Source organism: Trichoplax adhaerens, genomic scaffold (genome assembly GCF_000150275.1).
Source record: "Trichoplax adhaerens TRIADscaffold_5 genomic scaffold, whole genome shotgun sequence".
NCBI classification, from domain to species: domain Eukaryota; kingdom Metazoa; phylum Placozoa; class Uniplacotomia; order Trichoplacea; family Trichoplacidae; genus Trichoplax; species Trichoplax adhaerens.
Genome location: NW_002060947.1, coordinates 2,563,179 through 2,679,807, shown reverse-complemented (window position 1 = coordinate 2,679,807; position 116,629 = coordinate 2,563,179). Strand labels below are relative to the sequence as shown.

The window sequence follows — 116,629 nt, the reverse complement described above, 5'->3', positions numbered from 1 at the left end:
AATGAACTATTTTAACAAATATTAAGTTACGGGTAGTACAGTACTAGGTTTCGTTTAATAATGTTTAGAAATTTTTCTTAGCCGGTTTCTTATATATCGTCCATAGAATGCTGGCACAATTAGGTGAAGGAGCGATTAAAATAAAGTATTTGTTAAAATACTAGCAGAGTGAAACATCTCTTAGTATAACATTAAATAGGGCGACGAGCGAATTGTCTCCTTTACTGTTAAAACCCTAACAAATAGTAACAATACTATACATTTCTATGAAATATATACCTAGTCATACTAGCTTTAACCATCAAAATGCAGGACAAATATTTAACATTAATTTTCTCCTTACCAGATTTATGGATTTAGACAGTAAATTAAGCATGACGAAACCTTTAACAGTAAATAGTCACAAATAAATTTCGCACTGGTTGAGATTTAATATTGAATTCGGTATGGTACAGGCATAACAGTCTTTAGTGAATGTAAAGATCGACTGGTTATAATTACAAAATTGTTTTATTGTTGTTCGTCATTCCCTTCCTCTTCTTCTTCTGGTCTTGGAGATGCTTCCGGATCATCATCTTCATTGATAACATCGGCTCTAATGTCATCAGTTTCTTCATTTTCTTCATTTATTCTTTCATTAGTGCCATCTTCTTCAATGGTTGGCTGATCTGTTGTTACTTCAAGTTGTACAGTAGGCAAATCTGTTTGTGTTTGTGATGAGGCTGCCATAGCAGCTGCGACTGCTGCTGCTACAGCCTCTTCTTCTTCAGTTTTCTTAAATTGTTCAGCCCTTTTTGTTGTCACATCACGTATCAAAGCTAGTTTTTATGGAAATATGATTATATTATTAGTAATATAACTTCGTCTCGCTGTATCCAATAGAAACTAAAGCTTTACCATTAAGGATTCGTCTTGCAATGACTGCTTGGGACAGATTATTATCAACGCAACTCATAAGATGAGGGATAAATGATGATTCAACCGCTGCAGTGTAACAGACATAAATAAGTTAATTAAAACATTTTGCATTACACTCTATTTTACGAAAAATCGATTTTATATTAAGACTAACATCTTTCAATGAGATCAAAGAAGTAACCGTTATCCCGAAGAGTCCCAAAAACTGATGGTGCCAAATCGGCAATATAGCTCTAGATAATAAATCGTGAATACTTTCAATTTACTAAAGTCTGTAACATCTTTCTTTATACATGTAGTATAAAAAGTGAAAGTACTACCTGTGCAAATGCTCTGGCAGCAAGTTTTTCTGAAGTTTCTTGCTCTTTTTCCAGGACGTCTCTTTGTTGCTTAATTCGCCTCTGTTTTTCCTCTCTATGGCGCCGCTCTTGCTCTTCCAGTCTTTGAGTTTCAACCAATTCAGCATTACGAAGTTCTTCAAACTTACGCTATAATAATAAGAAATGTGAACTATAGCGTAAACTTTAATCTCATGAAAAATAGCAAAAGACCATTCTGTAGCAACCTGCTGTGTACGTAAATTTGCCAATTCTTCCTCCTCCATCACTTCCAGTAGTGCCTGTTCGACAGTTTTGCCAACCAAAACTTCTAGTATTGGTTTAACTTCTATATCGAAATCGAACAACTAACACAAATTTTAAATTACTCAACATTTGAAGCCCGTAACATAGCATCTAATAATCGTAGTTTGACAATAGAGTATACCATTTAGAAGAGAGACATTAAAATTAATGACTTACATCCCCTTCTAGTATTTGAGTAGCTACATCAGTTCCAGATTTAGCGGGTATAAATAAAGGAGACGGTGGACGATCGAGAAAAGCATCAGTTTGCACTTCGATATCGGCTTCTTCTACCCGATCTGATAGTTCCTCTAAATATAATTCAGTTTGAATTTCGATATGTTGACGTCCTTCAACAGGTTCTGGAGTTTTAGGTTTCATTTGTTCTTTGGCTCTCTTCTTAGCAATTGCTCGTCGTCTAGACTCTTCTTTCTTCTGAATTTCTATTGGATTCGGCTGTGCATCCTTTGAACATGCGAATAAGAAGATCAACAACAGAGTATAAGTTCTGCTCAGCCTCTATTACGACTATATTTGATCATAATATGAAATATTTTAAAATATCTTGATAAAATTGATTACAGACCATTGCAACAGAATGAAATTATCTTAAGCTCAAAAACTAGAAGTCAAATTTATGGTGCACCTGATAAGTCGTTACATTTATCTCATGCTAAATACATATGCTAGTTAAGATGCTCAGATTGCTGTTTTAAATAATTTGGAGCAATCTTTGTCGTACGTATTACGGATTGATTTGTATAAGTGCTGAACTAATTAATACTTCTTTGATATATTACACATACAGTTAACTCTAACTTATGTATGATATGTATGCTATGTTATCTACAGATAGGTTATAAGTACATTTTAAGCAGTTTCGTACACTTATTTATAACACTGTAACATCTCGTGTTCCATTAGTATGATATATCAACACTGTATTATTTTACAGTCTTAGTACAATCTATTTCTTACAACTTCACATCGTGAACATTAAGTATAACATGCAATTGTGGTCGTTTTGTATTGAATCTTGTTAAAATAAAATTTACCGCAGGTAAATTTCTCAAGGCGTATGTATTTCCTCTTACGACACGCCGATCATGCATTAAATTTCCAAATTTCGCTGCTTCGACGTCCCTACAATGATATTAGTAAATAAAGTTAATGATTAAATTCAGAATATGATTTATTCGTAGCGTAGCTGCCACTAAAACTTCTTTACTCTGAGATCGTGCAGTATTTTAAATATCCAGGCTCAATAATGCGATTCCTTTTTACAATTTATTAATACAGCAACATCAGTTTACATAAAATACTTAGTTGCTTACTGTTGGGGATAAGGATTTCTATACTTCTGCCGCTGCCGTACTGCTTGAGGCTTAGAAGCGAATGTATATGTCCCACCATCGGTTGGATTATGAGAAATCATGGTTGTCATCTTTTGGGAGTGATAGTAACTTTTTAACAGTATCTCTACGATGAAAAATTAGACGAGGGTTCGAGTAATTTTGGTATGACTAGCGGTACAAAGTTAGTGTATTAATATAATGGAAGGAAAATATGTGTATGCTCCTCAGTCGGGCCAATAGGCTAGTATTACAGTATACTGTACACGACGTTGAATGGTCAAGACTTTAAGAGTAGGAAAACATCAATAAATGATCTGGTAACCATAGCGACAGATTACCGTAAAATGCTATTCAAAGAACAGTGTTCTGTTATCTGTACTGTACTGTACTGTAGTGCTGCGCATACTTTACAGTACTGTAAGTGTTTGAAACATTTTTTGACGATGACTCAATCCTTACAGTACCTTTATTACTTTCCTTCATCCCAGTATCACCTACAGTACTGTACAGTATGATGAAGATAACCGTCGTTGGTATCCTTCATTATTGTCCCTCAACACTCATATTACACCTTGAGAGAAGATTCCTATTAAAAATTAGTCAGTAATCCGTAGCATGCGTCAAGAAGTGAGAGGGACGGTCATTTAACTCATTTTTCTGCCATTTTATTGTACTATCCTGAGTCACGGACTTTTTGATAAAAATGATTCTGATACATTTTTATCAATAAGTCCCTGACTGTTGGAATACTAATTACACTAATGTATTTCAAATAAACTCCCTAATGAAATAAGAGGCTACAGGCTGGTCGCCATTGTAAAAACGGCTATCGCCGTACCTTAACTTTTATTCCATACTGCGATTCTGTACGTTTAATACCAGCATGCATCAAAGTTTTACTACACTATACTTTGGGAATTTCACAACTGCTGACGCACTAAAGTCTTCAAATAAATATGTTTAACATAGTCTAATTAAATTTTCCAATTATGAGAAAGATTAACGATATGCCATTATCAATTATTAGTAACTTGAAATACGTTTCATAGAGACTAAATTAGTATTACTGTACTAATTCAAAATTTTTAGAAATACTGCGTGAGTAATTAAAAATAATAATATAAAGTCAGTAAACTTAGTAGGATAATGATTACTGTAGCAGTTACTACTAAAGTAAAAAAGGTCACCCTTTTTCCACAGGGCCAGGACTGCCAACGCTTCTACAGTACTGTACAGCATAAACAATGATGATCATAGAGATCCTTATTTTTAGAGTCTCTACTGTACAGAGGAGTTGTGAAGAGGTGAGACGGTCGAGGTGAGACTGCTTCCTATCTTAGCGCATGTAGTACTGTACCAGTATTGATCTTTATTCGAAATACTGTAAGAGTTATACTGTACAGTACAGTACGTACTGTACAGTGTACAGTACACATGCAGTACTGTACTGTACTGTACTTTTCAGTACTTTTATACCAATGTACTGTACTGTACAAAAAGGGCCCCGCCCTACCGGTCACTCCTATCCATCGCCATCTGTTATCAATCGTATCTCGCTGATCTGATCTGCAAAAATAGCATAAAACAGTTCGATACCGCAATAGCTTTTACCATTGGTTATAGCCAAACCGAAACGTATCATATTGCCTGGACAGAAATCAGGTGTGTAAATTATTATAAAATATTATTTCTTATCTTCGAACTTTACTGTTACTGTTTATACTGTATATATATATATATATATATATATTCTAATAACTGTGGTATACCGACGTAGACATCACAATAGTTGCGTGTCAATCGTACGAAGCTAACAACATTCGCGTAGACTTGTATTAAAGTTTTAATGAAAGTGTTCGTTAAAATTCCAGTACGCTTCTGTTCAGTGTTCACTCGCATAATAAAAACTTTGCGTTCATGAAATACGTATTCGCGCATTTTATTTTATGAGATTGAAGATCTTCACGTTTATAGCGGTAAATCAATAAGATGCAATCTTTTAACTATTCAACTTATGGTGAACTTCGTTTATTTTATTTTTTACTTTCTATAATTTCGTATTAAACAGTTAGAGCCTTAGAGGCTACAGTGCGTATTTTAGTACAGTACTGTACAAAGTTTACTCTGGTACAGTACTGTATAGTGCTGGATTCGGATTGCAACTCTAGCTACAGACTACCGTACAGTAGTGAAGAAAAGGATACTTCCTGCCAGACCTTTGCAAAGTACGTATATTTTGGTTCCTATCCGATGCGCCGTAATTGCATTAGGATCTATGTAGATTCTTGTATTGTACCTTAGCACTAAAGTAACGGAGGATTACTGACAGTAAATGAATACTGTATTTCCCTTTTAAGACTTTTATTAGTCATCTCACTCAGAAGCTGTAGTCTGTAGACTCTGGTTCATAGCAAGCAGATCTATGAAAAGAGATTCTAACTTCTAACCAACTTATACAGTAAAGTGAATAATAACTCCGCATCACAACAATCCTTACTACTGAAGATGCAGATTGAAATCATTTTCAGACATTTAAAGTTTGAATAATTACAGTTCCGTGAAATATTCAGGGCACTCCCTTCCAACGGGTTTGATAGCGAAATCTATGTACGATTTGCGTTCAAGTTAATTAACTGCTCGATTAACACTACTGTACACTGTACAGTATTATCAATACATCTCAATTATTCAAAATAAATTAAAAGACTCAATTAATATTCCAGTATCCCTAACTACTAAAAAGTTTGACTATAATACGATCGAGTTTCTGATTAATTCTTATTATTATTTATGATTTCTTGCTGGAAATCGATGAACTATACAGTATATTGCGCATAGATCATGTTTCTAGGTTAATGTAATGTACAGTACAGTATGAAGCCGGAAAACGACCGACATCTTCGATATCATTTTTACGTTCTTGATTGCTACTGTAGCATCGTACTGTACTGTACTGTATACCACTCTACGACGCCACGGTGACATGGGCTAATTAAACACTGCTTGCGGTACAGTATAGTATAAGACAACACATGGTTTCAATTACCTAATTAAGTAGTATAATACAGTATACGGTACATGTACAGATATGTACCAAATTCCTTTTGTCGGGCACCCGAGTTTTTGAAATTGTCCGCTACCTTGGGTGACGGTGATCAAAAAATACCAAATTACTGTCTGTATTTTTTGTAGTAAAGAGAAAAATCTGTACCAAGATGGCACTTCAGTACTGTACTAAGCAATGGACTGCACGGAAATGTAATGATTAGTTAGTTTAATTAATAAATAATATTAATGTTAATGTTAATCAGTGCACGCCCATGGGTGCGAATGGCAACAGGAATCTCATTTAGCACTATATGACCACTGTGACTGGTTAATTAAAATGATGGTTAATGTATTCGTGCACAGCGCTGTGTGTGCCAAGGTCCTTATTCAATCGGTTTTGATATCGCCTTTAACGACCATTTAAAACAATTTTATTCACTACATACAGCAGTTCAACCAGCAATTTGGTTTTACTGTTTCTATGGCAGTTAAGCCCTTTGCGCTCTTTCGCCTACCAATTGTTCTAAATCTCTGTATCTGGAATTGATCTTAGTCTCCAGTCATACTAGTAAGCGTAAAATAATTATCTTCTCTGATATTAACCTACCATGATAGTAAATTGTACAGTATAACAAAGTAGATTTATGTGAAATATAACGTAACTGTAACTATACTTTACGTACGTGTACGTGATGCATGCATATTACAGGACTGTTTCGCGAGTACAGTCTCTGGCTGATTCTCAGCCGTAACCTCACAATGCATCTAGTGGCGAGTGCAGTATTAATTTAAATCTTTTCAGACACCCGCTTTCTGGCTTTTTAGACGCCCAAGACGTTCGATGGTTGATATGTACCATTATAGAAACTGTACTGCATTATTGTTCGGTGTCTCAGCATTTTGTGACATTATCGAAGATTATGCACACACAATTTAACGGTGGTAACAAATTATCTGATTTACACTAAACGTGTTGAAATCTTAACTACGGTATAAACGACACCATATTCGGCGATGCTAACTTGTAAATGGCACATGCCCACAATTGGTTGTTAGGAGATTCGTTTATTGTATATTGTGTTTTGAGTACTGCAGTAATCGCGGAGATGCTACATACCGTACGTGTATATTGCGTACGCGTTATGAGCCGTACTGTACTTGAACATGAAGTTATTGCAGAGTACTGTAAATATGAACTACAGTACACTCCACAAAGTGACATACATACAAAGTGTCTTATAAGTCCTTCTGTACAGTACTATTATCTGTAGTAAAGTTCGATTCCTATTAGAAACATCATCTGGAGGAAAGAAAAGTTCTTGATGTGAGTGTCTATTCGTTCATTATGCAAACATTAGTTATATACTTCTAAAACTAACAAACTTAAAAAGATCTCTTTCGAGTACGACAGTCAACCTAATGAAAAATAAATTGAGTAAAGCTGTCAACGTTGCCGAGACTTTAAACGACATCAAAGTGATACACTCCTGCAGTAATAAATTTCGAGGAAATTTCACCTATGGTTTTGATTAAAATCTTTAAAATATTTCTTTCCTTAAAAAAATAACGCGTGCTTACTTTGTAGGATCCGTAAACAAAATAGTAAGCGGAGTTTTCAGTCTTCTCCATAGCATCACTTGTACTGTAGATTAAATCTCATTTCAAGGGGTTCTTTAAGACTGATAACCTCACCACAAGGTAAATACATTTTTAAGAGTACAGTAGTTTATCGAAGCTCCACGATTAGTCACTAAATACTAGTTTTGGTTAGTCCTAAGATAATAACTATCTTTACTTGTCTCACTAAGAAGGCTATCAGCAAGAATTAACTACAAATTAAAATTTATATCAAAGCCATTTCTTGAAATACCGTTGTCTACATCAATACAGTACAGTACAAGAAGTAAAAGCATGCGGTCGGTTGATGTTCCAATATAAAGTCAAGACTATTCCTAAATTTGTAAGTTATTGCACCAATGCTATGACGGCAACTTCGAAATTTTGATTCGTTCCTGACAATATTCCTTTGTTTTCACGGTATACAGTATGTCAAACTAAGTGACTTTATAAGTAAAAACTAACTACAGCATATGGGATACTGTATAATCGTAAATTGAATCATTTAAATCACTAGCTGTAAGTTGATGCTAATTCAATGATGTCATGGAACTAATGGACTTTCTATAAAGTATGGCGAGAATGCAAGATGGGAATGTAATTTTCTTCGTAATGATGATACTGCATGACCTGTGGACAACACTATAAATTGTCGCAAATGCATAGCTATAAACGTCATGCTCTTAACCCCGAGACGACTTAATCTTTACTAGTTTGAACTAAAATAGCAAAATAAATAAATTTTTCATTGTTATTTTTCTTAGTTAATACTGTAAGTTGAACAATCTTTACTCATTGCTACGAAGAAAATGTACTAGAGCGCGAAAATTTATGCATTATGCATTTACTTATAATTCTGCTTGCTTTATTTCTTTTACAAGATCTTTACAGTTTACTCCTTTTGATAGCATTCATTTTTTCACTGACAGGGATTTCAAGAATTTCAATAAGTTGTCTTCAGTTTAACATGATTCAAGATGCCTAAAGCGGTAAGTAATCTATCAATTCAGTAGATACGAATTTACGAATGCATTATACTACACAATCTGCCCCAAGAATGCTATTTAAGAACTTGATTTTAAGCCTAATAAAATTTTCGAGCTTCATTTAAATAGATTCTAAACCATATCAACATATAGTGAAGCTAAATTGTGTTTTTAATTGTAGGTGAATGTTCGTGTTACTTCGTTAGACTCAGAATTGGAGTTTGCAATTCAGCCCAATACATCAGGCAAGCAGCTATTTGATCAGGTTAGGAAATAGAGTAGATAAAATTTGGATTTGACCTGGTATCTGCGCTAAAAGTTGAAACATTGGTATTGCGACTTTACTCGTAGCGTAAATTACTTAGTGAATAGAAACATATTATCAATATACGCATAAAAAGCATTAGAATTGATTTTATGAAGTAGAACAGCTATCTAATAGCAGTTTAATCAGCAATATGTACCCTCTACAATTTCTCTTAAATTCTGATAGATCTAGTATGTAATTTTTTCAATAGCTTCTTGAATTATATTATTTCTCTTTAATCGTAAATCTAAACAATCCCCAATCCTTATCAGGTTTGCAAAACGCTTGGTATCAGAGAGGTTTGGTATTTCGGATTGAGATTTTTAGACTCAAAGGGTCAACTTTCTTGGCTAAGATTAGAAAAAAAGGTAAATATCTACACTAAATAAGAATTAAAAGAAAGGGGGTCAATATCAATATGCAACTTATTTATATTACATGTATAAAATACGAATCTACAGCAATGTACAATACAGTAGATTCGTATTTTTATACATTTAAGTTAGAAGACTCGTATGTTGATGTTAATCCTAGAAAGGTACAACGTAATTTCGAGGTACTTTATTAAGCTAGTGTCGCATTCTTATTTATTTATTTTTATTATCAAAAATTTAACTACTTACCAGTTTATGCTTACAATAACTAATAAAAATCACAGTAGGTATTTTGACTATTCTATCATTCCTGGGTTTGTCCTTCGTACGTCATCCCTTTGTACATAAGCAAGTGACGCTTATTTACATTATAATGCTTATATAAAGTATATAGTACTGTACTTTAATCAATACTTGCTGACCTTAAATAATACATATTAAGAAAGAAATAACTCTGATAGTGCTTTCACATTCTCCTAAGTGTATAGTTACATATGAAGGAATCAACTTGTTACTATCCTCTCACCTTTGATAATATATGTAACTGCCTATAATAAATAATGAACGTAATTTGCGGGGGGGGGGGGTGTTTAGTCAATTCAAAACTTATCACTTATATGTTTCATTGAATATGTATGATTTAGATTTTCTGATTGTTGCTTTATAAGGTATCGGCACAAGACATCAAAAAAGAAGTTCCACTTCAGTTTAAATTCAGAGTAGAATTTTTTCCTGAAGACGTATCAGAGGAATTAATTGAAGATGTAACACAGGTTAGTCATAATAAATTATATGATATTAGTGGCAATCGTTCGGAGCCAAAATATTTAAAACTCTGTACTGAAACAATGTTCGTTATACTTACTTTTTCGAATTGTCACTCTCAATGACGGCGGCTAGAAACTATTCTTCTTGCAAGTTAAGGAAGGGATTATAAATGACGACGTATATTGCCCCCCAGAAACTGCTGTTCTTCTAGCTTCTTACGCTGTAGGCCAACTAGTGTAGATTTAAAATGTCAACACTCGTGGTTGAAGATTAATCTTCAGCTGCAAATGATTTTATTTTTGTTACTTGAACTACAACACTAACATAAGAATACAGTTACTGGAGATTCTTACGAATAATACAGCACATTAACTTGAATATTTAGCCTACTTTTTTAATCAAGGTGACGTAAATATAAATTAACTTCTGTTAATCTCTAACACTTGTAGGTTCAGGCAAAATTTGGCGATTACGATAAGGATACTCACAAAGATGGTTATCTTAGCAACGAAAAGCTCCTACCTAAAAGGTAAAATTCCAATCTACAAGACGATAAAGTGAAATTTATTTCATTACACATGGTTTTATAGCGAATTTTATATATTACTACGATAGAGTACTAGATCAGCACAAATTGGATAGTAGGCAATGGGAAGAAAGAATTTCCAATTGGCATTCGGAACACAAGAATATGCTTAAGTTAGTAAAATTAGTGTATAAAGTGCAAAGCTGTAATTTTGTGATGAAACGTTTCCACACGTGAACGCTATTAGAATTTTCTTATGTCCGTGACCATTTGATCCGTAAACTTGATTCAAACATTGAGGTTTTCTACTTTACATAAATTTCTTTACTTTTAAATTTTATAATTAACAGAGAAGAAGCAATGATGGAATATTTAAAAATCGCTCAAGACCTGGAAATGTACGGCGTTAATTACTATGATATTAAAAATAAAAAGGGCAGTGACTTATGGCTAGGTGTTGATGCCCTTGGCATTAATGTATATGAACACGAAGATAGGTATTACCATCAATAAGTACCATTATACTTCATAGGTACTATTCTTTCTTAGTTTTAAATATCAATTAATATTTAATTTTGCATAGGTTAACCCCTAAGATCGGATTTCCGTGGAGTGAAATTAGAAATATATCGTTTAGTGAGAAAAAGTTTGTCATTAAGCCAATCGATAGAAAATCTCCAGTAAGACATTGATATATCTGCTCGGTTAAATTACTTTTCTATTTAAACATGAAGAGTTAAAACTGCATTTCGCCTGTTTATTTGCAATTTAGGACTTTAACTTCTACGTTCCGCGCGTAAAATTGAACAAACATATCTTGGCTTTGTGCATGGGGAACCATGAATTGTTTATCAGACGTAGAAAACCTGATACTGTGGAAATTCAACAGATGAAAACTACTGCTAAGGATCTTAGAAATGCGAAAAGATCGGAAAAGTAATATTTCGCACAAAAGTGATTTCAGTTAATAACTACAGATATCAGCATTCATATTCTTCATTCATTCGTGCAATGTTTAGAGCACAGTTTCTGCGAGAACAACAGGCACGTTTAGATGCGGAAAAGCAGCGCCTTGAGCTTGAAGAGAAAATGAAAAAATTTGAAGAGGATCAAAAGATCGTTCAAAATAGTGTGTTTCACTTCAAAGATAGATAGTGATTCTTTATTTTTAAACAATTATGTAAATCGAAATTATTGCTACAATTGTTATCATAAGGTTTAAAGAAAACTGAAGAAGGTTCTAAGGAATTGGCTGAAAAAGCCCGTAAGGCTGAAGAGGAAACAAGGAGATTGGAAGAAATTAAGAAACAGATTGAAGAAGAGAAGAAAAAATTAGAAAAAATAGCTGCGGAAGACAGAGAACGCTTGGTAAAATTTAATTATGTAATGGTCGATTATCATTTACAAAATTTCGCAAGAATTAAATATTTTCTTTCGTAGGCATACGAAAAATCTGTAGCCAATCAAAGAGCTGAAGCAATGGCAGCAGAATCAGCAAGGAAAGCCAAAGAAGCACAAGAACTTGCTCAGCAGGTTTGGAATTAAATTTAAATGCTATATTTGTATATTTTACCACATAGTTGTGAATTATTTAAATACACGTAAACTTGATGTTAAGTAACTGATAAACTGTACTCCTTCAACTCAATGTAAATGCTTCAGTTGGAAGACGCCCGCATAAAGGAGTTAGAAAAAAATGAAGAAATTAAGCGTCTGTCAGAAGCTGCTGCACGTGCAGAAGAAGCCGTAGCAATGGCTGAAGAAGCGGCTGCAAAAGCTGCCGAAGAAGCACGCGCACGTGCTGCCGAAGAAGCGTATCAAAATAATAACTTAGCTGAGCCGCAGTATGAAGAAGGAACTGATGCAGGCTCATCGCAATTAATAGATGATGAGACTGACGAAGTACCCATGACACAAGAAATCGATCGCGTTGCTTTAGCTGAAAGGAATAAAAGATTGATGGAGCAGTTGAAGGTACAGTTATAAAAGTTCCATGTCTATAAGTAAACTCTTTTCTTTAGGATTACATACCTACGTGATGGCTTATTTCTGATTTATTTTAACAGCTCCTCGGTAACGAGCTCATCGGTATCCGGGATAATTCCAAAGATACCACAATGGATCACCTACATGCTGAAAATGTCAAGCAGGGCCGCGATAAATACAAGACTCTAAAACAAATAAGACAAGGAAACACTAAAAAAAGAGTCAACGATTTTGAACAGTTATAGATTCAGTTCTAAATCAATTTGCGTATGTTGGTTTTGTTAATTATAATTATTAGTGAATTTTTCGAAGTACGTATTTTTTCTGATAAAATTTATCTAAATAGTATGTACCGTTAATTTTACGATCCTATCTAGAATATCGTAGGGTTAAATATGTTAAATCATTTACCACAATCACATTACCTTGGCTAATACCTATATCAAATAAAAGATTTGGATTTTCGTGGGTGCAGTTGTAGCAATCTTAGCTAATTTACACTAATTAAATTACTTAGGATTTCGTAAAACTTTTTTCATTTGATAAGATTGACATAGTTTTATGTCATCCTTTGCTATTAAATTTATTTCGGAGGTACAGTTAAAAATTATATTGACGTTATCATAGATACTGATATTGCAGTTTGAGGCATAATTTCGGTACGAAACTACCGTTAATGCTCAATATGTATGCGTGCCTAGTTGGAAATAAAGTTACAATTTCTCGCTTTCATGTAAAGTACATCTTGATATTGTTATGAGCTAGTTAAAATTTAAATTTATTATTTATATGCTCATTAATCTTGCGCCAATATAAGTTTGAATTTAAGCTCATACAGTATGACTAATACTGTAGATACTCGAGTAACTAACGATGTGTGACTAAAGGCCAGGTAACTAATTTGTTTCCTATCGTAAGATCATCAAGCACTGCATACATGCAAAAAGCGAGAATACTATCAAAGCTATGAATACATGCATACTAAACAATATTATACATTTCAATTTCAATCGCATTATAGTCTATTTAGTTTATAAAGCATCGAGATTAACTGAATGTATGTAAATTTTAGGTTATGCATTACCACAACATATTACAATGCCATTTCGTGGCGACTATTTGTAAAATCAATGGCCTAGTCTTAAATACTTAGGGAACTAAAATAGGTTATAAATTACATCCTTTAATTGTATTGATGTCCGCAATACAGATATGTTAATATATTATAGGTGCTAGTTATCAAGTACACAAAAACTGAAATAAATTTTGGAAACTGAGGAAACGATAAGACCAGCTATGATATCCAAAATGTAGAATGTAGCCTGTCTCCAACCCTTGTTAAAATCTCCACCGTAGGGGTATTCTAATAGATTATATTTGCTATAGCAATTTATAAATATAATATATTTATTCTCGGTAGATATAGACCGTATACATGATTACTCGAGTCATATAATTTGCAATCTCGGGTCAATTGAAGCGTAAGTCTGCGAGAGGCTTTTACCAAATAAAAGCTATTATTTCAATACATATATAGCACTTTTGAAGAGTTTGGCAAGATCAAAATGTACGATATATACGATCAATTTACTTGTTATCAAAAACAATTCACTGCCTAAACCCAAACATACTCGTAATGTTGCTAGTAAATCTATAATTACTGGTAAATACTGATGCAACTAAAATTGGGTTATTAGCTTTGAATTGGTTGATCATGTATGAACTTTTCCAAATATGACGATATCACATAACTATCCGAGGCAAATTAAAAATCATAATTGGTTATGAATGCTTTGCGTACGATTTCCAGAGAATCTATTATCGTCGTAACATTTACTTTATGAGAGGCACCAATAAAACTATGGATTCATTTCATAGTGGCATATCGAAAGCTCTGTAGGGAATTGTCACGGTACGAACTACCGTGAAGAAATGGCTATCTAAATTTGGTTAATATAACATAGTGATATTATATTACAACTAGTTACTTACAATAGGAATTACTCTAATTATAAATGTGTTACAGTAAATTTAATGCTGTGCTGTAATGTGCACTGAAATGATTCTGTGAATGGCCATATTGTAGTCCGACTGTGAAAAATTAGTTAGCAGATGTTCTCACCTAAGTATTTTTATAAGATAACTCGTGAATGTTAGCTGCTGTAGAAGGGTATATAAGCCCGTCAAATAGTTGAATGAAGCAGTTCTCAATTGTCTAGTTGAGTTTAACGTAGAAAAAAAGGCGCCTAAATTCTTGTGAGGTAGTTAAGGGATACTGAATCCCGGAGACTATAGTAATTTAGAGATTTGTTTTACGTTATCCTTGTCACGAAGCTGGTTTGTGACAGGAATATGCAAGTAATATCATCTCAAATTTAAGTGCTCCTGTTAATAAGCTTAACACATAATTATGCTAATATACGAGCCATTATATACATGTGATTGATGCATCGTTATCCATGAAACAAAATTATCAATGCCGAATGCAAAGTGCAGCAAAATTTCATATTCTTTATGCATTGACAGTAGCTTCTTCTTTCTCTAAAGGCGATGGTAGATCTAAAGGTATATTATTGCAGATTCTACAGTGGTCGTGTTAAATAAAGTTTGGCATCCGATATTGTGTGTATATTGAGCGCTAGGTATAGTATGATTTAATTTGTTGTATGTAATACAATAGGAAAACTTAAGTTTCTGGTTGAGTATCATGTCGTGTCATGAGGTCGAAATTTATTTACCGAATCGTTATTTGGCCTTAATTTGAAAAATTGACTTACAGTTTCTTATAACGTAAAATGATTGTAACCTATGAAGCTGTAGTAATCCGATAAAATTGAAATCCATAGATTTTCGTGACAAAAGAATTGTACATTATAAATACCTTTCTATGAATAGTAATCATAAATCCGAATAGAAGCTATATTCCATTACGGCACTATCGACGTAGCAAAGTGAGATACGTGAGGCTGTTCATAAAAGAGTATTTTATCTCGATATCGTTACAATTCAGAATTATGTTTTTAATGTAATATGTGTATCGGAACGATTAGAGCTTAACACAAATATTGTATCTCCAAACAAAATTTAAAATCATGAACTCATACAGGTATGGGCCATTTTGAAAACATTTTATTTGTATCGCTATGAACTCGTAGAACATTAAATATTCTGGTAGTCCCTGGCACTTAAAGCAATCTTTTTTGTAACCCAATCGAAGAGATAGAAAAGTCCTAAATTTCTTAACAAGCAAAAAATATTAACTTAGTGTTTATTAATTAATTGATTATTTGCAATTTAAAATATTTGCAGGCGAATCCTTATAAGGATATACCAAAGGTCAAGCGATTCTAACTTCTGTATTAGATTATTACGAAAAAATTAGCTAATGGGCATACGTAGAATCAGAAATACTGTTAGAAACTATTAATTCGAATAGATTATAGGAAATATAAGTGCTACTGTAAGATTTACAAATCGTGTAAAACTTAGGATCTGTAAGAGCGAAAACATATCTGTGACCTATATAATGATGATACTTAGGCGACATTTACAAATTTAAAAGCACAAAGTAATCAAAAACTTTCTTTCATTAAACTATAATTCAAAAGTATATTACTTCTGCCACTGATGATAGTTTTCTCCTGCAAAGGATACAGAGACTTTGCCATTTGAAAGAAAGGAAACAACCACATAAACAATAGAGTAAATTTACAGGTACAACAGCAAAATCAAAGGTGCTAAAGCGCTATTTAATTAACCTGACATTGACAAAATAAATAAATTGCTCAAGAGTTAGGAAACGCTTTTAGTCCGATATGATCGATGATTTTTTTATATCTACTGTATAATAAAGTTTATATTTGAAGACTTATACTAGATTTTATATTTCGTAGCAGAATTTGGGCATTACTTATTGTTTAGAAACAGGATCAGCCTGTGGTGTCTGTCACGAAGTGACTTTCACTAACTATTACTTTATCTTATTTTCGTTAGATACCATACTTTAGCATTTGTTGAAAATATCGTTATCATGATGTTACACATTCTTTTATAGATAAATACACAGTTTTATAGTATTATCTAAGTCCTAATAATTAATGTTTACGTTAATTGACTATAAATTGACTGATTTTCTAATAAGGTTTGGATTTAGTTTTGTCTAAGAGAGATTAGTAGTGTTACTGTTCCTCCTGACAATAGGGGATTGTTAGTATTTGGAGATGTACTGTACTGTAGGTAGATGTCCGGAGGACAAGATTGACAGTACGCTCGTAGATGTAGTTTTCTGTAATAATTGAGTTTTCTCACGCTACAAATTTAGATTTGTAACAGTGTCATACTGGATAGCAGTAGTTAAGAATTCTGAAGATAATGTAATAATGGTATAAGATCAAACGACAATTTCGGTAGCATAGTAGAAGATGAAGCATACTAAATAAACAAAACCTAAATAAGATAAGGATTAACTGACGTTACAGAATTTTGTTCTGAATTATCGTTCCTGTATTTCCATATAGTGGATTGTTAGATATCTAGTGTTACGGCATTAATTATTCTCTAAATATTATTGTTATATATAGCTACAGAGAACTCTAATACAGATGTAACACCATAGTCATAGACTTAATATTCTCCTACGTATACATTCACTAAGTATACGCCTTGATATTTAGTGTTTATGATAATAATTAAGCTAATAATATTCGAACGTTCAAAAATTCTCATGAATAAAGTAATCATTTTATACGTCAAATCTCCGAATAATGTATATTCATAAAGAATCTAAGTTATAGATAAATTTGTAGTAATTTATTTATATTTTTTAGTTGCTACATCATAGTAATTTCGTTTGTCCGTTTTATCTACATTGCAAAGCGATCATGCCCTCGTATGCTAGGGAATCTAGCTATCTCTGTAAGGTGGATGAAGTTCTAAAGTCGCTTTAATTTAAAGTTCCCGTAAAATATAAGACACTATGCTGTATATTAGGCGACGGAAAGTTAGTCGAAAAATTAATCAAAATATAGTTAATTATTAGTACAAAGTGACCAATGAATGTGGTAGAAGTTATCTCCCTGTCTGACATAGAATGAAGCATTATCCATAAGAGTTATAGATTTCATCTCTGAAAGATATATGTTTTGCAATCTTGCATGTTGCTAATATGGCTCTTTGCTATAATAGTGATAAGATTTTGTAAAATACAATTTTGTACTGTAAATGCCTTAATTTTAATAATAGTGTCAAAGAGTATCGAGGGTATAATTTTAAAAGTTTTATTATCTGTAAAACCTATCAGTTTTTAGGCTACAGTACAGCGAAGGTATTTGACTGAGATTATTCATGCTAACTATTACAGTACTATTAGAAGTAATATTTAACAAAAGAAAAGGTTACTTGTTCTCAGGAATTACGAGTGTAATCTTATTTATTTACAAAGGATTTAAAATTCATTACACTGACGCGTATAATACAGATCATATAAAATAAGAACTAATTTGCAAAGATTATAAAATACCAGCGGTATAGTTGCAATACTGCATTAACTTTACAATGCTGAAGAAATATGACAGTCAAGCATGAAACATAGAGGTTAGAATATTACTGGTAACTTTACACCGAGATATACTCGTATATATGAATTTATATACACTGGTATATTTAAAATTACCGCTCAAATTTAGTCCATAATACAAAGGCATAGTTAGATGTGGATAATTCAAGTTCGACAGTAGCAGATAGACAGTAGCTACCAGGTTTTATTACGATAAAATCGCCACGCTGCGTAAATGTATTAAAGGATAGTGCCCTAACTTAAAAGCCGTAACAGATTCTATTGACATTGCGTTTCCATTATCTAGTAAATTTTATATTACATGGATGACTTTATGTAAATCAAGTCAACAATCAAGTATGAAACTTTGGTATTTTTTATTTCGGTATCTTACGACTAAGTATTTCAGCAATTTTTTTTATCACAGTACAATAAAAGTAAGACTGATCGAAATGAGTTTCTTTATCTTTTGTAATAAACAGCACTTTGTTGATACAATAATTAAAAATGTTTGTTAGGCTTGTATTATCTTTGATGTGCAATACAAGTAGACGTGATCTAAGATTCTTCGGAGGTCATTAACAAGGGAGCTCGGATATCGGTATTTGATGTTGAATATGACATATAATAGGAATCATTATGCCTACAACGTAACAAATTAATATATACCTTAATCATACATGAAGTAACATTTCGTAATTTTTTTTATAATGGATAATGTAATATATTATATGTAGGATATTTACGAAAATTTGTAATTTGTAATAATCTGTATAAAATTTAATTTATGGAAATTATATTATCTACGAGTGTGTACCCATTCCAATTTAGGACGAATGCCGAAACGTATTACTTCCGTGTATTAGAAAGAGTGAGAAATGCTACTATTGCTAGTGCATCCATATATTAATAATTAATTATCTCTATATAGTTTACAGTTACTCACGCAAAGATATCATCAGTATATTTCCTTGCAGGAGTTGATGCTTTCTTCTTACAGAAATTCTGAAAATATACCATTACTACTAGACTTAACGTGATGAAGACGATTATGCCAACAATGGTACCTCCAATGGGATTCTTCGTTGTTTCAATATCTGCAATTTCAGTATTTATACTTTTAGTTAGAAATACAATAGGTATACGATAGGATAATAATGAATATTTAATAGTAATACGGAAAAATTTGCTATCGTTAAGAATATGTCGCTGTATTCGGTACGATTGGTGATGCAAACTACATTAGTGTACAATACGTTAATCTATAATACAGTAGATTAACGATCAATTCCTGATCTTGTGTAATAATACTCGAATATTATACTGTATGCAAAATTATCCTAAGTTCCAGACATCTTGCTACTCGGTATGCAAGTAATGCAGCTCCATGAAAATGGTAGCCACGATTATAACTTGGCAAGTCACTAATCCTAAATACTATACGTCATAAAGATAATTTTTTTGAGGTTTTCTTACCTTTATGACTGTACGTATAACGAAAAGTACACTGTAGTAGAAGAGAAGAGAGACTGGCACTTTACAGTACTCACGATAACAGCTTGTCTACAGACATTGAATATGACACAGTATTAAATTACAATATTAAAAAAATTAATCTATACTATATTACGTAAAAATTTTAGCTTGAAATTTCTCGGGATTGGGATCCATAAAAGTACAAATGAAGATCCTTGATCTACTGTACAGTAGAAAAAACACCAAACACTACTGCTGATATTGGCGCAGCTCTAGTTAAACATTGCAAATACGCACTCTGACTAATCGCATTAGCAGCACTAAAAGCTCCTAACAGCGTGATACACGTAAAATCGCATTATTACATATGATATATAATGATAATGATTATGTAAATGTACACCAAAGGTCTGCGAGATCTCATTCCAGACATTGCACTATACAGAAATCGTTAATTCGATAAATATGGTCGAGCTACGTAGTAGTCTGATTTAAGTTTTACTGCAGGTTTGGTATGTGGATGTATGTACTAAAAATACCGGTGTTTTAGTAGTCTATGATGGATAGAACAGTGTAAACATGGACTTCTAGATACCTCTGGATTTCTTGGAGGTATCTAGAAGTCTATGGCACAGTATACTGTACACTGTACAGTAACACTGTACTTATACTACATTCACTATACTGTACAGTGTGCAGTACGTTATACGTACTACGATACAGTTAGTGTACTGTACTGTACTGTACAGTACTGTAGTTTTAATTTTAATCTTTTGTATCATCTGTATTGTACTGTACACTGTACAGTATACAGTATACGTACGTACAGTACTGTACATACCGCTCAAGCGTTAGTAAACGTGTCGGCATTTATAAATGAATATATTGTATATTATTATGCATCACTAAAATGTATGTGTTATATTACATGCACTGTACACTGTACAGTGTACAGTCCCTAGCAAGGACTACCAATCCTCGAAAATCTTGCTAGCATCTTTACGTTAACACGAATAATTGCGCTACTGTAGGTAGAACGTATTAATCAAATATTCTTTACCAGAATTTTTTAAAGAACTTCATTCAGTTTGTAAAGTTGTTATCTATTGATTATAACTTCAGATTATATGAAAATATCGCTTGCAGCAATCCTAACAGAAAACGAATATAGTAAACCGTCGTGATTCGTTGGCAACAAACTCTACAATTCAGTACTGCGAATGGAGAATGATGCAACTCAAACTAGTCCTTCAACGGAGCACATTTAAACAGCATTACTACAACATTGCTACAGTGTACCCTACATACAGAAGTCAGTAGTCAGCGTTAATAGTACAAGCCGAAATCGTTATTAAGGCGTAAATACGGATAAAGCATCTCACCTAAATGATCATCACTAGTCAAATTTATAGTCGATGTACCTTTGAACGTCGTTGTTTTGGTGTTCTCATTTGGATGTATTGTTAGTTTATTTTTGGAGATTTCACTATTCGAAGTAGCAATGGAAGTTCTATGAGTATTTGGCGTTGGGCCTTGATTTATTAATAATGATGAAGTAGGTATTTCGCCTTGGCTTGTAGGAGTACTTCGTAAAATTTTACGTGATTGAGCGCCATCAGCTTCAAGCAAAATTATTACATACCATACAAACATCAACGTCGAAATGCTTTTTGATATCATTACGCTGTCAACAATCAAAAATAAATAAAGTAATAAACTGATCGTTAAGGACGAAATTTTGCCTCTTTTATGTATACTGGACAGGTAGTGTGTACAGTACTGTACTAATGTAATCATATTGTACACTGTACTGTACTGTACTGTACTGTACAGTACAGTACAATAACAATAAACTGTACAGTACTGTACTGTACAGTGTAGTACAGTAGACACTGTACCTAATACTGTAGTGTACTGTACTGTACAGTGTACGGTGTACAGTACTGTACTGTACTGTAGGAGCAACACGGTACACTACAGTACAGTACAGTACTGTATGTACAGTAGTACTGTATCTTACAGTATAATATACTGTACTGTACTGTAGGCTGTGACAGGCGTCAGGTCTAGTGACAGCACAGTGTACTGTACTGTACAGTAAAGTACAGTACAGTACACTGTATAAATTACAATACAGTACAGATTCTCGGGCGTGGCGAGTTAGGCGAATTAGTGTTTGGATGCTATGGTATAAATTGTACTGTACAGTATAATGTTTATATTTTGTTTTATTTAATTTAAAATTAAATTTACTACAGTTTAACTTCAATTTTATTTTTACTAGTAGACTCCTCGTTTGTTATACTTCATAATTCGTATACTATACTGCACATGACGTCACATGTACAATTTTCCTGACTGAGCATATTACTGCACAGTATATGCAGTATTGATAGTTAACACAAAAGTGATCGAGCTAGAAAAATTGTGAACCACAAATATTGGAAGCATTTACAACGGCTAGGAAACGATCTTTCCACATTATAGTTCACACCTAACAATTTGAGCGGCCTGCTCGAAGTCCTTTATATGAAAGTATCTTTAGCTTCTAAAAGAACTTTGAGAAAGCATTGGTTATGGTATTAGACGTATGGTACAGACTAGAAACTGTTATGTATGGATAAGCGAATAATTAAAGTACGCTGTAACGACGGAACCACTACAACATTAGAAGCAGATGGTAGTTGGACGGTCTTGCGCTTGAAGCATGCTCTAAGTCAAAAACTGTCAGATATTGACCTACAAATAGACTCGCAGAGAATTGGGGTTATCTTTGCCGGTCAAGCTTTGAATAACAACCAAAGTATCAGGGTACTACAAGTAGCAATGCAATACGCTAATACCTAGTAGATTCACGCGTATACAGTACTACATATTCTAGTGCTACATTTACCGTTTCTACAGTACTCGTATTAACGTACTGTATAGATGTACTGTACAGTACTGTATTTCGGTCGCTAGTTTCGCGTTGAAAGCCCTAAGTACAGTACTAATTTCTGAGAATATGCTGTACTTACGGATTACGAGTTACAATAATGATACTGCAGTATTAGAGCAAGTCAGTAACAGCTGTAATCAGGAATATTATGCTGATATTTGGAGTGCTTTAGTATCTGAAAATTATTGTCTTGTTAAGTTAAAAAGGTTTACGGTAATTACGAGGTTGTATTATTAGTTAAATGAGTATAGAATCTTGATTATGACTCTGGTACGCTTTCTGTCGTAAATTTTGTCTATAAGTTTATCAATAATTAAGGTTTCTTTTTGAGCTAAAGAATAGAATGAATTGCATAGTGTAAAAATTTGAATCAGATCTGATCCAAGAATTTCTATAGTAATACATAACTGAACAAAATTTGTATAGTAGAGGCTAATTGAGAGTTTTATTTCTGTAGTGGACATCTCAGTATACGTGCACCCCGTTACCTAATTGATACATTATAGTTCTTCTGGTGTTCATTGTAAAACAAGTATGGAAGTAACCACTTGAAAATTCGATTATAATTATTGACTGTACATACTGTACATGGATATGGGATTTTTGTAGTATTCTGTACAAATTCTTATAGTCAATTATAAAGTCATGTAGATCCATATTTCCCTTTTTCTTGTAACTTGTATATTAATTAAAGTATACATATTGATGGCATAATTAAATGTCATTTCTATAGGAGTGCCAAATTTCTACTTTCAGCGTTGTTCACGCTATTTTAAGATCGCAAGATGATGAAAATGAAGGAGTGAGGGTTGATAAAAACTGCAATCTAAATAATTACTACCCGGCCACAGGATTACCTATTGAAGAAGCTATGATCATGAAAGCGATTGATAAGAATTCAGATCCTAGTACGTAAATTAAACAAATTTCTGTCACTTATTGTTAATAGACTGACGGACTTCGGCCTAAATAGCGATATTATCAAGAATTACTAATTTCTTGACTGTACACTAAGATTAGGTTTTGTACTGTAGTGTACTGAGTACATTTTTTCGAAACATATAATACTGTCTGGAACTTCTAAGTGAAATTCTCTTAGAAGTCCATGATATAGTACTATACGTATACTTGTCAGTCTGCATATTGGCTAATGGACTGAAATATCGCATGATTCATTTATGATAATGACCAGTCCCAATGTCCCATAACATATGTTAAATGTTAATGTAAATTTCTGACTGTGAGTACAAAATATAATTAAGCGAAATGAGATCCAACAGTTATGATACTCTGGCTTAGTGCAGTAATATAAATCAGTGAAATATTTCATTAACTGTAAATCTAAAGTCACACTCGTATAAATATAATCAAAATCTCATTTGCACGGCGTGCATAAGCTAGTACTATATTATAATTATATATAATTAAAGTTAAGAGTCTAATTAAGAACTCTCTACTACAATCAATGATGTAAATTTTACATTTATCCTAGTAGTATTTTTCATTTTCTGGTTTTCTTTATACGGTGCCACTATATATTAACATATAACGTAATTGTTTCTGCTTTGTTTATTAGGCCATAACATATCTTCTCGTTTTTATGTGTATTGTAAACGTTGCGGTACCGTTACACCTGGTAAATTACGTGCAAGATGTAGCAAATGTAAAGAGAGTTCTGTTACACTCGTCCGGGTGAGTACTTAGATACTTTTCGTGATTTTGCGCTGCTATCGTACGAGTGCGCGCATTTGTGCACATGACTGATGATATCCAGACGTTTAGATGCTTTAAACTAATTTCTAATTTTGATTTATGTTGTTAGTCACATTAATACGATTGCTAAGTCTATAGTCTGCAGCATTATTAGGCTTTTAAATATGAAAGTTATCATTTTGAATATCAGATAAATATCATTTTACTGCTAAAGAGCTATGCTAGCATGAGGCACAAAATTCATAGAATTTAGACGGTTTTGCCAATGTGCACTATAAAGTTTATATTGATATTTTGTTATTAGGGGCCTGAATCATGGGATGATATTTTAATTTATGGCAGAATCAAAGGAACTTGTCAATTTGAGTGTTCAAATACTATTGTTGTAAGCTTTATTTTTCGTTATTATTGTTGAAATAATACTTATGATCGAATGTTGTAATAGTTATAAAAATATGCAAGATCCTTTTTATAAGATTAAGATTTTTTAGGAATTTTATTTCAAGTGTGGATCTCATTTAGCCGATGAAAATGAGTTCTCGGCACCGTTGTATCAAATTCGTACTAATACTAGAGCAGTTCCATGTTTAATTTGTTACGAACAGAGGTCAGAAAGTGAAGCAAAATTCGTGCTTTCTATTTGTTGATCACTGTGTTGTATAGTATTGACGTTATTTTTCACCTCTAAAGCAAAAAAATTGCAAATTATTCTTTCAGAGACGTAGTGTTGGTATTTAGCTGTGAAAGTGGACATACGCTATGCTTAAATTGCTTTCGCGAGCTCTGCCTTACTAAAATGAATGATCGGCAATTTGATTTCGTAGAAGGCATAGGCTATACGATTCCTTGCCCAGGTAAATATAAATGTTATTATGGGTTAGGATGCTGCCTTATAAGGAACCATTTAATCTTGTAAAGTTACAGCAGAAGTAATAATGATAAATTCTCATTGATTTTCATTGATTTTAAGTTGGTTGCGAAGGTTCTCATATTAAAGACTGTCATCATTTTCGAATTCTTGGAAAGAAAAACGTGAGGATAAATAGTTTACTGCTAAATTTCGGCATTGTTATAACAATGTGCTGTGCATTTAATTTATCGTTTCTGTAAATCTCTTCAAGTATGAACGCTACCATAAATTTGGAGCCGAAGAACTAACTTTAAGTTTAGGAGGCGTTCTTTGCCCCGGGCCCAATTGTGGGCAAGGCATACTCTATGATGGCGATGATAACTGTATAGAATGCCCTGATAAAATTGGCTGCGGAGTATGTACAGTAGTACGTTACTTAATCAGGATAGATATTTCCCATCCCAATTCAGGAATAAAATTATTTACTCCAATAGTTAATTTTTTGTCGTCGATGCCTGAAAGTCTGGCATGAAGGATCGTGCGAAACATATGAAATATCTGATAACTGCCATAATTATACACAGGTTTGTTTAATCAGAATTATAACATAATTACAAGAAATAACTTCTATCGTGTTATTGTAATACTTCTTACTATTTTATTTCACAGCCATATCGTATCAATGCAGCAGATGCTGATAAGGCTAGGTGGGAGCGTAAAACTAAAGAAACTATTAAGAAGATTTCTAAACCCTGCCCAAAATGCAATACACCTATTCAAAAAAGTGGTTTGTGAGCAGATATCTACAGCTTAAATTTATTCTATGAATATACCATATGATAAGCAAATGTTGTGCTCGCATCAGTGATATTATATCAAAGTATAACTGTTAAAGACTATTTAGTAACTTTACTGTGCCATAGCTCCGCATTGTGTTAAGAACTAGATCGCATTTTCTCTAAGATTTTTTTTCTGGGTTGTGATATCACCTTTTATTTCCATAAAATTAATTATAGGTGGTTGCATGCACATGTCGTGTCCCATTCCAAGATGTAGATTTCAATGGTGTTGGATATGTTGCAAGGAATGGAATAGCAATTGCCGTGATGATCATTGGTTTGGTTTATAAGCATTTCTATAATCAAAAACTAACTTTAGATGTTATTATGCCGATTAACGTTAGATTCGAATAACCGGAAGAAAATCAGATTATGTCTATACTCGATTGTGTCTTAAAATGCTATTAATACTGAAACTTTATAAATTTACTTCGAGATCTAACCCATATTGTCTGTATTATATACATACATACATATATATATATGTATACGATGTGTATATATACCTATAATCAATTATTAGAGATGGCATTGTGTATTTAGGCTATAAATAATATGGCTTTAATAACGGCTATAGATATTGTTGAGATCTGTTTTGCTTTGCTTTTAAAAAATCTTTATAATTTGTTGCTACGATTGTTGATGTTGAAGCGTATGATGATAGTACATGATATTAGATACTTACTTCATTGCGACAACTAATTTCATACTTATAGCCACATTTATGTGAGATTGAAGGTGCACAAAGTTTTTAGCGTCAGGTATACATTAATAAGAAAGCCATTATAACGTAACGTAACATTATTCTTGTATTCGGTTATTAAACGTTTCATTTAATTTAGCTGCTGTAATACTGTATAATAAGTCGTAGGTTATAATTTTGAAAGATTGCGTATTGCCTTTGCTAGATTTTTGGCTATCTGATAGCCTTAATAATACTAATAACAATATACACTCTTTTGGAGTGAATTGTCCATCGTGTCATTGCTTATAGTAACTGATAACTCCTCTTTTTATTACCTATTAGCAATTTGCCTTTGATCTCTGATTAATTATTTATATCATACTCGCTAAATTATTATAAGTGCCAGACAATATGAAACAGTGCCATTTCGAAAAACACTAAAAATAAAATTGCTCCAGCACCTCAGCATGTATCATATAATTTTATTATTTACAATTTAATCTGATCATCGTATCCTGTATGTTCAATGAATATCAGTATCTAAATAGATTCAAATTATACACTATACAAAGTTCAAATAGCGTAATCCTTAAATGTGGTACATTCACAACCATGATGCAAAATCTATGCTTTAACTTCATTATAACGTTCGGGCACAGTGGAGACCCAATTATACCGATATATATATATATATATATTCATATGTGAGTTTAGAAAAGCGTAGATAATAATTATCATTTTATTGAAACAATTTCGATTGTTATTACTCGTGATTTATGCCTACGTGTAACGTACTGTACATAAATTTTGAAATTTATATATTCATAGAGTTTAAATAATTTTTAACTAGGCCACGACTCTCAAAGCAATGTTAACAACTATCTCGAAATTATTATTTTTGTGTATGCTCAAAACATTGGGATCCAATGTAAATATTCATGAACTCAATACGAACACGTAACGAGGAATCACGTAATTATTATTCATAGCTAGACCTGAGAAAGGTTCGGAACAACAAACTTTTTTCCTCCTAAATTATAATCTAATTCTTCTGAATCGCGTACTGTAACACACTATATAGTGAAGGAATACTGTACAGCACTAGATAACTCATAAAGATTATAAAGGATGACCAAGATCTTCTGATTGCGAAGTAGTGAGCTGACGACGTGAGTATAATATAAAACTGTTAAATTGACAAGCTCCTTCAGGAGTTGTTTCCGTAGTGTAGTGGTTATCACGTGCGCCTAACACGCGCAAGGTCCCCGGTTCGATCCCGGGCGGAAACATCTAATAAGTTTTTTGTTTTTATCTTATTTTACAATTAGTATATTATTATTATTTATTTATTTATTCATTTATTATTATTTATTTACTATTGAACCTGAACCTGTACAGTACTGTACAGTACTGTACCGTACAGTACTGTACAGTATATCAGAGTCTTGCAAAATGTACTGTAGATTGGCTCTGGTATGTTCCCAGGCTCCAACTACTCTTTTTGAGGACTGCGACAACTTTCTTGTTCTCTTTAATTTTAAGGGCAAAAGTTCGCGAATATTTCTTTAGAAGGGAGGAAAAGTAGCGAGTAGGCCCTGTATGTGGTAAGTTATCATAGTTATGGTCTCTGTATTATCTACAGTACAGTACAAAGACTCTTAATAAACTTGGATTTATTCATTTATTATTCTGTTGAAGGCACGTTAATGCGATTCCTTACTGCCTTTTGAAAAGAAAGATCGGGCTAAAAGTCTAAAACCACTGTAAGATATTACAGTCATATAGAATCATTGCGTGAATAAATACTACTATTGGTAGTGAAATAAAGTATCTCTTTGAATCCTCGGTAAAGAAAATTTATGAATTAAACTGTCCAATGTACACTAGTACCGGACGCAACAGGGTGATATATGTGTAGTAAATACTGACATTCAACGACCTAAAATACGCAGAAACTTACTGTTTTCTCTATCTAAAGTGCATAGGAAATATAAGCGTATGTAGTATCTTGTCTTATACTTTTACTTTTTAGATTACGCAAGACAGCAGAAAATTCATGTTTTCACCCAGTTTGTAAGAATTTTAATGCATTTTGATGTATTTCATATACGTATAAGGTATAAGTGAGTTGTAACAGGCCAAAACTACTTGTGCAAATTACTGTAATTAAGTGTATTAGCCAGTTAGATAAATGGTTTTACTTCCAGTACAAGTAATGCCTCGACACTAAATTCGAAAATTAGTGCATCATGGGCAATTACGCTTGTAGGGTTAGAATATATTATAGTATTAATTACTGTCCATATTACAGTACAATAATTTTTAATAACGATATGATGACTCGTTTATAGATTTGCATATCATATAGGTATGTATAATTAACTTAATTATTAGTGAAAGATTAGGAATAGATCCATATAATAATTTAATAATATAATTAATTAATTAATAAACTGTTGGCCTTATCAAACATTTGCGTGCAATCTACTATACGTATAAATGGTGAAAGGAATGAGTTGTCCTGTAGTCGAAGTCGTTACCTATACAACAACTCGAGTTCTAACGATTTCTTTGTTTTTGCATAATATCACCTGTCTGCGTTATCTTTAGCAGAAATGCCAAATTGTATTGTACTATACGTATATTTGGAGAATGTAAAGATAGTTATGAGTTAACTTTATTTGCTGTTTTCTAGTTATTCATTCGGGGTTTCCGTTTATAATTTCATAAACCAAATTTATTAAATTTCTTTTCTTTTAACAGATTAAACAAAAAATAATGAAGTCAGCCCCAGTTGTATCAACTGCAGACGAAGTAGATGTAAGCTAGTTTTATAGTTCTATAGATTATAATTATTAAAGAGAATCATAATCAACATATAATCTGATAATAATTGCTGCCGTAATTATGATCTACTGGAGTCATGGACTACTAGATTTATCATCAAGTAGGCCATGACTGTATCTACTATCATTATATTAAGCTAAAATACAACAATTCACATTTATTTTAAATTTTGTAATAACCGTCTACTTACAATAAATAGGAAATTGTTAGAAGAATTCAGTACAATCGCTTGAAGATCAGACCTATATTTAGCACTTACAGGTTAGTACTCATAAGGATAGCAATGGTATCTTACATTTAATATAACATATAATAGAACATTATATTAATACACCCTCGCATGTATCCTTTTCTTAAGAATTTATTATCTAATTCTTGTAAATTTGTCGACGAATTATTAGTAATTCATTACATAGTAAATTATACGATGCCTATGTGAAGGCATGTGAAATAAAATCAAGGAAACTGTTGAAAAAGGTGCGTAAATCTAAATGGACGTTGTAATTTAACAAAAACTACGAATCAGGGAATTTTCTCGTTCATAAAGTACTGTACACCACTTATCGCTCGCTGGCTATCTCAGACATTACCCATCCCTGTTCTCCGCATATATGTTTTTCCATTGTTTTTATAACGTCATCAATGGTAAGGTGTAGCAACTAACCCCATGAATTGTGATTCGTTCTAGGAGCTGCTACCTAGTGTATATCTGGCAAATAAATTAATAGATCAGGAAGGATCAGCTTCGATAATCATCAGTTTATTTCATTCAGACAAAGGATATTCAGTTGCCCTAAGAGGAGATAACAAATTAGGTTCTGGCTGTAAATTTGATATTGATATTAATAGTTAAAACTGGTTACGCGTCATTAAGTCTTAAGAATACTTCTGAGTTTCATTGAATTGCCTCTCTGATATCTGTCTTATAATAATAGAATTACAACCAGTCTTTTTTTCATATGAGGTGAGTAGACAATCTGAAGGAAGTAAATTTAGAATAATCATTAGCTGCTAGACTCTTTACTTCGAAAGCTTAACACAATACTCTTATTTAATCATACTACACAGGAAGATGAACTTTTGCGATACTTGGATTCCCTTGAGGTAAACGATTATGTGTATTCCAAAATAAGATCTTGCTGTATAATTGATAAATAGAATATTAATCACTTCTATCTAAGGTAGTCAATTATCCATTCGAATTCTTCAATTTAATCTTTAGATTCCGCCTGTCCTACTTAGTATACTCGATAATAACAAAGTAAGAATTACAAGATATCTGTAAAGATTGCATTATTGGCTTGGATTGTTTTATAATGCTTAAGATGACATATGTTGACAGAACTGTAGTGAGCCTAGGCACAGTTAGATGTTATAAATTCTATATGAAAGGAATCTATTGTGTTTTAATTTGGATAGTTACCTGTTTTTGACAATGGATGTGTGGTTGTCGAAGTTAGAGATTATCGTTGCAAACCGGAATCCGCTAAAAATTTTGATCGCAACTATCTAATTTTACACCCTACTGCCGAGGTGATGACCTGTATGGAGTATGAGTACTTTGTTTTGTATCAGGTTCTATTATAACACTATTTATGTAAGCTGTTTGCGCTGTGATAATACTTGATTTGGATTGTTTTTAGACACTCATTAATGATATTAATACTATGACAAAGACTGGCAACTGGACGCAAGTAAGCCATAAATTTAATATGCATAATTCATTATTTCTCATAAATTACTAGAACTGTAGGTAAGCATATACATATGTAATTGTAGGATGATAAACTTAGGTTGGAAAGCGAAATTCTTTTAGCAACGCAGGTATGAAGTTTAAATATACCTTATTATTAAAGCAATATATTAGCTTATATGCTTTATTAATGCTTATGCCGTATCAGTAATCAGTCGATCATGGAGTTAGAGCTTGAGCGTCATCCTCTCTTTACTAGATTTAATATCAAAGTGATTTTGATTAGCTAACTTTTTAAAACCATTTGTAGAATCCTTTATGCTTAGATTCTTCTATCAATGTTTTACGTGTATGCAACAAGCTCCAGTACAATAGAATTAAATATAACAATTGGAAGATCAAAAGGTAATTTTGAAAGGTCAAGCATTGTGATATTTACGTATGTTAGTATCTCATGAAGTTTATAAATTTCAGCTGCTTTCTTTATAGTGTGATATACGATGCAAGGGCTCAAATTAATTATCAAATATTCGCTATATAATCTTATTAGCTTTTATAAATGACGAATTTTGTTAGGCTGGTTAAGCGTAACGCATCAGGGACGGGAAATCGTTCTTTGTTATTAGATAGGATGACTACTAGGAACCAGTTATGCTTGGTCGATTTTCTTTGTGAAAGTCACAAGAAGAGATCGAATATAAAATTTGATTTAAAAATAGCCAAACCGGTTCGAATTTTTTAAGGCTTATACCTAAAATAGATCGCGATTAAAATTTTACTATCTGCAATATGTGTGACTTTCTAATAACTTCGGCATGAAAATTTATATAAACAATAAAGGTTGTTGATACCTGGAAGCAACAAAAAATATTACTCAATTTGCCTTCTAATTTAGAGGTAACGACGTGCACTGGTAGTAGAACTTATATATGAAATAGATTCGAACTTATATTGTGATTTTGACCTAGGTGGAAAAATACGCAAAAAAGAAAGATGCAATAAAATTTTCACCTGACTATTCTTTGGTAGGGACAATCTTTTGTTTTATTGTCTATTCTGGCGCCTTGCTGATATTTTAGCACAGCTTTGCTAAAACATTGATTTATTCTGGAATTATTTCTACAGGAAGTCGTGCAAAACATTTTGTTTCAAGGAGAAACAAACGAAAGTAGAAATTCTCAGTCACGTCTTATCATCATGAAAAGACCAGTGGATGATAGTTACGTTGGCGAACTGTTTATTGAAAGCCTTTCTAGTAAGGAAGCTGGAAACAAATTAAATACTTCATGCAGGTATCAATGTATCCATTAAAAGTAGTTTTGTTTCATTTTATTAATTGTGATATGAAGTAATCTACTATTATCGCCAGTATAAATATGCAGTAATTTAAAAATATTCGTAACTTTATATTGTACACGTATCCAGGTTCGAACTAGGGGGGATAGAAAGTGCGAAAAGGTTATCCAATTACTTAATTCGAAATTTGTAGGATTACGTGTAATCTAGACATTAGAATTTCTGTATACATTTCAATATACGAATATACATATTTCTTGGGGAATTTCAGATACTTAGAGCAATTTAAGGAACTTGTTACTGAAGAAGGGAGAAATCCAGTGAAGATAGCTTCCTCAAAATCTACAGTATGCGGCTAGATTTAGGGTTGTTAGATATCATTTATATTTAGATCTTTCTTGCATCTTGTAGTAACACTGGTAATTTTTTAAACGTAGGATCAGAGTACAAACTCTGAACGATCACAGACAGATGAACTTTCTCAAGGGCGATTGTACGTAAATTTTATACGCATTATCTCTATTTCGGAAATGTTCGTCTCCGTAATTTAAAGTTATTTTCATGTATTGAAATGGTTTAGATCTGTCTTGAATAAGAACTCTACTGTTAGTGGCTGTAATACAATGGTAATTTATGATGCGATTGAATTCTGTATAAAACTCATAGTTATAGTTATCATGCTATCATAACAGTAGTTTCTCTCATACACAGTATAGGCAAGTGACAAACATCCCTGCGAGTAGTCCAAGTCCTGTAGTAATTTCACAATCTCAATTGCGATGCCAAACTCTACCATCAAAGCAGTTTATTCAGTATGGAGTGCGTCCTAACATGACTCTAATTACTTCACCCCCCTCATCACCGGGTGTCCAAAACAGCAGTGTCCAGCTACAACACTTCAGGTTATCACGTTTAAATTGTAAATGCAGTTATGTTAAAATGTTGTAAGAAATCATCATTATTGACGATTCTTTCGCATTTATAAAATTAAAGAGTTCCACCTACTGATATGAAAACAACGGGTGTTAATACTCCTGCTGTAAATGTTGCGAGTAATACTTTTGGAAGACAGTACATCATTTCGCAACAGGGAACACCCATTTCACCTGTATCACCGGCCACTGGGTCCGTGGCTACTGGAAATTTGGCCAATACTACAATTGTTAGCACTATACAGCTGGCACCAATAGCTCCGGTAGGTGGATTGTAAAAGTTACTATGAACACAATCTGGCAATTGAACCTTATGATATAGTGTATAAAGAAAATTTCATTGGCGTACTTAGAAGTATATGTGAAAACTTCTTGGTACCCAGTAAAACATTCTTGCTTGTACACCTTATCATATTGTTGAATTACCTGGTAATTATTAACCAATTATAATTATTAATGTGCTATAATACGTAGATTTGGTACGCTTCTTGGCGGCCTTTTAATGTAGCTATTAATTTCATAACATGCTTCTATATAAATGAAGTGTAAGCTGTATGCATCACGGGCTCTTACTGTAATGAATGATTTTACTCTTAGTATTCTCATCAATAATATAATCGTGCTATTAACCTGCAAGGTATAAGTAGAGACCCTACCTAGACCCTAAACTTTAGATATACGAAAGTACCCGTGTATTTGAGTTAGTACGCAACCGCTGTAACGTGTTTAAAAATGGTGACGATCAGTGCACTATTTTTACTTTCAATTTGCAGGTTCTTTAGTGTAATTCGTTTACAAAGACAACCCTTGAAAAACTAGCTGTAAATTGATTACAAATGTCATTTGCCCTAGCTTAACTTTTGAATACTATAAATGTCAGGCCTGGTATTGCGAAAGCAATTAGAGGAATAAGATGTATCTACTTATAGGCGTAGTGTTTATATAAATGTATATGTTACTATATGTTAAATTAATAAACAAAGAAAGTATTAAAAAAGTAGGCTTCAAACTTGAAAAAAATGTGACATCCATACAGTATTAGCCAACTTTTCATTAGAATCCTGACCTCAGAATCGTGCTAGTATAAGTACTGTATATACGAACGATAACACCCTCTGAGACCAAATTACTCGGACGCGTAAGGGTATGGTACGGAATAGAATACAAGTTATCTTATCCGGCTACACGCTGTAGTAGCAAACTATCGATACATGTGTAAGGCTGTGGCCTTAAGACTTTTAAGCTAATTTTCTGTATTTGCTGATGAGAGTTTAATCATTTCATCTGTATAATAGTACCCTACACGTTGTATTGATTGATTCTAGTCTTAGTGTAAATCTTGTAGGTGTTTTCTTGGTATCTTCTTTGTACAGTACTGTATCACCTACAAATGTGAGATGATAATTATACAGGATGTGTACGTTTACGTAAATTACTTCTGATCTGAAATATATTTTTATAACGAATTGCAGGCTGTTAATGTCAATTCTCCTTCAAACATTGAAGCTAGAAAAATGGTACAAAATAAATTACTTTTAAGAAATCAATATCAACAACAGCAGCATGTTAATATGCCGATAAGGGGTATTGCTCCTGTTCAACGTAATCAGCAGCAATTGGCTGTATCAGTTTTACCGCCGTCAAACAGTCAATCTCGTCCAGCTGTAATCACTAGACATCAATCGATATCGGCGCATAGTCGAGGATCATCAATAGTGCCAATGAGTCACGGCAATAATAGCAATGTCACTACTGGTAGCATGACTGCTACGACTACTAGTGTTACATTTAATAAGAATTATAATTCTGGCAATATCGGCAACACCAATATTAATAACAGTAACAGTAATAATAATAACATTAACAATAAAAGTAATACTGGTACTAGTACTGCAAATATTAATATCAATAATAACAATAATAATAATAGTAAAAACTATAGAAATGAGAGCAATAGCGATAATTCAATGCTTAAAACGGCAAGCAGTTCTGCATCACACATGCTACAGTTGCGACCCAATGTAGGCAATTCACTAAACTTACAGCAGGGACAGATCCTAATACAGAAATACCAACATAAACGGCCTCAGAATCTTCCCGCCCAAGCTATAAATCAATCCCAGCAACATCTTCAACAGCTAAAGCCGAGAGAGCAACAATCCTGTCAATCACCAAAACAATTGGAAGAACCTCACATGCGTAGTTTGGGAATTCGGCGAACGCAGCGCTCACTTCAACAACAAAAACAACAACAAACGCCTCCACAACAACAAATCCAGTTGCAATATCATCAACAGCAGCCTTAATGCGCTAACCTAAATCATCAGCTGTATTGCCTTGATTTCTTACTCTAAATAGTTCGAAGGATTTTGCAAAATAATTGGACAATTCAGAATAAATCTTAAATCTACCATTCTAAAATTATTGAATTTAAGATGATATTGACTTGTCTACTCGCAGCACTGATAAGAGACTATCAGTATTAGGTCATGCATGATTCATTCTTATGGTATCAATTGCGATAACTATTATATTACTTTTAAAATTTTAAGGCATTTTATGTAATTGGTATATCTCTTATTAGGTTTATACCTGTATATTATGGAGTTATTTACGAATTGTCTAATTGGAAAGACTTCATTAATATAATAGATATTTATATTATGCTAGAAAGTTACTCGTATACACGTACTTATAGCGATAGTTATTGATGAAATTGTTTTCATATATTGGCATACCTATACCAGTGTCACATCATATAATTTGTTGAAGATGATGTACAAACCCAGTTACGTTGTTTGGTTAAACTATAATAAAAAGAACTGTGCAGCAAGTGAGGCTTGCCTCTGAGCTGTGGACTACCTGTAGGCTGTAGCTCATGGTTGAAGGTCAGGATATTTCATTGCTAAGGAGTGTACGATTGCAGTAAGTGCATTAATGATTTCTCAACTAGTAAATAAGCAGTATTACCTGAATGCTCCGATTTAATTTGATGAGGCTTCTTGTTCTTTGTAAAGCCTCCTTAAATCCTCATTTTGAGTCACTAGTTATTAAAAGGAAATGATTTAATTAATAGTCCCTTTAGTCTGTTGCTTATGTAGCCTTCCTTTTACTGACTACTCGACTAATGAAAGAAATTTACTTACAATGTCTGTCGCGAATATTTATAATCCTTAACGTATGTGTATCGTTACACTAAAGTCTGAACAATAACGTAATGTCCATGTCTGATAATTATAATTATAATAGATAAGTCATAATCATAGATTACAGATTATCAATATGTTATATTATCAAAATACTGCCTAGCAATTTAGTAAACTTGAATATCTGTATAGTACAACGTTGCTGTGATACAAAACGGTCAGTTACTGTCACAGCTAGAATCCTATAAAAGGAGAGTCCGAAGACTTCTTCAGATTGATTTACACGATCACTTGATTACGCTGCTCTACTACGCTTCCTTTGCTTCGCCTGTTCTCTTGATTTTTGCTAATGTACAGTATGTATAGTCCAAGCTTCAATAAGGTCAATTAACTAGTAGCAAAGTGCGAGCTGCATTTTATGCAAAGTGTCAGGGATCAATCTCAAGATCCACCACAATGTCAAAAGAGTTACTAGAATGTCCTCAGGCAAATGAAAACACCTTATAGGTATAATCATGATGGTTAAATTGATGAATTATGCTAGTTTATGATCATGAGTCATAGATAATACATATATTCAGTTGCTATTCTTAATATAGATAATTAAAATACTAATAACGATTTTTCATGATTCAAACTCTGTACATAAATATCGAAAACATACCAGAATATATCTCTATACAATAGAGTGTATAGTTAACAGACACATTTTATATACTGTACAGAGAGAATTCGATTTACAATATAAATTTACGGTATCATCGCTATCAAGCTGCCTTAAATCTAATCTTGGAACAAGCTGTGCTACAATATAGAACTAGACCGCTTGTTCGATGATACAAAGAAAATTTTACTGAAATGCATTTGTGTACCATACTTGATTACTTACAACATATACATTTAAAATCAATATAAATTTCAAATTTGATTGAATTTAACGTTATATTAGGGCTATGAACAAATAATTGTATAATCCTTGCATTAGCAACGCTACTTTACTGAACTGGACATGTTTTACCAATGTCCTCTGCATACTGTTCTGAAACTTGGTCTCTAAGTTTGCTAATTTCTAACTGAAGGCGCCTAATTTTGGAAATGTTGTCTTCCACGTCATCTTCACTACCTCTGATATTTTGATTTCTTGTACTTGAGTTTGAGGCTTTATAGAAGAAAGAAATGTTAGGATTATACTATCTTACTCATTAATGAGAGATGTAAGTCTATAAAAAACCTTCTAGTCCTAATAGTAAAGACAGATTTGGATCTTTGCCTTGCGTCCTTGCTATGCAAATTTGTACAATAGAGCTTAATTCTTTTATGCATCTGGTTAGCTGTTGATTTCAATACCGGAATTAATTTATTTAGTGTAATAACCGCACACAGTAAATCGTTATAAATAACATTATAGAAATAAAATTATAATTTAATCTTAGATTTTATGTGTGTGTATATCAATCTGCCTGAAGTACCGGTGGGATTGCGTGCACACAGTACTACTATATAGAGACTGTAAACTATTGATTATTTGGAAATGGTTTTTCTACTGTAGTAGTACAGTAGTCCAGATATCAATACACATGTGAGAATGTCGAAATATGACTAACCTCCTTTTCAATTTGTTGGTATTTCCCTACTTTTGTATCCAATTGATTAAGTTTTAACTATAAATTATAACGGAAATTATGTTTAAGTTAAAGTTATAATAATGTCATTTTCATTTTTTAATAAATGCGTTTTATATTATTATCCAATTGTGTGGATACACCCTTAAATAACTCCATGCTTATACTGTTGATAAAATAAATTTCAGTAAAGTATTATAGAAACGTTGCCCTTATCGGTGGCTATCTTGATAGACAATTGCATGCCAAATGGTTTGTCGGGCTAAAAGTATCAGAAATGAAAGTAATACTAACTTATAGTGTGCAGTACTAAGTTAATTACCTTGTTGCATAATTCTTGTAGCTCAATATTTTGTTCCAGGATATCTTGGTTTTGATTTGATACGGTCTTAATTGACATTTGCAATTGCTTAATAGTGCTGTCTCTTTCTTTTAAACTCTTGCTTAATCCAGAAATTATGTCCTATAAAAGTATATTAGAAAAAATTCTGTACTTTTTGCTAATTAATTACCTGAAGATGGAGATTCAAATTACTAAAATCTAAATAATAGTAAATAGGTAGCACAAAAACTATAAATAGGGACGACAATTTATGCTGCCAAATATACCTTTTCTTCAGTAAGACGGTGTTGGTACTGTTCTATGTTATGTTGTTTGTCTGATAACACCTCCAATAGTTTTTGATGTTTACTCTGAAGAAACTGTAAAATATAAATAATGAGCCAAAGCTATTTCGGTGAACTCATAATTTTAGTAAAGATTTAAATTACCTTCTTTACTCTTTCATTTTCTTCACTGAGATATTTATTTATAAGTTGAAATTTCTTTATATCTACATTTTCATCTTCTTTCGCAATGGTATGATTTACAATTGATTCAGAACTACGATAGATACGAATAATATAAAACATAATTAACATAACTTTTCTCTACAATCAAATGTACATAGCATGATGATAATTACCTCGCAGAGTCTCCATTATTTTGTGATAGCCGATATTTCAGACTTTTAACTTCAGCTTCCTGAACACAGAACGAAAGTTATACGTATTAGAGCTTTCGCACTGTAGATAAATAGTAATTATAGAAGCTGTAGCTTAACCTTTACGTCTAATTCTGCTTGAGTTTCCATTAGCTTGTTTTCTTGGTCACGCATCATAGTTTTCAGCTTTACACTTGTATTTGTAATATCTGATAATTCTTAAATGTTAAAGCTTACAAATATTGCTTTAAAAAATATTAAAAAATTAAGAGAGCACGTATTGATTATGTATCGAGGTTGAAATTTGGATATTTCTTGCTTAGTCCTTTCGAATTCATCAGCAGTAGGTAAATCGGCTAAATATTTTTCAAGTTGACTATTTCGTTTCTTGAGATGGCATATTTCCACCACTTGAATATCTTGATATTCTTTAAGTTTTTGGATAGTGAGATCTCTATCTAATATCTTGAATACAAATAATTATTTAGGAATTCAACATTATACGCAATTGGTAATTTCATCTCGCAAGAATATATAGCTATATGCGCACCGTCGCATGCATAGAATCGACACGCTGTTTGAGCTCACTGTTAGCATATGAAAATGCCTGTTCGGCTTTTTCAAGCTCGTATTCTCCCTTTCTTGAATGTTTAAACCAGTGCCAATAACATATAATTAATATAAGATTACATGTAATATTAATTTGTGCAGAAGGACTTAAATCCTGAAAATTCGGAACTAACCCTAATTGTTTTTTCAAATCTCCAATTTCTAATTCTTTCATTGCTGCAACTTCGGCAAGCTGAGCTTTAAGTAAAGAATTTTCGTATTCTAAATCCTAAAAACCCTTGATTAGCAACATCTCTAATAACTAATAAGACATTAGCAAAGTGCTATTTTCGGTAAATCGTACCCTTAGTTTGGAAACAATGTTCTCCTCGTATTTTCGATGTAGCGCTAGCTTGTAATCCCTAGTTTTCATATCGGCAGTTTGCTCTTGGAATTGATCTACGATATTCTTTTTTTTAAAAGTATTACTCCACTTTCCAGTCCCCAAATCACTTGATTCTGTCGAAATATTAAAGGTTGATATCGCGGAACTTGGAAGGATTAATAGACTATTATCATTGATTGACCCTGCGTCAATATTGTCCTAGATCGCCATATAAAATAGAATAACTTGACCGTTTGGAGGTGTATAATACCGCCTATTCGTTACTTGCAACATTTTAATTATAATGCTAACACATGCTAAAGACTGTATAGTATTCGTAGATCAGTTCTGCAACAGGCTTCAGTTACCCTCTCAGTAGTTCGTTTATATTCTTGCGTATCGCTGGCTAATGATTTTTCTCCACCTAAATATTGAGACACGATAGAGCTTTCAAAGCATATTGATAAAGTCTTTCATAGTAATTTAGCAAGCTTCCTTATTTGTGGAATATTACTGAATATATCTTACAGTACCTTCGGCATCCGGCAATTGAGGTGTGCGTTTATTAAATTTGGGAGGTGTTACCCATTGATTTCTATAATTATTACTTACTGAAATCCAAACAATTTCATCACAGTTAGGTTTTAAATATGTATAGGCTGATTAGCAATTTCTACTAAATCAAATCGAGAGCTGAATTTACCTCGAATTCAAACAATATAATTAGCTTCTTTCTGGTACAATCCAGATTCTACAGTAAATTGCTTATTGAGTCATGCGATATCATTTCAAGGGAGTGTGCTATAGCTGAACTAAGTTCTATTGAAATTCACTTGAACACCATCAATGGTAATCCATTAAGGCGTTGAAGGAACACTCGTAGTATCCTGCGGAAAAACTGTCACCAAACTGTAGCGAGCTACTACAGTAACAACTGTATTATGCTTTAATCTTAACAAGTCGCACGTACGATATCAGGATCAAATACATGGGTTACTGTACAATGAGTGTACAGTGTACGAATACAGTGACGAAATGCTGATCTGCACAAACTATTCACGATAAAACACGGATATCTGGATGTGCAATTTGTACTGTACATCATACAGTACAGTACAATAGCAACAACAATATAACGAATAATGAACTATTGAATTGCATGAGACATTACATTATCTCACAGCGAATATAACAAAAATTAATGCTGATGAAACATTGAACGTTACACCATCACTACTTAAGTTAAGAGATAGAGTAACTATAGATTTAGTTGACATGATTTTTCATTGGACGACAGATGAATGTTCGCAGAAATCGATATCTAATGATGTTCGTAAATACTAGATCTCAGCAGGCAATAATTTATTTAATCATTAAGTAGCACGACATGATTGCGCTCCTCCATGTCAATCGTACTTGATAAATTGAATATGCTGCATTAATTAGTTTTTATGCGTCTAGTTTCTAGGTTTACTCAAGGAGATTTCACATTTTAAAGCTGAAAATAAAACTTAAGAAATAAAACCTAACTCAAAACCCAGTCATCTTGAGTACAGTAGAGGCAAATTGTGACTTTCACGGGGTTTACTCAGCCAGCAATGCGACGATACTGTAGTATACTGTGTATACGAGTATGTCCGTGAAGGGCTCATATACTGAACTGTGCAATAATCTGATTTGTTTATAAACTACTGTAGGTTCAAGAGAAATTAAAAATAATATTGCTACCTCAATCGGACTCGCAGTAGGCAGAGTTATAGACTACTAAAATTACTATTAGTAGCCCATGGCAAAGAGATGGTAAGACATTAAAATTAAATATATTATATGTAACTGTACATACGATATGAGTGTGCATTTGTACCAGGGGCTTCTGAGATTAATATTTGTCTCAGAAGTCAATGCCTGTAATAAGTGTTATTTTACAGTAACCTGTGGATTACTACGTACAGTACAATGTGTATACGTATACCAGCCGGGATAAGTAACAGTGGCATATATTTGATATGCGAATAATACGTATAAGAAGAGTTTTATACATACTCGACTGTACTTGTTGATGGCCTTGATTGAATTCACCCAATATTCTAATCTCTTTCAATTTTGCTGCCTTCTCTCTTTCCATTTCAACGACGAACCCTGGATAATAAAGGGCGATAGTAACAAATACACGCCTATTATCATGCGTACAGTACAGTACAGTTGCAAAGACAGTGTGAACTGTACTGTACAGTACAGTGATAAGGGAGAATTCTCACTCTCTGTACTGTACTGTACAGTCATGGACTACTAGAGGAAACCCTTCTTGTACAGTAACAATAATAACAATAAATCATATTATAGTTAATAATTAAGCCACAACCTTTCTGCTATCAATGCGGTAGCCTTGGCAAATATTAAATTAAGCTACGGTATATTTTAAAAGAATGGGTGAGCTAGTCCACTAACATAATTGTATTTTTTTCTTATTAACCCGAATTATACTATATTGTACTGTACAATGTACATGTTAATGTGCAGTACATTCGTATATATATACAGCGTACTCCACAAAAGTGCTGAAATTTAAAATTTAATGCCTTAATCTATTAGATGATGATATAGACCTTTATGGAGACCTGCAGATTAAGACAGAGTCATCGGATGATACAAAGCAAGTTTTGGAACAGGTTTGAAAGTTATTTGAAACTGACATTACAGAGTTACAACTATTCACACTTTAACTTCCAAACTCTGCTTGCAATGCTACACGAGTGTCTGTACAGTACTGCTCCTTTCGTATAATATAATTAGTCAGTCGTTAATTAATTATAATTTTTAGCATAGGACAGCTTTACTCTAATTTATCGATGCAGTATCCGGTGATTTGTTGCATATTAAATAAATATGTTAAGTATAGTACTGTGCAGTCTGCACAATCCAACGCTTGCGAGGTCACTCTTTAGTAGCCCTTGGCCCTGATGTGAAAGCAATTTTCAACTTTACAGCCTTCAAAAGCTAGCTTTGTTATTTCACAATCACGAAATTTTGGTACGACTATAGGACTTGTAGTGCTACTGGATAGAATATAAACCTATAATTATAAGCTTATGAATGAAGGTGAGATTATTAAGAGATCACAGCTCACCTTGTAACTTATGAATCAAGGTAGAATTGGTAAGAACTCACAGCTCGCTTTGTACCAAGAATCACTAACAAAATAATACATCGTTTTAGACATGGTTTTAGATATCCATGATCAATTTAAGATGTAATACTTTCTGCTAGTAGCTTACTCTGTATTTCGATAATTCTAACTCTAAACTCCTAAAGTACTGTAGGTACTGTGGTAGCCATAATTTATAAGGGAATCAAAATTAGTAGATACTACTTCTCTGATATTGTAAGTTTGGTTTACGAACGTTCCATTTAGTTGGGTATCAATAAAAATTGAGTCAACATAAGTTTACAATTATTTTAATTTACATTCATCTATTTATGGAGATAGCATTACTGGATTAGAACTTTACGTTACTAACGCACTATGCGTGTGGTATATTCTTATTAAACTATTCCTCTTTGGAGCTTTATTAATGATTAGTTGTATGTTTAGCTAAGAGTACGAAAAGCAAAGCTTTATGGGATAAATTGATTAACTGAATTATTGTTATAATCTTTAAACCTCTGGTGCTCAGCTACAGCAAACACAGAATCAAGCAAATAAGAAGATTGAGGAATTAAAAATGGAGGTAAATTTTAGAATTCTCTGGTAGCACTTTTTCCTGATTTATTTTGAAAGCTCTGATTGTCTAAATCAATTCGAATACCATCAAATAGTTATGTGTAATGATTAGTTTATATAGTAATATTTAATGTAAATACAGAAATCCTTGAATACTCCTCCTTTCTTATGTCTTCTTCTATTTATCGAAAATTGTGGGTAAAATAAAGATTTCCTTTATTGCATTATAACTCGATTGAGATTTTATTTTGCAATAAAAACAATAGAAGATAAGATTTACGTATTATATTTATACAATATATGCATATGAAAGGCCTATTTAATTGCAAATTTAAATATTATAACGTTATATGATTTGGTATGTTAGGTAGAGCGGCTACGAAAGCAAAATAATAACCTGATGAAGAATATATCGACCTTGTACAAAACTGCAAAGCAAGAGCTTAATAGAAAAGATAAAGAAATTAATGACTTAAGACAGAGGTAACGCTTAATATAGCACAATAGGTTAAGGACATTAAGAATCCTGTACATGTACGATATAAAAGATATTTTAAAATTCAGGTTAGAAGATAGACGCTATCCTGGATATTCAGAATCAAATAGGTCTCATCCATACAAAAAATGATTAATCAATACTCATACTCTATGATAGCTATAGTCAATATGATATACTTTTACTAATCCGATCCTGAAAGAGAATCTACTGGATGTTTGCCGGACTATAGCATGAATATAACATTCTAGTATCTTGTAAATAATGTAATCTTTAAACTATGGATATCCTTGTGGTGTTTTTTAGTATTTTTATTGTTGAGATTATTAATTTAGCAGAGAATGTTACCTAACAAGATACAGTTAAATTCCTATTTATAAGCTGATAAAGTAACTAATCGTGAAATATTAAAAATTTGAAAAATCCACTGTTATGAAAACGCAAAACGTATAATTTGTTAAGTTAGATTAATAAATCAGACAAAAGGTTCCAATCACCAAGAAATATTACAATTATAATGTACTATACAAATGATTGTTATAATTAAGACTATTATCAATAAAGATAATCAGGTAATTAATAGCAAACTTGGAATATTTGAACCTTCGAAGTTGAAAGCAGATGGTTCCTTTATTCGTTGTGCTACATTTGGGTAGTAATACAATACAATTAGACACCTGTGTTTCAAAGTGTTTCAATGGACACGATTGTACTCGTTGAATAGCTATACAATGATCACCTATCTGGTAGTAAGTTGCTTTCACTTAAAATTTTGCGAGCTATAATCAAAATACTGTAGTTTTTGTTGCGAAGATACATAATCTTAATTTTAATATAGTGCATACATATATTTGTATCTCAATATTTTAAATATTAATAGTAAATCTATTATGTGTTGCATTGATTCTTTATTATATCTTCTACTGAATATGTTTAGTAATGGTGTGTTACTTCAAGTATAGCAACTGGTAGAATGTCCGCATTTGTGGACCAGAGTTTGGCTCCGTTATATATGGTAACTAAGAATCATAGGTTTGGTCAAGAGATTCTAAATTTTAAATGATGACAGATACAGGATTTAGAATTTTACTTACTCGTTAGCCCAAAAAGCATGCTGGACACTTCTTGTAACGAACGAAAACATTGATTTCTGCCAGATACTGATTTATTTAAGTAATCACTTTGAATTATGCAGTTCCCGGCTAAAAAGTAATTATTTTTATTGAAGTATTATCTGATCGCCAATTCTACAGTATCTTCTAAAGGATAGTCTTTGTCGATACACCTTTAATTGCTGCAATATAGGCAAATTTATACATTTATAAACAGCAAAGCACAAAATACACAGGCGAACTGTTAAGTGTTATAGATAATGTTCATTTAATGATACACAAGATTGCATTTATATCATTAATGAAGACAAGGACATAAGATTGCATTTATATCATTAATGAAGATAAGGATATTTAGTATAAAGTAATTAAATATGCATTGATTCAAAATCAATACCAAAATAGCCCGTGAAAATTTACAATTTTACGTCATAATATATCAATTTTCACTTCGTATTATACGCGAGATAATATCACATTAATTCTACAACCGCCAACGCAATATTACAATTGAAGTGTTAAAGATACCTGCACATTATTTAACATTGTCGATGACAAATCTTATAGAACTATGAAGTTTAAGAACATAGAGTTCGCAGATTTAATGGAGCAGACAGAGGATAGCTCTATAATTGAACAGACACAACAAAAAATTACATCAAGTAAAGTGATGCAAAATTTAATTCAATGAAATAAACTAACAGTAAATGGACACATTGGTCCCAATATAGTGTCGCATCTACGAATAGCCTCTTGTATATGATGCGGATAAATCGGTTCACCGGGAAAATTCCAACTATCTTGATCCTAAAATAGTCAGAAATATTTAAATACGCTCAGTGCTATGGTCACTATAATCAACCGTTGCAAGCATTTAGTAAACCTTATGAGATCTTTTTCGTTTGCCAGTAATTCCAGAAGTAGAGGGTAGCTGAGAACTAGTTTCCGAAAACTCGGGGGAAGGAGCAGTTGATAGGCATAGTCGATTCGAATGCAATAAGAAACAGTCACTGCTTCTATGTTCTGTATCGGCTTTAACAATTAAAGAAAGCTCTATAACCTGTGAAATGAAAATTTTAAATTTCAGGAGCTTAAATTATATTACAAGAGGACACTAATGTCATGTACAGAAACTTATATTCATGCGACTTACTCTTCCAACGGTCTCATATGCAAGGACACTCAGTAATTCAATCGCTTGCACGTTTGGTTTAGCATCTATAATCGATATGCAGTCTAGCCACTCCCTAAATTTATTTATTCTTTTAGCTGGAATTCGATATTTGTATAGGCAACATTCGCAGCGTGTAAAGTAAAAAGTAAGGCCATTGGTAAAATTTTAGGGAGCAGTTCATTTAATCAATAACAGAATTACTAAACTTACAAAAAGTAACTTGACGACATTCTGAAAACTCTAAATATTGTGATTGATCCATTTTACGTGTTAGTATTTCCAATCTCTGAGTAAATAAATAAACTCTGTTAGATCTTCAACAACTCTAGAAAATCAAATAAATTTCATTTTAATAACTTTGAATATAGCACTACTCCAATGTTACATTCTTACTTCAGTTCTTTCAGCTTGAATTTCGTCACGATCTAATTCAAAGCTATGATCTACAACAGAATTAGAATTAAAAATTGCGACTTTCTAAATTACCATACGTTAGTACAATAAGACAGTTTACGCAAGCTTGACTTTAAAGATAAGTTGCATATTAGTGTTAAACTTGTCGCTGAGAATGAAATATCTAAAAAATATGTTTTGCAAAAAGAATATCTATAACTAAATGTCCAAAAATTTACACATATCGTCGTAATGGCTAAAAATTTCTGATGAATATTTTCTTATTTTACTTGAATCTCTTTCACTAGTATCAGCTAGAAAGCAAATCGTTATTTGTTGACAAAATAGGGTTAAATTAGGTTAATTCTGCTGGATAAAAATTAATGAAGCTAAATTTTATAAATTTCTAGAGTGATGCTGCTAGTTTAAATATCCATGCTTAGAAATAAACTTACAAAGAGATTAACACAACTACATTTAACTTCTAATTCTCAAGAATCTTACCGGTTATATTAGCATAATTAATATCATCTTCAGCATACATGTAATGCTTTAGCGTTTTAGCTTTAGCTTCCTTAAAATTGAGGATTTTTAAAATGTGCTTATACTTCTTCTGTAATATCAAGGATTGAAACATTTGACAATTACTATGTCTATGAAACATTTAGTAGTTTACAGTTGAAGAAATACTGTGAAAAATGGAAATTTCATTTTTGTGACAATGAAGTACGTAAAGGCATAGTTAGATGTCAAAGAATCAATATCTACTAAATGTAGATTACCTTATTTTTTCTAAATTGTAATAAAATATCGTCGACAGTCATAATTTTCGCTCCTCGCAACAAGGTCAACTCTGAAGTCTTGATCAGCTATATCGTACATTCCATGAACAAGAGATTCAATTTACTTTAATAGCGTTGAAAGATTCAGTATAAGCTTAAAATGACGATCAACAAATGTAATACTAAATCGAAAATCGCTTATTGTATAATTTTAATTTACAAATAGCTATAGATAATAATATCTCATCTTTTTGTTGTGCTTAACTATTTATGGACTTACAGTATCGTACAGAGCATATAAAAGCAAGACATTTTTTGATTTTAGTACTACAGTAAGGCGGCACATTCGTATATTTCATCTAATTATTGACTAAAATATTAACGCTACAGCACTAGGATAAAGATCTATTTAATTTTCGAAAAATAAAATTTGGTTTACGGATCAGATTTATTACAGGGAGACATGGTTCACCCTGAAGTACTGCAAGAAGATACTAGCAAACTTAGAATCGCTATACAGTATTTGGTTAACTTCGTGAATCTGTTTAAATCACCAAGTTTGAAATTTGGCGGCGAATGATTTCTTCAATTAATATCGCGGACTGATAAAGAGGATTTGCCACATCTCCAAATGCATGCCTATACAATGTATTGAAATAGGGTAAGAGCAGTGGTGATTAACCTTACCTTAATACAGTATTGCAATGTGTAAAAATACTCCCTGCATATCGTATAGCAGAGCTCATTCAAGAATTCTTTAATTAACATTTATTGTACTGTACTGCTATAGTATTTACAAAATTAATGACTCACATCATCGCTAAAATTTCAGTCGTAAACGATGGCTTATTTCCTCTTTCCTTATTGCTATTTATTATTGGAGTATTTTTCTCAAATTTGTTCTACAATCGATATCATAACCGAAATATTATACTTAAATTCCAGCTACTGTATACGAATACTGTACAGAACAGTAAATAGGATCAAGTGCAATACTGTAGGCAATTATATTGCATATTACAGTATCGAATTCGACCAAGTTCATAGTAAGGTTATAATTTCGCTATTAGAATATCCGATAAGTTGAAGACAATTTGGTAAGAATATTGAATAGTTGATGGCTAGCTGTATAACTTTATTACAGTATGCATTTACCGCAGACTTGAGCTCGTTATCGACTTGAAGTGGATCTTTATACAATCTATTTTTTACCGTATTTGATACTTTTCTATTCTTATTGCTTTTGTTAGTTTTGCTTCGTACAGGAGTAGTATTGACAGAATGATTTATGTTACAATTTGCCCCTGAAAGTGTCGCTTCTTCTTCGTCGGATGTACTAGTTTTTGTAAAGCCATACTTATCCTTTGGCGACTTGATCATTTTACCAGCTAAGTGCTCGTAAGTCGTATTACTCATCGTTCTCGGAAATACTCGACATAATTTACTGTACACTGAGTGCATAGCACAATATATACACACTGTACAGTGTACTGTACAGTACAGTACAGTACAGTACTGTACTGTACAGTACAGTACAGTACTGTACTGTACAATCCGGGTACCCAGTTACGGTACAGCTGTACTGAGCATGGTCCACTAGAAGAATACAGTACCTGTGATAACAGTAACTACAGTATAACTCTCACAAGGTATTCTGTACAGTATTCCTAGTCATGGACTAGTACTGTAGAAAAGTCGTGTTTCTACTGTACTGTAGTGTGCAATACATGTACACTGTACAGTATACTGTACCTGCTATACTGCACAGTACAGTATTACAGTAGCCAGTGCTGATCAACTACTGTACAGTACTGTACTGTACAGTATAATGCTTAGCGTCCTGCCGCTTTGCTGACATACTGTACAGTACAGTACTGTACTACTGTACATACTGTACTGTACAGTACAGATCTTAACGATTGTGAGTTGGTCCGGTTTGGTTGTACAGTACTGTATAGTACTGTACAGTGTACAGTACTGTAGAAGAGACAACGTGCAGTACAGTACAGTACTGTACTGTAGAGTATGTACTGTACAGTAAGTATCATATAAACATTACACGTCGTCAGCTAAGTCATTGGACATGCTAACTCAAAGGTTGAAATATTAACGACTGCCAATACGATTTCCAGTAGCTTGATCAGCGTGAAATTTGTATTTTACATAACAACGAAGTTTTGCATGTAAGCAATGTTATAAAGTTATGCTTATATCGATTCTACTCATTTGTATAATTATTAATTTTGTAAAATACATTAGGTATCAAATGCAATCTTTTATTTGCATGCTTCTATAAATTGGCAATCAGCGCTTGAAGATTCCTACAGCCAAGTTCACAGCGTAGCACACGTAGCACACTGTACTATGCTACCCACTTACCATCGTCACTCAGACGGCGCTGCAATAAGTCCGAGCAAAGGCGTACGCCGCAGCCGTGAAAAATTTATTTTGCTAATGATCTTTATTGCTTTTGTTTTTGTCTGCTTTGGAGCATTTTACTATGTACCAGACCTTAAGGAGTCGTATACTAAGTTGCTAGACGGACAAGATAACAATAATCAGCATCAACTAGCTATTCCACCTCCAAATGCGAACAAGAAATCAATCAGATTTCCACCTCTAGAAAGTAAGGAAAAGGAGGATAAGCCCTTAAAGCATGTTGATAAAGAAATAGATAAAGAACAGAGTTACAATAATGATATGAATGTAAAGAAAGGTAAGAAAGATATGCCTAATAAAGATAAAGAATCTGAGAAACAAGGTAAAGTGGATGATAATAAATCTATTGAAGTTAAAAAGAAAAGAGACTTCATTAAAAAGGTACAAACGCTTTGTAGGCTGGCCTTTCGTTAAAAGATTAGATTGTGTATTATTCATGCATTTGCGTGCTTGATGACAGATGCACCCTATACGGTGGAATAATTAATATACTCTAATTCCTAATACGTTACCGTAAATTATTGCTAATTTACACTTACCAAATTTAAATTGGATAGATGATGCAGCATGCTTGGAATGGTTATGTTAAATATGCATGGGGATCTAATGAATTAAGACCGTCAAGCCTCTCTAGTCATTCGGCTTCAATATTTGGATCTTCGATGGGGGCAACGATAGTTGATGCTCTTGATACACTTCATATTATGGGCATGCACGATGAATTTAAGAAAGCAAAAGATTGGATCGCAAAGAATCTAAAATTTCAAGGGGTATGCAGACTTTCGTAATAGTCTGCGACTTAAAGCTGCAAATTACAACGCACTATTCGCGCGATGCTACGTTCATAAACTGTCATTAAAAACCTTTTAGAACTAAGCTCGTGCTACTAAAATTAACCCTAAAGAAATGATAAGAATTAGGATCACGCACCCAAATAATTAGTGATACAGAATGTGTAGCGCATTTTTAGATCAACTATGCGACTTTGCAAAATATCTAGTGACTTGGTGCTGATACTAAGCAACATTGTAACCGCTTGCCTGCTATGTTAAGATCAGTTATACAGTACAATCTTCATAATTTTGTTAATCTAGATAGAATTAAGGTAATTTAAATGGTAGTGCGTATTTTCAACTGCTAGTAAGGTGCTAGGACGGAGTATTAAATTGAAGCTTGATGAGTCTTGTCGATTATGAATGTTACAATTGTGTAAAGGGCAGTATTGTTGTTACACGAGGTTATCCTCTCATTTGTATTCTAGTTAAGTGATTTGTTAATGAAGACTGACTAAATTCTATATCAACTATTTCGACGATTAAAGGGTGGTGAAGCTTCAGTATTTGAAATTACTATCCGATTTGTTGGTGGTCTATTAAGTGCTTATGCTCTCACAAAAGATAAAGTAAGTTGACTGTCTTCGATATATGGCATATAAATTTACCTTGCTTATTTTATTTTGCTCCGATGCGACAATACCAATAATTATATATGTAATGATCGATTACACTGTACAGTTTATATGCTTTTAAGGTTAGATCCAAACAGTAAATAAGCAGCATTGCAGTGTAATGGACCATCTCTGATATTCGCTAGATAATTTGATTTTTAGCGACTCATTCAAACCTGTTACAGTTTATCGTATTCATTGCCTATTAGGTATTCAAAAATAAAGCTGAAGAGTTGGCTGACAAACTAATGCCTGCATTTAACACCAGAACCGGAATCCCGAGAGCAACTATTAATCTTGCCAGGTACGATATTATGTACTCATGTTCACATTTACGAATTTCTAGTCGTAAATCTTTTCTAATGATTTCATTACAATATGGGTATTACCTGATTACGTTATAAAAATCTCCCTATTTACTCTTGTACGCGTGTGTCCTCGAATATCGAAAAAATTACGAGCAGTGGTGGATCTCGAAATTGGGGCTGGGCTGCAGGTGGTTCATCGATTTTGGCCGAAATTGGTACGTTACATTTGGAATTTGCCTATTTGAGTAAAGTCACCGGAAAGGAAAAATATGTTCAAGCGGTATTATTCTTCTTAACCTATATTTTAAGTTTTATTAAATTTAATGATCCCTTTTATTGTCTTTGCGTAACCGGTTAATGAAGAAATTATTTCAAAATTTACTTTAATGTTGTAGGTTGATCGCATTCGTAGCCATTTAAATAAAATTGATAAACCGAGGGGTTTATATCCAGTGTATATAAGTCCCGATTCTGGCAGTTGGGTTCAAGGTAAGTTACGGGATCTTTCAAAATTGTATTTAATCGCGTAATGTTCATTTGTAAGTTATACTTATTTAGTTGTCCTTATGTTTTCCCAGATACCGTAACTCTTGGTGCTTTAGGAGATAGCTTTTATGAATACTTAATAAAGTCGTACGTGATGTCAGGGAAAAAGGATGAAGTAGCGAAGAAGATGTACTATAACGTTGTAGAGGTCTGCCGTCTTTAACAAATTTAGGCATTAAATATAGCTTATCGCAGAGATTATGTGCATTAAAATTTATTTTAGCATTTCATTAATTCAGGTTTGAATATTCTTTAGTCCATTAACAGCAATATGATAAAGAAATCGCCTTCGCTTGGCCTGACTTACCTTGCAGAATTACACGGAGGTCATCCATCTAGTAAAATGGATCACTTGGTAACCGTAATTGCGTGGCTAAACTTTTTCGTCTCACGATATACTGATGGCTTTTGTTTATAACGTTTTTGATAGGCTTGCTTCGCTGGAGGAATGTTCGCCTTAGGCGGGTATAATCATCCTGATCCGGCAAAAGGTAAAGAACAAGTACGTTTGGGTGCTGAAATTACCAGCAGTTGTCATGAAACGTATATTAAATCAGGTTGGTTTGCTTCTTCAATAAAATTTGATATATTAGACAAACTACTGTCTAATGAACTCATCGTATCTGAAATCGTATACTATTAATATTAGCTACTAGAATCGGACCGGAAGCATTCCACTTCGATCAAGGTAACGAGGCACGAGCTATTTACGGGAATGAAAAATATTACATTTTGCGCCCGGAAACTATTGAATCTTACTTTGTACTCTGGCGGATGACGCACGATGAAAAATATCGTGATTGGGGATGGGATGCAGCTCAGGTAGGACGCATAAGTAATGTAATACTTCAATATCGATTACGCTAAGCCAACATACTTCGCAGTTGCTGTCGTTTATTTTAAGCAATTGATTGACTTAATCACAGGCTATTGAAAAACATTGCAAAGCTGCAGCAGGGTATAGTGGGATTCGTGATGTTTACACTGTTCCAGCTCAACAAGATGATGTCCAACAAAGCTTTTTTTTAGCAGAAACATTAAAATATCTTTACTTGCTTTTTAGTGATGATGATGTTATACCACTAGATAAATGGGTCTTAAATACAGAAGCACATCCTTTGCCTGTAGACACTTGAGACTAGTAACTTCATCATTAGACTGGTTATCATATCCATAGTTATAATAAATTAACTACTGTAATTTACAACGGTAGCAATGTACTGTATACTAACTTTACTAATGATTACATCAAATAAAAGGACGGATGCACGAGTTTAATGTAAGGTTATTCTCTACAACAATAAAATCGTCATTTTAATTTAAAAATTGCACGCTAGTATGTATACATCCAATAAAACTTAGTACCATACTGTAGATGTTTCGTATTTAACATCAAAATGTACCCGGACGGTAGAATGATCAGATTTTCTATGAATTCTGTATTCTGTTTATTGCAATTATACTGAATTATTTTAGAAGTGATATATATATAAATATATCCATAAATTGGGAAAAATTAAAAATGATAGGCAAATTTAGAAACCTATTATTTAGTGAAGATAAAAGCTAACGTTCCTCACCTAACGAAATTCTGATTTAGATTTATACAATAAGTAGAACTTGTACTTGTACATTATAGTCAATAATAAAATAACGATCTGCTGAACTTAACCACGTAAGAGTTTCTATACAATATCGATAGAGAAATCAAAGTAAATTACTAAACCGTTATTAAAGTTAGTAAATACATCTTGGCTCTTCGAATATGTATTTACTAAAATAATTCGGTTGTGTTTACAAATGCAGTGTTCTGCTGTATAATAATGAAGCGGCTTTAGATTTTGATCAGAAGTGGGTACAATTAGCAATACTGTACTGCGTGCATATGCTATCCGATGTTTCTTCTTTATATCCGGGAACTCTGTCTATACCACTGCCTGGAAATACAGAAATGGTATTTAGAAGAATTTACTAGCAGCTCTTTAAGGTTTACAAAATATGTTCGTATTCTGACTAAGAGTCAGAATTTAGGCTAAATATTTTTAGCAGTATTGTGTGTCGTCTTAAGGTCGGTAAAGCTAAGATATGATCAAAGCTTTATCATAGTAATGGCAATACTTACCAACAATTAAATTATGAAGATTGCAATAGTTCGTACCAAAATCAAGAATTGCATAGAATATTTCAGATGCAGAAAAGCCCTAGCATAAAAGATGATGCAACAAAAGGTTACAAGCTATAAAAAATATACTTATGATGTAAGCAATACTTATTTATCACAGGTGATCATCGTTTAAAGCTAAATAATATATTTTCTAATGCGCAGTTCGCTTCTAAGCATTATTTTTTCTCATGGGGCATCGATTTTATGATGAGAACTTATAAAAGCAATCATAACTTTGATTCATAGTCCATGTACGTCTGATGAATACTTACTTGAACTTCGCATTGCACACCGTCGCCGGGATCCTTGATAAAGAGAAATTTTAAATTATCCCTATAGTGAGCCTTTGGGGTAACATGATAAGCCACTACCATTTTAGGCGTTTCGGAAATAAGCTAATTATCACAATTACAGAAATTAAGATGCAAAAGTTAATTAGACAAATTGTATAATTAGTAAGATAGCATTCGTATTTGCCTTGTGATTTTAATGAAATTTAATGTCGCTTGAGTTAAGATTCCTCTACAGACCTCATACAACGAAATAAATTAAGCAGTCCTCTAACGGTAGTGCCTGTGTAATTACTATATAAATTGCCTATCCATTGCATACACGTACTGCACACTACAAAGTAAAAAGTCGTAACTAAATTTAGTGAGACTCTACAAAGTGTTGTAGGTGCATGATCTTAGCAATATTCAGTTACTGTATAGTACATCATAAATTATGCTACATTAATTGCAGATCCTAAAATTTAAGGAGAATAATTCTCTAAGCTAGTGTTTGCGTCCTCAAATATATATGTCTGTTACGAGGGATGACTTAGCTAAAGTTAATTTGCCAAAATGTGCAATTAGTGTAATGCGAAAGCAAAAAGATCTTCAAGTGCTGCATACTGACTAGTGACTATCGTATCTTATTAATGAATCGTACCATAACTCTAATTTAAAGAAATACCTAGTAAGTAATATTACTATCTTGCAAAATTTAGCATTCAAGCGTGTACTCAAGTTCGCAACTACTTTAATAATATAATAAATGAAAATAAGAATGCGACGATATCCCACATAGAGATATTGAGAATACTGTATACGTATCATCTTACATGATAAAGGCATTTCTCTCCGCCGTATTGACAGTTGGTGTCACTGGTCCAATTGTGAATCTGATTGACGATCGCATTTCGAATAGTATCACAGTCCTCGTTAAATTGCCTACATTAGTTGGCGATAGGTAAGGTAAAACATTGCAAGCCGAATAAAATTTTGCGATTCAATATACAAGGAAGCTTCATTTTTAAAATTATCCGTGCGCATACGCGCCTGATTAGCTAACTATTCCTTTATTGAATATAGCTAATTATATATATTATAAAATGAGTAAATGTGTCTTGTATTTTACAAATTTTACTGCATCCGTCATTTGTTAAAATTCTTTTTCGTACACAATGTAGAAGGCATACGCGTATATTGTAACAGGGTTCATGACTAAGCCTTACAAAGTTCATAATTTATAGGATATATTATACTACTGTAGATCAACTAAAATACAAAATGGTATCAATGCAGTAAGCAAATAATAAAAATAAACTGTAACAAATCCTGACTTTGGCCTCTATTTACTAGTACGTGTGTCACGTTCATGTCTGCAGTAACTTTCAAAATAGTTGGTTTATAAGTCTCTTAATAAAATGGGAAAGTGTAAAGACGATACTAAAATTTGACGTCCTTCCTATGCAGAATCCTATTGTATGTTTTGCAATAGCTTTATAAATAGGATTTTGGGATTATACGCGTGTATCTAATACACTAATAATCTAATTTTTAAACTTCAAAATTTCAAATACTGTACTGTATACGTCAGGAACTACGAATACTAAAAATCTTTTGTGATCCCTTTACTTTATACATTTATCCATTATTAAGCGGCTAAAACGATTCCTCAATTCACAAAATTAGAAATCATTAATCTTAATAGCGACAGTTCTTAATTTACTAATTAGTCTCTGTCGTTGAAATAAAATACGAACAGCACACTACAGTATTCTTTAAAATTAAGGCTAAATAAAAATTAGTAACTGAAACGTATAAACTTTTATTAACTACTCAGTAACTCCATAGTACGGATGACGTTTTCTTATAAAATAATAATAATAACAGTAAGTTTTAAAAGCGTAAGCTTACCAAGTAATTTTACACGACGCATGGAAAGCTATCAAGACAATGGTCGCTATTGCAACCAAAATGATCAAAGTACCAACACAGCTAAGGATAGCACAATAACATTTCTTCTTATTCTGATGCCCTTGCCTACTTCTATTTGGGGTGAGGAGGATGGCAGAATCGCCATCAGAATCGTCACTACGATATCGCACCATCGTGAAAGAAGGAAACTAAGTGCCCTTCAGGCTACTGTAGTAACTGTACTGTACTGTACACTGTACAGTACACTTGTGTACTGTATACTGTGCAGTATTTACGATACGCATGCGTAGTATCCTGAGCAAAATCTCTCTATGCAGTAGTGTTCTATATGGTACCAAGAAGTCAGTCCGACCTCCGACTAGCTTTGATGCGATTCGGTATACAGTATACGATACGTACTATCATTAGTATCACCCAGTATGCCAGATAGTACACTACTATACTTACACATTTTACTATTTACGTACATACTGTAAATACACACAGTTCTAATTAGTTAGTTAGTTAGTTTCTTTTACCTTGTACCGTATTTCATGCGCATTAATTAATCAATGATACGAAACCGTCTCATTTGATCCGTCATTTGTACATATTTTGGAGAGCAAGTGGATCAATTCTACCGTACGCTAGATTGAGCTACCTTAATTAATTCAATATATCAGTTTTTTCTGAGATACGGTAATATACAGTACTTGTACAGTATAAGGTGGAAGAAAATGCATGGTATATACGATGCATATAGGATGGCCGAGTCTCCATCAATTGCTGCTTCGATTCAAAACACAATTGATGAATTTGATGGAATGACTTCTGCTAAAGCTGACAGCACTAATCGATTGCGTGCAGCTGCAGCTAAGACAAGATACAACATAGATGGGAAACGATCGCAATTTGATGACATTACCCGCGGATTTCAAACGTCGATCCAGCCTTCCTGTCCCTGGACGAATAAAAATTTTGAGCAAGATTTTATATTATTGGTAGAATTTTCTGAAATTGAGGGTCCCAAGCCGTTGGTAAGTGTCAATAACTCCTTCTAAGAAGTTAAATTTCTAGAAGGTAGGATCAAGTGTTATTAGAATACCGTTATTCAGGCATGATCATCTAGCCAGCTGTGTTTTCATATATACTCCACACTTTTTTATTATGTACTATAATTGTAAGCGTATATTCAGATGACTTTCTTCACTCCCCAAAATAATACAGTAAATACAAACCATACTGCAAAGTATAAAGTACGTATGTATAGAAGAATCAACAATAGGATTGTATGGAGCACTGCAGTACAGTATAACAGTTAGTGTAAAATAACATAATCCTGGTATAGCGTATATAAACACATAAACCTTGCGAATCCAAAATGAAACAATAAATGCCAGTACTACTAGTATATCATTCATTTTATGAGTATATTAGTTAGTTTGAAACTATGGTGTTTTGAAAAGCTCGAACGTACCTTATTCTTGCATTTCAGATGACCATTCCCAATCATGGAGGCAGCAATTTTGATAAAAGTAATTTTGCTTTAGAAGCAATGTCGGTTGACTATCAATCTCGCGAAGGGTCAGTATACATTGTAATAAACTGTATCCGCCAAACTGACTAGATATTCATTGTACTTTACTGTTATTCGAGAGCTCTTACCTTGCGTAATTGCTGAATTATTAGTACCTACATTTAAGAATTATTAACTTTGGAGTTATGAATCGTAAAATCTTAATATTGCAGGCATGGTTTTAGCATAGTTGATGATTCTCAACTGGTCATGTCACATAAGGAACAAAATGCACATAGTTATGTATGTATCCTTAATAAAGGTACTAGGAGGGTTTTAAAATACAAACATGCTTTTAAACAGCAGTAAAAGAAATTATTTATTTTTTTTAAATGCAGTGCTTTAAGTCGTAAGTGTATATATATATATATACTCGTATTAACTATTTCGCGCTTTTATGACTACAACTAAAATGAAATATTATGGTATAGTATGTTCAATTTCAAAATGATGTTCTATTGTGACTGCTGCTAACCTGACCAATCACAAAATCTTCTTGCATCTTAGTTGCGGTATTTTACCATGTATGATATAACTGCTAGAGGATTCGTCCGTCCTTTCTGCTTGTCCTACATTACGAACAATAGAATGTTAGAGCTGAGATTAAGAAATTTTTTGGAAGTATTTAAAAAGACCGTTGCTATATTTATTACTTATAATTTCATATGCTGTTACAACTTATAGGACGATTTTGCATGACTTCAATCATCTTTGCAGTGAATTTAGCAAGGTGCTTGATCTCTACTCAGCCTACTATTTATTTTAATCACATTAATTATAATTATAGCAATCAGTTATCAGAATACTTCATCCTTTTAAATTCTTTTGATTAGGCAATGTGCTTTTTGAAGTGTGGCAACTACAGAAAATTTAGGCACGACCTCTTGAATCATATGCGATACCTTACGGGTAACATTTGTTTAAAACGTATATATTAAACATCCTACAATAGTTATGCGTGCATGAGTCAAATACTTAAGGTAAAAATTAATAATACAAAGGCGTCCTTATTTTGCAACATGAGTAGATGTGAACACCGCGGAAGGTCACAGCAGTACGCAACACGATGTAAGTATACCGAGCGTTGCTGGGATAATACAATGCACGTTATAAAATTAGAAATTTACACTGCAAATTCAAAAATAATTCAATTGTAAGAACATTTTCTACTCGTTAATTAATGGGTTCCGGGTGTAAAATCATCTTCAGAAGTCTATTCTTGAAATGAAAAACGTTTTAAAAGTTTTAGAAGAAATGGAGGTATGATAATTCGAAATCCTGCGCTAGATCTAACATGTAGTATCTGATCATTCATGAACTGTGTTCATATAATTTTTATCGAATTGGCTCTAAAAGTAGTATATTCGTATTTGTTGCTGAAATATTACATGACAGGAAAGTAACCCTTCCGTGATCGAAGAATTAAATTCTTTAGAAAAAAAACTCAATATTGATTCTGGACACATTAAGGCAAAGAGAACAGGCAAGCTATTACCCTAATTCAATTATATTACAAATCATGTTTTACGTTCCGCATTTAATATTTCATTAATTTATCATAGCGAAATTAAATAGAGAATATGAAGATGCCCTAAAGCATGTAAGACACCATTTATTTAGAAAACGATGTAAGTATGCCTAATTTACTTGTATTTTTAAGTTCGTTCCACTCCGTTATTAACTGTAAATAAGATCGATGATATTAAGAACCTATCCGAAATAACCGATATCATACTATTTTAGCATTATCCTTTCCTGTTGATAGTAATTATCAACCAAATGTTGACCAAGTAAGTTGACATATACTGTACAGTACAGTTAAATGATTGTTTATATAAGTTATTTTAACTGAATATCAAACGGTAGGCTAGGTCTGTTAGGGCTTCACAGCCAAGATCATCGATCCCTACACTTAGGTAAATTTGAAATCATCTAAAAAACGTTATAATTAATACATTGTGTTTAATATAGTCTACGTTTTACTTTGAAAAGACCTATCTCTGATCTTTGTGGTTCTAGCTTCTTGATAACTATAAAATATGTCAAACAAATACTAATGGTGAGTAAGATTTCCCTTTTTATTACAGTATAGGCCTTAATACTTATAATAAACTTTAAAATTTTTTTGATTTTAATGTTACGTTAAAAGCGATTAAGCCGAAATCCAATCTCCTTGGATACAGAGTTACGAAGTCGTAGACTTTTAGGTACTATTTAAGTATGATGTTAATTTGTAAACACGTAATGCACTATAATTTATATTTCGTATTCGTTTTCATAAATAGCAAGGTCACAACCATGGTATAATAGCAATATTACAGAGTACGTACAATGCTTGATAATTATAATCAACATTATTATCTAAACCAATTATAATTATGCACTTAGCTGCTCTTATAAGACAAATGACATGATTCATATAAATGTGATACAACTTGGAGATAACCTAATGAAGTTAAAGGCATTTCCTAAATTTCATTAGCCTACCAAGTGCTAACTACATAGCTTTATCGAATGCCCCATCAATTTCTACAGAAAGTGATACGACGATATTTGAAAAGGTTGTTTTATGTTGTTGACATTGATGTCACGAACTACAATATTTAAAAGACGTATCGAAAGAATATTTTACCTAAAAAGGAAAAATTTACTGTAGCGTAAACTATATCCTAAAATAATTCAATCACTTTATGTTAGGAGGAAGTTTACAGAACTGTTCCTAGTGGCTATGTTGCCACAATCAATGAAACCTCAAGGTACATTATTATTTTTAAACAGAGTTTTCATTTTCTAGTATTAGCCAATTAAATTACAATATCACCACAATTCTGATTACTACTCTAGATGATCCTATCGTATTATTATAACATTCTTTATTCAAATTTCATTCGTACTCTTAGAATCAATCGGTTATATTACAAATACTAACGATTGATATTTGTTATCTGTCATTATAGCAATGTACAGATAGCTAATCTGTCAGCTGATTTAAACCTGAGTGTTACTCAAAGCTACGACAGCTCTAATAAAATTCATCCCGTTAGAGGTAAATTTCGGAATCGGTATAAACCTATTCAGATTTATTAAAACGATCGTAAGCAGTTAGCACCTCTCATTATTTATCAGTCCGTTCCTGTCTAATTTACGATCTTATTTTCATACATCACGCTGTCCTTGTGCGTAACTGTACAACACCTTGTAAATAATTAATATAGATATACTCGTACAATAACACTGCAATAATTGCATTTATTACCTAAAATTTTTTCACGTAATATGTGAATTACAGAAGACGAGAATTTATCCTATATGACACCTAGGTGCGATTAAATTTTCGGTAGCACATTCATATTTCTTGTATTAAAGTTTTATTCGCAAACTATTTAAGAAATTTATTAGAACAGTATAAAAATTTAATTCAATGTTATTCTAATAGCGAGAATCCTGGTGGTCTCAGAGAGAATCGTAAGTGTTATCTGATATTTAACGTTCTTATGGATGCAAATTAACGTCTATGAAATATACAATCTGTGCACAGAAATCTTATTGGCTTATTACCACGAAAATCTCGTACATTTATTGTATGCACTTCTATGTGGTCGACCTGTCGTAGTCGTAAGTTGTGCAAAGCATGGTGCTAGAAGGTATGCATCATTTTTAAGTACATTACGTTAGTAACCGTTAGAGTTAATTTTAAGTATTTTTGAATTTTGAATTCTGTAGTATCGTTCAACAATGGATAAATTTTTTAAGAAAATTTTTACCAGAAGAAGCTAGGTATAATTTATAAGAAAGAAAAGAAGTATTTGTGATTTTAGTTAGTGTATATAAGTGTATCTATGCCATCATAACGGCAAAATATTTTGTATATGAAATGATAGCTACCCTACCTATATTTATGTTCGGAGAAAGGAACCTCTTAAGATAGCCGATCTCGCGAAGTTAGTACATATCTGCTTCATGGTGGTATAACATATTATAATATAATATATTGCGTTGAAAAGAAATCTATAATATTTCGTATGTTGAATTTGATAAAATCTCACAGGACCAAATTACTAGGCCTTATTGGTACTGAAGTCGTACCCAAAGCTATTGAGGTATTATACACTGTACACTTAGAAACCGACGATTGTAAGTTAGTCACGACTTATAATGACTTGTAATGCCCTTAATCAAATATAAATTGGATGTACGCATCAGCCTTGCAAGAAAAAGTCACTTCGATGATGTTTGAAACTGGTTAATTCGTTAAGGCTATACCACTAACATATGATTTTTAACTATTAGATAGATTAGAAACCATAATATTTGTATAATTACAATAAATACTTTTAAATCTTGTTAATATGTAAATTTATTGACTAAATTCAAAGAAACCATCTAGAGAAAGTTGTTGGTGTAATTAGTTTTAGACCATCTAGTTAAGATTTTAGGCATATGGAAGTTGCTTCAATAATCTATACGAATATTATTGTACAATGTACACTTGCACACGAAGACATTCTGGTGGTCTAGTTAAGACTAAAATTAATTCGAAGCTAGTCATCAAAGCCTCGCCAATTCTCGTAGTACAGGGTGAAAGTTATTACTGTAGTTACTCCAGAATTCTAATACGCTTCCTACTCTGCATAATTTATAATGTGCGATAATATAACAGCATGGTTAATCGATTTCGCAGATGTTTTTTGTAATACTGGTATTGTAATAAATTTAGATTTATCTTCTAATCTTTCGGTTATAATACTGGTATATTTGTCTAATTTATATTATTAACTGCTTTAAATTACGAAACTTAGCGCTATGTGTCCATTATAAATTGTGATAAAAACGTAATCGTGACTCCCCCGTATAAAGGAAGAATCATTTATAGATTGATTAATAAAGATAACAAGTGGAAGGTAAGATGATAATATGTATTACTACAATTATTGTTTTTCATTTGTCCATAATTAGATCAGTAATAATGGGAATTAACATTTTTTCTGGTAAACGGTTTATGATCACTAATCATAGATATTATTGTTTGTTTTATATTTTCTATTTAATGTATTATTAGAGCGAAAAATATTTCTTTGCATATGTAAAAAGGTATAATTCATACATGCCTTAATTGCATGAATCTGCATCGTTAGTAAGTTTATAGTTCACTGATATTGATTCTTGAATTACTAATGATACATTTATAGTATCTACGCTGAAATCATAGGCAAGGCATTTATCTATTACGTTTTGTTTTGTTCACGATTAAACAGTACTACAACGTAAGTAATAAATTGTCAATCATTTAAAGTACGCGTATAAAACCCCCAGATTATAATCGGCATTATCATGTTTTAGTGATGAGAATTTCTTTATCGTTTATACATGACTAAATAGGCTTTACGAACATTGCATTGATTATTATAAGGTAGCAGATAGATCACTGATTGGTACACTATAGATATTTTCTCTTCTGATTACCCGCTTTACGATCTAAAGTAATATCTGCGGTTTTATCTTTAGTCCTCTAGTCATTTTTTGGCTGATATTGACGTAAAAGATAGTGACAGGCATATCGTTGAAGTAAGTCCTATTGTAACTTGTAAGCAAATCTGCCCTATTGTTAGAAAGCATACCTGGATATATAACCAAAGGAATACTTGTATGCTCTGAAATTTTATTGCATTATAGTATTTTGCTGAAATAATCAAATTGCGAGAAGATGGAAAACGATGTGTGCTGAAATATAAGACGCTGGATATAGATGGTTAGCCAATAACACTTCCTATTGCATTCTTGTACTTAAACAAACGGAATAGATAACGAAGTTACGATTTTCTGAATTAGGAATCATCTGCCCAAAGCTGCTCTTAGATATGAAAAAGTGCGCAAAGTTTGATCTATAGGTCCTTTAAGTATGATCGGAATATTCGTAGCTTTGCAATCTGCTAAATTTTCACTTAAGAACGAAATATAAATGCAGTTATTGGATCAAAATTTAATTTTAGTAGCTCTTTTCAATCTATTCTTATGTAAATAGCGGAAATGTCTAATCATTATTAAATCGTATACCTAATTCTCCATTTTTATATCAAGCGAAGAATCTTCGGAAATAAATTAGTGTTTGTATTCCTTGTATGTGAATAGCTAAGTCTGCCGCGTTCATCACAAAAAAGTGGATATGGTGTCACGTATCACGCATGTTATCGGAAGTATGCAATTTCGTTAAATAGCAGTAATCCCTTTGGATAACGCATCGTAACTACGCCTAAGTGTTACCTGACAGTAGTTTATGAATGGTTTACTTTCAGGGATAATAAATCAACAGCCTGACTCAGCTTAACCTTTACAGCATCTTCATTGCTGCTAATTACTCACGTAATTGTTCAAGTCAATACTATGTCAGTAACGTTGTAACGCTATCTAACAGACCAAAAATCCTAAACCATCCCTTCCTTTTAATCCCGCTGTTTTTATATGAGTATAAAGTGGTGTTATAACAATACAATGCTGTAGAAAATAAACTATATAGCATCATACAAATCGTTATGAAACGTTGTACATGGTAAGTCTTCATATTGCTCTCCCGTCATCATCATAAATTATCAGCACTTAATAAAAATTTACTGCCTAAATTATACTAGCAAAGCACAGCTTAGGTGTTTCGTAGAGTTTAATACTGTCATTCTTCGCACTCTTATTAGTTTATATATGTTTCTATTACATACAGTAAGTAATAATACATGGCTTAGTTGCACAAACTGGCTTACAGTTAGTAAACAATGATTATAATTTATTCAAACTTTTAATTTTCTTTCTAAAAGTGGATTGTTCGAAATAAACAGTTATAGTAGTTAATTATATAATTATATTGAATGGCAAGTAGCACCAAAACAATTTAGAATGAAGTTCTACAATAAAATTACTAATGGAACTTCAAATGCTGAGGCGGTTAATCAGAAAAATAACCAAAAATACTTATAACATCCAAGATGCTCACTATCCCTGATAACTAAAAGGAAATATACACCTTCATAGCTTATTCAAAGTTCTAATAACATACATTTTGTAGTATGATAACACTCATACAATCTCAAAGTAATAAACAATTTGTTGAAATTTGAGGATCCGTATTGAATTCGGTAGTTTGCAGAGACTAATATCTTCTCACAGCAAGACGGTATCATTTAAAATGAAATGGTGGCCAATTTGCAGTGCCCAAGTTCAGGAGAAATTAAAGAGATATGGTACAATATCAAACTGTACGCTCCTGATAGTTTAAACAACACAATGGCAAAATTGAAACGTCAAAACTTTTAGCATATCCCGCTCATACAGAAATATAGCCGGAAAATTAAATCTGAGAAACTGTTGTACTAACCTAGAGATACTTCGAATAAAATCGAAAGTTGCCAAGCACTAAAAATAATTTAAGCTCTGCGTTAATTACAATAAGACTTAAAAGAACTACCTAAACTGCATACATCTTACGAATATACCGTATATGTCGTGGAAGTTTCATCAGAATTCCTTGTAAGATATTGCAAGGATACCAAGGAAGTAATCTTGATAAAGAAAATTTGTAATTTATAACAAATGCAACGCTGCATTACACACATGGTAATATCATTTAACTAAATAGTCAATAAAGAATGTTAAACGCATCAAAATTTCTTGTGGACCTGGCCAAGAATATTGATATTGGTTGGTACATCGTCTTCAATGATGTTATGGAATATTGCCAATATACGTTCGATACTAAATTGTTTTGGGCCCGATAGCCAACCGTCAATCTAGATACATCGGCACCATGTTAACAATACTAAAAGTACATTGTCGCAATATAGTCAAAATTCATGAATGAAGATTGAACCTTTCTAGCTCTATACTGCCTAGAGGCTTTAGTTCCAGATCGTTTATCCTAAAGAGACGCATTTTAATTAGCAATAACTTACAAACTTCTTCCGCTGCTACATAAATGATAACAAATGGTGAAGTGAAGTTACACGATTACCTTTTTCATAAGTTTCTTATCAGAACTAACAGGATTATATGAGGCCAAGTATGCCGCTATAAGTAAATATTTCGAATAGAGAGGTAACTGAATTCGATCTATATTAGGCAAACTCGATAAATTTTCTGTATCTTCATTAGAGTTTCCATAACAACGATTCATTTTATCCCACTGAAAACTAAATAACAAAAATGCCATAACAACCTTTACCTTCCATACAATTTTAATAGTGAAATGCTCTAATGCGTTCTAAATTTATTACCTGTTGCTCTCTCTAAGATACATTTTTGATAGGGCCGACTTAAAGTGCGATCGAAAATGCGTCCAAAGAACCCGAGTTTCACATACATCGACTAAGATAGCGTACACAAATTAAGTAACTCAATTATTTACGAATATATCGAAAATAAAAAAGGTATAAAAATGATCTAGGAATACGAATGATTCTTACCTTTTCCGGAATCTATAGGCTTTCGGTACAACGAATAACATTTCTGAGCCTAGAAAGTCATTTACAGATAAGATTTTTGATTTCATTTGTATCCCTTATCTTTCTACAGCTAGTTAATTTTTATTGTGCATAATGGTCATTCAGCATTGACATATAAATAATTACTTAGAACCTACAAGATAGCTCAGTTCCCGCAAATCTCGACAAACCGAAAGAAAGACACCTAATATTTCATTTAAGTAGCAAGCATTGAATGATTGATCGTCGGATAATTTGCAACTTTGACTTAAGATAGTCACAAGTTCGTCTGTAAATATAGTGTCAAAATGTTGTTAGCCTTTTAGGATATAAACCTCAGGATATCATCAGTACTAACCCTTCTGATAATTAGGAAAGAACTGGAGAAAAGGTTGGCGACAATTTATACTAAGTGACAGATCTTCCCAAGATAAATTACTAATGAGAAAAACTGTAATTTTGGGGTCAACCTATGTTATAAAAACATTTTGATTTTAGTATTTAAATAAGCTAACAGAAAAAATGTTTTCTACGTCGCACCAATTCCTTTAAACCAAGAAGTATGGAGAACAACGTGGAATCTAAGTTGCCAATACGATCCGCATTATCGAAAACCTACGAATATTAATATGCACAGACGCCAGAGGTCACATTGCCTTGTAACTTCGTACTATAGGTTACAGCTACACACTTAAGTATAGTATCTAACTACTCCGTGAAGAATTTATTATTTGATTTATGATAGCATAATATTTATCTGTATGAACGATATAAATAGTACCATGTAGAAGGCTTTCCCATGCTCCTTCATAACGTCTTTGAGATACTTGATAAAACCTTCGATGTTATCACAATAGTTATTTCTGTCGAGATTTACTTGCAAGCTTTTATGACCTATGGACTTTCGTATGTGTCTGTAGAACTGCCGACCTGATTGACTCTCCAAACAATTAACAAATGCATGTGGTAACTGCAACATAAATTTTAGTATCATTGACTACCTGAAGTAACAAAAGATAAAGTTATAAAGCCCTGAGAGCCTAAATTCATAAGTTTGTACAGATGTACAGGTAGCTCATTACTTAATTAATGAGCATTAATGCAATAGTATCTCTATAAGGTAAAGTATTCTATGCCTAATGATTTTAATCAAACTTAATTGATTAAATGTAGGAAATAACTCAGACCTTAAGAATATTCATGATATTCTGGACTGCAAACGTTTTACCAGTGGAAGCCTGACCGTATAGGAATATGTTTGGGCAATAGGAACATCCCTAGAAAGTGGCAAAATACGTGCATTGAAATCTCTTTTACCGTCTTATGTGTAGTATAACTAAATACGGTGTTTTAACTAGTCTTATGATAAATTTAGAAGAACATTCATAACTACAATGCAGAATGAACGAAGCGAACTAAAATATTTCACTGTGAGCGAAGCGATGGTGCTTTACTGTATCGTACATCTAGTCTTCTAACGTAAAAATAGTGCATTAATATAATGCTTATAGCAATTGTAAGTATACTATACGAACTTTATTCAACGTAGGATGACTAGAAATAACTTTATTATTAGTAAATTAAGAATCATCCCATTCTGATGTATTACAATATTTCCTGTATAATCATAGATAGCAATCATAATATAATTACATTATATTTATATGACGGAATACAAAGTCATACAGGATAGGTACGGAACTACGAATATTGTCAGCGATGGAGCTACCACCGGCGCTATACAGAATATCACTTTTTAAGGACTAAAGTTCCTACCGAAAGATGTAGATTTCAGTAAGAATAGTTCATTCATTTGCATGTTCAATTTTACGTTACATTACATTACATTACGTAGTATACTCACGCATCACTTCCATATACTGCAGTACAGTATTGTACTAGTATATCATGCCCAAGATAAAATTCACAATGTACAGTATTCCACATATATTATATCAATAAATGGAATACTAAAGTACTTACAGTCAATAATACGCATTTCAGCGTAATGCAAAAGCAAACTCACCGAATCTAACAATAACAATAACGGAATAACCTGTTCGCTTCTGCAAAGAATTTTACTGAAAATAATGTCTATGTCAGATTTTGAGTATCTTTTGTTAAGGTGATCGGAATCCATTGTAAGAATTAGCCAACAATCCCTTATACTATAATAGACATATTTTCATGAAAGCTAACAACTTAAAGTATAGCTAATTCCAAATAAAAATAAAATATAAGATAAGATATAAAATGAAATTAATTTGTCTAATCCATGGACTCAGTTTAATTAAGGGATATATACAGTATATAGTATTTATTGTTAGTAGTCGCAATTTGTCCTGTTTAAATGTTAGGTCCTGTACAGTACAGTACTGTAGTGTACGGGTTTCGGCGATAGCGTACTGTACAGTACTGTACTGTACTGTACACTGTACAGTATACTGTACAATACAGTAGATGTATCATTAGAAATCTGTTCAGTATGTAATAAAGTATCTGTAGTACTGTTTTAGCGAAGTATAAAGCACAGTACTGTACTGTACAATACCGTACTGTACTGTACTGTATTGTACTGTACTGTACGGTGTACAGTACACAGTGCACAGTACACAGTGCACAGTGCAATGGGCTTCTTAGGCTCACCAATCACCATGGTAACAAGATGATATTACCAACCAGTGTCGTATGAATATTATATTATATATATATTATTATTTATTTATTATACATATTTGTATATATATACCAATATATTATACTATACTGTACAGTAACTCTATGGTAGTGACTGATACGTTTTTACGTTACGGTTACGATTTCTATACTCACTCTTGTAAATGTGTACTAAAATAATCATAGAAACGTAGCATCTTATAATATACAATTCAAAGTCGGCATAATAATATTTCATCCCTTTTTAAGTACTAGTTGCAACATTCACTTGGAGATATACGCAAAGAAGATTCTGTGAACTGTAAGTTCGTTCCATCTATAACAATATCTACTGTCTTCTAAGTCTAATACTACTATACTTTTTAATTTACAATTAATTTATTTAAACTACAGAACCGAATTATTACTAACAATTTTAAATCGACGTATTACTAATTCTAGTCAAATCTTCGACCCCGACTCTTCAAGAACATTCTAATTTGATTAAACGTATGCACGTGTAAGGTATATTTAACATACGTGTAATCACAATTCATACACTGTAATTTGCATATAATTTTGTACATTCATGTAATATATCATATAAGAGCAATCTCAAAAGATTAAGGTGAACTCGCTACGAAAATGCTCAAATACGTACTCGTACAAAAATCTATCACTTTAACAGTACTCATTAACCGTAATTATATACGTGGAAATAATATAATCATAAACCAATGATTACTAAGATCAGTTCCATTGCATTTGTGCATCATCAGGCAATCAAAGTAGCGTAACTTTCAAATTTCTTTTTAAGTCTCTTCAGATGTTATCCTTTGGTTATATACTTTCCTACTTAATATAAATCAAAGAGTATACGTACGATATTTTACATGTTGCAGTAAGAATACCGAAAAAATACGTCGGAACAATAAATTTTAAAACTTAGCTGAGTTGATAAGGATCTATCGATTCTGACTGTAGGATAATCGTAAAAGTATCATTATGCACTGAAAAGTTAAAGACAATCATTTAAAAATTAGTAACCATACGACAATTTATTTAGTAGTCATAAACATAGTACATACACCCTTGCATCTATCTAAGGATTTATGCCTATATCTTTATTACATGTTCAACTTGCAGATTGTCGATTGCTATCATGATTTATTGTGTAATACAGGGCAATAATACGCCTGCTGTATAAAGTAGAATATCTCAATTAATACGAGCAAAACAAGCTTTAAATTCATAATTTTATTTTAAACACAATGCTAGATTGCTTACAACTATCTAAATATGTGAATAGAACATCTTTCACAAACTCTGAGTTCGATACATTTAATTTGCTGCAGCAATCCAAAACTCATAATTACATTCGTACCATTGTCCTTATCCGAGAAATATGAGTGAGTGCGACGAAAAGAAGCACAACCTTGATAAATCTTTAATGAATGTAAAAGAAGCTGCTGCTCTGGATTATTTAGAAACTCACAAACTTATAGAATTATTTGAAAGCCTGACGTCATCGCTCATTTACAGTAGACCAGGTAAATTTTTAAAAATAAGTATATAAAATATATTAAGAATCACCTTAGACATGGGAATAAATGAAGATTTATTCTTCCTGCATTGATTATTTAGAGTAATTGTTACTTACTTAGAAAGAACACATAAAGAAACACATACAAGCCATAGATAGTAGTTTTACACTAACATGTTCTCACGTGGAATTCAAGCAATGGTAGTAGCTGATCTATTAGCTTAAGTTTACCTTCTAGATCCAAATTTAGTGTATGTACTCATTTACAAGTATCGTCTTCGATTTAATTGCTAACTAAGAAAACCACAAGATGGCTACTTTATTAGTCAATGTGCAAACGTATATGTATTATGACTGATTAATAGTATATCGATTAGTAACGCTACAGCTATTCATATATTTAATCGTGTTGCTTATCCAGAAAACCCCAAAGAATATTTATTGGAGCGCATTGAGCAAATACGCGACGCCAGGGCAGTACAACATCAGCCACCCAGATTATTTGACGAATCAAATATTACCTCTCTATATCGCACGCTTGATGCAACAAATCGTGGCTATATAACTAACGAGCAATATCATGAAGGTAATAAAAGGCGGCAGAGTACTCTAGTGAAGCTCTATAATATACTCTCATTGTCAGAATCAATCTATATGTTCGTTTAGCAACATATTTAATTAAATTGACTAATATTAGTGATACGCCATTATAATATAATTTATTTATTATCACGCATTGTGTTTCAGCAATCAAACTGCTTGGAATTAAGGAGTATAATAAATACCCAACGGGCATGCAACTAAACAGGATCTCTTTGGAAACGTTTGTTAGAGAAATGTAAGTGGCATTAGATATGTAATACAATGATATTTCACTTTACACTTGAAACAGTACAGCTTACTTACGAAATATATCTGGATAAATTGTTATGCATCGAATACAGTACATGCTACTTTGGTACCTTTCATACTAGCACTAAGCAATATTTTTCTACTCGTATTCAGTAAACTAGGCCTTCAAGAACCTGCAATAACTATTGCTACCGGCTGATCTCACTGTTCAATAATTATAACTTAAAGAATAGACTCATTAAAACCATTTTTTCATATCAATAATAAGGTAAATATTGGGCTTAGCCACATAGGTCGTAGGCTTCTGCACGAAATAATGCAAGAAAAATTCTTTAAATTTAGATTGTACTAATGGAGAAATTAACTTCAATATTTTGTAAGCGCAATTGCATCATATTCATCTTTTTGCATGCCTGCATGCTGACGTACAGTAGATTGGTGTCCGAAAATACTGTTATAAAATTGATCAGAATAAAATAATTCATCTACGCATATACAACAATGTATTATTAAAGCTACAGGTTAATAGTTTCGACGTAAAAGTATATTAATATCAATGTAACAGATTTCTTGTCTGCAGTCTTTTCCGATGTCTTTTTACGGCATCTTTATGTTTCTTTTTGAAGTCCTATTTAATATATGGCATATTTTTCACTAACTGCATGACTTAGATATAGATGCATAAAATATTATAATAAGGTGACCTTTAAGTGAAAGCTTCGTCGATGCAACCAATCTTCTCTTACTTTATCGTAATTATCGGTGCGCTTAAATATTGCAATACCCGCTAATAAATGGAATAGCTGCATTCAGTTCTAATAAGTAGTACAATTCATTCAGTTAAGAAATACTTGCTACATACCACGCAACCGCGAGCACTTAGTCCAATCTTCATGCATGCAAAAAAACATTTTTGGCCCTACTACGCATACTTTTGTTTCAATAGTAGGTGATTGAGCTCTTTCGTTTTCTTCGGAGCATTCGACTTCATCACAACTAGACCAACTGATTATTGAGGATTTGCATTCACTATTTTGCGGATTAGCTTCATTGGTTATGTCACGCAAACTAAATTCATCTAATTTGGAATCGACTACATGCATTGCGTCATCGAATGATCGATTTGCCTTTTCCGAAGTAAAAATAAATGGGCTTGTATCCGCCTAAATATCATACAAAATAAACCTTAAGATCATCGACATTTATTCAAAACGGTAATCGCATAAAAGAGATATCATTATATTACTTTAGAGCCTCCACTGAAGTACTCTCCAAGAGACGGAATAACGTTACTGTATTTGTGACTCGATTGATTTTTTTCGGCGATATTATCATTCAGGTCTGTTTTGCTACCATGATCGATAGTTTCATTAATATCATGATCCTTTAGTGAAAATCACTATAACTGACGAAAAGGTAAGTAAATTGGACTTCTAAACGTACGTTTGTTGTATATTTTGCATATCCGTGGATTCTTCCTTCTTGAACTCGTAAATCGAATGACTTTTATCATTTGGATCATATCTTTTCATCTTCTTACTAATTAATAAAAAGTTGAATATCGGACAAATATCATTACGATAGCATACAAGAAACTTAAAACAGTAACTAAAATTCTTTTAATATTAAATGCTTAAAAACTCGCAGTATGCTTCTTTCTCATTGTCAAAACATAAAATTAAATGATATTATCAACCTTCCGGACGAAACATTTGACGTTACACCCGTAAAAGCAATATTCCCAACCATGCCTTGCAGAACTTCGAGCATTTGCTGTCTTTCATTTTTAAAATGAGAGGGTGATGTACCATTATCGTCGTTATACATTGCATCACGGGCGTCTGAAGATGTCTCATGTGAATAGGTAGAATTGACGTCATCTTCAAGAAATCTGTCATCCAGTTTGAACCTTGCATCTCCATGATAAGTTTTTTGAAGATCTAACAGCTTTTATGCCGATTTCGTAATCATTGTACTTATTAACGCATACGCATATCAGTAGTTGAATACTAAGAAATAAATTTTAAATTTTATCACCCGTTGTCCGCGATTTCCTTCAAGATGAGGCCTAACTTTAAATCTATCACTATCATTCGATTCTTCGTCAGAACTATGGTCAAATAAAGGTATCCTTCCTTCTACAGTTGGCTATAGATTTCGAGTAAAATTAATAAATACGCCTCTAAATATATAAAAAATATTCTTTTCAGCAACCTTTGTACTCTCCTTTACTTCATCATGAATTTCTAGGTGGCTATTAATCCCAAACTTGCCAGAGGTATTTAATTGAATACCCTAGAAACTAAATGATGTCAAGTAATATCAACTATAGAGCACAGTATAAATGTTATAGCGAACCTGTGAAACCTGGGTAATTTCAGCGCTAATACGTTCTTCACCATTAACGTCACTTTGTAGGGTGACTGTATGGGGCATTCGTGATATCAGCTTATCGTCTGACAACACGCTCGCTTTCCTGTATTTGTTTATAATACTATTACTATTGCTCTCACGAGGAGTTTCATGATTATGATCAAATGATTTGTCCTCTAAACCTGAAATTATAAATTACGTCAACATTACAGTATCAGTATTTTTCCAGAATTTATGACAGAACAACGAATACTTAGTTTGTCAGAAACAAAGTATACAGTATACACATTACTCATATGTACAGTGTACAGTAATCGTACATCACCAAGTAAAGAATGATTCATTGTTAGCTAGATTTATTGACTGTTAGATCGAATTGTATAGCAACATGAACCTGGCCAGCTATGTTTTTCTACCAACTAATTCGAGATCTTAATCACAAAATTTACGTTATAATAAGTTTTAAAATAATTGATTGTACCTTTTGCAGTTTTGATTATGTTCCAGGTTAGTTCAATGACTGATATATCACGCAGACTGTTTTCATAGTCAGTGCTGCGAGCATTGTCGAAGATAATACGCGTATTCTGCGCCTTTTCAAAGCTACAGTTTATTACATGCTTTCTATCCTTACGATGCATTTTCAGGCCAGGTGATAAGCGATCATAGGTATTGCCAGTCTCATCGCCTTCTTTACTAGCTACCACTCTCTGCGGGTGGTCAGACTCGCATGCAATAGATGTTTTTTTGATATCGTCTCTTTCGCTATTTAATCTACGATGCAATTAAGTAGTCCCCAAACGGTTAAACCCAAATATATTCGTACAGTTACGCACATAATTAGAATTAGAATTAGCAAACCTTTACCAAGCAATCATACTACGGTATTAACCAATAGAACACGAAGAAATTAACACAGCACTATATCATTATCGTAGCCTGATAGCTCAGAACTTACACGTACGCGTATATAGATTATAATTAGATATATATAGCGTAAAAACTAATAATTCTCTTCTACGCAAATAAACCTGGGAATGTATACAGTGCAATACAGTATATTTGCATTTCATTGTAGGAGAATGGAATTTAATGTATCTTCAGTCACTGATACATATATTAGGGACTACTAAAAAACTTAAGTCGTCCCTGCATAGAGCATAAATGATATAATGAAATACCTGCATAGAAAGTTATCCTTTGCTAGCTGAAGGCGCATATGGTTTCCTTTCCATCTTGCTTTATTGTAAGTAGACAAACATCGCTCAAAGTTTTTATCCGTAATACTAATATCCAAATATGCAAAAGTATTAGGTCTACCACCTACACAATAAATGAAATAAAACACGCGAAATGAGTATCTTGGAAGTTGAAGTCTCTGAATGAACAGTAGTTCCCGGCAATTTATAATTATGCTTAACTACATACCACTGAAATCATTATTCAGGTTCAGAAACCTGTTCTAAACATTATTGTCACAAAATAAAGTAAAATGTAAGCTACGCTCAAAGCTAAAATAGCTATTTTACTTTATTTTTTGACAATAATATTTAAAACAGAACCTGAATAACGATTTCAACGGTATATAGTAAAATATAATTACAAATTATCGGGACTAATGGACAGTGCAGAAACCGTTAGAGCCCATGGTAATTTTGCACTACTGACAAGACTGAAATGTGCATAGGCTTGCTATAAGGTACGTACACTAGACCGATACTCTACTCTAGAGAGCAGTTTCAATTGAAAATTGTCAGACCGGTACACGCAGTTGCCCATAATAAATACCGTACAGCTCCATCGAGAAATTATGATAAATGTAACAGTAGTTAACATGGAAATTATAATTAATCAGAATTTTTTCTTGTCAGTTTTTTGACTTCTTCGTGTATCTTTCGATTTACCTTACAGCAATTCAAGTATACATGTACTCGGACTACTACTCACTGCATTAGGCCCCGGGAAATTGTTGCGCAGACACTCTCCAAATCGTTGCAAACAGGGTTCAGATACTACACTAGAACATTAGCGATCGCATTAAATTGATCCATACATTTTTATATCATAATTTACAGCTTTACCTGCAAGAAGTATTTATGGTGTTCGATCATCGAATGATTACTGCTTGTTATACTGTATAAATTTTAAAACTAGTTTTTGTTTCTTCTTGCATTCGCAAACGATTGTTACTACCATTTATAACTTATAGTCAACAAATATAGTTAAACTTTAAAGCATTTCCATAGCATATCATTATCGACGAGCATATGTACTATTGTACAGTACAGCATAACAACATAAACCTTGCTTACCAGACGCATTAGTTTTTACTTTTATCTCCACATTTCTAATGTCACCAAATGTTCGAAAACATCTCTTGATATCATCTTCCGTGACATCCTGGTGTAAGCCGCCAATAAATACCCGACGTTCGATCTGCATAGTTATGAATCACTATCTGCACACTACATCCAAAATACTTAAACATAAAAAGCACGATCGAAAAGAAGGCTTCCTCAATTTTCGCAGGTTGACAAATGGTCATTGCGTTACGAGTAAGTACAGTACAGTACTGTATGTACCACATACTGTACACTGTACTGTATAGTACTGTACTCAGTACTTGTACAGTACAGTACACTCGGTGAGTACACTGTACTGTACACCGATACACTACCTACCGTACAGTGCAGTCTCAAAATTAAATCCACTCAAGCTTTTTATAGTCTTAGTCACCTTGATAATCACATTCTCGTTTACTTGATTGGGCTCATCATGGATTCATCGGAAGTAACGTTATTACAATTTGCGCCGTTTGAATCTCGAGTTGATACCGGATTTTGGCATAAATTAGGTTCTTACAAATTGAATGTTCTCAAATTGGATGAAGATGCTCAAGTTATTCATGGCTATTATAGAAATGGTAAACTGCATACTACTGTAGAGCATAAGCTACAACTTTTTGTTGACACTAAATAGTTAATGTAACGTATATCACATTAATGACTAAGTTTACGCATGGAGTTCGTATATCGTTTACCTTTTCGGTAGTCAGCCATACTTGATCAAACGTACACTACTTGATAGTATCTCTCTTTACATTAAAGAGAGGTACGTATTTCTGACATACTCGTAAATGATCTCATCTCGTTCTGAGTCACAGTAGGTGAGGCTGCATTTACTAATTCCTACATACATAATATAGCTTGATTATTTGAAGTTATCCCTTAGAGTTTTACAACCTAGGACATTTGACTATGATGCAAATAGAAACAGCTCACATGCAGGGGCCTTAATAATGCTTATATTATTAGGGAGACTAGTATCATGATATGATCATAAATGTCAAGTACTGTATGACTACAAAACGCAAAGGCGTATATAGGACTTTCCCCTTACGTCATAGATTAATTATTATGAAGCTGCTAGCAATATGTTATCTCTCCTTAAGCACTGAAAATTACGCCATATTGAAGTTGTAATAAGACACTTACACAGTATCTGGAATATTTCTACTTTATATTTGCCCAAATTATATACTTAGGTACTGCATGCCGTACGTTAATATTATAGTAAAGTACGGATCTGAATGACGGATACACAGTAGAAATGTAGGGAGCTATAATGATAACTTAATTTTCTCTTAATACTTCCAAGTTTACTGCAACATCACATACTACGTAGCAGGACTCCCTTTAATGGCTTGATCGTAAAACAATAAAAATAGTTCTTTACCAGATGCTTACTATTTTTACTTATACTTAGATAACGCAGAAGCTTTATCGTGCGGATTTAATGTAGACTATGAAGCTTTCAACAGGTACAATTAAAATATGCTATTCTTTAGGCATGTTTAATTCTCAGACGATCCGTTTATCTATGTATCGCATTATATCAGCTTTTATTAACTACTAAATGTTTAAACGTTGCAGTAATAAATCTAATTATGATGAATGATATCTCTTGATTCGGTAATTGTTCTAAAAATTCTTATATGCTATTTAACTAAGCAAGCTGAATCAACATCCAAATCACTTTTATTGTACCGGACACCTATTTGTTAAAAATACCGTTGAAACGTTCAAAGACTGTGATAAGCTTGAATTATTAAACAGAGCGGGTATTCAGGTGATAATTCCATTGCTCAAATAGGTTTGGTATCACTTTCAGATAATTTCTAGTAGTCTGAGAAAATATGCGTAGATGGTGCTGATTTTGTAATAACACGTAATCTAAATTACAGCTTTGGGAAGACATAAAATCTGGTAGATCGATTGAGAATCCCTATTTACTTACACAATTTTTAGCTTTAACTTTTACGGTTAGCTTCTATATTTACGGATTGCTGTGAATAATTGATTTTAAAATCTAAAATTGATTTACGATGATTCCGCCTTAATTTTCTCATATTTAATACCAGGATCTAAAGAAATATCAGTATTATTACTGGTTTGCATTTCCTGTTGTGAAGCCTGTCGAAGACTTTCGGGCTACTCCTTCTAAGCCTATTGATTCTTTGTTATCTAATGCACAGGTAAACATCGAACAATCCAATTTGTATTATGATATACTATTAATGTCATCATAAAATCGTTCTGTTGTATTAATCAATTTTTTGCTCTAGTTAAAGTAAATATATTAATCCTCTAAATAGTTTTCTGACTAACTTATGATCACCGGTAGATTGAAAGCTTGCTAAGCGAATATGTAACTGTATTTAAAAACTTAGGTATGTAGCTATAATAAATTATTCCCTTACTTCTCATACCTTGAAACTACTGTACTCTTCTATCGAAATCAATTTTGTTTGATTTGTATTTCTTAATCAACACATTTTCTGTATGGTAACATTTATTAAGTGCGTATTTTATACCTTGGGATTATTATTCATAGCCAATGTTCATAACAATTTCGATCCTGATACCATTCAAGAGATCAAACTACGACTATGTAGCCAATAGTATCAATATTAGACCGTACTGAGTAATGCAAGCCTTTTTATGAATTATGCCTTGTTATTTTAGGTATGCCTTTCTTCTTACTTAAGAAAATTGATGGGCAAAGCGTCAAATTAGGTTGCTTAAAGGAATGGGGAGATTTTTTTGATGAAGTTGAGATAGTAGGTTTAATCAGCTTTTGCGACTGAATCGTATGCTATCACGCTGTAAAAATTTGATTCTTTGCTATAGCTAAAATACGTGTAATTGATGAACTTTTAGTCAATCAGTAGCCAGCTTTAGGTGTACTGTAGCTTTATAACCACAATTACTGATGGACTCCTACTTTTATATCGTATTAGCCAACAGTTGTTATGTGTGATCCAAGCACTTTACATACTAATCCTGGATGGCCTTTAAGAAACTTGTTAATCTTGATCGGAACTCATTGGTTAGAACAATTACCAAATTAACGAAGCCATTTTTTTTACTTTCTGTTTTAAATTCTCTACTTAAAATTTTCAGGAAAAAAAGCGGCGATAGAGTTCAGATTATATGCTTAAGAGATAAAACAAGAGAAGGAGCACGGAGCATTTCCCATAGTATCACGTTTACGGTTTTCATACCAAAAATTTTGAATAAGCTACAAGGTCAGTTATAAATTTCTCTAGAGTCATCTTAATTAAATTTAGTATAATATCGACTAATGAAAACTTTCATTTAATTACTCAATTTGAGTAACTACAGATATTCCTGCCTTTATTGGTTGGGAAAAGAATAAACGCCAGAAATTAGGACCAAGAATGATAAATCTAAGTTCTAGCTTGGATCCTACTAAGTAAAACTGAAATTAATTTCCCCATTGTTTTTGGATATTGTTTTCATTAAAAAACATCATACTGCCGTGTGTACAGATTATCAGAATCGGCTGTTGATTTAAATCTAAAGTTAATGAGATGGCGGTTAATGCCGTCCTTGGACTTGGAAAAGATTGCTCAGACCAAATGTTTACTACTTGGAGCTGGAACATTAGGGTGTAATGTTGCTCGATGTTTGATGGTAACTTCTATTACGATATCTCTTTGCTGCAGCTCTGATATTTATATACAGCGTAGCATGTAGTATCTAGAAGCAAAATTACCTTTGTTACATAGAATCTCGATGGCAGCAACTTAAATACTAATTTCTTTTTTAATTCAAAATGCTACCTAGGGTTGGGGAATTAGAAATATTTCATTTATTGATAATGGCAAGGTTTCATATTCTAACCCTGTTCGTCAGACTTTATACTATTTTGATGATTCTATCGGAGGAGGCCGGCCAAAAGCTGAAACTGCATCGCTACGTCTGAAACAAATTAATCCTAGCATTGTAAGATTGCGACTACATAATTATATTTTATACGAGTACGAGAGATATTCGGTAACTTGCTCTGTACATACTGTACTCTAAATTGCGTTAGGAATACGGTCTGATAATTTCATCGTCACAGCAGATAGGCAATTGACCTCTAGATAAATTTGTAATGCTAACTGTATTAAAATTATCATAAAGCTAAAAGTTATGGCATAAGACGTAAAAATTTAATTAATAAAATGCGTAGAACTCTACGGGATACTCTATATCAATACCAATGCCGGGTCATTCCGTTAGCCCTCAAGGTAATGATATCCTGATATAAATAAAACCTATGAATAAGATGCTAGAGATTACCTTAAATATCTTGTTTTAAACCCTTACAGATAACAACGTTAAACAGGATATTGAAAAACTGGAACAGTTAATCAGTTGTCATGACGCTATATTTCTCCTCATGGATACCAGAGAAAGCCGATGGCTGCCAACTGTAATAGCAAAGGCCAAAAACAAGGTGGTATGAAACTTTTTATTATAAGATATTTTAATATATACAAGCATCTCATATATATATATTATTATTTATGATAGATCGTCATCAATGCTGCACTCGGATTTGATACATTTTTAGTAATGAGACATGGAGCTAATAAAGGTGATCATTCCAGACAACAATTTGCTGTTGATGACAGCCAATTTGAAGATTCTTCTGCAATAATACCTGGAGCTGATCTTGGCTGCTACTTCTGTAATGATGTGGTAGCACCAGGAAATGTACGCTCGATGTATACTTCTAAAGTCACTGTTGCATTTTAATTCTTTATTAGCCAACTATAAATTAATATTTTATATAAGTGCAGTTACGCATTTCGTTTTACCATTGTTATTGATGGAAATATACTGTTCTTAGTCCACATATGATAGGACTCTGGATCAACAATGCACTGTTTCAAGACCTGGCGTGTCAATGATCGCAAGTGCTTTAGCGGTGGAATTACTAATTAGTGTTTTGCAACATCCATTTGGGTAAAGTACCAATATTATATACTTGTATATGCACTCAAATGTACTAACTTGTCAGTTATACTCGCATATTAAACCGCTGGCTTATTTTTATTGACTATAATCACTTCTAGACAATACGCTCCTGCAGAAACAGGCATTGCTCATCCCGATGTATCATCCTCATCCCTTTCTCCTTTGGGCTTAGTTCCTCACCAGGTCAGTACAGTAATTTACGCATTACTATTCACTTATTTTAATAGCAGGTCACTATATCATCATAATAAATACTTGTAACACTAGATTCGTGGATTCTTGTCGCGATTCCAAGAAATTCTGCCATGTAATCGAGCTTTCAGTTCATGTACAGCCTGTTCCTCTGTGGTTAACAAATATTGCTTTATATCCATCATAATTTAAATTAGTATTTCTTATATTTATTAATTCTACAAATTACCATCCTTACACAGATTCTAGAAAGCTACTTGCAAGATGGATTTTCCTTTCTTCTTAAGGCATTCAACTCTCCAACATATTTAGAGGATCTAACAGGACTCACGAAAATGCATGAGGAATGTCGCACAGATGATGTAATGTTGCTCATTCAGTAATAGGCCTGATATATTTAAGAATTTTATAAATTGTATATCGTAATCGATTGTTAATTTTGATTTTCTTATTAGATCTGGGATTTATCAGATGCGGAAGAAGAAATTACTAGACAAGTTGAAGATTAGTCGGAAAGATCACTTCAGAAATTAATTATATTGTTACGATTGATGGACGTATTCCCGCGGAACTTAAATCAACCTCTAAATGTTATCTGACTCTTTTTTCGTTAACAACATGGTGCTCGCAAAGTTAAATCCAATTGCTACTAAGATACTGAAATCTGAATTTAATATGAAATTTATCGATGTGTATTACCAATGGCTTGGGTCAATGTATAGATCAAGGATTACTTTATTACCTGTAACACGTTCATTTTTACGTTCTAAAACCTCTATCAAATATATTTAGACCTAATTCTATCTTCAAAATTTGAGTAAATACTTACATATATCGTATCCCGTCAAGATATCCCAGAAGTACATTCCTTTAATGTTTTAATGTTAGGACCAGCATATGATGTAATACTGTTGCTCATAAGCCGTTTGAAAGAGTTAAATAACTCTTCATGATAAAAATATTATAAACCCGCTAATAGGTAATGAAATTTGTTGACAGAAATTCCATTAATTGAAAGGATCATGTGATAGGTTACGCTAAAGGTAGTACAGGACTTGCTCGTGATTGATTGCCATAGCCTTACCCAGGCTAATTTTCCAGAAGTAATAAGCTATCATTATACACAAGAATTTACAAATTACTTGACTCAGTATAAAACCTTGCAGTTTGAAATTATTGAATCAAAAATGTGTTCGTAGCTAGATATGATTATGAATAGATGTAATAGCTATATAATGTGTGTATATAGTGCGACTAACTTAGATGCACAATAGGTATGGATAGAATTGTGCGGCTATTTTAAATAAAGATGTGCAAAGCAATATTAGCATAATATGTGCAAATTAAGCATTATTCCAAAAAATTTATACAATGAATACCCACGCTATTTTATAATCCTCTTATTTGTCAGTTATTATTTGTAAGCTATCGTTTGAGAACGTTTACATCTAGTAACCTTATCAGTTTTTTCGATTATCTAAATAATTAACACCGTACCGAAATCATATGGAATACTTATTAATACTGTTAAGTCGTAAGTTTCACTAAATAGCATACTATACATGAAGTAAAACCAAATAGTTTGCTGGTGCAAATCTGTAAGCATAAAAGAATCGTAAATTTTCATATATTGCATTTTATAATCTCAACACCAGCAAAGTGACGAGATCGCTATGTATTGTGTAAAACAATAAATATAAGGGGTAATAATATTATTTGTAGTTGAAAAGTTGTAAAATCCTATGTACTGTAATGTATATTTAGGCTTTCCATAGTGTCGAAGTACCAGATTGATAAAGATTCTTGTGATTCCGTAATTTAACATGATAACGCTTACAGTACATGTTAGATCAAACAAGTATTCAAAATTTTTCCAACTCGGCAAAGTGATGACTAACAAATCACGGTATTGAATGCGAGTACATTATAGTTTTGTCAACCGTAACTATGATGATTTTATTTACTGTAACTTATTGGTAGATTGGACTGAATTATCCCCACACAGCTTACCAATTTAACATATACGAAATTTATGATATATTTTAATGAACTTATGTATCGTATTTAATCCTTTAAACTCAACAGTAATCGATCATAAACAAGCACCTATTTTATGCCTATACCATTAACTATATACTCATTTTAAATTCAATGGTTAGTTTACGCGTATCATAAGCAGCTAAAATAAATATACAAGTTAACGACCTGTAGCAATCTATAATTCATTTAAAATACACATTGCCAAGTTCTTAGATATTTATTTTACGTCCCGGTTTCATCGTGACACTTTTAGCGGACTCAATTCAACCAATTCAGATAAATCAGAAGCTAGCAAGATTGAACATTACGACAATACTTCAATTTTCTATTTAATTTGCGAATAAAATTAGTAAATTTCCTAGCCACACCACGATCATACTAAAAGTTGAGGTTGAATACAGGGTTATTGTACTGCACAAAGCTTACATACTTTTATGACCGCGTCAACATTTGATAGATATCTAGCAATACTTACATCATTTAAATTATTAAAACGTCAAATTTAATATTAAAATTTCTATCAGGCATTCAAACTCTCAGGCGAGAAGTTACTATTACAGAACGCCGTATGATATATGCGTGAGATCAATTTACTACTAGCGGAAAATGCCTATACTTTACTTGATTTGTAGACTATCTACAGTATCATGACTACGCCAAATCGAATTTTAACTTCATCTTAGAGTTATTCCAGAGAAGCTTCGTGATTTTGGCCTGTTAATTGGCGCTAGCAATCTCGGACTACCAGTAAATTCTGCTTTATCCCTCTTTAGAAATATATTAAGTTAAACATGAATTAAGCAAGTTATAACTTCTTCAAAAATAAGTTTTGAAAAGAAAATAATAATATCTGTAAGACCAATAGCTGAATCACTTTATACTTATTAATAATACGTAATCGTTTATAATATTTTACCTTTAGTCCTGCATTCTGATGAAGATCACTATGTAAAAAGTGCTTCTGTCGTATGCTCCCCTCCTTCTTTGCAGTGTCAGTTGAATTACTGTTCCAAGTATCATTGTCATCACATTTTCTTTTATCGACCACCAATAATTCATCGCCTAGTCATTGATTAAAATAGGTTATATTACATTGATCTATACTTGCATGCTAGACAATATTATGATTAAGCTCCTTTTATTTCAAGCAATAGTACATAATTCGTATCCAGTAGGCTATAGTTACATTAACTACTAAATACTTGCTTGTATAAGGTATACTTAAAACAAGACAGAACAATGTATGTTACTGCGTTACCTACAGGAATTCTCTTTTTTGTTTGTTAAATAATACCTGATGAAGTCTTTATCTTACTTAATAGTCCATTGCTTCTACTGATATTTCGCTCTCGATTCGTACTTTCCGATGCAGTAAAGCTTCTAACTCGAGATTTACCTGGCCAGCCAGATTCTTTACCAAGATTACTCAACGATGATAAACTATTTTTATCTCGCTGACTGGATGAGGATGAAAAACTCTTTGAGGACAACTTTTGTAGCTTTGCCAATGTTTCTGGGACGGTAATTGATACCTCCGATCCTCCGTTATAATCACCGAAACTAGAGGTATTACAGTAATTGCCAAGTTCTAATTCTTGATTGCTATTTTTTGAGTTACTTTCATTCAATGTATTTGAACAATCCTTCGGCGACTGCAATTTCGTTTCCTGTGCAGGAAAATAACCCATTATATAAAATCGACTGAATCGAGTGTTAAACACTAAGTACGCAGTATAATTAAGTACACACAAATATAAAATTAGCTAATTAGCAATTAATTAATTAATTAATTAATTAACTTAAGATCCTACTTTGCTCTAAATATTTTTGTTAATTAATTTTACTATGTTTGAATCATATCATATGATATTCATTCATGCCCTATAAACTTTGTCTAATAAATGTAATTAAAAATCTATCATCTAATTATAATTCATCGACTCACAATTGTGGAAGACATGCCATCGCGTGAGGAAGTTTCGGATTGTGAACCGACACCTCGCTTAAGATGTAATGTTGAAGAGTTGAGAGATTTCGCTTCCAGAAACAACAAATTTTTACATTGCTTTTGACTTTGTTCCTTAACTGATTTGGCCGTTTCCTTCTGATCTGTTTCAATGATCTTTTCCTTCGATTTCTCGTGTTCTGCAAAAAAAAGCGATCGATCGGAGCTATCTGATATTGGGTAAGGACTCGTTAAAGATCTTGGTTTAGGAAGAGGATTTGGACTAAATGGCTTTGGCTGAACTGTGCCTTGAAGGGAGCTTGGTCTATTATTAGGTGATTTATAATCTTTTTTTAAATTATGTAACTTATTTTTAGGTCTCAGAGGGGTACGAAATCCATCCTTTTCACTTTGGCGGTTAAATGAATTAAGTACAATTATGCAGTAATGCAATTTTTTCGACAATGCTAGATCTAAAGCCGTTGAATTTTCTTCATCAACAATATTGCTTATTGCTATAAGATCAGGAAAGATAGATTCATGGCTTAGGAAACTGATATCATTAAAAATTTAGTAACATTAAACCTACTGAGAAATACATTTTATTCACTAAATCAAGCTATAATACCCTTATGATCCAAAAGAAGATTGATTACATCTCCATGGCCAGCTAATGTTGCTAAGTGAAGAGCAGTTCTCATCTGTTTATCTACATTATTAATGACTTCAGGGTGATGATTCAAGACATATTTACAAGCGTTAACGGAACCTAACAATCAAGTTGTTATAACGATTACCTACACGCTAGATAATTGTTTTTAATAACTATCAATTATTAATTCCGACTAAAGAATCTTTTACAATTAATATATCGTATAATCGACTAATAAATAACCGATACACAAAACGTCCAAAAGATGTATTTATACATCTTAACATACCCTGTAATGAGGCAGTGTGTAAAACAGTGCGGCCATTCTGATCAGTTAACGAAATTGCACTAGAAGTCAGGAGCGACTAAATGGGCAGAAATTTCCGAGAGAAATGTATAAATAACAAGTCATTAAAATGACATGGAAATAAAATTATCAAAGCCGGTCATATATTAACAAAAATAGGAATATTGCACTATGATATCTAGCATCAGCTATTACAGTATGTACAGTATTTATGCTATGGATTGCTCTATTTTTGCAAAGGAAAATACGGATGTTATTCCAAAATGAAATAAATATTTCGAATAATTTGATCATGCCAAACAATTGTATTCCTGATCTATTTCTATAATATCCAAATATTTAAGAGTGAATACTGGTTTTAATAAATGATGGTTGATTACATTGCGTTAACGTCTATATTTTACCTGTAAACAGTAGATACTTTTCCTTTGCATAACCGCCCAGTGAATTGCAGTTCTTCCTTGGTGATCTCTTTCTTCAAGTAAGTAATTAGAATTATTATATTCTTGTTCGTAACGGGATTGAAGAATGCATAGGTGATACTGGCGATCAAAATTACACGCCCACATTATGGGTGTAAGACCTCCAATGTCTCTCATGGAATATAGGGCATTATTATCCAATAATAACTAATAAAAATATGCGACAAATATCAGAATTGCAAACAGAATACTTCATAAAGTCACATTTTTCGAGCGTGAAAAACCCAAGTAAAAATTAAGTTTCAGAGTATAGTATTTCATGGTAATAATATTAATTTATTGTTTGTCAAAAATTTCACGCTTGTACTTCTGTACAGTATAGTTTCACCTTCGTGGAATTTCATTGTTTACAAAACTGACACGGAAAATAATTATATATGTATATATATATACGTATAATGCCTTTTACGGCATGCCAACTATACTTCGGTACATGTATCTCAAAACAAAAATTGCTTACTGTCCTATTAACTTTAATTCTACTATTCTCTATCGACCTTTAAGCAATCGGTTTCTTCTCTCATAACGGCTAAATGAACAGGTGACCGTCCCATGTTATCTTGACTGTTTATGCTTTGTAACTGAATTTATTTTTAGGCCGTCCGAAATATAAAAAATTTTAAATGGTTCATATTTGAGGATTCCAAAGTAGATATAGACTTGATTATAATCTATTCATTCGATGACACTCATGTTTGGTATACTAAACAAAAGCTTACGTACTTCTTTTTGGAGAATTAATTCTAGTATTTCATGGTTACCGCCATAGACTGCATGATGCACAACCGTGGCAGAATCTAAGAATTGGATAGCATGAATACAACTTAGTAAACGATATCGCTACTGATAAAATAAATACTAGTGCTGTATAGTAACAAATTAAAATAGTGCACAAGCGTATTAAAGTAAAAATTAAATTAATTTAATTGTCGATGACATGTAACAGTAGTATACGCTGACAATACGAAACCTTTCGTTTTGATTGAAGTATTCGCTTCAAATGATAAAAGTAACTTTATGCATTCCAAATGTTCATCTTTAGCATAATGAGCACAGTACATTATCGGAGTTCGACCCATACAGTCTTGACATTCACTAATAGTGGATCTGTCACAGTTAACAAATGCGAATATCGGTGAAATCGTCCTATTCTATAATCTTATTTTTATTACTGAAGAAAACAATGAATGAGTAGTAATAATATAATATTCGAATAATAAATTCTAAATGCAGACTCTATTATTTTATTCGTGTAGGAGCTACAGTAAATTCATATACGCGTTTCTTATTTACGACTTTAAAATTGTGTGGCTACAATAGCGCATAAGAATATGAAGTGAAGAAAGACTAAGCGTAAGCTGTTGTTAGGGTTAGATAGAATAGAATAAAATCTCTTAGCTTACCCTAGGTGTTCTTACCTTCTAGTAGGAGTTGCTTGATGGTTTCTACATCTCCCTCTTTAGCAGCTTGATGAATCTTTCGGAAACCGTAACTTTCTCCAAGACTAGGGACTGCACTTCCTAAATCTAGCCACTTCCATGTTAATGGATTAAGCAACCCTAGCATTGATGATTTTGGACTGAAACTAGACGCACTATTTGCCGATCTACTTCGCAATGTTTTATAATAATTTCGCATCTGCCATAGGGCATAACTAAATGAATCCCGTAGTTCAGCAGCCTCTAAATCGTCTTGGGATAATCTATCTAGGAAATCTTCAATGTATGACACAATGCGTTGAAAATCTATAATGTCGGTAGATCAAATCTTTGACTTAGCTACGCGTATTCATCGTCAAAAACTAAGAAATAGCTTAATTAAAGAGCACAACAACATTTACAATGTACGTACTATACTGTACGGTATGTATATGCGTACATTCAGTATATACTTCGAGTGCATATGCAGATGTGCTGTTTTTTGCAATCGTTAATTTTATATCGTTTAAATGCTACACAACACCTTACCTTTTTTTCTAATCGTCATGATCTAGTGTTAATAAATACAGTACAGTAATAATGTAATTTTACTCAATTTCCCCAATAATAAATAAATTAAATCGTTGATGCCTTTAAGTTATTGAGACTACGAATATTAGAAGAGCACTGTGCACTTGTGCAGTACAGTACAGTATAGTGTTGTAGCCGTACCTGCTACAGTACTGCAACGATACCATGTCATAACACTGCTACAGTACTGTACACTCTATTTTTAGTTGGTTAGTGGCTAACAGGCTACAGTACTGTACAGTACAGTATGTGCCTTTACCAAAATGATAGAGTTTAAGATACTGTACATTGAATAGCTTTAACTATTCATTCAATGCGCTTGATTCTGCTTTCCATTTATTTGTTTATAACTAGTAGACCCCTCGCTCGATATTGTTATACTGTACTGTACAGTACAGTACGATATTGAATATACAGTACAGTGTACAGTATGTACATTGTACAATTTTCCTGACAGAGTACTTGTACTGTATTAGTAAGATTAGCGCATGAGGACATGCGCAGAAACTAGTCAATTATTGTGATTATTATTATTATTCCCTTATTATTATTATAGTTATTGAATATCGCTAAGTAACGGCATCATAAAGCTAGAAAAAAATGGAAGATAGCTCTACGGTCCTTTTTCCGGTAGAGGTAGAAGGTTATGTACAGGCGATATCCGACTTTGAGTTGGAAGATATAGGAGATCGCAAGTAAGTTGTTTTACTAAAAGAACATGCATAAGTGATGTACAGTATAGCAAAGAATGATTAATTAATTATATTATACATATATATTATCGTATACTCTTTATATTTATTTATATTACATTTCCATAGACTACTAAAAGAGGACCTGGTCTTCTTTTAATAGTCCATGTATTTTCATGTTACTACAGTAGTAGGTCAACAAATTGCCTTTCTATACTTAAAATGCAGAATAATCTATTAATTGTTAACTGTAATAAGTACTTACAATCTATTGCGTACTCCCGTAGCTGTAAATTATGGTAGTCGATGTAGTCGATACAGTATCGTATTATACTATTACTGGCCGAATCCGCACACCTAATTGTGCATTAAATATATAATTTGAAAACATTACATAGTCAGGTCCGAGGCCTGTAACTTGCTATAAGCTCTTAGTAAGCGTGATATCGTAGACGGCATAATAAAGCAGTTATACAGATGTAGCTAAACTCTATATGTCGTGTATACTGTAATATCTTACCTACTGCAGACAGTGCATTAAATGTCATTCTATAGAACTCGATGTTGTAGGGACTGCTCAAAATCTTATTGTAATTATCAAAAGTCTCTGTCACTTTCATAATGTCTATCCAGTCTACAGGATATACCTAATGAAATATACTATACGTATAGTGAAGATGAAAGAAATTTGAAACTATGGGCTTAACTAGTTGCTGGTTTGATATAGAGCTAGTCATGATGATAATGTGACAGTAATCTGGTATTAGAAAACCTTTTCGTAACTTCGTTAAACGATGTTCGACAAATTACTTACTCTACTTCTTTACTGATGTACAATGATATGATATCACACGGTAGTTTATGACTGCAAGTATAATAAATTACCCATCACTTAGTACTTTTAAAATATCTGGTATTTGTGTCTTGCTAGATGGATGAAACAACATGAATATATTGACAAACTAAACATGCAGGTTAGAAAAATAAAATGTGAGAAATATTGGGTTTTTAGAACTGTGCTAGCTATAAATACAGCACAGATTACGATGATACAGCAGTCTTGTGATAGCAAGAATTATTGAGTCGCTAGATAAGATTTAAAGACACCCTAATTGACACTAGAATATTGCTTGACGCTGTTATTAAAATCTTTGCTTACTGTGCTGTACTCGTGTTTCAGGCGATATTAAACGTGAAACAAGGCAAGGATGAGTATGTTAAAGAAGCATTCATCAGCCAGGATAAGGTATATTTTACTGGTAATCATTTTTATATACCTACCATATAAAGATTAACTACATCCCTGCCGGGTGCCGTATTAGTACTGTAATAAATGATTTGTTTCTAAGCTGCAGCATCCATTGTATGTACTACTATACACAACTACATCTATTGAAATAGAGCGTGCATGTATTATATTGCCCAAGTTTAGTACTGTATTTACCATAATTTCTACACATAATGACTATTCTTCTCTCTTCCATAGTCAGCAATTGTATTAGATAATTATTATCGAAGCCTTAAATACAATAATCTAAAATTAAATTGAAAGTAAATAGTTATCAAATATTTATCATTTGATGGATACACGAACCATCGAAGATAAGAAAAAATTTACTTTTTGTAGCCTCCATTCAGGCGACTTTTCCTATCGCTGACAAATCATTTGTTACATTGCTTATGGCTTGATTTCGTAAGCTATCCATGATACGAATACTTTGGCAATCAATGCAAGCACCCTTATGCAGTGAATATAATGATTTACTGTATTGTACCGGAATCTAACAAAGTGTATACAGATGCAGTAGGTTACTAAATAAACCGCTGTTTAATCTAAACATCTAAATAATCCAGTAATTTATCTTATCATATCCGCTAGCTTTGGATATCACACGGTAGTTAGAGTCACATCCTAGTTTATACTCAAAATTGTTATATATTGTATACACGCTACTAAATATTTAAGCCTGACGGATTAATTGTTTTAACATATCTCTCGTTAATTATAATGATTATTGATACCTTAATGCACAAATATCATTAGCAGCATAGCGCTCTTAAAGGAGTCAATATGCATGTGTACAATAATCCTCAAGTTGATTCTATGATGAATCAGCATCCCATCATATGACCAATGACATCACCTAATTATAAATCACGATACTAAGATTACTATATAAAAAAATATACACCCTTATCCATTGAATTCTTGCAATTATGTGCATATAGATATCGCTATTGGTCTATGATCTACTGCTGACCGAAGTTTGGAAAGAAAAAATTTTTGAAGAATTGCTGAAAGAAGGCTTTAAGCCACAATCTGAGTTTCCATGCTATATTACTGTGAGTTAGATATTATTAAGAGCATATTTGAATAGCGATGACAATTTCAATCCTCACGGAACTGTTCATCGGTATACTTTTATCTATATATAACACAAAATAGTTATATCACGAAGCAGCAGTGGTAAACTTATTAGAAACTCTGATGTATCACAAGGAATCCTGGGAAGCTGTAGGTGATGTTTGTCTAGACATAGTTGATTACTGTCATCGGAAATTAACACAATTAATAGCAAGGTTTGTTTCCCCTCAACGAAAAAATTTCGCACGTCAATTTGATACTCGGTTTATTGTTCCATTAATTTAGCTTAAGTTTAATTCATTAGGCAAGAATCTAAAACGGATTGGTATCCTGGTATAGTATCTGAAGAGCAGGTATGAACAATCTTCAGATAAATAATGACGAACAATTTACGAACTAATATTTACTGCGGAAATCATGATGAGAATATACTCATATCGCAGCGGATATTTTATAATAGCCATCACTTAGAAAATTAATTAAGCAAATTCATAATTCTAAAAATATTACTTTAGAATCTGAAATACCAAAGCCTTCAAATAGAATTTGACATCGCTGCCAGGACGGTATCAATAGTACGTTATGCCATAGACCATATGAAGGGGTATACTGCTATAAGATATTTTAATTAAGTTTTCACGTATATTTGACTACCAAATATTCAAGACAGACAAATCTTCTGCTTTAAATGTTTAGCTTATCATTAAGTATTATAACAAGGATCATCAACACCCATGGTAAAGCGTAACATAGCGACGTCATTATTTAAAATTTATTTTGATACTAAAATATTGCAGTATAGTTTTGATAAGATATGTTCTTCCTACTAATTGTAAAGTACAATCTATCAGATATGGTATGCGTTATGGCTAGACTTATAGATAACTCTCCGTGGATTAGGACTACAAAGAATGGTATCAAATAATCTACACTTTTTTCTTCTAGTTGTACATTTTAATACTGTAAAATACGTAATCTATCAAATAATGTTGAAAATAATGTAAAAATTTAATACTATTCAAGGTGATATGGAAAAATATATTGATTCGAAGTGGCAGAAAGTTGCTCCAGATGAACATTTGAAGTTATCTAAAATCGAGGGTCAAGTAAGTTTAGTAGCTGGCCATGTCCCATCGCTACTTTCTAGAATAGCTGAAGAGTATCCGTACCTTACTTTGAAATAATTAGAGTCAAAATGCAAATATAGAGAAAATTGTTAACACTCTATTGTATATTTATAGATATGGATAGCAATTTATCAATTATTAATGAATGATGACTTTCGAGTAATGTACAAGATGAATTCGTTCAATAAGAATCAAATTTTAAAGGTAGCATGAGGCCATTCCATATCAATTTTATATCTAAACATACAGTGGTATTAATAACTTTTGCTGGACTTTCATGAGCATGCCAGCTTAAGTGATGAGGAATTATATCTTTTCCTTAACATCAGCTGAGAAGTCATTTATCAGAAGTTATCATAGACCAGATACCTAATTTGATCGATCTACGGCAATATCTCGAGCAACTAGCTCTTGTTGACCCACCAGATGTAAAAGCAGACCTCATTTTAGAGCAGGTAATTGAAGGACTGAGAAGGGTTGGCAGGAGTATAATGTGATCAACTTAAACACCCATTATAGAAACTTCAGAAAATGAAGGCTAAAAATATGTTTATCAATTTAATTCATTTAGATTCCGGAAATTCGCCACAAACTGCTATTAAAATACGACGGAAAATGGGAATATATTATCAAGAAGCACCAAGCAACTTTCTCGCCGTCGAACGATGAATTAAAAGCCGTAGCAACTCAGTAAATAATAACTACTGTACAGTGTACACACGTATTTCAAACTTAGTGAATAACTCATAATTTGTACTAATCATTATAACATGGGGTAATATGATGCGAATAAAGTATTTACTATTGTACTTAGGTGGTTAAACAACTATAACTTAGATATTTTGGAATCTTTAACAACAGCCCCTCCAAAATGTGCTTTGTGTCTGAATCTTGCGACGAAACGTTGCTCCAGGTGTCACTGTGAATGGTATTGCAGCAGGTATCTTACAGTAAAGCTTTAATCTGCGAAATGCAGCACCGACAGATATAAATTTTAAAACTTACAGTACAATCTGCTTAATAATTACGTCAACGTTAATTAAATGGTATTTGTTAAGTACTTTATATGCGTTACACCCTAGATTTGTGAGATATCTTCTACGCTATTGTGATAAATTTACTCTTTTCGTAGGAAATGCCAAGTAAAGCATTGGCAACAGCACAAGACGGCGTGTGGTTTGATGGTTGAAGCTTCGAAAATGTCTTAACTAATTACATGCAATCAGGACTCTAATACGCAAAAAATATCATTTTTAAGCCAACTAATAAATCATGAAACAGTATTAGTTTTTTATTATTACATTTAGTAACACACTGTTACCGTGTCGTACATAGTTACCATTTAATTGTATATTTCAAAATGGATACACTTAAACCAATTAAAAATTCAAATCTTAGAAGAAGCTTTCCCACTATTATTAGCGAATCTTAAAAGAAGTTACTAGATCAGTGAGTTTACTTACTGTGTGAGTGAATCTGTACAACTTTAAACATCATATCTTGAGTACTGATGGAGACTAGTAACTTATAGTACAGTACCAACCCTCACATTTGGATTATAAAACAGCTGTATGATAACCCACCTATTATAATTATAAGGCGTACTCTTACCAATAGGGTCAAACGATTAAACAAACGCTGGAAAATTCTCAATTGTAAGTTGAGAAATTCAAACTGAATGTGTTTTATATTTTACTATACAGTATGCGTATTCCTATAGCCTTATCTAATATTGGTATCCATTCTACTTTATACAGAAATTTGCGTTCCTTAACAGCCATAAATAGTATTGAAGGCAAAGGTAAACGTATTTGCCTTCACGGAAAATTGATTGTTTATCACGCATATTATACATAGAAAGGCAACTTTTGAATAACTAGGATTTTCACAATTATACTACCTAACGAGGCAGTTTAAAATGCAAGCATATGAGATTTTGCCTTTTAATTTTAAATATACAATAGTTATAATCATGATATAAGTTATATACGTAATTTAAAATATAATCCGAATAGTCCCAGGCTATATAGGAGTATTAGAGCGATTAAACTACTTAAATGCAATAATGCAGGAATATACAGTACAGTTCCTCAGGATTTACAGTTGATGTTGACTGAACTTCAGTATTATAGCATCTAGTTGAAGGGTAAACCTAAGCAAAATTATCGGATGACACGCTGGTGCGCGAAATAAACTTCCATAAACTCCTTTAAAATCATTCCTGTTTATCCCAAAGTACTCTAGTTCAAAACACGGCATTACTGACAAACACGTACGTATAATTGCACAAGTTTACCAGAAACTCATTCGAATCTGTGTAACTCATGAGCTTACTTCACAACTCTTGTCTGCGGTAAAATTAACTATCGTGTATCCCTTATTAGATAGGTTTTAAAGTCTTCGATTCCGTGTATTTGTCATATCAAACCAGGTAATTTCTACTTTTATATAAATACGTGCACGTTTAGTACGAATCCCTCGTATATCCATACATAATTTATGCGGTATCCCCAGTAGCCTTTACTTATCGATAATTTGAAATCCTCTACTGCAAATTAAACTGCAATTTTATTGTGCTTATTACTGGAGCGACTAGTATGAATTGGTAATAGTAAGAACCTTGCATACTACACTAAATAAATGAATAATGATCGTACAGCGTTAATCCATTTAGGCCACGCGGTTCTAAAATTTGCACCACACAAATCAAATCGTATTTAACAAGTGTTTCACGTTTGGTCGATGTAGCTGGATTTATTACTGAATCATTATGGCACTACAATTACTACATGCTATACGTTTCGATACAATAATGTAATGTCAGCAGGGAAGAGTTAAACAGTAAAATATCATTAAAGTTTAAAGATTAAATTCGGTACAAAAGCGAAGCACGCTAATACATGATAATATCTGAAAGCTTCGACAGTGTTAACTAAAGATGATTATATAGCCAATCGTGAATTCATTGACATAATAATGTAATCTTATTGATAATTATGTAGTAAATAGGAATGGGAATGCTACAACATTAGGAGCGACATCTCTTTTAACAACGAAACATAAACATAAATTTTGTAAATTTACTTGGATTACTAACAAGAGCGATGTTCTTAAGAAGCTTATTTAAGTGCTACGTTATGGGCACAATAATGGCATCATTGTTTTTAAGCAACAATTACAAGGAACAATTAGCAGGCCAAGAAGGTAAAAACGCTACAAAATTACTATAAAGCTGACACAGTATACGGTAGTGCCAGTTGTTAATATCGTACTAAAAGAAATTTCGGTAATATGCCTTTTAGCAGCCAACTATTACCTACATATAAAGGTGCAATACTGTATAATTACGTAATTACAAGGTTTAGACCAAAGTGGAATGTTTCGGCTGCAGGATATAATTATGATTGAGATGTTACCTACTACAAATAGCAACTACAGTACAACTAGAATTTCTATTTATTCGTCGTCATCTTCATCATCATCCTCTTCTTCGTCTTCTTCTTCTTCTTCTTCTTCTTCCTCTTCTTCTTCTTCTTCTTCTTCTACTTGTTTTACTTTTACTGGTTTACTTGCTTCCCCATCTTTAATTCCCTTCAAATTGAATCACATACTGATCAGACTGAACTTTATAAAAATATTAAATTTGTATTTAGTCGCTGAGCACCTTTTTTTTACGATAAGCATCCATTTCTCGTTGATAGCGCTCTTTGTCTTTCGTTACCATAGCTTCATATTTAGCTTTCTCGGCAGGAGTCATAGCCCTCCATTTTTCTCCAGAAAGCGAGGTTAATTTCTTACCCTCAATTACACCTTTAGCTTTCATAGCTTTACGAAATTCAGCCAAGAAATAAAAATAAGCAGTTTGAGGCCTTTTTGGCTTATCCGGATCAGCCTTCTTTCTGAATTTACTAATCTATTTGATGAGAAAGAATATAAGGGTATTATATCTACTCATCCTGGAACAGCTAGACAGTCCCAAAAAACGAGAACGTTACAATACCTCCTCCATATATCTTTGTTTGTCTCTCGCAGCTAATTCGTCGTAAGGCTTTTTTTGAGAAGCCGTCATAGCCCTCCATTCACTTCCACACATCTTTGCGATTTCATGAGCCTATAATAAAATTTATCTTTAAAATCCAATCCAGTTAACTTACTATTCTTGTATAAATTACCTTAGGCATTTCACGACCACTTTTCTTCAAACGTTGTCTCAACGAAGTCGTGAAAAAGATGTACGCAGATTTAGGTTTCTTTACGCCAAATGTTTTCATCTGCTTACGCTTCTTGCCGCGCTTTCCTTTGGCGCCAGCATCTTTGGCTTTCTTAGAAGATTTCGAAGGTGCTTCAGCTGCACGTTTTCTACCTCTGGCATCTAAAATTTGGAAATATAATCAATTTAAGAGTTTTGTCCAAATAAAACTATTGTTAATAGTCATTTAGTGAAAGCTTTCGCACAATTCGTAAGGAAGGTAATAACAGATTTCATTAATGCAGTAGTACGAATTGTGAATTATAGTCAAACAAAAATTGATCCGGGATCTTGACTTAAGATCGCAGGTGCGCAAATTAACTTTCGTAGCTCATGCTTTTTGTCGCATTACAGATCTCTACAGCAGTAAAACCGCTAATTTTGACATTTTAAAATCATTCGATTGTATTTTCAGTTAATTTATGTCGACACAAATCCAACAGCTAGTGAATCTGCGGAGAATGTAGACACGAGAATATAACTCTGTCTAGTTTCATTCAAACCAGCTATCTCAACTAGGATCAGAATAAATACTTTTGATGCTAATTTTAAACGATCACGACAATGTAATAAAAGAAACATTTTACATTAGAGCCTTCATCTTGTCTCAACGCAAATACACGTACAATAAATAAATTTAATTGAAAAACCTAATGGCGAGATTCGAATAACCATTACACTAAATTTAACTAAAGAGCTCCAACTCCTACATAGCTACTTATCAAATCAAGTGCTAGAAAAATATAGCTAGCAACGGTTTTATTAACTTAAAAACTTCGAACTACAATGTACTAGTATGTATTATCTAACATAAAATTCTCGAGTAAACGTCTGCACTAGACAAAGAATTAGCAAGCCCGCCAAATAGAAAATATTGAAAAACTCAAAATTTATACAAAACTCTTTACAACGGTGTTACTGTGTGACAGTACAGTATACTATACAACTTCTTTACGGGTAAAATTAATATAAAAACTATGAACTGTTGTTATATTATGAATTTCTACATTTAGTGAACTGCTAGTAGAAGTGAACGGCGGAAATTTTACCGCGGCAGAAGCCGTACTTTACAGCGGTGACGGGCAGTCTGCTGAAAAAATGCCTTAAACTACCCATTGCATGATAAAAAAAAAATTATGCATGCGAACCTATCATAATCATCCAGCTAACAATTTACAAATTTTTTGCAAACCAAGAACTACTTAACTAATTTTTATAGTGGAGCCTATTACGGTACAACGAATACTGAGAACTTTATGAAGTACGGAAGTCAGTATCCAATACCGTATATGGTTTTCATACCAAGTCAGCTTAACGAAATGCAGTATACTGTAGTACCAGTCCATTAACAAAAATTTTTAAGCATTTTTTCTTACAATTATTGCTCACTTACCACCCATTTTAATTGAATTGCAAGAATACAGCAACCACTCTAACTGCACAAGAAAGCTTTCAAATATATTTATGGAAAATCTTTAAATAAGATATCCTATACAAGACCTTTTCCTGAAAATTCGATAGTGTGCTTAGAAAAAAACGAGGACTAATAAGAACGCGCGCGTTTATGACAGAAAAAACCGCTATAAGGAACTTACTGTATAATAGCGTATACCAATTGACAGAAATATTAGAGGTACGCTATATAGATCTTTTAGATCACAATCAAAAAAGACTTTTCACTGAAAAATACAAACTGTAAACTACAATAGCTGAACAGATGGTGTTGTGCGCGTGCTCACATAAGCATTGTCAACCAATAGCGTCTCTCTGAGTTTGATCCGCAAGCATACTAGCCAGTCAAAATTGAGAATGAAAAACAAAAATCATCGTACAATACTGTACAGTACACAACGTTCCGCACTACTGTACCTTATTACTGTACTGTACTGTACAGTACAGTACTCATTGTGAACAATAGCTTTATTTAACTGTACAGTGTACAGTACAGTACTGTACCACGCGTAAATAAAAGCACCGTACCAGGGACTACGACAGTGTAGAAAGAGAGAGGGACGCGGTAGCGACCAATATAGATCATAACGGTTTGAACCGAACCGAACCTTTGTCAGGTCTAGCGACCATTCAGTGCAAAATAATAGTGAGCTTATCATTTTTCTGATCATTCTAATATACTGTACTGTACTGTACAGTACTATACAGTATACAGTACAGTACTCTACTACCGAAACCGTATACTAACACTGTACAATATATACAGTACAAAACCAACCAAGCGGCTAATTTGGACGAAAATCTTGGATAGTACAGTACAGTATAGTGTATGGTTCCAGACATACGGTTCAGCTGAGATGACCAGCAAAATAGTCAGACCACTCATTTTTAATATACTGAACGACCGTTATCGGTCCCTCTCTTTCTTCTTAGTAATCCCTGACCGTACTTTGTACAATAAAAAAATTAAATAAAATCCACGAACTTTTGCCATTTTTATTTCACTTTGAAAAATCTGAGTTAAATTTCTACACGCTCTCTGTATAGTACTGTACTGTAAGTACAATACAGTACATGTACTGTACAGTACTGTACGGCAAAAGAAGCGCGCGATCCGATATAACAATACAGTACAGTACTGTATAGTATGTAGTGTACTGCGCAGTAGCTGTTTACGTCAATTTGTATTAGCGTCAAGAGAAAATTAGTCCTAGCTAATTGATCAAGCATATGACAGGATCGTTTTAATACAGTACTCACGATAATAGAGGGGGACATCACTGCTCTATAATGCTGACGCAATCTGTAAGTATTTGTGCTGTATCGTGCTATCTGCTTACCGTATAACTATCAAAATATCATAAATTGCAGTAAACTACTACAAAACCGTTCATTGCAATCTCTAATGCCCTAATTCGGGGCATTACTGTATACTGTACTGTACAGTATAATAGCGGACGAATATGCAAATGAAAAATGGGCATTCTCGATACAGAGACCATACTGTACTGTACCAGGGACTATAAACGAAAAAAACTTTCAGCCCCGTCCCGCATTGTGTGTCTGTACCAGTGTTGATACTGGGCTGTACAGTGTACGGTACCATGGACTATTAAATCTTATACAGTATGGTAAGATTTAGTAGTCATTGACCGTACTTACTACAGCCATCAGTACTGTATGCGTATTAGTACAGTATCCTGATGGATGTGCTTGATTAAGTAAATAAATAAATGAATACAAGTTACGTACAGTATACTGTACAAGTGTACAGTACAGTACGTAACTTGTATTCATTTATTTATAGTACTGTACTGATTTTACTGCAGAGCGTATAGTACAGTACAGTACAGCACATCAATAAACAAAATTTATGTGTACAGTACTGTACTGTACTGTACCGAATATATAAATAAATAACTAAATGGATATTAATGGTAACCTCTTTTGCAATCTCATCAAATACCGTAAATTTATGCGAATACTGTACTGTACTTTTAGACAATGTAAATACGTATATGTGTACTGTACAGTACTGTACACTATACAGTACTTATAGGTACTGTACACTGTACAGGGTGTAGAAATTCGATCTAGATTTAAAAAAAACAGATAAAATGATCAAAACTTGGTCGATTCTATTTAAATTTAATATAGCAGATATACAGTTTTATGGGTTTTATTCGAAAATAAATCATAAAAATATTCACTGATTTATCTAGAAAGAAATTCTACACCTTATACTGTACTGTACTGTACAGTACTCTAACCGCCTTTTTACGTACTGTATAAACATTTCAAATCAAGTATAAAATATAATCACTACTATCGCCATTATCATACTAAAGAGTAAAAGATTTATACTCTTTAGATGTAGTAACCTGTGATAACTCGCACTAGTGTAGGATTATACTGAACTGTACCGTATGTACACTGTACAAGTGTACAGTACTCTCGGGTTTTGACCATACTGGTAATAATAACTCCTGATTCAATTCTACATGATATAAATATTATAAGTTCAATTTTTAACTATAATTATAATTATTGCAACTTATTATGAATTCCCGTACAATCCTACAGAACTGCCTCATACTAATACGAGATAAGCAAGCAAGACTATATTCACTTCTATGAATTCGCATGACCAGTTACGAGCTATCATTAACTAATTTTATTAAATGTTCCTATTGTACACTAAATGTACAGTACAGTATATCTACTGGTTCAGATCCTATTCTCCCCGTGCTTAGTGTTAGATTTTAGGTGATAACCGCAGGTATTGTTTGCTGTTCTTATAGGCATTATACAGTACAGTACAGTAGATTTCCACGCTGATATTTAGTGACCGACAATCCTAACTTACTGCACAGCCACTGCCAATGTGCATGTCGATTTTTGCTTTTACGACGAAATTTATGTACAAGGAGGAAGAAGCGTAAATTAGACCTAAAAACTAATAGAAACACTATACTGTACTGTACGCACACAATACATACAGTAATACCATAACACAATATACTGTACAGTACTGTGCGGGTGTACACTGTACAATGTACTGTACTGTACTGTGGGCTATTTGTGAATATGAATACAGTACTATACAGTACAGTCAGGTCTCATATTTATACACAGGCCACACGGTACAGTACAGTACAGTTATGGTGATTATGACTAATTGTGACCAATTAACCGCAAATGAAAAAAATTAATCACTAATAATAAAGATTAACTTAGTGACAATTACCACACTAGTGATACTACTGTACAGTACTGTATGTACGAGTACGTACGGTTACGAAGAATGAAAATACTGTATTATCGTTGAGTGGAAATAACGAACCCGTTGCAGGGTGCTGTACTGCTGTTGACCCCCATGTTTGCTGCAAATTGCAATAAGCCGTGAACTAGTTAAGTGTGCTAATCCATAGGAATTTAATTTTTAGGGATCACGACAATATTATCATCAGAGACTTCTAAAGAAAAGGGAGAGAATATAAACATAAATAAATAAATAATAAGTAAATAATGAATAAATAACCTGAACGCAATGCGCTCATCGCAATATTGTCTCCGCAATGTTGCTGATGCTGTAGTGCTGCACAGTACTTAACTTACTGTACTGTACAGTAGTATCAGTAATCTAAAATCAACAGATACAGTACTGTACACAGTGTACAGTACAGTACAGTAGTTTATTACTGTATTTCAATTAATTAATTAAATTAATTAAATTAAATTATTCAATTTTACTTATCGTGTATCTTGTGAAGAGATACTACTGTTGTAACATAAAATTGAGACGAAGACAATTTACAGTAATTACATTTTATTCAAATAGATTATCCTTAATTTCATATTTCGAATTGTATTTTGGTTGTTGTGCGGTAATATTAGTACGGTAAAGTAATGACCTCTGTCAAAAGTACTGTTGCTACAGCATTGTAAACTTAAACGGTATTCGTTCAGTTGCATTGATGAATCACTCCTCAGTATGCCTCATCAAAGACATAAACTTTGCGAGGCTATTACTGATTACAACACCAATTTATCATTACTTAGAAAAACCTACATTGACACCGTGAAGATTTTTGAAAAACTTGAAGATTATGGTAAACACTTCGATCCCGTATTTAAAGATATTTTGGGAGGCTTTATGAAAATGAAAGAAAAGGAAGAATTACAAAACCAACTATACAAAATCCCGAAATTTGTCTTAGATGGACTTTCAGCTAAAATCAAATACTCAATGGCTAACTTCATACTCGGCTATCATTTGATTCCAGACGTACATGATAACATGATTGAAAAATTTTCGCACGTAAAGAGTAGTACTGATGAACGCACCAAAGCACTAGGATGGAAGTCGATTAATATTAAATATGGTCATCACGCAACCACTAATTCAGCGACCGGGGATAGCCGAACAGATGCAAATTGTGAATCGTTTCAAGCTTGTTCAACCGATGTGACTGTTTTAAGCAATGATAATATCGCACCTGCTGATCTTCAAATCAGCCCTGAAGAAACTGCAAACGATACTACTCCGGTCGATAGAATTTTGTGCATTGATTGTCGCAATAAGCTATTAAAAAGAGGTGTTCAGATTTGCTGTAGTGCAACTTACCCCTTGAAGAATGAAAATCAAATCTCTATGAAGCAACTAGCGAGCGAAGGATTGCCAATTTATGTTTACTTACTCGAAAAAGCAATCATTACAGAAAAGGTACAGTACCGGAAACAAATACAATAAACCGCACTAGTGCTTATTACGGCTAAAGACTGAATTTACATTTTTAATTACACCAGTATTACACCACAAATTATACTGTATAATTAAATAACATCAATCTTTTAAATCATTGTAGTTTATATTAGTATTTATTATAGAACTTTTATTTTCCTCTACCCATAGCGAAAATACGCGTACATAAGCGTATACCGAATTAAGGTGTAACCATATTCCAACAAATAACGCCTATACGTATTCAATACGGGTATTTCTTTCACTTTGATTACTTGACACATACAATAAAATTTTCACTATGGTATTGTGCTGTTGCTCGTTTACTTTAAACCAAGACGCTGAAACTTTTAGCCATCAGTATTATTATAAAATAAATTATCTACTCAAGCTTAATACTAGAAATGATGATTTCACAACATTGCTAATTGCTACGTGATCTGATCCGAACAATCTAAAAGTGTCCAAATACCGTACATCGGTGCATCGGAGAATTCTAGCGTAAGATAGTAACGATATGTTTCTGACAGACATATGCAATACGCTCAGATTACAACATAAATTTGATTGCCTAGGGTAGTAGACATTCATGATAACTAATTATGACTAATTGTTACCTTCATTACATAAGCATTTTAACTGTGTAGTACCTATAATAAGGGTTTCAAAATTAAAAACAGTCAATCATAGTTTGGAATTACAGTATACGCTACAAATAAACTCATTTAAGCATTATCATTGCAATAATCCTGTACGTTAGCAGCCTTCCTCAAATTTGTACAATAACTGATATGAGTATGCTTCGCCGTTCTTTATTAACGACACCATTCAATACACCCTATAAAATCGTATAAGACTATAAATTAAATTATTTACAGTTATGCCCTATAAAGCTGTATGCGGAACTATAATAAATGAAATTTTCAGCTATTTACAGTTAGATCATATTTGTCTTGGCATTTAAAGGATTCTAAAAACCTCAGATGTATCGTTAAGCCTTCTGTTGGATAAATATACGTTAACTTTACAGTTGCTAAATTATCAATACAGCTGTTACCGTAATTCATTGCATCTATGGAGGTACTTTTTGATTTGCCTACATGTTATTATCATACTTTTGGTAGCGTATCGTTCCAATGACATTAACACTGCTACCAGTATAGGTGGTATGCTATATTATCGATGAACTATTCTCTAATCATTAAATCATCAGTAATGACATTGCCGTTTAATAACCATTGGATGATATTGTAACCCAATGTATAATTATAATTAAGAAATAAATAGTTAACTGGTAGCTCATCGTTACCTTGTTATATATTATTTTGACTAGAATCATTCTTGCAATAATAACCAGAGATTACTAGCTTTAAAATGGTACACTATTGGTGCAGTATAAGGTCATGCTAATTGTTATTGTTACATGCCGAACCCATGCTTTTGATACTTTGCATACAGCACTTGTTTACAGAGTAGGATATTTCAGTTTGCATAAACTTTATTGTACTTTTACTACCTTTATTTATTATAGTATAGTATAAAGCAGCAGTATGATTATATAATTATAATTCACCTATCGTCATTTTTTCGTATACGACTATGCCCTTAACCTAAGGCGTCACTGGGGTCAGGGTTAGGCAGACTCCTAGAGTCCCTGGTTAGGGCAACTGCGACAAATCTCACCATTAAATAGATATCGATATGTCAGATAACAGCATTACATTTTACGACTATTTTGAGGATATTAACCGTTTACACAACCAGACGCAATTATAATTAGTATACAGTTATTAACTATTACTGTATTCTAGTTTATAGCTTCATATGAGTAATTTACCATTCCAGTTCCACAATTTATGTAACTAGTAACTTTTATTTCGCTATTATACAACAGGATGAGAAAAAGATCAAGTTACTTAAGGAAGCAGCCGACGACTGGCCAATTTTACTAGTCATCTGCCGCGAAGATTTTAATGATATTTTTGAAGACGACGAATATATTAACGACGATGATTACATCCTCGAAACCGTTGACAGTTTTTCCATTTCATCTCATAAGGTGCCTTTCTGTAACAACAGTCTTTCACCAAATGGTACTCATAATCTCGATGAAATACGCCATCAATTAACTCAAATGGGATTCACATTACTATCGGAAGACTACTGTATAATAGGTAGGGTAAAATAAATTTTGAAACGCCTGCGTGATATTCGTATTAATTACGTTCACCGCGTCACTATGAATAAAAGCTAAATTGATTACAGTACCTTGTTTGCAATATATATCTTTGCAGATTTAAAAACTAGTCAATAGCTTACCGATATCGAGATAATAATTACCGAAATCATAAATAGTATTAAATAATTATAATTTTATCAAAGTGCAGTAAATAACGAAATTGTATTTTACAGAAGATGTCGTTCCATTATCCGAATTCTCAAGCAACCAAATTTGTGTTACTGTTGCCTCATCATCAGATTTTTTATTTAAATTAGCAGTGTTCAGTTACAAAGTGTTACACTGGAATCTAAGCAACTTGACGGCATTACTAAATCTAACTAGCACAAGATACCTGAAGATGCTGCATGTTTACACGTTAGATATGTCACGTTATATGAAAATTACTCCCAAGAGAGTACGTTATGTAAAAGACCACGAAAGAAAATTATATAGTTGTTTACTCGAAATAACTAGTGAAAAGGAGAAGGTATGACATAAATTAGACGAAGAGAACGATTAATACATTAATTTGATAATTTAAAATAATAATATAGTAGTTATAAAATATCGAAACAATGCACAGCACAATTTCACTGTTTTTGCAGGAGTTTAATGAAGCCATAAACGAAGCTGTACAAGGATGGTCTAGTAGTATAGTTGAAAAAGTCATCAATGTAGAAATACCCAACGATTTCCTTAATAAAGATAATAAACCAAAGACTTGGGTGCAATTACAACATATAACAAAGTTTGTGGAAAAGTGAGTGGCAACTGGTTTTATTATGAAACATCTTAGGTTTATACTTACATTCTAACGTCACTCAAACTTCAATCTTCGGTCATATGTCAATTAAACTGTCTTTCTTAAGATTCTATCTATATTTCATTACGATTATTCAATGGCAGGATTGTATATGATGAGCTTTATAAGAAAATATCCTCAAAAATTGTAGCATCAATCAAACTACTGCAAGAATCTTTTACTGGAACATTAAAACGTTGCGTAGAACACTTAGAAGTAAATAATAATAATCAACCTGCAGACCATGAAGTAATCCGAGCTAGCCGAGCACTAAAGGAATTCTTGGATGTAGCATATGAGGTAAAGAGGTACAGTTTTAAAAAGCGCGAGATTTCTCGCTTACGTAGATAAAGGATGCTGCAATATATCTGCGCTATCTTTTATCTATTATTCAGGTCGACATGCCGGTATCCCATACTACATCCATTATTAAAGTCGTATTGGATGAAATCAAATCTACTTTTAAGTCTATCAGAAGAGGTGATTTACCGGTAATTGATAAGAAATGGAAAAGTAACATTGCGTTAGAAGCCTTACAATCAATCAATATATCGCAATTCACCAAACAAGCTTCCAACCATTTAAAGCAAAGAATTAAGAAATCGCATGAGACTTTCACCGCCGCGTTAACTATGTTGGAAAATCGGCACAGAACCAGAATAACTACCACCGAGGAAAGATTATCCGAGGTAATGGTAAAACCTAACTTTTTTCGTTTTTATTATCCTTTGCCATGCCCGTTGTTTGTTTCGCTACTAACATCACTTCCAACGTAAACATAACGTCAAGATTACATTTGTTACACATACCATGTAACGTATTACTAAAAGGTCCACGTTATAGCATTACTATCGATTTAATTTTAGGTTCGGACCTATTATGCGCCTACGCTAGCGCGTCTTTCTTTGACTAGCACTTCCTTATACCATCTGTGTAAGTACGGGATTCCGCAGCGTGGTAGAGAATTAGGTAGAGGACAATATGGAGTTGTATATGCCGTACAAGGATCATGGGCTGGTCATGCACGATGCTGTTTGAAGTCCGTAGTACCCCCAGATGACAGACACTTCAATGATTTAGCCTTGGAATTTCACTATGCAAGGTTCCAAGCTAACGATAATCTTATTTACTTTTACATACATATACTCCAGACTTATAAATTGAATTGGACATTTTGGCACATTCTTTAATCGTACTTATTTAGAAATCTACCACATCACGAAAGAATAGTGAGCTTCTATGGTTCTGTTATTGATGGCTCATATAGCTCCCACAAGGTTGCTGTATGTTTAGTAATTGAAAGATTGCATCGAGATTTACATAGCGGAATAAGGCGAGGATTGACAATAGATCAACGTTTGCAGGTAATTTATGGTAGTATTCAACTATACTTACCTAATTGACGATTTTTACCTGATGTCTTAGCGTCTCAATGTAATATTTTATATTTGGTATAGGTAGCTGTTGATGTAATTAGTGGTATTCGATTTCTTCATAGCCAAGGATTAATTCATCGTGATATAAAATTAAAAAATGTTTTGGTGAGCCGATGGATTCCTTCATTCAATAATGTGTTGCGGAGCGCACTTAGTAGATATTTGCTAAAATTTGAAGTAAATGAAATTTATATTAACTTTTACATAGCTAGATAAATCGAACAGAGCTAAAATTAGCGATCTAGGATTTTGCAAACCTGAATCCATGATAAATGGCAGTATAGTTGGTACCCCTATTCATATGGCTCCGGAAGTATTTGATGGAAAATATGAAAGTAGTGTCGACATATATGCGTTTGGTATCTTATTCTGGTATTTATTTCTGATTACGTAAAGATTAAGAGTCCACATTAGGTCTTGAAGATTTACCAAATAACAGCTCGCATTTATTTTATCCATTTGATTTTAGGTACCTATGTGCTGGTAAGGTAACTCTACCTGATGCATACAACAACTTCAAAAGGAAAACGGACTTATGGCGATTTGTTGCATCTGGTGGTCGTCCTGAAAAGTTACAGTTCTTTAGTGATGATTGCTGGAATCTTATGACGCTCTGTTGGTCAGAAAAACAAGAGCATCGCCCACTTCCAGGCGTAGTTGCGAAGAAATTGGATGAAATTGTTTCCAACAAATGAGGACAATATTTTATTTAAGTTACCCGTCATAGCCGATTTGATATTTTGTTACTCTTTTATGATTTTAGTTCCTAGAATAACATTTTCTTTACAAAGCTATCCTTTCCGCGATATGATGTTTCATTGCCCTATAAATTCTCTATTGATATTATATATCGCAAGCAATTAAACAATCCAATAAAAATTATACTTCTCCAATAAATTCCTGATATACCTACGATACCGCACGTACAATGCTTAACCTACATGTTAGCTCATAGCATAACGATTATAGATGTAAATGACTGTTCCTTTAAAGCGATTTGAATGCTAACATTTAGATTTTTCCTGCATTTACCTTGCCTACATTTTTTGGATATGCGAGTATCACTATGTTTTTAAAGGCGAGATAATTAGACGGTAGTTTCCAAACACATTAACTTTTCGAGTTTAACGATCTACCAACCTTAGAACCGTCGATACATGTATTTAAATATAAATGTCCAATATACGCATATTTATTTATTGATAAACTCATTTACTATTCTTATTAGATGACTACTGACAGTTTGTACTAGATCGGTTGCTAAACAAAGAATAAGATTATTCGCTTTAAAAACTCTTACAGCATGTAAGCAAAACTTAAGCTTTTTCAAATATTAAATCAATATCCAAAAGATTTCTTTGCAGAATCCTTCACACTACTGTAGACTCATAGAATAGCATTCATTTAACTATCAGTTTAAAATTTCAATTATGAAGTTTGATGCAGTCCAGAATTCTGGACACAATAAAAATATATACGTATGTAAAATCACTTCGAAGAAAGGCACCTTAGTGTCGACTAGCAGATATCAGAAATTGAACTTTTTATCTAATGTGTTGATACTTCGAACAGACTTAACGACTCTAATTAAATTTCTTACGTGCTAAGTCTTGTTATGTTATATAAATTGTCTTACAGGATATTCGAAGTATTTATAATGATAAAAATAATTCTAATATTCCCGATAATCGGTAGCCAACTAACGATAGCTGCGATGTATAAAATTAGCTAACTAAAGTAAAAGTTAATCGTCGTACTAACAAACATCCTGTATCTATTTCATTACGGAGTCTTGATAACTTACTAACCAAGATTACTTCTCATCATATTTCATCTTAATTCAACGTAAAATTTATAGATATTCAGTTTGTAGCTGCTTTAGCAGTCTACTTAATCATATAAAACATGTGCATAACAAAAACATCCCTAAATCATAGCATAAAATAACTGACAAACAATTTAAAGGCTACAAAGTATAGAATGTCGATATAGTTTTATTGCAAAGTTTCAATAGTCTACAGAGACTATTTCTTAAAAGACTAATATAATTTACAATACAACTTAATATAGCAATTAACCAGGGAGTTTTTTAAACTAAACCGCTTAGAAGACAGACTCTAGATTCTAAATTCAGAAACAAACGTCTGTTTATTAAAAAATTTCTACAATAACTACATCATAATTCGTGGTCATTCTGAACCTTGATAAAACTGCATTTAGACGAGCATATGATAAAAATCAATACGAAATTGCAAACATAATATATACGAATTATTTTAAGCAATCCAATATCTAGATCACTTTGCATTCAACTTCTTTAAGTATCCAATCGAAATTACCACATTCTTCAAACATCTTTGTAGACAACATAAAATATTCCTGAATATCAATCGATCCAATCTCGTCTTATACCATTAAAAATACACGACGGCGTATGTGAAAAATAATTTCAAGTTAAATAGCGCCTGTAGCTTAGTTTTAGGAGAACGCCAAATATTAAAATCCAGGTGCGTTAGAAAAATGATCAAATTGTTTATGTTGTATCTGCAAAAGATAGGCAGGGGTAAAAGGATAGTCTATACAGATCTCCCTAAATTTCTACTGGTAATGGATGAGCTTCCGTATTGAAAACCCATTTATCAAGAGGAAGAACGTCATTGTCCGAAAACAATAAGTACAAATACTTCAAGGTTTCTGCTAAAAAAAAACTCTGCTGTACATCATCTTGTGATGGGGAATTACTGTATACATTTGAAATTCCACTATAACCAGCCTTAGATTTGCAATACTTCTCGATACTCTAGCCATAATAAAAACAGTTTTAATATTATTTTCAATTCGCATCAACTGGTATTCCAAGGTACGAGTACGACATAACTTTACTAAAGATAGTTGTACCTGTGCAGCATCCCATCCCCAATCTCTATACTTTTTATCACGCGTAATTCTCCATAATACAAAATAAGTTTCCACAACTTCAGGTCGTAAAATATAATGCATTTCACCTGAGTAGGAGGACTGAGCATCCTTTCCGAGCCCGAAGCGAAATACCTCAGGCCCGATATGGGTTGCTAATAGAAAAGGATTTCGTTATAAGTGAAAATATCAACGACAGTAGTATGTACTACTGCTAACTAGACTAAAGTTTCTATATATTTTACAACGCTTCATTATATTAGATTATTCGAAAGGAAGTATTTAATACCAGTTCTGATATATGATTCGTGGCACGTATTTCCAATTTCCCGTCCAAGATTCAAATATGTCGCTGCCATTTTCTTAGGAGCACCCTTCGCACCAAGCGCAAACATACCCCCAGAGAAGCATGCCTGAATTGCAGTAAAGTCATGGTAGTGCAATGCCATTATTGGATGATTTTGCATCGGAATTGTAATATTTACAAATCTTGGCTTACCAGGTGTTCCATTCGATTCTCTATCGAGCCATAATTAGACTGAGCAACAAAAGTTAATCCAGACCACGACTTTTTAACCAATTTTGCTATAATATGCTTAAAACAATATAACAAGACATTAAATATATTAAAAATCTTGGAAAGGAAATTGTCTACTGAAGTTAATCCTATGTCGTAACCCATCATAAAAATCATTACAGTGCGTAAATTTCTCATGACCTTCACAAAACTTTCCTTAACAATCGATATTAAATAGTCGCAGTATCTTTAAACATTAACGTACTTTCATTGCTTCGTCAAACATACTGCGAGCAAGCTTGTCTTTGCCGCCAGATAAATACCATGACTTGATCAGATATTCATAAAAACTATCCCCCATTGCGCCAATTGATACTGATTCTGTATTATAAAGCCTACCATTACTACAAGAATTTATAAAGGATCATAACAATTTAATCCAACGAAATTGTAAGTTGCAAATAGAATCCCATACGAGAGATCCAGTTTCCACTGGAAATATCTATATAATTTGGATAAAGTCCATTAGGCTTCGTAATTTTATTTAAATGCTTCCTCAAATTTTGGACCTAAATGAAAAAATTTTTAATGTTTATTTAAAAAACTAGTAGATAGGCAAACGTTTCTTAAAATCTAACATTTGTAATTATTTTATACAGCAATTTTAGCCAGTATCATGGTATACCTTATCTAAATATGATTTATCGCCTGTTATTCGGGTAAGATAAGCAAATTCCAAATGCACAGTTCCAATTTCTGCTAACACTGCTGATGATCCTGAACTTGCAGCCCCACTAAATTGTATAGTATACCATTAAGAATCTCCGTATAAAATTGTGGAATCAATTTAAACAAACGTCTTAACGATAAAGAAATGGCACAATGTGCAGCAAGTAACGTCTTATAAAATATATTTATATATATATTAAACCTTCCAATATTGATTCGCCCATAAGGAATTCCAGTCCTAGAGTTAAACGCCTTGGCTAATCTATCTCCTAAATCCTTAGCTTTGGTTTTGAAAACCTGTAACACAGTTAAGTGCAGTAAAAGGCTATATACAAATGGACCAGATTAAAGCAAATTTCAAATCTTGTAATTTAGCCTTAATTAATTAAAGTCACAACAATAAAATAGCGAGTTCATGCTAGCAACATATACTGTGCAATACTACTAATCATCATAAAAAACAGTTTTATCCAGAATACCTCATCATTTGTTAAAGCATAGGCGCTCAGTAAGCCTCCCAGAAAACGAATATTTGTCTCAAAAACCGACGCACTTCCCATCTGAGGATTATTAAGCGATTTATCCGAAAGACGTAAAATAATTTATTAACATAGAGCCAGAGAGACTTGGTACTTTTACCACAATATTTATTGCTTTTAAAGTACAATACCTGATTAAAGTCTAGTTTGTTCTTAACCCAATCAGAAGCCATCTTAAATTCCTCTTTCATATCCATTATATACAATGTATCTAAAGCATCAACAATCGTTGCGCCAGTATTATAAGATCCAAAGATGTTTGCAAAATGACCTCGCAAGCTGTTAGGAGATAGCTCATTTTGGCCCCATGCATACTTTACGTATCCGTCCCAGGCAAATTTCATCATCTATTCCATATCGTATTTATACTGGTTATATTACTGATATACGGTACAAGTACAGTACAGTGTACAGCGTACAGTATCCAGCAATACAGCACCAATAGTGATGCTTCCCGTAATATTATAATCTTTATTTAATATCGTGCTAAATTGTACTAAAGTACATCAATGATTGAATGCAAAGACGGTGATATTGTAATATTATATACTTTAAGCGTAAATAAGGATATTGACGATTTAGCGATTAGATTAGTAATCTATACCGTAGGTAATACAGTAGTAAATATAATTTAGGTACAGTAAAAAATGGATACAGGCTGATATCAGAATTTGATCTACTGATACAATACTTTAAACATCTGACTTCTTCTACAGTAATTCATGTCCACGCACCGATAGCTAAAGTATAATACTATGTCAATCTGTCTAGAACTGCCAGTAACTAATTCAAAGAAATGCACTAACCTTTTTTATGAATAATTTTCTGTTTTCAGTTTCACTGTCAGGAAATTGTGTCTTGGATTGATTTAGTTTAATAATTTCACCATTATCTCTTTTATCAATATTAACTATTTCATTAGAATTATGTCGATCTTGGTTAAGCAAATGTGTAGTTTCTGGTTTTATAAAGATATAGTAAAATACCAGTCCGGTCACAATAAATATCAAGCATTTCTGTGGAAATCGAAGCCTAGAACGACCGCCGGAAAGCATCTTCATTTAGCCTAAAATAAACGATTCAATTCCTAATATTTCAGCGATAAATCAAACCATTTGTACTACGTACTGTACACAGTAAACACGAGTGACAAAATCAAGCTACATACAGTACTACAGACCTGTCGAATTTAACTACAGTACAGTATATTGTACTGTACTGTACTGTACTGTACTGTACAGTACTGGAGCAATGTACTACAGTACAATGTGTAGTGTACAGTATGTAGTGTACAGTACTGTAAATGTACAGTACAGTACTACAGTGTGTACCGTAACATTTTGTCACTTTCGGACAATATTTTTCTTTAAAAATACAGTAAAGCTATAATAGAATGATATATTAGGTTGATGGAGAGACTCTGAAAAATCTGGATCTGGTAAAGTTAGAAAGTTAAACTTACTCTTAAGTCCATAAATAATGAAAGTATCACTGACCGTTATATCCCCATTTATGAATGATCTACAGTACAGTACATTTAAAGCAAGAATTACAATACTATTCAATTCTACTAGTAGTAGTCCATGACATTACGATATTCGTCATGTTAATCTTACATATGCTCAATATTTTTACTACAGCAAGACGGCCAGACGTCATGTTAATCTTTATCTTTTATAAGCTCAATGTCTTTACTACAGCAAGACGGGACTACAAGCTGCCAAAATCAAGATAGTATCTTAGACCATAGACTACTAAATATTTCCCATTACATTCAATTTTTATACGTTTCAAGAGCATTCAACCGTGTATACGTCGCAAGCACTAGTACTACTTGTAGTGAGTTTGAAGTAAACATATTTTCTCATTTTTAGACTAGCCTATCGCGAGCCTACAATTTTTATAAACTGTAATAAAGCAGACTTTTATCTCTGCTCAGTTGGACTAACTTTATTGTGAGCTGTAGCAGTAGAGCAGAATAAGAGATAGTCGACCTTATTACACTAATGTAACGGTGTTAGGTATCACGGACAGGTGTATTCATGGTACGATGAATTGTACGATATACATCATAGAGGTAAAACAAGGGTCTGAATTGTGTTACCTCTATCATAGACCATTAGTGATTTTCTTCTAATAGTCCATACCATACCTCTACGATATAAATGTTGTTCAACGCTGCTAGGCACTGTCGCTTTCGATTCTTTTTAGCATACGTGTACAATAACCCTAACCCTAACAGTGGCTGTGCAATGTACGTGCTGTATTATATATTTTAATAATTTAAAGTTACTAATTTACTAATTAACAAGATCGGAGTCCCCATGTTTGAATATTTCAAAATGCTGTTGCTAAGCACTATAATATTGTAGCGTTATTCAGTTAAATTGCTCTGTCAGACTCAAGGTATACATATACATCTGAGTAACCCATAACCACTAAATCAACAATTTAAATTCGTATATTATGCAATCAAACTCATACATCATAAACAGTACACAATAAAATAATCTACTAGCAATAAACGCGTGTACACAATACTAAACATCATCAGATGAGGAGATAAGAAACTTTCATAGGACGGTGTCATATATCTGAATCTTAGACTTGGTTAATGTTAGTATAGTAAGGTAGCACTGTTTGACTGACTCGGTTCGTATCTATAGATACTGTTAAACGATAATATGTATGGAATGATAACGATTAAGGGTTTATCATATGATTAGGTATTGGTATTATGCGCAAGCGTAGAATCGCTATGCGGAAATTGTGCATTGTATGCATACAATATATATAGCGGTATTGGAATGAAGACTGCGGGATTATTGCGGTAACCACAGAAGTAATGCGGAATAAAGTTAGCTTGTAGCTTAGAAAAAGAAGCACGTGTATTTCTTTGAGTTCGAACCTGTTCCCCACGAAAATACACAACAGACGGCACAATAGTAGACAGAGGAGAGACTGATTTCATAAGCACTCAGAATAGGAAAGAAGGAAGTAACAGACATAACTAGACCACTCTTCATACGGATGTACTAGAATATGCATGCACAAATACTTCATCTACTGTAGGTGACGAATCAACATCTACTTTCTGTAAGATGAGATCCATTGCTGTAAGTACTTCAAATGAGAGTTTATTAATGAGATCCCGAAGCCCAATCATGACAAGATCATATAGAGGAATAGCCGTAGAACCCCGAGTCGCGTAAGCCCAAGAGAAAGGGGATGTAGTGAGATGTTATACTAATATTATACATGCTATGCTATTAATATGTATTCTGTTTAGTCAGCACGATGAACGTTAGAGGTTGCATGAGACATTACAGCATATGGAATAAAGGTCTAAAAAATTACACATGGTACCGAAATTAGAGCATAATAAGTATTCAACTGGTCACTAATATTAATATTAAAAGAGCAATCAAACACTTAAATAACTTTAAACTGAATGAACTGCTTATAAAAGAACCGATAAACACCGAAATGTTCAATTACAGTACTAGCTAAAAGGTGTCGTAAAGCAGTAGACTTCGGCTGTTAAACACTTTTCTAAATCTACCTCCGGCACAAGGCTTAATTAATAACAGGGTAACGATGGTTATCGCTTGAGAACAATCATAGTCTACATACAATA

General features: G+C 32.9%; 16 protein-coding genes across 16 annotated transcripts; 8 read left to right on the top strand and 8 right to left on the bottom strand.

Annotated features, from left to right (window-relative positions):
- Nucleotides 1-510: 510 nt before the first annotated feature.
- TRIADDRAFT_56411 (uncharacterized protein) lies at nt 511-2,985 on the bottom strand (the record flags this gene model as incomplete). The annotated part of the gene is made up of 8 exons (XM_002112381.1): nt 511-818; nt 898-984; nt 1,073-1,151; nt 1,239-1,406; nt 1,484-1,603; nt 1,719-2,006; nt 2,597-2,684; nt 2,876-2,985. The coding sequence occupies 8 exons, from the start codon at nt 2,983-2,985 to the stop codon at nt 511-513; spliced, it is 1,248 nt and encodes a 415-aa protein (XP_002112417.1).
- A 5,743-nt stretch (nt 2,986-8,728) lies between these two features.
- Nucleotides 8,729-12,753, top strand: TRIADDRAFT_25177 (uncharacterized protein; the record flags this gene model as incomplete). Its single annotated transcript, XM_002112812.1, has 13 exons — nt 8,729-8,812; nt 9,127-9,222; nt 9,897-10,001; nt 10,129-10,218; nt 10,446-10,525; nt 10,612-10,695; nt 10,873-11,019; nt 11,106-11,202; nt 11,295-11,458; nt 11,542-11,651; nt 11,739-11,890; nt 12,209-12,496; nt 12,589-12,753. Coding segments are annotated over 13 exons (1,662 nt in total), but the record flags the coding sequence as incomplete, so codon positions are not given.
- Nucleotides 12,754-24,051: 11,298 nt separating this feature from the next.
- Nucleotides 24,052-26,168, top strand: TRIADDRAFT_26044 (uncharacterized protein; the record flags this gene model as incomplete). Its single annotated transcript, XM_002112811.1, has 9 exons — nt 24,052-24,168; nt 24,494-24,574; nt 24,681-24,804; nt 24,915-25,043; nt 25,160-25,221; nt 25,311-25,454; nt 25,534-25,623; nt 25,709-25,826; nt 26,056-26,168. Coding segments are annotated over 9 exons (978 nt in total), but the record flags the coding sequence as incomplete, so codon positions are not given.
- A 2,644-nt stretch (nt 26,169-28,812) lies between these two features.
- Nucleotides 28,813-35,637, top strand: TRIADDRAFT_56408 (uncharacterized protein; the record flags this gene model as incomplete). Its single annotated transcript, XM_002112810.1, has 19 exons — nt 28,813-28,833; nt 29,327-29,383; nt 29,610-29,671; nt 29,812-29,887; nt 30,479-30,514; nt 30,633-30,671; nt 30,830-30,985; nt 31,054-31,104; nt 31,190-31,234; nt 31,414-31,508; nt 31,680-31,830; nt 31,944-32,000; nt 32,072-32,128; nt 32,229-32,395; nt 32,671-32,746; nt 32,837-32,892; nt 33,393-33,594; nt 34,804-35,086; nt 35,357-35,637. 19 exons carry the CDS (start codon nt 28,813-28,815, stop codon nt 35,635-35,637), a joined length of 1,968 nt encoding a protein of 655 aa, XP_002112846.1.
- Nucleotides 35,638-37,472: 1,835 nt separating this feature from the next.
- On the bottom strand, nt 37,473-42,141 carry TRIADDRAFT_56407 (uncharacterized protein; the record flags this gene model as incomplete). Its single annotated transcript, XM_002112380.1, has 14 exons — nt 37,473-37,636; nt 37,709-37,808; nt 38,082-38,138; nt 38,422-38,562; nt 38,709-38,801; nt 38,871-38,982; nt 39,065-39,123; nt 39,320-39,547; nt 39,633-39,723; nt 39,826-39,920; nt 39,996-40,235; nt 40,385-40,440; nt 40,550-40,627; nt 42,060-42,141. The coding sequence occupies 14 exons, from the start codon at nt 42,139-42,141 to the stop codon at nt 37,473-37,475; spliced, it is 1,596 nt and encodes a 531-aa protein (XP_002112416.1).
- Nucleotides 42,142-46,029: 3,888 nt separating this feature from the next.
- On the bottom strand, nt 46,030-49,110 carry TRIADDRAFT_56406 (uncharacterized protein; the record flags this gene model as incomplete). Its single annotated transcript, XM_002112379.1, has 10 exons — nt 46,030-46,152; nt 46,229-46,405; nt 46,499-46,563; nt 46,730-46,805; nt 46,913-46,962; nt 47,417-47,525; nt 47,695-47,781; nt 48,382-48,415; nt 48,508-48,596; nt 48,850-49,110. 10 exons carry the CDS (start codon nt 49,108-49,110, stop codon nt 46,030-46,032), a joined length of 1,071 nt encoding a protein of 356 aa, XP_002112415.1.
- Nucleotides 49,111-50,690: 1,580 nt separating this feature from the next.
- On the top strand, nt 50,691-53,570 carry TRIADDRAFT_25192 (uncharacterized protein; the record flags this gene model as incomplete). The annotated part of the gene is made up of 10 exons (XM_002112809.1): nt 50,691-50,903; nt 51,455-51,535; nt 51,790-51,884; nt 52,045-52,168; nt 52,284-52,377; nt 52,467-52,582; nt 52,691-52,789; nt 52,865-52,991; nt 53,084-53,256; nt 53,361-53,570. 10 exons carry the CDS (start codon nt 50,691-50,693, stop codon nt 53,568-53,570), a joined length of 1,332 nt encoding a protein of 443 aa, XP_002112845.1.
- Nucleotides 53,571-54,279: 709 nt separating this feature from the next.
- TRIADDRAFT_63945 (expressed hypothetical protein) lies at nt 54,280-56,975 on the bottom strand (the record flags this gene model as incomplete). The annotated part of the gene is made up of 5 exons (XM_002112378.1): nt 54,280-54,371; nt 54,557-54,635; nt 54,871-54,993; nt 55,704-55,812; nt 56,782-56,975. 5 exons carry the CDS (start codon nt 56,973-56,975, stop codon nt 54,280-54,282), a joined length of 597 nt encoding a protein of 198 aa, XP_002112414.1.
- A 570-nt stretch (nt 56,976-57,545) lies between these two features.
- On the top strand, nt 57,546-64,111 carry TRIADDRAFT_56403 (uncharacterized protein; the record flags this gene model as incomplete). Its single annotated transcript, XM_002112808.1, has 21 exons — nt 57,546-57,818; nt 58,277-58,365; nt 58,531-58,600; nt 59,191-59,266; nt 59,920-59,985; nt 60,101-60,147; nt 60,224-60,273; nt 60,329-60,416; nt 60,507-60,564; nt 60,643-60,679; nt 60,840-60,918; nt 61,055-61,113; nt 61,315-61,403; nt 61,896-62,001; nt 62,081-62,134; nt 62,406-62,457; nt 63,157-63,258; nt 63,417-63,448; nt 63,567-63,621; nt 63,863-63,922; nt 64,031-64,111. 21 exons carry the CDS (start codon nt 57,546-57,548, stop codon nt 64,109-64,111), a joined length of 1,623 nt encoding a protein of 540 aa, XP_002112844.1.
- A 1,892-nt stretch (nt 64,112-66,003) lies between these two features.
- Nucleotides 66,004-68,962, bottom strand: TRIADDRAFT_56402 (uncharacterized protein; the record flags this gene model as incomplete). Its single annotated transcript, XM_002112377.1, has 10 exons — nt 66,004-66,132; nt 66,213-66,260; nt 66,354-66,409; nt 66,616-66,706; nt 67,014-67,111; nt 67,181-67,292; nt 67,363-67,437; nt 67,604-67,792; nt 68,010-68,099; nt 68,849-68,962. 10 exons carry the CDS (start codon nt 68,960-68,962, stop codon nt 66,004-66,006), a joined length of 1,002 nt encoding a protein of 333 aa, XP_002112413.1.
- Nucleotides 68,963-72,726: 3,764 nt separating this feature from the next.
- On the bottom strand, nt 72,727-76,687 carry TRIADDRAFT_56401 (uncharacterized protein; the record flags this gene model as incomplete). The annotated part of the gene is made up of 9 exons (XM_002112376.1): nt 72,727-73,035; nt 73,119-73,221; nt 73,316-73,411; nt 73,569-73,819; nt 73,910-74,020; nt 74,231-74,427; nt 74,727-75,019; nt 75,427-75,568; nt 76,558-76,687. The coding sequence occupies 9 exons, from the start codon at nt 76,685-76,687 to the stop codon at nt 72,727-72,729; spliced, it is 1,632 nt and encodes a 543-aa protein (XP_002112412.1).
- Nucleotides 76,688-77,020: 333 nt separating this feature from the next.
- TRIADDRAFT_56400 (uncharacterized protein) lies at nt 77,021-82,277 on the top strand (the record flags this gene model as incomplete). The annotated part of the gene is made up of 19 exons (XM_002112807.1): nt 77,021-77,168; nt 78,011-78,065; nt 78,256-78,373; nt 78,489-78,566; nt 78,666-78,779; nt 78,929-78,974; nt 79,270-79,364; nt 79,545-79,633; nt 79,708-79,832; nt 79,930-80,020; nt 80,097-80,241; nt 80,395-80,553; nt 80,786-80,843; nt 80,925-81,055; nt 81,130-81,312; nt 81,449-81,564; nt 81,675-81,759; nt 82,011-82,130; nt 82,224-82,277. 19 exons carry the CDS (start codon nt 77,021-77,023, stop codon nt 82,275-82,277), a joined length of 2,010 nt encoding a protein of 669 aa, XP_002112843.1.
- Nucleotides 82,278-89,803: 7,526 nt separating this feature from the next.
- Nucleotides 89,804-94,081, top strand: TRIADDRAFT_56398 (uncharacterized protein; the record flags this gene model as incomplete). The annotated part of the gene is made up of 12 exons (XM_002112806.1): nt 89,804-89,898; nt 90,827-90,869; nt 91,076-91,141; nt 92,125-92,238; nt 92,342-92,475; nt 92,565-92,613; nt 92,776-92,835; nt 93,099-93,174; nt 93,284-93,366; nt 93,502-93,591; nt 93,717-93,842; nt 93,959-94,081. 12 exons carry the CDS (start codon nt 89,804-89,806, stop codon nt 94,079-94,081), a joined length of 1,059 nt encoding a protein of 352 aa, XP_002112842.1.
- A 2,762-nt stretch (nt 94,082-96,843) lies between these two features.
- On the bottom strand, nt 96,844-98,752 carry TRIADDRAFT_56397 (uncharacterized protein; the record flags this gene model as incomplete). The annotated part of the gene is made up of 5 exons (XM_002112375.1): nt 96,844-96,978; nt 97,052-97,300; nt 97,388-97,498; nt 97,560-97,759; nt 98,686-98,752. The coding sequence occupies 5 exons, from the start codon at nt 98,750-98,752 to the stop codon at nt 96,844-96,846; spliced, it is 762 nt and encodes a 253-aa protein (XP_002112411.1).
- Nucleotides 98,753-106,294: 7,542 nt separating this feature from the next.
- Nucleotides 106,295-108,986, top strand: TRIADDRAFT_26098 (uncharacterized protein; the record flags this gene model as incomplete). Its single annotated transcript, XM_002112805.1, has 9 exons — nt 106,295-106,540; nt 106,659-106,813; nt 106,960-107,155; nt 107,251-107,544; nt 107,722-107,957; nt 108,060-108,219; nt 108,313-108,396; nt 108,500-108,663; nt 108,761-108,986. Coding segments are annotated over 9 exons (1,761 nt in total), but the record flags the coding sequence as incomplete, so codon positions are not given.
- A 1,895-nt stretch (nt 108,987-110,881) lies between these two features.
- Nucleotides 110,882-113,339, bottom strand: TRIADDRAFT_25880 (uncharacterized protein; the record flags this gene model as incomplete). The annotated part of the gene is made up of 10 exons (XM_002112374.1): nt 110,882-111,091; nt 111,190-111,362; nt 111,497-111,620; nt 111,707-111,802; nt 111,990-112,105; nt 112,200-112,293; nt 112,410-112,518; nt 112,656-112,750; nt 112,933-113,005; nt 113,119-113,339. 10 exons carry the CDS (start codon nt 113,337-113,339, stop codon nt 110,882-110,884), a joined length of 1,311 nt encoding a protein of 436 aa, XP_002112410.1.
- Nucleotides 113,340-116,629: the final 3,290 nt, after the last annotated feature.